Genomic DNA, 144,179 nt, shown 5'->3' with positions numbered 1-144,179 from the left:
CTGTGGTGCTGTCGTAGACTGCAGACAAGATCAAGATATACCCGTGGAGACAGGCCCTTCGGCCCGTCTCATCCATGCTGACCAGTATGGCCCATTCACGGTGTATCATTTGCCAACCTTTGACCCTTAACCTTTAAACCCTTCACGGTCCCGTCCGGGCGCCTTTGAAGACGTTGTTTTTGTATCTGTCTCAATCACTTCCTTCGGCAGCTTGGTCCACAGAGATATTGCCTATTGTGGGTGGAGAGGGTGCGTACCAGACGGGGTGGGGGGAGATCTAAAAAATAATCAGTTACCCCTCAGGTTCCTGTTTAAATCTCTCCCTTTTCCCCTCTAATTTCTGCTTTGTGCCCCCTAGTTCTCTGCCCCCGTAGATTTGTTCGCCTGCCTTTGGCAGTGACCCAGGCCGACTGCTCTCTCCCTCAGGGCTTGGCCAGCTTGCGCTGTGGTGGTGCTGAGAACCCATTGGTGCCGGACAATGAAGTCCCCTCCCCTCTTGGCTCTGTGCTGTAGAACAGGATTCCCAGCGACTGTCAACTAACAGCACGGTCTGTCTCACAGGGTGGAGTGCACAAGATCCTGGACAAGTGTACGTTACCCCTCACTGGCAAACGCTGCGTCGACCGCATCATCACAGAGAAGGTGAGGTCCTGAGGATGCGTCAGGCTCCACAGGGGGTGTGGACAGCAGTGCTTTCTGCACTGGAGGACGAGAAGGCCTGCAACTGGGGAAGGTGCTGTCCAAGCACCTGGACCCAGTGATAGTGAAGGGCTGGGGATAGATTGATTTGGAAATCCAGTACGCAACAAGGTAGTGTGGTACCTCACGTAACGCTTTATAGCAGTAGTGATCACGGTTCAATTCTGGAAGGAGTTCATGTGTTCTCCCCACAACCATGTGGGTTTCCTCCGAGTGCTCTGGTTTCCTCCCACATTCCAAAGACGTAGAGGTTAGGATTAGTAAGTTCTGGGCATGCTCTGTTGGTGCTGGTAGCATGGAGACTTGTGGGCTGTCCGTGGATTTTGTTGGCCATTAATGCAAAGCTACTCTTCAGCTTGTAGAATGCACAATAGTACAGCACAGGGACAGGCTGTTCTGCCCATCGTATCCATACTGGCCATGTTGCCAATGTAATCTAAACACCTGCCTGCACACGATCCATATCCCTCCATTTCATGCCTGTTCATGTCTCTGTCTGGTTCCTTAAGGCTCTCATAGCCTGGAGAGGTCGTGGGGACAACAATCTTAATGGCGCGAGGCTCAAATAGTCTCGGGCTACCAAGACCAAACTCGTGTCTGGCTTAGCTACTAAACATCGAGGGACCTTTTCTGCTGATAGGAGAAAGGACAAGGCAGGTTAATGGTGCCTTAACACCAGTCACTTTGGGCAGATGGGGCACGTCAGCTATGCTTGGCAGCTGATCCAGGAGAAGGAAGTACCTCCCAGGGTATAGACACAAGACGTGGTCGTAAGGGCTGAGGGCTGAGGATGTACCAAGTGGAGTATAGACACGAGATTCTGCAGGTGCTGGAAATCCAGAGCAACACACACAAAATAGACAATAGGTGCAGGAGTAGGCTAATCAGCCCTTCGAGCCAGCACCGCCATTCACTGTGATCATGGCTGATCATCCACAATCAGTACCCTTTTCCTGCCTTCTCCCCATATCCCTTGACTCCGCTATCTTTCAGAGCTCTATCTAACTCTTTTTTGAAAGAATCCAGAGACTTGGCCTCCACAGCCTTCTGGGGCAGAGCATTCCATATATCCACCACTCTCTGGGTGAAAAAGTTTTTCCTCAACTCTGTTCGAAATGGCCTACCCCTTATTCTTAAACTGTGGCCTCTGGTTCTGGACTCACCCATCATCGGGAACATGTTTCCTGCCTCTAGTGTGTCCAATCCCTTAATAATCTTATATGTTTCAATCAGATCCCCTCTCAGCCTTCTAAATTCCAGAGTATACAAGCCCAGTCGCTCCAATCTTTCGGCATATGACAGTCCTGCCATCCCGGGAATTAACCTTGTGAACCTACGCTGCACTCCCTCAATAGCAAGAATGTCCTTCCTCAAATTTGGAGACCAAAACTGCACACAATACTCCAGGTGTGGTCTCACCAGGGCCCTGTACAGCTGCAGAAGGACCTCTTTGCTCCTATAAAGTGCGGGATGAACTCAGCAGGTCGGGCAGCGTCAATGGAGATGAATAAATTGTTGATATTTCGGCCTGAGAAGGAAGAGAGCAGATCAAGACAGTGGGGGAGGAGGAGGAGTACAAGCAGACACATGATAAGTGAACAACAGGAATTCTGCAGATGCTGTAAATTCAAGCAACACACATCAAAGTTGCTGGTGAACGCAGCAGGCCAGGCAGCATCTGTAGGAAGAGGTACAGTCGACGTTTCAGGCCGAGACCCTTCGTCAGGACTAACTGAAGGAATAGTGAGTAAGGGATTTGAAAGTTGGAGGGGTATAAGTGATGAGTGAGACCAATATAAGGGGCAGAGGGGAGAGGTGAGGAGCCCGGAGGGGAATGAGACTCGAGTATAGGTAGGAGAATGGCTGTATGATTGTGAGGAGCCCGGAGGAGAATGAGACTCGAGTATAGGTAGGAGAATGGCTGTATGATTGTGAGGAGCCCGGAGGGGAATGAGACTCGAGTATAGGTAGGAGAATGGCTGTATGATTGTGAGGAGCCCGGAGGGGAATGAGACTCGAGTATAGGTAGGAGAATGGCTGTATGATTGTGAGGAGCCCGGAGGGGAATGAGACTCGAGTATAGGTAGGAGAATGGCTGTATGATTGTGAGGAGCCCGGAGGGGAATGAGACTCGAGTATAGGTAGGAGAATGGCTGTATGATTGTGAGGAGCCCGGAGGGGAATGAGACTCGAGTATAGGTAGGAGAATGGCTGTATGATTGTGAGGAGCCCGGAGGAGAATGAGACTCGAGTATAGGTAGGAGAATGGCTGTATGATTGTGAGGAGCCCGGAGGGGAATGAGACTCGAGTATAGGTAGGAGAATGGCTGTATGATTGTGAGGAGCCCGGAGGGGAATGAGACTCGAGTGTAGGTAGGAGAATGGCTGTATGATTGTGAGGAGCCTGGAGGAGAAGCTTTTGCAGTGAACATGTACTGTGAAAGGGCTTTCTGAGATGGAGGGGGCTTCTGTGACTTTATAGTGGTGTGTGACTGGGTCTGAGATGTTTGTATTGTGCTCCAATGCTGTGTGGTTTAGGAGATGAAGGAGTAGGAGTCATCACCCCCTCATCTTCCCCCCACCCACAGGTTACCGGGGTGTTACATGGCGAGGCTCTGTCCCTTTAAGAACTGCATGGGTGGGGCGGGCTGGCAACTTTGCAGCATCTGACAAAGCTGTTTCAGTGTAACGTGACTGGCAGTGCAGTGTTTAAACCCAGTGAACCTGTGCACGGCAGAAATGAACTCCGTCCCCTCCTTCACATATGCCTGCATCCCCTCCTTTCACCCCCCCATATACCCCGTCCCCTCCTTCCCCCCACGTACCCCGTCCCCTCCTTCCCCCCACGTACCCCGTCCCCTCCTTCCCCCCACGTACCCCGTCCCCTCCTTCCCCCCACGTACCCTGTCCCCTCCTTCCCCCCACGTGCCCTGTCCACTTCTTCCCTCCGTCCCCCGTCCCCTTCCTTCCCCCCGCGTACCCCCGTGTCCTCCTCCGCCCCCCCCACCCATGCAGTTCTTAAAGGGACAGAGCCTTAGCCTCAGCATGTTACACTCCGGTAACCTCATCTGTAGATCTCCATCATTACCTAGTTTTTTGAAACTTTCGTCAGCTTTTCTTCTTGACTAGTTTTTGTACACAACGGTTCCTGTACCCTACCATCCTTATAATCTTATAGATCCCTATCATTACCTATTTTTTTGACCTTTCGTAAGCTCTTCTTTTTTTCTTGACTAGATTTACAATAGCCTTAGTACACCATGGTTCCTGTACCCTACCATCCTTTCCCTGTCTCATTGGAACGTACCTGTGCAGAACTCCATGCAAATATCCCCTGAACATTTGCCACATTTCTGCCCTACATTTCACTGAGAACAAATTTTCCCAAGTTAAGCTCCTAGTTTCCTGCCTGATAGCCTGATATTTCCCCTTTCTCCAATTCAACACTTTCCTAACGTCTGTTTCTATCCCTCTCCAATGCAATGGTAAAGGAGATAGAATTGAGATCACTATCTTTAACATGCTCTCCCACTGAGAGATCTGACACCTGACCAGGTTCATTTCCCAATACCAGATCAAGTACAGCCTCTCCTCTTGTAGGCTTATCTACATATTGTTCAGGAAACCTTCCTGAACACACCTAACAAACTCCACCCCATCTAAACCCCTCGCTCTAGGGAGATGCCAATCGATATCTGGGAGATTAAAATCTCCCACCACAACAACCCTGTTATTATTACACCTTTCCAGAATCTGTCTCCCTATCTGCTCCTCGATGTCCCTGTTACTAAAGGGCAGTCTATAAAAAACACCCAGTAGAGTTATTGACCTCTTCCTTTTTCTAACTTCCACCCACAGAGACTCCGTAGACAATCCCTCCATGACTTCCTCCTTTTCTGCAGCCGTGACACTATCTCTGATCAACAGTGCCACACCCCCACCTCTTTTGCCTCCCTCCCTGTCCTTTCTGAAACATCTAAAACCCGGCACTCGAAGTAACCATTCCTGCCCCTGAGCCATCCAAGTCTCTGTAATGGCCACCACATCATAGCTCCAAGTACTGATCCACGCTCTAAGCTCATCTGCTTTGTTCATAATACTCTTTGCGTTAAAATAGACACATCTCAAACCTTCGGTCTGAGCGTGTTCCTTCTCTATCACCTGCCTATCCTCCCTCACACACTATCTCCAAGCTTCCTCTATTTGTGAGTCAACTGCCTCTTCCTCCATCTCTTCAGTTCAGTTCCCACCCCCCAGTAATTCTAGTTTAAACTCTCCCCAATAGCCTTAGCAAACCTCCCCACCAGGATATTGGTCCCCCTGGGATTCAAGTGCAACCCGTCCTTTTTGTACAGGTCACACCTGCCCCAAAAGAGGTCCCAATGATCCAGAAATCTGAATCCCTGCCCCTTGCTCCAATCCCTCAGCCACACATTTATCCTCCACCTCATTCTATTCCTATACTCACTGTCACGTGGCACAGGCAGTAATCCCGAGATCACTACCTTTGAGGTCCTGCTTCTCAACTTCCTTCCTAACTCCATGTAGTCTGTTTTCAAGACCTCCTCCCTTTTCCTGCCTACGTCATTGGTACCAATATGTACCACGACCTCTGGCTGTTCTCCTTCCCACTTCAGGATATCTTGGACACGATCAGAAACATTCTGGACCCTGGCACTTGGGAGGCAAACTGCCATCGTGTTTCTTTCCTGCATCCACAGAATCACCTGTCTGACCCCCTAACTATAGAGTCCCCTATCATTGCTGCCATCCTCTTCCTTTCCCTACCCTTCTGAGTAACAGGGCCAAACTCTGTGACAGAGGTGCGGCCACTGTTGCTTCCCCCAGGAAGGCCCCCCCCCCCCAACAGTACTCAAACAGGAGTACTTGTTGTTAAGGGGGACAGCCACAGGGGTACTCTCTAGCCTCTGACTCTTGTCCCTCCCCCTCCTGACTGTTACCCACTTACTGTCTCCCGAGGCCCCGGTGTGACTACCTGCCTCTAGCTCCTCTCTATCACCTCCTCACTCTCCCTGACCGGACGAAGGTCATCGAGCTGCATCTCCAGTTCCCTAACGTGGTCCCTAAGGAGCTGCAGCTCGACGCCTCTGGTGCAGATGTGGTCGTCCAGGAGGCTGTGAGTCTCCAGTACTTCCCACAGCTAACACCGAGCACAGAACACAGGCCTCACACACATACTTCCTGTCTGTCTGTATTCTACTCGGGTAACCTACCTCACCTCGACCTGTTATTGCCGAAGCCCCGTTGAGCCAAAGCCCTCCTAATCTGTCTCCCTCCGCTCCGTCCAGTGCCTGCTGTATAAAACTGTCTCCTTTTAAACTCTTCTTGCTGTTCTAACTGACTGACGTCCATGAGCTTGCACAGTCATGCCTCGACCAAACTGCTGAAGAAATTCTTGTTCTGGTTTCTTCCCCCCTTCCTCCCAGTCCTGAAGAAGGGTCTCAGTCTGAAACGTCAGCTGTTTATTTCCGTGGAAGCTGCCTGACTTGCTGAGTTGCTGTGGCATTCTGTATGTGTTGCTCTGCATTTCCAGCTGGACGGCCTCTTCCTGTGCTGGAGTGTGTTCTGCCACTCAAGACAACCCCATAACTCACAAAGCTGCAGTTTCTCTTTGTTTCCGCTCCACAAGCCCTCAGGCCCATGAGTACCAGGGGTCAGACGTCTGTGTACCACAGTCAGAGGTCAATGCATGAAGGTCACAATCCTGAGAGAGTCCTGGGAGGCCCCATGTCTGCGGGTTTCAGAGTCCAAGACCAAGGACTGATAGTGGACATGGTCTGTCCTGGATTGGTGATGGGTCTCGGGGGGGAAAAGGGGCTTGTTAAGCTGTTTGTGTTGTTTGGCTGAACATCGTGGGCGTGCGATGTTGGCACCGGAATGTGTAGGGACACTTGCGGGCTGCCCCCGGCACATCCTTGTGCTGTGTTGGTTGTTAACACAAATGACACATCTCACTGTGTGCTTCGATGTAAAGGTGATAAAATCTTAATCTCTCCATAACCTTTGACACCCTGACCAATCGAGAACCTACGATCCTCGCTGCTTTAAATGTACCCAATGACTTGGCCTCCACAGCCATCTGTGGCAACGAATTCCACAGATTCACCACCCTGTAGCTGAAGAGATTCTTCCTCATCTCTGTTCTAAAGGAACAGGGCTCCTCAGGATTTTGACCTTCATGCATTGACCTCTGACCTTGGTACTCAGACATCTAAATGAACCTACTTCCTCATCTCTGTTCTTCCTCTATTCTGAGGCTGTGCCCTCTGGTCTTAGACTCTCTCACTATAGGAAACATTCTCTCTGCATCCACTGTCTAGACTTTTCAATAGTTAATAAGATTTCACCTCATTCTCGAAACTCCAGTGAGCACAGACCCAGAGCCAAACGCTCCTCGTACATTAACCCTTTCATTCCCAGAATTATTCATATGGAGGAAAAGGAATAAAGCCTGCATTTATAATGTAAGGGCATTATAGAAGGGGGAGGTAGTCAGTATGAAAGGTGAGGGGAAGGGGTGAGGTGAGGACGATAGTCTGAAGGAATCGGAGTTCAGAGCAACAATCTAACTGCTGGAGTAATGCAGGCTGAGAAACTTCTGTGGAAGCAGAGGAATGGTTGATGCTTCAGGTCTGAGAGGTGAGGGGGAGATGGTCAGTGGAAAAGGGGGGGGGAGAAGATGATGACAGAATAGTTTGCAGAAACGGGAAACGAGGGCAACAAACCAGCTGCTGGAGGAACCACTGGCAGAGAGCTCGGCTGGAAGGTGAGCCGGCAACAGTGGGCTAGCACAGACACAGGACAACCCCCAGTCACAACCAAAACACCTTCACAGAACACAGGCAGAACAGCCCTCAGCTGCCACCCACACTGTATGCAAGTGTACGGGAGAGCAAAATAATTGTTACTGGGGATCCAAAGCAGTGCAAAATAAACACTAAAAATAAAAAATACATATTAAAAAATAAAAACCATTTTGGATCTCCCCCTCCCACTCCCACTTTCAAATCTCTTACTAGCTCTTCCTTCAGTTAGTCCTGACGAAGGGTCTCGGCCTGAAACGTCGACTGTACCTCTTCCTAGAGATGCTGCCTGGCCTGCTGCATTCACCAGCAACTTTGATGTGTGTTGCTTGAATTTCCAGCATCTGCAGAATTCCTCGTGTTTGCGATATTAAAAAATCTGATAGCTTATATAGAGTCATTGTATGTCCATGAAGTGACACCAGTCACAGGAGTGTCTGGCAGGAAATGATATAGTGGTGGTGGGGGAGGGGGGGTGGTGATCACCCTTGCTGCTGGGGGGGTGGTGATCACCCTTGCTGCTGGGGGTAACAGCATGGTGGTCCTGGCCGATGCTATGTAGCCTCCTCCCTTGAGAGCGGGGCACAGAGTCTATGATCACGGTGGGGCGATCCCTCCTGATGGTGCAGCACCTTTCAGTACAGATGCCCTTGCTGGCGGGCGATGCGCTGGGCAGTTTTGACTCCGTGTTGTAGAGCCTTCCTGTGCGCCAAACTGCCTCTCTGCGGCTCCAAGAGCCGTGGGTGTGCGGGGAGACGGGCACCGTGTGAGCAGAGGGAGGGGGTTTGTTTCGTGGGGCACCGCATGGTGAGCCAAAGGGCAGACCTGTCGCTACCGGGGGGAAGTGAGGCAAGGGCAGACGGGCAAAAGTTTGCAGGCGACCCCGCCGAGAGCACCCAGACTGACAGGTGGGAAGGGGAATGGAAAGGCTGCATTGCACTTTCTCTGTAAGTACAACACTTGAGTCTGTACTCTGTTATTGATGTGCCCTTGTACAGCCTCAATTCCCATGCAATGAAAAGATGTGTATGGATGGCATGCAAGCAGTTTTTCCACTGTCCCTTGGTAGATGGAACAATAATTAACCAATTCACCACCAAGCAGGAGGTACCACACCAGCACTCAGCTTCTGTGGGAGAAAGACAAGAACTTGGATTTAGGAATCAGAGAGTCTGAATAAAGTGTGCTCACGGACTGAAATCCAAGATAGGGGAATAGATTCACTGCCTCAGGTAAACAGTTTGACCTCACTCAACTCCCTGGAGTAACTTTCGGTGACGCAGAAAGAGAGAAGACACAGGGCAGGCAGTTACTCAGTAACAGACTCCGCAGAAGAGCTTTATCAGGATGCTAATTGGAGAGGCCCTGTGCTACAAAGAGAGGTTGGACAAAAGGTATGTTTTCGCTGGAGTGTCAGAGGCTGAGGAGAGACGTCCTAGAAGTTTATAAAAAGTTATAAACATAGATAAGGTAGAGAAGCGATTTCTTCTTTTCCGACCTTCACCTCTTCCCCCTATCACGTCCCAGCTTCTAACCCCCCCCAACCACAAACCTCCTGACCTATCACCCAAAATCTTGTACTCCTTCCCCTCCCCCACATTCTGGTTTCTTCCCCCCTTCCCCCCAGTCCTGAAGAAGGGTCTCAGTCTGAAACGTCAGCTGTTTATTTCCGTGGAAGCTGCCTGACTTGCTGAGTTGCTGTGGCATTCTGTACGTGTTGCTCTGCATTTCCAGCTGGACAGCCTCTTCCTGTGCTGGAGTGTGTTCTGCCACTCAAGACAACCCCATAACTCACAAAGCCGCAGTTTCTCTTTGTTTCTGCTCCACAAGCCCTCAGGCCCATGAGTACCAGGGGTCAGACGTCTGTGTACCACAGTCAGAGGTCAATGCATGAAGGTCACAATCCTGAGAGAGTCCTGGGAGGCCCCATGTCTGCGGGTTTCAGAGTCCAAGACCAAGGACTGATAGTGGACATGGTCTGTCCTGGATTGGTGATGGGTCTCGGGGGGGAAAAGGGGCTTGTTAAGCTGTTTGTGTTGTTTGGCTGAACATCGTGGGCGTGCGATGTTGGCGCCAGAATGTGTAGGGACACTTGCGGGCTGCCCCCGGCACATCCTTGTGCTGTGTTGGTTATTAACACAAATGACACATCTCACTGTGTGCTTCGATGTAAAGGTGATAAAATCTGAATCTCTCCATAACCTTTGACACCCTGACCAATCAAGAACCTACGAACCTCGCTGCTTTAAATGTACCCAATGACTTGGCCTCCACAGCCATCTGTGGCAACGAATTCCACAGATTCTTTAGTTTAGGACAAGAGGGCACAGCTCAGGATAGAGGGGCGTCCATTTAAAACAGAGATGTGGAGAAATTTCTTTACCCAGAGTGTGGTGAATTTGTAGAATTTGTTAGCACAGGCAGCAGTGGAGACCAGGTCATTGGTGTATTTAAGGCAGAGCTGGATGGCTTCTTGATTGCACACAGCATTAAAGGTTACGGTGAGAAGGCTGGGGAGTGGGGCTGAGGAGGAGAAAATTGGATCAGCCATGATTGAATGGTGGAGCAGACTCGATGAGTCAAATGGCCTAGTTCTGCTCCATTGTCTATGTACCGAGGCAGAGTGATAAACTTTGCTTTGCGTGTGGTGCATGGAGATCAGTTCCTCACATCAGTACACTGAGGCAGTAGCAGGGAAGATGGTAACGGAATGCAGGTTAAAGTGAGGAGTTACAGAGCAGGTGGACCATAAGATATAGGAGCAGAAGTAGGCCATTTGGCCCATCGTAGACAGTAATGTACAAAGGTCACAATGACAATGGAAGGATAGCTTTATTTGTCACACGTCCATTAAAGCATGGTGAAATGTGTATTTCTGTCAGTGAGCAATACAGTCCGAGGATGTGCTGGGGGCAGGCAGCTTGCTCGTTGTCACAACACCATCCAGTGCCAACAATACACGTCCACGACTTGCTAACCCTAACCCATGTGCCTTTGGACTGTGGCAGGATAGTGGAGAACCCACAGAAAACCAGGTGGTCACGGGGAGAACGTACAAACTCCTTACAGACAGCAGTGGGAATTGAACACATCACTAGTGCTGTAAAGCGTTTCACTGACGCTAGACTAAGGAGTTCCCCAGGTGAGCTGCAAAGTCGAGAGTCTATCTTGTCAGAATAGGGAACTGTTCAGTCGTCTCACAAACGAGAGAATCTGCAGGTGCTGGAAATCCGAGCAACACACACACACAATGCTGGAGGAGCTCTGCAGGCCAGGTGGCATCTATGGAAAAGAGTACAGTCGACATTTTGGGCCGAGAGCATTTGGCAGGACTGGAGGAAAGGAAAAGAGTGCGGAGCGGATTTAAAAGGTGATGGAGGAGGAGGAGAGAAACACCGGGTGATGGGTGGAACGTGGAGGGGGAGAGGATGAAGTAAGGAGCTGGGAAGTTGATTGGTGAAAGAGACAGAAGGCGATGGAAGAAAGAAAAGGGGGGAGGAGCACCAGAGGGAGATGATGGGCAGTCAATGAGGTAAGGTGAGAGAGGGAACGGGGATGGGGAAATGGCAGGGGGGGTCATTACTGGAAGTTTGAGAAATCAATGTTCATGCCATCAGGTTGGGGGCCACCCAAACAGAATATAAGGTGTTGTTACTCCAACCTAAGTGTGGCCTTATCCCGACAGTGGAGGAGGCCATGGATGGACATAACAGAATGGGAAGTGGAATTAAAATGGGTGGCCACTGGGAGGTCCTGCTTGTTCTGGCGGGCGGAGCGTAGATGCTCGTCGAAGTGGTCTCCTAATCTACGTCAGGTCTCACCGATATACAGTATACAGGAGGCCACACCAGACCCCAACAGGCTCACAGGTGAAGTGCTGCCTCTCCTGGAAGGACTGTTTGAGGCCCTGAATGGTAGTGAGGGAGGAGGTGTAGGGGTAGGTGTAGCACTTGTTCCGCTTGCAAGGATAAGTGCCAGGAGGGAGATCAGTGGGGAGGGACATACGGACAAGGGAGTTGCGTAGAGAGTGATCGCCATGGAAAGCAGGAAGTGGGGGGAGGGAAAGATGTGTTTAGTGGTGGTATCCCGTTGGAGATAGCAGAAGTTTCAGAGAATTATCTGCTGGACGCAGTGTAAAGATGTGCTTTACACGTCACACACTCTGGACCTTTTCAATGATTTCAAGTTCACTAGCCACCATCATCTTATTTTCATTATGGATGACCAGTCCCTATACACCTCCATCCCCTACCGGGATGGCCTCAAAGCTCTCCATTTCTTGCTGGACATCAGGCCCAACAAGATCCCCTCCACCACCACTCTCCTCCGCCTAGCAGGACTCATTCTCACTCTCAATAACTTCTCCTTTGGCTTCTCCCACCTGTTTCAAACAAAAGGGATGGCCGTGGGCACTCGCATGGGTGCCAGCTGTGCCTGCCTGTCAGTCGGCAAGCTGCCCATGGAAGCACGCCACGGAGGAAACCACAGCTCTCCAAAAAAATAAAAATTAGTGCACATTTCAAATTTGCAAAAGGCAACCTGGATATTCTACAATACCTCTGGGACAATGTTCGGTGGACGGATGAGACAGAAGTTGAACGTTGACAGAAATGCACATTGCTATGTTTGGAGGGAAAAGGGCACTGCACACCAACACCAAAACCTCATCCCAACTGTGAAACGTGGTGGAAGGTGCAGTGTAGGCATGTTCCAAGCCTACACCGGCGACCGTCCCGCACTTTTCCTACGCTACATCAATGACTGCATTGGTGCTGCTTCCTGCACCCATGCTGAATTCATGGATTTCATCCACTTTGCCTCCAACTTCAACCCTGCCCTCAAATTTACCTGGTCCATTTCCGACACCACCCTCCCCCTTCTTGATCTCTCTGTCTCCATCTCTGGATACAGCTTATCCACAGACGTCTATTATAAACCCACCGACTCTCACAGCTCTGCAGACTGTACCTCTTCCCACCGTTACTTGTAAAATTGCCACTCCCTCTCTCAATTCCACTGTCTCCACTGCATTGCTCTCAGGATGAGGCTTTTCATTCTATAACTAAGGAGATGTCCCCTTCCTTTCCTCCATCAACGCTGCCCTCAGCTGCGTGTCTTCCATTTCAAGCACGTCTGCTCTTACCCCATCCTCCCGCTACACTACCAGGGATAGGGTTCATCTTGTCCTCACCTACCAGCCTCGGCATCGAGCACATAATTCACCAAAACATCCGCCACCTCCAACTGGATCCCACCACCAAACACATCTTTCCCTCACCCCCTCACTTTGTGCTTTCCGCAGGGATCACTCCCTGCACGACTCCCTTGTCCTTATGTCCCTCCCCACTGATCTCCCTGCTGGCATTTATCCTTGCAAGAGGAACAAGTGCTACACCTGCCCCTACACCTCCTCCCTCACTACCTTTCTGGGCCCCAAACAGTCCTTCCAGGTGAATCAAAAACACAGAAAACCTACAGCACAATACAGGTCCTTCAGCCCACAAAGCTGTGCCGAACATGTCCTTACCTTAGAAATTACCTGGGGTTACCTGTAGCCCTCTATTTTTCTAAGCTCCATGTACCTATCCAGGAGTCTCTTACAGGACCCTATTGTATCTGCCTCCACCACTGTCGCTGGCAGCCCATTCCACGCACTCACTACTCTCTGCATTTAAAAAAAATTTACCCTTGACATCTCCTCTGTACCTACTTCAAAGCACCTTAAAACTGTGCCCTCTCGTTAGCCATTTCAGCCCTGGGAAAAAGCCCTTGATGATCCACACGATCAATGCCTCTCATCATCTTATTCACCTCTATCAGGTCACCTCTCATCCTCCGTCGCTCCAAGGAGAAAAGGCCAAGTTCACTCAACCTATTCTCATAAGGCATGCTCCCCAATCCAGGCAACATCCTTGTGAATCTCCTCTGCACCCTTTCTATGGTTTCCACATCCTTCCTGTAGTGAGGTGACCAGAGCATTGTTACTATTACACCTTTGCAGAATCTGTCCCTATCTGGGTTGTCGTCGTGGGAGATTTTAATTTCCCAAATATTGATTGAAAAGGGCCCATTCTCATGAAACAGTCTAATGCACAACGCTGGAACTCACTGATAAGCCGTTTATCCACCATCGACCTCCTCCGATTGTCGCTGCCCTTCGGACCCTCCCTCCAAGTCCACTCCGTCCGAGGTCTACCAACTCTCCCCATTCGTGTCCGCTCTCCTCATCTCTCCTCTCCCCGCCCCCCCGCCCCCGGCAAAAGACCATGAAATCGCTGCTCCCAGACACAAGAAAGAACAACATCCCCCACCGTTGACTAACATGCCCTGATATCTCTAGACATAACCCAAACATTGCTGCTACGGAGAAACCATTACCTTAGCAGTGGCACATTACAGAGAAGCCAATATGTTAGCCTTAGCAGTGAAACATTACAGAGAGGCCATTACATTAGCAGTGAAACCTTACAGAATGTTACATATGGATTTCAGCAAGGCATTTGATAAGGTACCCCATGCAAGGCTTATTGAGAAAGTAGGGAGGCATGGGATCCAAGGGGATATTGCTTTGTGGGTCCAGAACTGACTTGCCCACAGAAGGCAAAGAGTGGTTGTAGACGGGTCATATTCTGCATGGAGGTCGGTGATCAGTGCTGTGCCTCAGGGATCTGCTCTGGGACCCCTACTCTTTGTGATTTTTATAAATGACCTGGATGAGGAAGTGGAGGGCTGGTTTAGTAAATTTGCTGATGACACAAAGGTTGGGGATGTTGTGGATAGTGTGGAGGGCTGTCAGAGGTTACAGCGGGACATTGAGAGGATGTAAAACTGGGCTGAGAAGTGGCAGATGGAGTTCAACCCAGATAAGTGTGAAGTGGTTCATTTTGGTAGGTCAAATATGATGGCAGAATATAGCATTAATGGTAAGACTCTTGGCAGTGTGGAGGATCAAAGGGATCTTGGGATCCGAGTCCATAGGACACTCAAATCTGCTGCGCAGGTTGACACTGTGGTTAAGAAGGCGTACGGTGTATTGGCTTTCATCAATCATGGAATTGAGTTTAAGAGCCGAGAGGTAATGTTGCAGCTGTATAGGACCCTGGTCAGACCCCACTTGGAGTACTGTGCTCAGTTCTGATCGCCTCACTACAGGAAGGATGTGGAAGCCATAGAAAGGGTGCAGAGGAGATTTACAAGGATGTTGCCTGGATTGGGGAGCATGCCTTATGAGAATAGGTTGAGTGAACTTGGCCTTTTCTCCTTGGAGCAACGGAGGATGAGAGGTGATCTGATAGAGGTATATAAGATGATAAGAGGCATTGATCATGTGGATAGTCAGAGGCTTTATCCCAGGGCTGAAGTGGCTAGCACGAGAGGGCGCAGTTTTAAGGTGCTTGGAAGCAGGTACAGAGGAGATGTCAGGGATAGGTTTTTTTGCACAGAGAGTGGTGAGTGTGTGGAATGGGCTGCCAGAGATGGTGGTGGAGGTGGATACGATAGGGTCTTTTAAGAGACTCGTGGATAGGTACATGGAGCTTAGAAAAGTAGAGGGCTATGGGTAACCTACGAAATTTCTGAAGTAAGTACATGTTCAGCACAGCTTTGTGGGCCGAAGGGCCTGTATTGTGCTGTAGGTTCTCTATGTTTTTATGACACTTCACCTGTGAATCTGTTGGGGTCATTTACTGTGTTCAGTGCTCCCGTTATGGCCTCCTGTATATCGGTGAGACCTGATGTAGATTGGAAGACTGCTTCACTGAGCATCTACCCTTGTCTGCCAGAAAAATTAGGATCTCCAAGTGGCTACCCATTTTAATTCCACTTCCTGTTCCCGTTCCGGTACGTCAATCCACGGCCTCCTCCACTGTCGTGATGAGGCCACACTCACGGTTAAGGCGTTGCTCTAGTGATCTGAAGGTCGCTAGTTCGAGCCTCAGCTGTGGCAGCGTGTTTGTGCCCTTGAGCAAGGCACTTAACCACACATTGCTCTAGTCTGTGCGTTGAGTGGCGCCCCACACAGACTTCCAATCTGTGCCTTGTAAGGCATGAAAATGCCTGATGCAGACCTCTCACGGTCTGAGTCAACATTCCCCTCCCCTCCTACCCCGTACACAGACTCTCCTCCTCCTCCCTGCCCTCCTACCCCGTACACGGACTCTCCTCTGCCCCCCCCCCCCACTCCGGCACAGGTCCCTGAGCCTCCAGGCTTCAGCCATTGGGCTTCCACCCTCCCAGTTGCCTTACTGAGGCAGTGGGCAGTGTCGGCTGGTTGGTATCCTGGGGAGTCACTGCACCCAGCAGCTCTGTCAATGTGTGGATATGTTTTAAATGTTTCAGGCTGTCTTCGATGTTTGCAAGGAGACGGGATTGACGCTGATTGAAATGTTTGAGGGTATGACAGTGGACGAAATCCGGAAGTGCACTGGGTGTGATTTCAGTGTGAGTATTGATGACAGGGGCAGCTCTCTACGGGGTGGTCTCAAGTTCTTTCCCTGGAAGAGGAAACAGAATTCCATCCCCCCTCTCTCTCCCACCCCCCCCCACTAACATCACACTGGAAACATCACTGCACTGGCACCTCTGTCCTGCAAGCCCCAGGAGCGGGCGAGGGATGGGCAACGTTGCAGAGGGAGGATGTGGGCTGGGTAAGTGATGACACTGCTGGGCGGGGCGGCTGGTTGGGCTGTTTTACACCACGTCTCTAAATGAATGAATGGGGGGCGGGCGGGGTGAAGATTAACTTCACTGGTCACCTACATTGAAACGGTGAAAGGTGTCGTTCGTGCCAATGACCGACACTGAGGTTGTTCTGCTGCGGGCAGCCCACAAGGGGTCACCAGGCTTCCAGTGGCAGCGTAACAGACCCACAGCTCACTGACCCTTACCCGTGCGGATCTGGAAGGCGAGAGCGCCCGCAGGCTCCTGTGTGGTCACGGAGAGAACGTATGCTCATCTCCCACATTTGCGCCAGATACACTGAGCTGCAGCTCAGGAGAATGAGGGCTTGATAGATAGGAGCTACAGGGAGGTGGTCACCCCTAGGTTGCAGGAGGCAGGTAGTCGGGTGACTGTCAGGAGAAGGAAGGGGAACGCACAGCCAGTGCAGATACCCCCGTGGCCGTTCCTCTCGATAGTGAGTATACAACTTTAGTTGCTGTTCAGGGGTGAACCTGCCAAGGGGAAGCCATAGTGACCGGGTCTCTGGCACACTGAGTCTGGTGCTGTGACTCAGGAGAGCGGAGGGAGGAAGAGGACCACAGTAGTGATAAGAGACTCCGTGGTCAGAGGAATAGAGACGAGATTCTGTGAGCGCGATAGAGACACTCGGACGGTGTGTTGCCAGGGTCAGGGATGTAACAGGTTGGGTCCACAGCATTGTCAAGTGGGAGAGTGAGCAGCCTGAAGTCTTGGTACATGTTGGCACCAATGACATGGGTAGACAAGGTGAGGAGCTGCTGATGAGAGACTTTAGGGAGTTAGGTAGAAAGCTGAGAAAGAGGTCCACCAGGGTAGTAATCCTGGATTGCTGCCTGTGCCACATGGCAGTGAGGGTAAGAGTAGAATGATTTGACAGGTAAATGTGTGGCTGAGGAACTGGTACAGGGGGCAGGGGTTCAGACTTGTGGATCATTGGGATCTCTTCCGGGGAAGGCACGATCTATGCAAAAGGAACGGGTTAACATCTGAACCCGAGGGGGTCTAATATCCTTGTGGACAGGTTTACTAGAGCTGTTCAGGAGGGTTTAAACTAATTTGGCAGGGGGATGGGAACTGGAGTGATAGGGCTGAGGATGGGGTAGTTGGTTTATAAACAAAGGCAGTGTTTAGTGAGACTCCTGGCAAGGAGAGGCTGATGATAGGGCAAAATTGCAGTCAACAGGATGAGTTGCAATGTAAAGGCTGATAAAATCAAGAAGAGTGAATACAGGACTGAAGGTGTAATATATGAATGTGTGCAGTAAACGGAAAAAGGTAGATGAACTTGTAGCAGAGTTACAGATTGGCATGTATGACATCGTTTGCCTCACTAAATCGTGGCTGAAAGGAGATTATAGCTGGGAGCCTAATGTCCAAGGATGCATGTTGTATCGAGAGGACAGGCGGTAGGTAGAGGGATGGGGTGATTTAAAAAGAAATCAAATCATTAGAAAGAGGTACATAGGGTCGGAAGGTGCTGAGTTGTAGTGGGTAGAGCTAAGGAACTGCAAAGGTAAAAGTACTCTGATAGGAGTTGTATACAGACCCCAAGAAGTAGTAAGGATGTGGTCTACAAATGATTGAAGATAGAAAATGCATGCCAAAACGGCAACATTACAGTAGTCATGGGCGAGTTCAATATACAGGTAGATTTGGGGGAAAATCAGATTGGTGCAGGATCCCAACAGGCAGCTTTTCTGGAATGCCTACAAGATGGCTTTTTAGAGCACTCGTGTGGAGCCCACTAGGGGATGAGCTATTCTGGATTGGACGTTGTGCAATGAACGGGAATTGATTATAGAGTTTAAAGCTAAAGAACCCTTAGGAGAAAGTGATCATAATGTGATCATATTCATCCTGAAATTTGAGAAGCTGAAGTGAGATGTATCGCTATTATTGTAGAGTAAAGGAAATTACAGAGGCCAGAGAGAGGATTTGGTCAACATGGATTGGAAAAGAACATTGGCAGGGGTGACAGAGAGCAACAATGGTGGGATTTCTGGAAGCAATTTGGAAGGCACAGGGTATCTGCATCCCAAAGGGGAAGAAGTATTCTAAAGGCAAAATGAGCCAACCATAGTTAACAAAAGAAGTCAAAGCCAACATAAAAGTCAAAGAGAGGGTATACAGTGGTGCTAGAAGGTTTGTGAGCCTTGAAGAATTTCTCTATTTCTGCATAAATACGACTTAAAATATGATCAGATCTTCACATGTCCTATAACTAGATAGAGAACCCCATTAAATAAATAACACAAGAACATTATATTTGTTCATTTATTAATTGAGAAAAACGATCCAATATTACATGTATCTAATTTGTTGGAAAAAGTATGTGAACCTCTGGGGTAATGGCTTCTACGATAACTATTTGGAGTCGGGTGTACCAATCAATGAGATGAGATTAGAGGTGTGGGTTGTAGAGGTGCCCTGCCCTATAAAAAAAGATACAGTTAAGTTACTGACACAGCCTGCTGTCCTCAAGAAAGATCTGTTTATGTGCACCATGCCTCGATCAAAACAACTCAGAAGAATTATAGAAATGCATGAAGCTAGAAAAGGCTACAAAAGCATTTCTAAAGACCTGAATGTTCATCAGTCCACAGTAAGAGAAATGTTCTACAAATGGAGGAAACTCAGTACTGTGGCTACTCTCCCTAGGAGTGGGCATCCTGCAAAGGTCACACCAAGAGCACAACATGCAGTGCTGAAGAAGGTGAAAAAGAACCCAAGGGTAACAGCACAAGACCTGCAGAAATCTCTAGAACTTGCTAAAGTCTCTGGTCATGTGTCCACTACAAGAAAAACACTGAACTAGAATGGTGTTCATGGAAGGACACCATGGAGGAAACTACGGCTCTCCAAAAAAAAAAATTTGCCACACGTCAAGTTTGCAAAAGATCACCTGGATGTTCTACAGTGCTCCTGGGGCAATGTTCTGTGGACAGATGAGGCAGAAGTTGAACTTTTTGGCAAAAATGGACATTGCGACATTGCTATGTTTATAGGAAAAAGGGCACTGCACACCAACACCAAAACCTCAACTCAAATGTAAAGCATGGTTGAAGGAGCATCATGGTTTGGGACTGTTTTGCTGCATCAGGGCCTGATCAGCTTACATTCGTTGCGGGAACAATGAATTCAAAATTGTATCAAGACATTTTACTGGAGAATGTTAGGGTAGTAGGCAATCACCTGAAGCTTAGTAGAAGATGAATAATACAACAAGACAGTGATCCGAAAAACAAGAGTAAATCAACAGAATGGTTTAAAAAGGACGAAAATTTGTGTTTTGGCATGGCCGAGTCAAAGTCCTGACCTTAATCCTATAGAAAAGTTGTGGAAGGACCTGAAGCAAGCAGTTCATGCAAGGAAGCCCACCAACATCCCAGAGTTGAAGCAGTTTTGTAAGGAGGAATGGACTAAACTTCCTGCAAGTCGATGTGCAGGACTGATCAACAGTTACCGGAAACGTCTGGTTGAAGTTACTGCTGCACGAGAGGGTCACACCAGCTACTGAGAGCAAAGGTTCACATACTTTTTCCAACAAGTACATGTAATATTGGATCATTTCTCGCAATGAATAATTGAACAAGTGTAATGTTTTTAGTGTTGTTTGTTTGATTGGGTTCTCTTTATCTAGTTTTAGGACGTGTGATGATCTGATCACATTTTAGGTCCTATTTATGCAGAAATAGAGAAATTCTACAGGGATCACAAACTTTCTAGTGCCACTGTATAATAGAGCAAAAATCAGTGGGAAGTTAGAGGATTGAAAAGCTTTTAAAAACCAACAGGAGCCAACTTAAAAGAGTCTTTAAGAAGGTAAAGATGCAATATGAAAGTAGGCTAGCCAATAATATTAAAGAGGATACCTAAAGTTTCTTCAGATACATGAAGTGTAATAGAGAGGCAAGAAGGGATATTAGAGAGCTGGAAAATGATGCTGGAGTGGTGGTAATGAGAGACAAGGAAATGGTGGGCAAACTGATTATGTATTTTGCAACAGTCTTCATTGTGGAAGACGCTAGCAGTATGCTGGAAGTTCCAGTGTCAGGAGACAGATGTGTGTGAAGTTGCCATTACCAGGGAGAAGATTCTTGAGAAACTGAAAGATCTGAAGGTAGACAAGTCACCTGGACTAGATGGGTTCTGAAAGGGGTGGCTGAAGAGATTGTGGAAGCATTAGTAATGATTTTTCAAGGATCACTAGATTCTGGAATGGTTCCGGAAGACTGGAAAATTGCAAATATCATTGCACTCCACTCTAAGAAGGGAGAGAGGCAGAAGAAAGGAAACTATAGGCCAGTTAGTCTGGCTTCTGTGGTTGGGAAAGTGTAGGAGTTGATTATTAAGGACATGATTTCAGGGTTCATGGAGGCACTTGATAAAATTGGCTGTAGTCAGCATGGTTTCCTCAAGGGAAAATCTTGTCTGACAAATCGATTGGGATTCTTTGAAGAAATAACAAGCAGGATAACAAACGAGAGTCGGTTGACGTGTATTTGGATTTTCAGAAGGCCTTTGACAAGGTGCCATACATGAGGCTGCTTAACAAGTTACAAGCCCATGGTATTACAGGAAAGATTCTAGCATGGATAAAAGCAGTGGCTGAATTCAGGAAGTGGGAATAAAGGGAGCCTTTTCTGGTTGGGTGCCAGTGACTAATGTTGGGACGGCTTCTTTTTACGTTATATGTCAATGACTTGAATGACTGAATTGATGGCCTTTTTTGCAAAGTTCGCAGATCACACAATAGGGTCTTTTAAGAAACTCTCAGATAGGCACATGGAGCTTAGGAAAACGGAGGGCTATGGGGTAGGGAAATTCTGGGCAGTTTCTAGAGTAGGTTACGTGATCGGCACAACATTGTGGGCCGAAGGGCCTGTAATGTGCTATAGATTTCTACGTTCTATGTTATGAAGATAGGTGCAGGGGCAGGTGGTTTTGAGGAAGTCCAGAGGCTACAGAAAGACTTATTCAGATTAGGAGAATGGGCAAAGAAGTGGCAGATGTAATACAGTGGCAGGAAGTGTACGGTCATGCACTTTGGTAGAAGAAATAAAAGGGTTGACTATTTTCTAAATGGAGAAGAAAATTCAAAACTGGGGCACAAAGGGATTTGGGAGTCCTTGTGCAGGATTCCCTAAAGGTTAACTTGCAGGTTGAGTCTGTGGTGAGGAAGGCAAATAGGATGTTAGCATTCATTTCAAGAGGACTAGATTATAAAAGCAAGGATGTAATAAGACTTTATAAAGCACAGGTGAGGCCTCTCATGGAGTACCGTGAGCTGTTTTGGCCCCTTAGAAAGGATGTGCTGAAACAGGAGAGGGTTCAGAGGAGGTTCACGAAAACGATTCCAGGATTGAATGGCTTGTCACATGACTAGTGTTTGATGGCTCTGGGCCTGTATTCACTAGAATGTAGAAAAATGAGGGGTGACCTCATTGAAACCGATTAAATGGTGAAAGGCTTTGATAGAGTGGATGGGGAGAGGACGTTTCCTTTGGGGGGGGGGGAAGAGTCTAGGACCAGAGGACACGGCCTCAGAACAGAGGGGTGTTCTTTTAAAACAGAGATGAGGAGGAATTTCTTTAACCACAGAGTGGTGAATCTGTGGAATTTGTTATCTCAGGCGGCTGTGGGGACCAAGTCATTGGCAGTGGTGATAGATTCTTGATTGGTCAGGCCATGGGGAGAAGGCAGGAGATTGGGGCTGAGAGAGAAATTGGATCAGCCATGATGAAATGGCAAAGCAGGCTTGATGGGCCAAATGGCCTTATTCTGCTCCATCTCTTATACATTCCCTCACCTCCCCCAGATTCCACTGGGAGCCATTTACGGCGGCTAATTAACTCATTCTGTGATGTGGGGGGGACCGGAGCCCCCTGGAAAGTGGGGCAGTTACTCCTGGTCTCTGCCGAGGAGGAGTGGGGGGGTGAGGAACACAAAAGGCAGGGTCGTTCGGTGTGGCAGTAACTTGTGTCCTCTCCCCTGTAGGTCTCGCCAAACCTCCGGCCTATGCCCCAGGTGGCAGTGTGACAGGCCCCTGGCTGATGGGGACAAGGCTTCACCCAGGATGACGGGGAATCGTTCGGATCCCTGCGGAATGACGGCTTTACATTTAACAAGTTTTATTTTGATATTAGTGTTCATCCCTTAGTTGCAGATAATTGCGTGTTCTCTGCTCTCTGGGGGGGGGTGAGGGGGGGGATGGTCTGTGCTGGTGGGAGGGGGCAGTCCTCGCTGCCTGGGGTGAGGATGTGTTTGTGATGGATCTTGCGCTCTGCTCTGGGCCCAGCGGTACAGCTGTTCCAGGCCCTGCGCTGCCCGGCGACCCACCCGTTTAACCCTGGCCTCATCACAGGACAGCTTGCAGTGACCGATTAACCGGCTAACCCGCGAGTCTCTGGAATGTGGGAGGATGCCCTAACTCCTTGCCGGAATTGAACTCTTGACGCCCTCTTCTGTAATAGCATCGCACAAGCGGCCAGCTAAGCCAGACGCTGCATTCTCTGGTACCGTACCCCGCCATGGGCAGGAGTTGCACTCTGCCAGGCCGGCCGGTGCCCCCACAGCGCAGGCTTGACCCGGTGCCGCCCTCTCCGCCGTAACGATACACTCCTGCGTCCCGATGACGGGTCCCTCTCGGCCGGAGAAGTGTACTGTTCGTTCCTGGCCATGGATGCTGCCTGACCTGCTGAGTCCCTGCGGTATTTTGGGTGTGTTGCTCCGGATTTCCAACATCTGCAGAATCTCTGGTGGCTGCGAGTCGCAGTGATCTCCCTGTGAGTATGGAGCTTCCTTAACCTTAACCCGGGCCCTGACAGAGACATTTTAAAATCAGCCGTTTGAAGGGGACACGGCCCTTGATCTGTGATGGGACGGGCAGGCACCTGTGTCGCGTCCCTTTGTCCGCAGGCCGGCCGAGGAGGCTGGCGGGTCATTCCTTTCCGAAAGAACAGTGGCCCATGGGCGCTTAGCGGGCTTGTACCCCATGCTGGCTGTTGTCTGGGGTTTTGTGGTGAGCGGCCGGAAAGAGGAGGCGGGGGGGACTCCCAAGTCAGCAGGAGGCGGCGCAGAAACAGCTGTAATGCCCAGTCCACAGCAGCAACCGCGGCAGGTCCCGCCTCAGAGACCCTACAGGAAACGGCGAGGGTGTGTGAATATGCTTGCTTGTGCGTGTGTGTGTTTGCACAGGGTGAAGCTGCCTTCAGATCGGATCAGAGGCCTCGACAAGCAGGTACACCGTTGCAGTTTTCCGGATGACGAGACTCTCGTTTTTCTGAGTGCCAGCTCCCAGGAGCCCGAGTTTGCCCGTGATTTGTTTCACACAAACTGGCGTCATCCTTTAAATGGAATTGCAGACTCCAGCGGGGTCCCAGCCGCTTCCGTGCTCGGAGAGCGAAACTGCAAATGATCCCACGTCGGGTGGGTTGAGCGCGCACACACGCGGAGCCTGAGCGGGGGCCCACTCTCCACTTTGCCATCATTCTTAATAAATTGTCAGAAATTATTTTTTTTTATTTTTGGCTGCTGATTGATCTTTATTAAGACTTGGAAGCAACCGGCAGGGGTGATGTGCCCACTTCTGCCGCCAGTTCCTTTCCTGCTCCTGCACGGGAGGGATAAGCCACCCTTGGGTGCCCGCTTTCTCCCGGTCTGAAGCGGTCTCGCTGCGGGTGGCTGGTGGGGAGCGAGGGGCCGTGTGGGGGGTGGGGTGAGTCAGCTGCGGTCCCCGGGTTACATTCTGTTGTTCGGTGACGGCCGGGTTATCCCCAATTGTTGAAGTAATGGCTTCTCTCTGGTGCTCCCTCCCCAGCCGCTCTCTTCCATGGCCTTCTGTCCTCTCCTGTTAGATTTCATCTTCTCCAGCCCTGTATCTCTTTCACCAATCAACTTCCCAGCTCTTCATCTCTCCCCCTCCCAGTTTCTCCCCACCTTTCAAATCTGCTCATCTTTTCTTCCAGTCCTGCTGGAGGGTCTCAGCCGGAAATGTCGACTGTGCTCTTTTCCACAGGTGCTGCCTGGCCTGCTGAGTTCCTCCAGCGTTGTGTTGTGTTGTTTGGATTTCCAGCACCTGCAGATTTTCTCTGTTAGTTAAAGTAATAGAACTCGGTCGGACCCTGTGCAGAATATCCTCAATTCAAACAGGCCCTCCATTTGTCCACTTGGATGATGCGTACACAACCCAGGGCAGTATCTACCACCCCACCAACTTCCGCGCCCACCACATAATTCACCGAAACTTCTGCCACCTCCAACTGGATCCCACCACCAAGCACATCATTCCCCCACTTGGTGCTTCCCACGAGGATCGCTTCCTACCAGACTCATGTCCATTCGTCCCTCCTCACTGATCACCCCCTGGCACTTACCCTTGCAAGCTGACAAGTGCTACACCTGCCCCGACACCTCCTTCCTCACAGTCACAGGCAACGCTTCACCATCTACTGAATCTGGTGCTCTCGGTGTGGTCTGTATATCGCTGGGACCCGGCGTAGATTGGAAGACCATATCACAGGCCACCTACATTCTGTCCGCCAGAAAAAGCAGGACCTCGCAGTTGCTACTCATTTTAATTCACTTCCCATTCCCATTCTGATATGTCTATCCATGGCCGCCTCCCATTGTCGTGATGAGGCCACACTCAGGTTGGAGGAACAACACCTTATATTTGTCTGGGTAGCCCCCAACCTGATGGCATGAACATCGACTTCTCTAACTTGCAGTACTGCCCCCCCACCCCCTCTCCTTCACGATTCCCCACCCCCCTTTCCCTCTCTCACCTCCCTCTGGTGCTCTCCCCCCCCCCCGCCTTTTCTATCATGGCCTTCTCTCTCTCTCACCAATCAACTTCCCAGCTCTTTACGTCATCCTCCCCCTCCAGGTTTCACCTATCACCAGGCGTTTCTCTCTCCCCTCCCTCACCTTTTAAATCTTCTACTCATCTTATTTATCCAGTCCTGCCGAAGAGTTTCGGCCCGAAACGTCAACTGTACTTTTATTTCTATAGATTCTACCTGGCCTGCTGAGTCCCTCTAGCATTTTGTGTGTGTGTTGTTTGGATTTCCAGCACCTGCAGATTTTGTCTTGTTTGCGAGCTGTTGCCCATGTCCCGCTCTTTACGCAGCTGATAAATCCAAAGGAAGGATAGATACCGGTACAGGTTGGCACCGGCGGCGGCGAGATGTTGCCAGTCAGCGTTGAACTGAATATAGGATCGCCGTAGGGGAATTCAGCTCCGGATTTATCTTCGGGCTTTACTCCTGAACCCCTTCCCCATGAGTGGGGATAGCCGCAAGGTAGTGGAGGTTTGAGATCAGTGTTTTCCTTCTAGATAAACTGCCAACCACGGCGGACGAGCCCCATCTGCCCGAAGTGGTCGGTGTTAAGGCATCAGTAACCCTTCTTTGCCCCTTCTGCCAGTAGAAACGGTTCAGCTGGGCTTGGTTGTCAGAGGCTATTTGAGACTCACGCCACTGGGAGCATTTAACAGGTAGCGAGACGTACTACCACACTCCCACCCCCAGCTATAACACCCTTAAGAAACAGTCATTAACTCATCAATTAAACAAATTTAAGGAAGAAAGATCTCGGCCTGAAACGTCGACTGTTACTTCCTCTCCGTAGATGGTGCCTGATCCGCTGAGTTCCTCCAGCATTATGTGTGTGAATTCAAGGAGTCTGTGTTTGTTAACTCCAGGCAGAAGTAGAGTAGTTGTTGGGGACATATTTCATTGGGACATCCACTCCATTAATGGGGTCAAGGTTCGGGAAATTGTCTTTCGTGTGGAACGTTGTGGCACGCAGTCCTGATCAGTCAAGCGCAGGCCTGACCGGCCCAGGAATGGCCCTGACCGATGCCAGACTAGGGACCAACACCATTCGGGTGGCTGGCTGGACGCCCACCTGTTAGGTGACCGACCACCAGGGCACGGGTTATGTTTCTGCAGCTAGGACGGTTCCGAAGACCACTCACTCTCCGTCGACTTTCCTTCCCGGAGAGCCCGTTATTGATTTATTTAGAATGCGAAGAGGGGCTGAACTTCACTGATAGAACACGGAACTGATTCCGAACCCTACAGCCTCGCCCCCAAGTCTCGGTATAAGCAATACAGACTACTTTTACACATTAGTCTTTGGTTATGGATGGTTTTTAATAAATCTATTGAATTTATCTTCCTGTAAATCCCTGCAAGAAAATAAATCTCAAAGTAGTGTGTGGTGACAGATAGGTACTTTGGTTATAAAATTGACTTTGATTGAAACACGGGGGGCTAAAGACGCTGTGTAGTGAGGCGGATGTGTATCTGAGCCCTGAGCCGCTAACCCACTGCTGGCCGCTCGGGGGCTCCCTCCCACTCCGATCGGGTTTAATATCACCGGCTTATGTCGCGATTGGGTTGTTTTGCAGCAGCAGGACAATGCGATACATAATAATTACAATAAGAAATATACATATAATTGAGTAAATATTTCAAAAAGAGAACAAAAATACTGAGGAAGTATTCATAGGTTCAACGACCATTTAGGAATCGGATGGCAGAGGGGAAGAAGCTGTTCCTGAAGGTCCCACACAGGAGATTAGTGTGCAAACTTAAAGCACACGGTATTGGGGGTAAGGTATTGGTGTGGGTGGAGAATTGGTTAGCAGACAGGAAGCAAAGAGTGGGAATAAACGGGACCTTTTCAGAATGGCAGGCGGTGACTAGTGGGGTACCGCAAGGCTCAGTGCTGGGACCCCAGTTGTTTACAATATATATTAATGACTTGGATGAGGGAATTAAATGCAGCATCTCCAAGTTTGCAGATGACACAAAGCTGGGTGGCAGTGTTAGCAGTGAGGAGGATGCTAAGAGGATGCAGGGTGACTTGGATAGGTTGGGTGAGTGGGCAAACTCATGGCAGATGCAATTTAATGTGGATAAATGTGAAGTTATCCACTTTGGTGGCAAAAATAGGAAAACAGATTATTATCTGAATGGTGGCCGATTAGGAAAAGGGGAGGTGCAACGAGACCTGGGTGTCATTATACACCAGTCATTGAAAGTGGGCATGCAGGTACAGCAGGCGGTGAAAAAGGCGAACGGTATGCTGGCATTTATAGCGAGAGGATTCGAGTACAGGAGCAGGGAGGTACTACTGCAGTTGTACAAGGCCTTGGTGAGACCACACCTGGAGTATTGTGTGCAGTTTTGGTCCCCTAATCTGAGGAAAGACATCTTTGCCATAGAGGGAGTACAAAGAAGGTTCACCAGATTGATTCCTGGGATGGCAGGTCTTTCATATGAAGAAAGACTGGATGAACTGGGCTTGTACTCGTTGGAATTTAGAAGATTGAGGGGGGATCTGATTGAAACGTATAAGATCCTAAAGGGATTGGACAGGCTAGATGCGGGAAGATTGTTCCCGATGTTGGGGAGGTCTAGAACGAGGGGTCACAGTTTGAGGATAGAGGGGAAGCCTTTTAGGACCGAGGTTAGGAAAAACTTCTTCACACAGAGAGTGGTGAATCTGTGGAATTCTCTGCCACAGCAAACTGTTGAGGCCAGTTCATTAGCTATGTTTAAAAGGAAGTTAGATATGGCCTTTGTGGCTACAGGGGTCAGGGGGTATGGAGGGAAGGCTGGGTTCTGAGTTGGATGATCAGCCATGATCATAATAAATGGCGGTGCAGGCTCGAAGGGCCGAATGGCCTACTCCTGCACCTATTTTCTATGTTTCTATGAATCACTGAGTGTGTGTCTTCAGGCTTCTGTACCTCCTACCCGACAGTAATAATCAGAAGAGGGCATGACCTGGGCGATGGAGGCCGCCTTTGTGACACATTCCCTTCTGAAGATGTCCTCGATGCTGGAGAGCCGAGGGCCCATGATGGAGCTGGATGAGTTTGCAACTTTCTACAGTCGCCCCTCCATATCAGACGGAGATACAACGAGTGAGAACCAGCGTGAAATCAGTTCACATCGTCTCTCCCGATCACCTGTGTCCCCGGATTACTGCTCTGTCCTCTCCTGGCCAAAACCTTACATCAGGGTCGCGTTGCTCCTCCCAACGCACCCACCTCTGTCGGAATCAATCAATCAATCAATCAATCTCTCTCTTTCTCTCTCTCTCTCTCTCTCTCTCTCTCTCTCTCTCCCCCCCCTCTCCCCCACTGCTCTCTCCTCTGTCCCTCTCTCCCCTCTCCCCCTCCCTCTCTCACCAACAGCATCGCCTCACTGACGGTCTCCAGCCAACATGGTGACAGGGCGAGATATCACACGGATTTAAACAATGATGTGGGTCTCTCAAACCCCTCCCCTGTACCGAGACTAGTAGACAGAATCAGTACAGTAGAGGAGGTTTACTAACATGTTGCCTGGGTTTCATCTCCTAAGTTACAGAGGAAGGTTGAGGGGGGACTTGATAGAGGTGTTTAAAATTATGAGAGGGATTGATAGAGTTGACGTGGATAGGCTTTTTCCATTGAGAGTGGGGGAGATTCAAACAAGAGGACATCAGTTGAGAGTTAAAGGACAAAAGTTTAGGGGTAACATGAGGGGGAACTTCTTTACTCAGAGAGTGGTAGCCCACAATGTGCTGAACTGATTAAATTAGCAACCAAATGGCTGACCTACAGAATGTCCATTTCCCTCACACCCCTGTGCCGATCTAAATGCCTCTTAGAAGTCCCCAATGTATCTGCCTCTACCCCCACCCCAGGCAGAGCACCCACCACCCTCTGTGTAAAAACCTTCCCCCCACTTCTCCTCTGAAAATACCCCCTCTCTCCTTCAATGCATGTCCCTGTGGTATGAGACATTTCAACCCTGGGAAAAAGATACCGCTGAACGACGGGTCCTGATGCAGACCGAAACTACAGATGCTGCCTGACCTGCTGAGTTCCTCCCAACTTCGTGTGTGCTGCTCTGGACTTCCGGCATCTCGGTATTTACGGAAATGATACGGTTGTGTACTCCATCTACAACTCTCATAATTTTATAAAGCACAACCGCACCAGAAAGAGGAAGATGTTTTAATGGCCGCTGGCCTGACGGGCTCCATCAGACCCACGTGATGTTGCAGGACTACACTTCTTACCCACCTCATCCTTGGAGGACCCCCCCCCACCCCATTCTGGAATTAACCACGGGATCCTGTCCTGCATAGGCTTCAAAGGAAAAATAACCCTGGAATGCTCTCACTAACAACCTGTATCGGAAGAGAGAGAACAGGAGCAGGGAGTCTCCAAATTTCCTCACCTCGGGTCCATGAGAGTCAGCCTGATGTGATTGCAGGTCTAGTGATTATGACTGATTATGGTCCATCAGACCATAAGACGTAGGAGCAGAATTAGGCCGTCTGGCCCATCGAATCTGCTCCACCATTCAATCATGGCTGATCCGTTTTTTCTATCTCCTCCTCAACCCCAGTTCCAGGCCTTCTCCCTGTAACCCTTGATGCCATGTCCGATCAAGAACATATCAATCTCTGCCTTAAATACACTCAACGACCTGGCCTCCACAGCTGCTTGTGGCAACAAATTCCACAAATTCACCACCCTTTGCCTAAAGAAATTTCTCTGCATCTCTGTTTTGAAAAGGCGCCCCTCTATCCTGAGGTTATATCCACTTGTCCTAGACTCTCCCACCATGGGAAACATCCTTTCCACATCTACTCTGTTTCAATGAGATCCCCCCTCGTCCTTCTGAATTCCAGCAAGTACAGACCCAGAGCCATCAAATGTTCCTTGTATGATAATCCTTTCATTCATGGAATAATCCTAGTGAACCTCTTCTGGACCCTCTCCAATGCTAACACATTTCTTCTAAGATGAAGGGCCCAAAACTGTACACAATACTCAAGGTGAGGCCTCACCAGTGCCTTATAAAGCCTCAGCATCACATCCTTGCTCTTGTATTCTAGACCTCTTGAGATGAATGCTAACATTGCATTTGCCTTCCTCACCACCAACTTAACCTTCAGGGTGTTCTGCACAATGACTCCCAAGTCCCTCTGCATCTCAGATTCCTGGATTTTCTCTCTGTTTAGAAAATAGTCCGCACATTTATTTCTACTGCCAAAGTGCATGACCATGCATTTTCCAACATTGTATTTCATTTGCCACTTTCTTGCCCATTCTCCTAATCTGTCTAAGTCCTTCTGCATCCTACCTGTTTCCTCAACACTACCTGCCCCTCCACAATCTTCGTATCATCTGCTAACATGGCAACAACGCCATCTATTCCATCATCTAAATCATTTATATACAGCATAAAAAGAAGTGGTCTCAACACCGACCCCTGTGGTCAGACACAGAGTGAAACTCCCTCTACACTGTCCCATCACACACTCCCGGGGTCAGAACAAAATGAAACTCCCTCTACACCGTCCCATCACACACTCCCGGGGTCAGACACAAAATGAAACTCCCTCTCCACTGTCCCATCTCACACTCCCGGGATCAGACACAGAGTGAAGCTCCCTCCACACTGTCCCATCACACACTCCCAGGGTCAGAAACAGAGTGATGCTCCCTCTACACCGTCCCATCACACACTCCCGGGGTCAGACACAAAATGAAACTCCCTCTACACTGTCCCATCACACACTCCCAGGGTCAGAAACAGAGTGGTGCTCCCTCTACACTGTCCCATCACACACTCCCGGGTTCAGACACAGAGTGAAGCTGCTCTGATTGAGCTGGGAAAAATCGAGGAGAAACTGCTCTATAAAGTTCGTGAGATATTTTGGAGGTGGTTTGAAATGTCTTTTGGACATCTGAGTGAGTGGCTGTTTTAGAGTGGAGGGTTCATTTGGAGTTTTTCTGCCAGTTTGGACTGGGTTTGTTGGCGGCTGCTAGCTGCGTAGCTCCCAGTTGCTGCCGCTGGCAACTCGCCAGGAAGCCGTTCCGCTCCAAAAAAGGTGACAAACTCCCAACATGATGCTCACCGTAGCTAGTCTAAATGTTAGTGGTAGTAGGGGTTCTCTCCGGAGATATACAATCTCTCAGTTATGAAGGATGGGAGATATGCGGTGAGTTTCCTGCAGGGACTAGTCCGCTTGGCTCCTAGAGTGGTAGGGAGGGGTCTACATGAGTCGCCTCAGCTCCATCTCTAGTGGGGTGGCGATCCTGCTGAAGCTTTCCAACCTTCCAGCCAGAAATCGTCAGAGTCCAAGATGTCGTGCCTGCCGTCTGCTCTACCTCGCCGTATGCCTGGGTGATGTACCTCTGCAGGAAGGAACTTGGAAGCATAAATTGGAAACAGATCTTCTCAGGGAGACGTACGGAAGAAATGTGGCAAATGTTCGGGGGATATTTGTGTGGAGTTCTGCATAGATACGTTCCAGTGAGAATGGGAAAGGCTGGTAGGGTACAGGAACCGTGGTGTACAAAGGGTGTTGTAAATCTAGTCAAGAAGAAAAAGAAGAGCTTACGAAAGGTCAAAAAAACTAGGTAATGATAGAGATGTAGAAGATTATAAGGCAAGCAAGAAGCAGCTTAAGAAGGAAATTAGGAGAGCTAGAAGGGGCCATGAAAAGGCCTTGGCGGGCAGGATTAAGGAAAACGCCAAGACATTCTACAAGTATGTGAAGAACAAAAGGATAAGATGTGAGAGAATAGGACCAATCAAGTGTGACAGTGGAAAAGTGTGTATGGAACTGGAGGAGATGGAAGAAGGTACTTAATGAATACTTTGCTTCAGTATTCACTACGGGAAAGGATCTTGGCGATTGTAGGGATGACTTACAGTGGACTGAAAAGCTTGAGCATGTAGATATTAAGGAAGAGGGTGTGCTGGAGCTTTTGGAAAGCATCAAGTTGGATAGTCACCAGGACCGGATGGGATGTACCCCAGGCTACTGTGGGAAGCGAGGGAGGAGATTGCTGAGCCTCTGGCAATGATCTTTGCATCATCAATGGGGATGAGAGAAGTTCTGGAAGATTGGAGGGTTGCGGATGTTGTTCCTTTATTCAAGAAAGGGAGTGGAGATAGCCCAGGAAATTATAGTGAGTCTTACTTCAGTGGTTGATAAATTGATGGAGAAGATCCTGAGAGGCAGGATTTATGAACATTTGGAGAGGCATAATATGATTAGGAATAGTCAGCATGGCTTTGTCAAAGGCAGGTCGTGCCTTATGAGCCTGATTGAATTTTTTGAGGATGTGACTAAACACATTGATGAGGATAGAGCCGTTGGTGTACTGTATATGGATTTTAGCAAGGCATTTGATAAGGTACTCCATGTAAGGCTTATTGAGAAAGTAAGGAGGCATGGGATCCAAGGGGACATTGCTTTGTGGATCCAGAACTGGTTTGCCTACAGAAGACAGAGTGATTGTAGACAGGTCGTATTCTGCATGGAGGTTGGTGACCAGTGGTATGCCTCAGGGATCTGTTCTGGGACCCCTACTCTTTGTGATTTTCATAAATGACCTGGATGAGGAAGTGGAGGGATGGGTTAGTAAATTTGCTGATGACACAAAGGTTGGGGGTGTTATGGATAGTGTGGAGGGCTGTCAGAGGTTACACTGGGACATTGATAGGATGCAAAACTGGGCTGAGAAATGGCGGATGGAGTTTGACCCAGATAAACATAGAAACATAGAAAATAGGTGCAGGAGTAGGCTATTCGGCCCTTTGAGCCTGCACCGCCATTTATTATGATCATGGCTGATCATCCAACTCAGAACCCCGCCCCAGCCTTCCCTCCATACCCCCTGACCCCCGTAGCCACAAGGGCCATATCTAACTCCCTCTTAAATATAGCCAATGAACTAGCCTCAACTGTTTCCTGTGGCAGAGAATTCCACAGATTCACCACTCTCTGTGTGAAGAAGTTTTTCCTAATCTCGGTCCTAAAAGGCTTCCCCTTTATCCTCAGACTGTGACCCCTCATTCTGGACTTCCCCAACATCGGGAACAATCTTCCTGCATCTAGCCTGTCCAATCCCTTTAGGATCTTATACGTTTCAATCAGATCCCCCGTCAATCTTCTAAATTCCAACGAGTACAAGCCCAGTTCATTCAGTCTTTCTTCATATGAAAGTCCTGCCATCCCAGGAATCAATCTGGTGAACCTTCTTTGTACTCCATCTATGGCAAGGATGTCTTTCCTCAGATTAGGGGACCAAAACTGCACACAATACTCCAGGTGTGGTCTCACCAAGGCCTTGTACAACTGCAGTAGTACCTCCCTGCTACTGTACTCGAATCCGCTCGCTATAAATGCCAGCATACCATTCGCCTTTTTCACCGCCTGCTGTACCTGCATGCCCACTTTCAATGACTGGTGTATAATGACACCCAGGTCTCGTTGCACCTCCCCTTTTCCTAATCGGCCACCATGCAGATAATAATCTGTTATCCTATTTTTGCCACCAAAGTGGATAACTTCACATTTATCCACATTAAATTGCATCTGCCATGAATTTGCCCACTCACCCAACCTATCCAAGTCACCCTGCATCCTCTTAGCATCCTCCTCACTGCTAACACTGCCACCCAGCTTCGTGTCATCCGCAAACTTGGAGATGCTGCATTTAATTCCCTCATCCAAGTCATTAATATATATTGTAAACAACTGGGGTCCCAGCACTGAGCCTTGCGGTACCCCACTAGTCACCGCCTGCCATTCTGAAAAGGTCCCGTTTATTCCCACTCTTTGCTTCCTGTCTGCTAACCAATTCTCCACCCACACCAATACCTTACCCCCAATACCGTGTGCTTTAAGTTTGCACACTAATCTCCTGTGTGGGACCTTCTCAAAAGCCTTTTGAAAATCCAAATATACCACATCCACTGGTTCTCCCCTATCCACTCTACTAGTTACATCCTCAAAAAATTCTGTGAGATTCGTCAGACATGATTTTCCTTTCACAAATCCATGCTGACTTTGTCCGATCAATTCACCGCTTTCCAAATGTGCTGTTATCACATCCTTGATAACTGACTCCAGCAGTTTCCCCACCACCGACGTTAGGCTAACCGGTCTATAATTCCCAGGTTTCTCTCTCCCTCCTTTTTTAAAAAGTGGGGTTACATTAGCCACCCTCCAATCCTCAGGAACTAGTCCAGAATCTAACGAGTTTTGAAAAATTATCACTAATGCATCCACTATTTCTTGGGCTGCTTCCTTAAGCACTCTAGGATGCAGACCATCTGGCCCTGGGGATTTATCTGCCTTCAATCCCTTCAATTTACCTAACACCACTTCCCTACTAACATGTATTTTGCTCAGTTCCTCCATCTCACTGGACCCTCTGTCCCCTACTATTTCTGGAAGATTATTTATGTCCTCCTTGGTGAAGACAGAACCAAAGTAATTATTCAATTGGTCTGCCATGTCCTTGCTCCCCATAATCAATTCACCTGTTTCTGTCTGCAGGGGACCTACATTTGTCTTTACCAGTCTTTTCCTTTTTACATATCTATAAATGCTTTTACAGTCTGTTTTTATGTTCCCTGCCAGTTTTCTCTCATAATCTTTTTTCCCCTTCCTAGTTAAGCCCTTTGTCCTCCTCTGCTGAACTCTGAATTTCTCCCTGTCCTCAGGTGAGCCACTTTCTCTGGCTAATTTGTACGTTTCTTCTTTGGAATTGATACTATCCCTAATTTCTCTTGTCAGCCACGGGTGCACTACCTTCCTTGATTTATTCTTTTGCCAAACTGGGATGAACAATTGTTGTAGTTCATCCATGCAACCTTTAAATGCTTGCCATTGCATATCCACCGTCAATCCTTTAAGTGTCATTTGCCAGTCTATCTTAGCTAATTCACGTCTCATACCTTCAAAGTTACCCCTCTTTAAATTCAGAACCTTTGTTTCTGAATTAACTATGTCACTCTCCATCTTAATGAAGAATTCCACCATATTATGGTCACTCTTACCCAAGGGGCCTCTCACGACAAGATCGCTAATTAACCCTTCCTCATTGCTCAAAACCCAGTCCAGAATAGCCTGCTCTCTAGTTGTTTCCTTGACATGTTGGTTCAAGAAACCATCCCGCATACATTCCAAGAAATCCTCTTCCTCAGCACCTTTACCAATTTGGTTCACCCAGTCTACATGTAGATTGAAGTCACCCATTATAACTGCTGTTCCTTTATTGCACACATTTCTAATTTCCTGTTTAATACTATCTCCGACCTCAGTACTACTGTTAGGTGGCCTGTACACAACTCCCACCAGCGTCTTCTGCCCCTTAGTGTTACGCAGCTCTACCCATATCAATTCCACATCTTCCCGGCTTATGTCCTTCCTTTCTATTGCGTTAATCTCTTCTTTAACCAGCAACGCCACCACACCTCCCCTTCCTTCATGTCTATCCCTCCTGAATATTGAATATCCCTGAACGTTGAGCTCCCATCCCTAGTCACCCTGGAGCCATGTCTCTGTGATCCCAACTATATCATAATCATTAATAACAATCTGCACTTTCAATTCATCCACCTTATAAGTGTGAGGTGGTTCATTTTGGTAGGTCAAATATGATGGCAGAATATAGCATTAATGGCAAGACTCTTGGCAGTGTGGAGGATCAGAGGGATCTTGGAGTCTGAGTCCATAGGACACTCAAAGCAGCTGCGCAGATTGACTCTGTGTTTAAGAAGGCATACGGTGTATTGGCCTTCATCAATCGTGGGATTGAGTTTAAGAGCCGAGAAGTAATGTTGCAGCTATTTAGGACCCTGATCAGACTCCACTTGGAGTACTGTGCTCAGGTCTGGTTGCCTCACTACAGGAAGGACATGGAAACCATAGAAAGGGTGCAGAGGAGATTTACAAGGATGTTGCCTGGATTGGGGAGCATGCCTTATGAGAATAGGTTGAGTGAACTCGGCCTTTTCTCCTTGGAGCGACGAAGGATGAGAGGTGACCTGATAGAGGTGTATAAGATAATGAGAGGCATTGATTGTGTGGATAGTCAGAGGCTTTTCCCCAGGGCTGAAATGGCTAGCACGGGAGGGCATAGTTTTAAGGTGCTGGGGAGAAGGTACAGCGGAAATGTCGGGGTAAGTTTTTTTACGCAGGGAGTGGTGAGTGTGTAGAAGTTGCTTCCGGTGGTGGTGCTGGAGGCGGAAACAATAGCTTCTTTTAAGAGACTCCTGGATGACTACATGGAGCTTAGAAAAACAAAGGAGTATGGGTAAAGCCGAGGTAGTTCTAAGGTAAGGACATGTTGGGCGCAGCTTTGTGGGCCGAAGGGCCTGTATTGTGCTGCAGGTTTTCTATGTTTCTATTTTATCAATGTGTATACTCCGAGGCGCGGTGTGATGCAGACGCGCCTATCCTGTCAGCTGTCCACTCTGCTGAGCTCCATCGATCCTGGGGACTGCGTCATCCTCGGGGGAGACTTCAACTGTACCCTCGAGGCGGAGGACCGATCGGGCCTCCAACGCGACCCAGCATCGGCAAAAAACTTAAAGGAGTTAGTTGGCTCCTTTGACTTGGTGGAGAGCTGGCGAAATCTTCACCCCGACTCTAGCGCCTTCTCGAGAAGATCTAGAGAGGGAGGTTCCCAGATAGACCGCATGTATGTCGCCCGTGTGTCGGCGTCCTCCATGCGGCCAGTGTCGTGCTCGGATCATCACCTCGTCTGGATGGAATTTACTCCTCTGCACCCTCGGGTGGGATCCGGGTATTGGCATTTTAACATCCGGCTGCTGGAAGACAGCCGATTCCGGGATTCGTTCCGAGCTTTCTGGGTCACCTGGAGGGAGAGGTGGAGAGAGTTCTGCTCCCTACGGCTGTGGTGGGACGTGGGCAAAGCCCACATCTGGTTTTTATATCAGGAGTACACTAGGGGGTCGACAAAGCGGCAGGGCTCTGAGATTGAGCGACTTGAGAGAGCGTTGCTTGACCTGGAGTCCCGTCTTGGTCCGACCGCTGGAGACAACAGCTACGGCAGGAATACCAGGAGAAGAAGGACTCACTAAGGAATCTGCAGCTCCAGCAGTCCCGAGGTGCGTACGTGAGGTCACGGATCCAAATGCTGCAGGATTTGGACTGTGGCTCAGCTACCCTTGTAAATGGGTGGCGGGAGGATCTGCCCCTGCAGACTGCCTGGCCATGTTTAGGGGATATGTTCGTATGTTCCTGCCCGGGTGAATATTGGAAAGGAACACGCGCTGTTCACGGCGACCATAGAGGCGTTCCGGGACCATTGGGCTCCGCGGGGGGTTATTGCCATCATTGACAGAGATGGGAACATTTTAGTTTAATGTGTATTATCTATCTGTAGTGAAGTAATAGTGTTAGTCACTATATATAGCACCGAATTTCTAATAAAGATATTTTCTATTAAAAAAAAGTGGGTCAGACACCGAGTGAAGCTCCCTCTGCAAGATATTCCCTAGGACCTTGAAGGAATTTAGTGTAGAAATTGTAGGGGCTCTGACAGAAATATTTCAAATGTCATTAGAAACGGAGATGGTGGCGGAGGATTGGCGTATTGGTCGTGTGGTTCCATTGTTTGAAAAGGGTTCTGAGAGTAAACCTAGCAATTATCAGCCTGTGAGTTTGACGTCAGTGATGAGTAAATTGATGCAAAGTATTCTTAGAGATGGTATATATAATTATCTGGATAGACAGGGTCTGATTAGTCAACATGGATTTGTGCGTGGAAGGTCATGTTTGACAAATCTTATTGAGTTTTTTGATGAGGTTACTAGGAAAGTTGACGAGGGTAAAGCAGTGGATGTTGTCTATATGGACTTCGGTAAGGCCTTTGACAAGGTTCCACATGGAAGGTTAGTTAGGAAGGTTCAATCATTAGGCAGTAATATCGGAGTAGTAAAATGGATTCAGCAGTGGCAGGAGGGGAGACGCCAGAGAGTAGTGGTGGATAACTGTTAACCAGACTGGAGGTCGGTGTCTAGTGGTGTGCCTCAGGGATCTGTACTGGGTCCAATGTTGTTTAGAAACCATAGAAACTACAGCACAGAAACAGGCCTTTTGGCCCTTTTTGGCTGTGCCGAACCATTTTCTGCCTCGTCCCACTAACCTGCACACGGACCATATCCCTCCATACACCTCCCATCCATGTATCTGTCCAATTTATTCTTAATGTTAAAAAAGAACCCGCATTTACCACCTCGTCTGGTAGCTCATTCCATACTCCCACCACTCTCTGTGTGAAGAAGTCCCCCCTAATGTTCCCTTTAAACTTTTCCCCCCTCACCCTTAACCCATGTCTTCTGGTTTTTTTCTCCCCTTGCCTCAGTGGAAAAAGCCTGCTTGCATTCACTCTATCTATACCCATCGTAATTTTATATACCTCTATCAAATCTCCCCTCATTCTTCTACGCTCCAGGGAATAAAGTCCTAACCTATTCAACCTTTCTCTGTAACTGAGTTTCTCAAGTCCCGGCAACATCCTTGTAAACCTTCTCTGCAGTCTTTCAACCTTATTTATATCCTTCCTGTAATTTGGTGACCAAAACTGAACACAATACTCCAGATTCGGCCTCACCAATGCCTTATACAACCTCAACCTGTTTGTCATATATATTAATGATCTGGATGATGGGGTGGTAAATTGGATTAGTAAGTATGCAGATGATACTAAGATAGGTGGCATTGTGGATAATGAAGTAGGTTTTCAAAGCTTGCAGAGAGATTTAGGCCAGTTAGAAGAGTGGGCTGAAAATGGCAGATGGAGTTTAATGCTAAAAAATGTGAGGTGCTACATTTTGGTAGGACTGATCAAAATAGGACATACATGGTAAATGGTAGGGCATTTGAGGAATGCAGTAGAACAGAGAGATCTAGGAATAATGGTGCATAGTTCCCTGAAGGTGGAATCTCATGTGGATAGGGTGGTGAAGAAAGCTTTCGGTATGCTGGCCTTTATAAATCAGAGCATTGAGTATAGGAGTTGGGATGTAATGTTGAAATTGTAGAAGGCATTGGTGAGGCCAAATTTGGAGTATTGTGTACAATTCTGGTCACCGAATTATAGGAAAGATGTCAACAAAATTGAGAGAGTACAGAGGAGATTTACTAAAATGTTGCCTGGGATTCATCTCCTAAGTTACAGAGAAAGGTTGAACAAGTTGGGTCTTTATTCTTTGGAGCGTAGAAGGTTGAGGGGGGACTTGATAGATGTGTTTAAAATTATGAGGGGGATTGATAGAGTTGACGTGGATAGGCTTTTTCCATTGAGTGTGGGGAAGATTCAAACAAGAGGACATGAGTTGAGAGTTAAAGGGCAAAAGTTTAGGGGTAACATGAAGGGGAACTTCTTTACTCAGACAGTGGTAGCTGTGTGGAACGAGCTTCCAGCAGAAGTGGTTGAGGCAGGTTCGATGTTGTCGTTTAAAGTTAAATTGGATAGATATATGGACAGGAAAGGAATGGAGGGTTATGGACCAAGTACAGGTCGGTGAGAGTAAGAGTTCGGCACGGACTAGAAGTGCCGAGATGGCCTGTTTCCGTGCTGTAATTGTTGTATGGTTATATGGTTATACACTGTCCCATCGCACACTCTGAGGGTCAGACACTAGGTGGCGCTCCCCCTACACACTCCCGGGATCAGACACAGAGTGAAGCTCCCTCTACACTGTCCCATCACACACTCCCGGGATCAGACACAGAGTGAAGCTCCCTCTACACTGTCCCATCACACACTCCCGGGGTCAGGAACAGAGTGAAGCCCCCTCTACACTGTCCCATCACACACTCCCGGGGTCAGGCACAGAGTGAAGCCCCCTCTACACTGTCCCATCACACACTCCCGGGGTCAGACACAAAGTGAATCTCCCTCTACACTGTCCCATCACACACTCCCGGGGTCAGACACAGAGTGAAGCTCCCTCTACACTGTCCCATCACACACTCCCGGGGTCAGACACAGAGTGAAACTCCCTCTACACTGTCCCATCACACACTCCCGGGGTCAGACACAAAGTGACTCTCCCTCTACACTGTCCCATCACACACTCCCGGGGTCAGACACAAAGTGAATCTCCCTCTACACTGTCCCATCACACACTCCCGGGGTCAGACACAGAGTGAAGCTCCCTCTACACTGTCCCATCACACACTCCCGGGGTCAGACACAGAGTGAAACTCCCTCTACACTGTCCCATCACACACTCCCGGGGTCAGACACAAAGTGAATCTCCCTCTACACTGTCCCATCACACACTCCCGGGGTCAGACACAAAGTGAATCTCCCTCTACACTGTCCCATCACACACTCCCGGGGTCAGACACAGAGTGAAGCCCCCTCTACACTGTCCCATCACACACTCCCGGGGTCAGACACAGAGAGGAGCTGTGCTGACTGAGCTGGGAGAAATCGAAGGAAAACTACTGGATAAAGTTCGTGGAATACTTTGGAGGTGGCTCTAAAAGTCTCTTGGACAACTGAGTGAGTAACGGCGTTGGTGTGGAGTTTTACTGCCGGTTTGGACTGAGTTTGCTGGCGGCTGCTAACTGCGTACCTCCCAGCTGCGGCCGCTGGCAACTCGCCAGGAAGCCGGTTCGCTCCAAAACCGGAGGCAAACGCCGTCGTTCCCCCCATTGGCATCGGGGCAACGTTCCTCCTCCATTATTTTCCTGATTTTTGTCTGGTGTCGGAGCTGGAGCATCTGGAAGGACGTTTCGACCTCTCCCGGCCTGGGTCTCTGCAAGTCCGACGGAGCCAGCGAGGTTATGCGACTCGCTCCAGGACTTCTAACCGGCACCGCTGTAAGATTCTCGGACTGGAAAGAGCGCCAGCATGCCGGACCGGTCTCCAGGGAGTCGCGGGCCTACGGGGAATTACGCAAGGGCGGCTGCCTCCCCGGCCTCGGACAACGCCCTGTTTCGGTCGGTGAAGGTGGAACGTGGGGTGCAATGTATTTTGCGCCCTGGAATGACACTAGAAAAGTGTGCGGAGGTAATGGAGGACCTTGTGGGGAGAGGTGGTATTCTGGCCACCGAAAAGGAGTTTGGGAAGGCAGTGTTCTATCTGGCGAATGAAGAGCTAGTGCACCGGGCCCTAAGCAGGGGAGTCACGGTGGACAACATCTTTTTACCGATGGAGCTGGTGACGGCCCCCACGCAACGTATCGTGCTTGGGCATGTTAAGCCTTTCATTCCAAATGAGGACCTGCTTCCCCCACTGGCCCGTTTAGGGCAAGTAAGGTCGGACATCACTGTCATCCGACACAAATTTAAGAGACGCCCCCTCCGCACCGTAATCTCTTTCCGGCGTCAGGTATTCATGCAGCTGGAAAGGGAGGACGACGTTGAGGGCTGGTTTACTGTCCGGCATGGGGGTGTGGACTATCAGGTGTATTGGAGCTCCGAGCGCCCACGGTTCCATGCGTGCAGGGAGGTGGGGCAGTTTCGGAGGGACTGTCCTACCACCCGGAACCCGAGGGAGCCCACTTCGGGCACCAGTGCCCCAGCTACCTCTGCCCCTGATCCTACTCCTGCGCGTGCACCCGCGCCTGCATCTGACCCTGCCCCCGCCCCTGATGCTGCCCCGGCCCCTCACCCTGCACCGTCCCTACTCCTGCGGTTGGGTCGGCCCCTGCTCCTCTCCCTGTGGTTCAGGTGGGGGACGGGGTGGAGTCTGTGCGGAGTAAGAAGGCAAAGAAGAAATCCAAACACCCTAAGAAGCCGGCCTCTGAGGCCGCAGAGCTCACGCCCATTTCCCCTGAAGTGGAGCGTGGGGCTCGGGGAGGTGCGCAAGCAGACGGGGCGATGGAAACAGAAAGCGCCGCCCCATCGGTGAATCCTGCACCTGTGTGCTCCTCCGGCCTGAAGAGGAGAAGGGAACGTTCCCGCAAGAGGGCAGGAGATGTAGATGCGGGGGAGTCCCAGGAAGGGGTGGGAATTCGAGTAGGGGTTGGTTCTAAACCTGAGTCCCCAGATGTAGCCACCAGGCCTGGGGTAGATGGTGTGGTTGTGCAGAAAGCTTGTGATAGCCCTGTTTGCACAAATGAGACAGCCTTGGAGGCCTCCACCCTGGACTTACTAGTCAGCGCCTCCCTGGAGGCAAGTGTATCCAATAGTGTAATAGGAGCCGAGACAAAGCTCTCTCACTCTCAGCGCCAGGCTGCTTGTGAATCCCTTGGACCAAAGGTGCCGGGTTCCCCTCTATACGATATTCTATGCACGTCGACCCCAGCAATAAATGACTTGCAGGGAGTCCCTGGGGATTGTCCCTCCACTGTCGCAAATGTGGATGAGACTGATGCGACGGTGGAGCGGGCAGGTAAGGGCGAGGTACCCGCTACGCAATGTGGGTCACAGGCGCAGCCATCTATTGGAACATGCGGGGAGGACGGTGGGGAATCTATCTGCAGTGAAGGGTTGGAGGGGGACTCCTTCGATAGTGAGACAATGGACATTCTCACCCCTCCTGAGAAATCCCCATTGATACCTGTAGAGGAAATTAAGCATTTCATTCTCACCTCTGAGGGTGCCAAGCACCGACCTCAGCTAGCCTCGCTTCGCTGGCCCAGCATGCCGAGGCCGGTGAAATCCCTGAGAGTCATCCTCAGACGGAAGGGAAAGGGGAAGAGGAATGCGGTGTCGGGGAACGACAGACGGCAACTAAAATCTTTCCTGGATGACCCAGTAAGGAACATCAGAGGGAGAAGCAGCCTCGCTCCTACGGGGGATGGCGGGTCACAGGGTGTCGCTGGTACCGCTCGAGCCCGGAAGGCAAAAAGTATCCTTGCTTTCTTTCGGGACAGTGTGGTGGAGGGCGCCTCCGCTCTCACCGGAATGGGCACAGCTGCTGAGGTCTAGTGTGCTCCCGCCATGAAGCTTACCATAGCTAGTCTCAATGTAAACGGCAGGAGGGATCCTCTTCGCAGGCAGAACAATTTCTCAGTCCTCAGGGATGGGCGGTATACGGTGAGTTTCCTGTAGGAAACCCATACCATCCCTGGGGACGAGTCTGCTTGGCTCCTGGAGTGGCAGGGCGGGGTCTACATGAGCCACCTCGGCTCCATTTCTAGCGGGGTGGCGATCCTGTTGGCCCCGACCTTCCAGCCAGTAATTGAAAGAGTCCAAGACGTTGTGCCCGGCCGTCTGCTCCACCTGGTTGTGCGCCTGGATGGCGTACCATTGCATTTTATCAATGTGTATGCTCCCAGGCGCGGTGTGATGCAGACGCGCCTATTCTGTCAGCTGTCCACCCTGCTGATCTCCATCGATCCTGGGGACTGCGTCATCCTCGGGGGAGACTTCAATTGCACCCTCGAGGCGGAGGACCGATCGGGCCTCCAACGCGACCCAGCATCGGCAACAAAGTTAAAGGAGCTAGTCGGCTCCTTTGACTTGGTGGAGAACTGGCGGAATCTTCACCCCGACTCTAGCGCCTTCTCGAGAAGGTCTAGAGAAGGAGGTGCCAGGATAGACCGCATGTATATTTCTCGGGCCTACGTCTCCCGTGTGTCGGCGTCCTCCATGTGGCCAGTGTCGTGCTCGGATCATCACCTTGTGTGGATGGAATTTATTCCACTATACCCTCGGGTGGGATCCGGGTATTGGCATTTTAACAGCCGGCTGCTGGAGGACAGCCGATTCCGGGATTCGTTCCGAACGTTCTGGGTCTCCTGGAAGGAGAGGCGGAGAGAGTTCTGCTCCCTACGGCTATGGTGGGATGTGGACAAAGCCCACATCTGATTTTTATGTCGGGAGTACACTGGGGGGTCGACAAAGAGGCGGGGCTCTGAGGTTGAGCGGCTTGAGAGAGCGTTGCTTGACCTGGAGTCCCGCCTCCGTCTGACCACTGGAGCCCCGCAGCTGTGGCAGGAATACCAGGAGAAGAAGGACGCACTGAGGAACCTGCAGCTTCAGCAGTCCCGAGGTGCGTACGTGAGGTCACGGATCCAAATGCTGCAGGATTTGGACGGTGGCTCACCCTTCTTCTACTTGTTGGAGAAGTGGAGGGGAGTTGAAAATCAGCTAGAGGAGTTGCTGGCTGCCGATGGCTCCTCCATCACGGACCCTGATGGAATTAACAACGAAGTCCGTTCATTCTATCGGTCCTTATTCTCGCCGGATCCGTCAAATGCGGAGGCGTGTAATGAGGTCTGGAAGGATTTGCCTAAGGTCAGCCCAGAGGACGCAGTGCGTCTGGACGCCCCCCTGACTCGGGAGGAGCTGTCCACTGCCCTTCGGCAACTCCGGAGGGGCAAGTCCCCTGGTTTGGATGGACTGAGTGTTGAGTTTTATCAGGCTTTTTGGGATGTCCTGGGGGATGATTACAGCCTTGTCCTAGGGGAGAGCCTAGCCACCGGAGAAATGCCCCTCTCATGGCAAAGAGCTGTTGTGGTCCTACTGCCCAAGAAGGGAGACTTCCGCCTGCTAAAGAACTGGCGGCTGGTCTCCCTCTTGTGCGCGGACTACAAGATCTTCGCCCGGGCAATGGCCAACCGTCTGGGTTCGGTAATTGGACAGGTGGTCCATCCTGACCAATCTTACACAGTCCCGTTCGCTCCATCCCGGACAATGTCCACCTAGTACGGGACCTGATCCACCTGCTCCAGCAGACTGGGACCCCGGCAGCGTTTCTTTCTCTTGACCAGGAGAAGACGTTTGACCGGGTGGACCACAGTTTCCTGGTGGGTACTCTGCAGGTTTTTGGGCTCGGACCACTCTTTGTGGCCCGAGTTCGGCTCCTGAACTCTGCCGCAGAGTGCCTAGTTAAGATTAACGGATCATTGACAGGACCTATCCACTTCCGAAGAGGAGTGCGTCAAGGGTGCCCCATGTCCGGTCAACTGTATGCGATCTGTGTCGAGCCATTCCTCAGCCTTCTTCGGAGAAGGCTGACAGGTCTGGTTCTGCGCGAACCGGACATGGAGGTCGTCCTCTCGGCCTACGCCGATGATGTACTCCTCATGATGACAGACCCCTGTGACCTGCGGAGGATGCGCGAGTGCCAAGATGTTTTCGGCGGCAACTGGGCGAAATGTTCCGGACTCTTAGTAGGCCAGTGGCAGGTGGACTCCCTGCCGGAGGAGATGAGAGCTTTTGAGTGGAGCACCAGACACCTTCTCTATCTGGGGGTCTACCTGAGTCCTTCTGGGGAGACCTGGCTGGCGAACTGGCAGGACCTGGAGACAAAGGTCATGGCCCGGCTAGGGCGCTGGTCAGGCCTTCTCAGGGTGCTTTCCTATCGAGGCAGGGTGGTGGTCATAAACCAGCTGGTGGCCTCCATGTTGTGGTACCGGATGGTCACCTTGCGCACCCCACCCGCCCCTTTTGTCGCGAGATTGCAGAGGAAGCTAGTGGACTTCTTCTGGGGAAACAGGAAACACTGGGTCTCTGCAGCGGTTCTGAGTCTCCCAGTAGGAGAGGGCGGACAGTCGCTGGTGTTTGTACGCACACGACTGGCGGCTCTCCGCCTCAGGACTCTGCAGAGATTCCTGTACGCCGAGCGCCCTCCCAGGTGGCACGTGTTGGAGACTTTCTTCCTCCGGAGGGGCTGCTGTCTTCACGACGATATGCAGCTACCACCGGCGGGCGTCAGCCGTGCTGCTTTGCAGAGGCTGCCCGGCTTCTATCAGGACCTACTGAGAGTCTGGAACATGGTTGCCTCAGGCCGGGAATCCCCTCCTCTGGCACAGGGCGGGGTCCCGGCCGACCCTTGCCCTGCCTCAGCGGATGTCGGTGCGGCTCAGGTGTGTGGATCGACTCAGGCTGAGCTGCTCGTCGGGCCCAGGCCCCGCAGCCTTACCCGAGAGCCGAATCCACACAACTTGAGCCGTCTTTCATCGACACCCACAATCCCATTCAGGGATGCAGGCAGGAGGTACCTTTATGGGCTGATGCTCCACACCCTCCACTTCCTTGCCCTTGTCCACCGTCCCGACACGCCATGGCGGTCGGTCTTTCCACCTGGAGTGAGGGGGGTCCCCAATGGAAGTCCCTTTACAAGGGAGTCCTTCCCATGCACCTTGGGGATCTCGGCTGGAGGATGCTGCATAAAGCGGTGCCCTGTGATAAGTTCTTTAGTCTGTACACGGATCTCCCAGCCGCGTGTCACTTCTGCGGGCTGGAGGAGACCGTGTACCATATGTACGTGGAGTGTGTGAGGCTGCAGCCCCTTTTCGCGTATTTGCGTGGGCTGCTTCTCGCCTTCTGGTTGCATTTCAGTCCCACCCTATTCATATATGGTCATCCAGTAAGGAGGGGGGCACAGAGGGATGAGGATGCCCTTGTCAACTTGCTCCTGGGGCTGGCGAAAATTGCCATCCGTGGCTCCTGGAAAAGGGTGGTAGGAGGTTCTCCCTGGGCGGACTGCCTGGCTATGTTTAGGGGGTATGTTCGTGCCCGGGTGAACATTGAAAAGGAATACGCACAGTCCACGGCGACCATAGAGGTGTTCCGGGACCGTTGGGCTCCGCAGGGTGTAAATGCCATCATTGATGAGGATGAAAATATATTGGTTTAACATGTATTGGGTCTGTTTGTAGTGTAGTAAATGTGTTAGTCACTGGTTTTGTACATATTGTATAGCACCGACATTTGTAATAAAGAATTTGTTTAAAAAAAAAGAAAAAAAAAGGGTCAGACACAGAGTGAAACTCCCTCTACACTGTCCCATCACACACTCCCGGGGTCAGACACAGAGTGAAGCTCCCTCTACACTGTCCCATCACACACTATCAGGGTCAGACACAGAGTGAAACTCCCTCTACACTGTCCCATCACACACTCCCGGGGTCAGACACAGAGTGAAGCTCTCTCTACACTGTCCCATCACACACTCCCGGGGTCAGACACAGAGTGAAGCTCCCTCTACACTGTCCCATTACACACTATCAGGGTCAGACACAGAGTGAAGCTCCCTCTACACTGTCCCATCACACACTCCCGGGGTCAGACACAGAGTGAAGCTCCCTCTACACTGTCCCATTACACACTATCAGGGTCAGACACAGAGTGAAGCTCTCTCTACACTGTCCCATCACACACTCCCGGGGTCAGACACAGACTGAAACTCCCTCTACACTGTCCCATCACACACGCTTTGGGTCAGACACAGAGTGAAGCTCTGTCGACACTCTACTAGACTGATAAAGTCACCATAGCCAAAGAACTGGGTGTAGACTTGGTTACTTTGCCAGGGTTGAACAGTTCAGTCTGCTCAAGCACACGGGTGGACACTGAACACTGGATCCAACAACAACGCAAAATAGATCAATATCTGTAAATGTATCCCAGTAGGACATTGTAGAGCTTCAATCTGTGTCTGACCCCGGGAGTGTGTGATGGGACAGTGTAGAGGGAGTTTCACTCTGTGTCTGACCCCGGGAGTGTGTGATGGGACAGTGTAGAGGGAGTTTCACCCTGTGTCTGACCCCAGGAGTGTGTGATGGGACAGTGTAGAGGGAGTTTCACCCTGTGTCTAACCCAGGGAGTGTGTGATGGGACACACTGGAGTCTAGATGGGATGCTATATATACAAAACAGTGACTAAGACAAGTAAACATGAGGAATTCTGCAGATGCTAGAAATTCAAGCAACACACATCAAAGTTGCTGGTGAACGCAGCAGGCCAGGCAGCATCTCTAGGAAGAGGTACAGTCGACGTTTCAGGCCGAGTGCTGTCTGGCCTGCTGTGTTCACCAGCAACTTTGATGTGTGTTACTAACACAAGTACTTTACTACAAGTAGACAAGTCAGATTAAACTAAAATGTTCCCATCTCTGTCAATGATGGCAATAACCCCCCGCGGAGCCCAATGGTCCCGGAACGCCTCTATGGTCGCCGTGAACAGCGCGTGTTCCTTTCCAATATTCACCCGGGCAGGAACATACGAACATATCCCCTAAACATGGCCAGGCAGTCTGCAGGGGCAGATCCTCCCGCCACCCATTTACAAGGGTAGCTGAGCCACAGTCCAAATCCTGCAGCATTTGGATCCGTGACCTCACGTACGCACCTCGGGACTGCTGGAGCTGCAGATTCCTTAGTGAGTCCTTCTTCTCCTGGTATTCCTGCCGTAGCTGTTGTCTCCAGCGGTCGGACCAAGACGGGACTCCAGGTCAAGCAACGCTCTCTCAAGTCGCTCAATCTCAGAGCCCTGCCGCTTTGTCGACCCCCTAGTGTACTTCTGACATAAAAACCAGATGTGGGCTTTGCCCACGTCCCACCACAGCCGTAGGGAGCAGAACTCTCTCCGCCTCTCCCTCCAGGTGACCCAGAAAGCTCGGAACGAATCCCGGAATCGGCTGTCTTCCAGCAGCCGGATGTTAAAATGCCAATACCCGGATCCCACCCGAGGGTGCAGAGGAGTAAATTCCATCCACACATGGTGATGATCCGAGCACGACACTGGCCGCATGGAGGACGCCGACACGCGGGAGTCGTAAGCCCGAGAGATATACAGGCGGTCTAACCGGGAACCTCCCTCTCTAGACCTTCTGGAGAATAGTCATAGTCATACTTTATTGATCCCGGGGGAAATTGGTTTTCATTACAGTTGCACCATAAATAATAAATAGTAATAGAACCATAAATAGTTAAATAGTAATATGAAAATTATGCCAGTAAATTATGAAATAAGTCCAGGACCAGCCTATTGGTTCAGGGTGTCTGACCCTCCAAGGGAGAAGTTGTAAAGTTTGATGGCCACAGGCAGGAATGACTTCCTATGACGCTCAGTGTTGCATCTCGGTGGAATGAGTCTCTGGCTGAATGTACTCCTGTGCCCACCCAGTACATTATGTAGTGGATGGGAGACATTGTCCAAGATGGCATGCAACTTAGACAGCATCCTCTTTTCAGACACCACCGTCAGAGAGTCCAGTTCCATCCCCACAACATCACTGGCCTTACGAATAAGTTTGTTGATTCTGTTGTGTCTCCTACCCTTAGCCTGCTGCCCCAGCATACAACAGCAAACATGATAGCACTGGCCACCACAGACTCGTAGAACATCCTCAGCATCGTCTGGCAGATGTTAAAGGACCTCAGTCTCCTCAGGAAATAGAGACGGCTCTGACCCTTCTTGTAGACAGCCTCAGTGTTCTTTGACCAGTCCAGTTTATTGTCAATTCGTATCCCCAGGTATTTGTAATCCTCCAGCATGTCCACACTGACCCCCTGGGTGGAACCAGGGGTCACCGGTACCTTAGCTCTCCTCGGGTCTACCACCAGCTCCTTAGTCTTTTTCACATTAAGCAGCAGATAATTCTGCTCACACCATGTGACAAAGTTTCCTACAGTAGCCTGCTAGAGTCGGGGTGAAGATTTCGCCAGCTCTCCACCAAGTCAAAGGAGCCGACTAGCTCCTTTAATTTTTTTGTCGATGCTGGTTTGCGTTGGAGGCCCGAGCGGTCCTCCGCCTCGAGGGTACAGTTGAAGTCTCCCCCGAGGATGACGCAGTCCCCAGGATCGATGGAGCTCAGCAGGGTGGACAGCTGACAGAATAGGCGCGTCTGCATCACCCCGTGCCGCGGAGGGTACACATTGATAAAATGCACAGGTAACACCATCCAGGCGCACAGCCAGGTGGAGCAGACGGCCGGGCACAACGTCTTGGACTCTTACGATTTCTGGCTGGAAGGTCGCAGCCAACAGGATCGCCACCCCGCTAGAGTTGGAGCCGAGGTGGCTCATGTAGACCCCGCCCTGCCACTCCAGGAGCCAAGCGGACTCGTCCCCAGGGATGGTATGGGTTTCCTGCAGGAAACTCACCGTATACCGCCCATCCCTGAGGACTGTGAGATTGTTATATCTGTGGAGAGGACCCTTGCTGCCGTTTACATTTAGACTCGCTGTGGTAAGCTTCATGTCGGGAGCACACTAGGCCTCGGCACCAGCACCCTTCCCGCTGACAGCGGCAGCGCCCTCAACCACACTATCCCGAAGAAAACTAAGAATAGTTTTTGCTTTCCGGGCCTGAGCGGTACCATCGCTACCCTGTGACCCACCATCTCCCGAAGGAGCGAGACTGCTTCTCGCTCGGTTGTCCCATACCAGGTCATCCAGGAAAGATTTCAGTTGTCGCCTGTCATGCCCCAACACCGCATTCCTCTTCCCCTTTCCCTTCTGTCTGAGGATGACTCGCAGGGACTTGACCAGCATCAGCGTGCTAGCCCAGCGAAGCGAGGCTAGTTTAGGCCGATGCCTTGCACCCTCAGAGGTCAGAATGAAATCTCTGATTTCCTCAACTGGTATCAACAGGGATTTCTCAGGAGGGGTGAGGATGTCCAATGTCTCACTATCAAAGGAGTCTCCCTCCACCCCCTCACTGCAAATAGATCTCCCATCTTCCTCCCCATGTGTTCTAATAGACGGCTGCACTTGTAACCCACACTGCGCAGCGGGTACCTCACTCATACCTGCCCACTCCACCGTCGCATCAGTCTCATCCACAGTTACGACAATGGAGGGATAATCCCCAGGGACTCCCTGCAGGCCATTAGTTGATGGGGTCGGCATGCAGAGTATATCACCCTCCCCAGGAGACAGGTATGAGATGGACCCCAGCAACTCCGGTCCCAGGGATCCACCGGCAGCCTGATGCTGCGAGTGAGAGAGCTTTGTCTCCTCTCCGCTTGCGTTATTGGATTCACCTGCCTCCAGGGAGGCGCTAACTGCCAAGTCCTGGGTGGAGGGCTCAGTTGCTCAGACAGGGCTAATACTAGCTTTCTGCACAAACACACCACCAACCACAGGACTGGTGGCTACATCTAGAGACAGGGTTAGAACCAACCTTCAGCCGGATTCCCACCCCTTCCTGGGACTTCCCCGCATCGACATTCCCTGTCCTCTTGGGGGAACATTCCCTTCTCCTCTTCACGCCGGAGGAGCACACAGGTGCAGGGTTCACCGATGGGCCGGTACTCTCCGCTTCCATCGCCCCGTCCACCTGCGCACCTCCCCGAGCCTCCCGCTCCACTTCAGGGCAAATGGTTTCGGGGGCCGACTTCTTAGGGTGTTTAGATTTCTTCTTCGCTTCCTTGTCCCGCACAGGCTCCATCTCATCCCCCGTCTGAACCTCCTTGCATGTAGTCTCAAGATCTCCCACCTGAACCACAGGGGCAGGAGCAGAGACCGAAACAACCGTAGAGCGGGGTCAGAGGTAGGTGAGGGGCCGGCGCAGGGTCAGGGTCAGGGGCAGGGGCAGGGGCAGGGGCACGCACAGGAGTCGGATCGGGGCAGACGTAGCTGGGGCACTGGTGCCCGAAGTGGGCTCCCTAGGATTTCAGGTGGTAGGAAGAGTCCCTCCGAAGATGCCCCACCCCCCTGCACACATGGCACCGTGGGCGCTCGGAGCTCCAATACACCTGATAGTCCACCCCCCTGTGCCGGACAGTAAACCGGCCCTCAACATCTTCCTCCTGTGCCGGCTGCATGAACACCTGACGCCGGAAAAAAAGATTACGTTGTGGAGGGTGCGTCTCTTAAATTTGTGTCTGATGTCAGTTATCTCTGACCTTACTTGTCCCAAGCGGGCCAGTGGGGGAAGCAGGACCTCACTGGGGATGAAAGGCTTGACGGGGGAGACCGCGCCTGTCTGTAAATGGAGTAGCAGCAGTTTTGTGCTGCTCTTACCTTTGTTCCTCTCCCCCTAGTTTAAACTTCGAATTTAAAACTTTTATTTGCTGATTCTTGAGGGGGAACAATATGTCTATGTCTACAAGAAGTGGGAAGAACTTGTCTGAACCTAGTGACAAAGGAAATGGGAAAGGAAAGGTACAAAAGGAAAGAGCTGATGAACTGTCATCATGGGCTGAAGATATGGTTCAGACACTGAATTCAATTAAGGATCAGAATGGATCAATTAAAGACCAACTGGAAAGGAATAGTAATGAAATGAAGTCATTTCTGGGAAAACTTAAGACTTGGAAACTCAAGTTATTACACATGAAGAGGAATTGAAGATAACTAAGCAAAAATTGTTTGAAGCTACAACTCATTTGGAAAGATATCAAAATAAGATTATAGACCTGGAAACTAGATCTCGCCAAAGGAATTTACGAATTGTTGGGCTGCAAGAAGGAGCTGAAGATGAAGATTTAACTGCTTACTTTGGTAAGCTTTTTCGTACCTTATTTCCTACCATATTATCACAGCCGCCTGCTTTAGAAAGAGCACACAGAGCTTCTACTTCAAAATTTAAAGATCCAAATAAACCAAGGTCTGTTGTGGTTTGTTTTCATCACTTTAAAATTAAAGATCAAATAATGTGACAGGCAAGAAAACAGAGTTTTTAGATTTAAGGAATCTGAGCTCCATTTTTATGAGGATTATCCGAAGCAGTTAATGGAACAAAGATCAAGATTTGCTCTGGTAATGAAACAGGCATATGATAAGAAACTGTTTCCTTCTTTACGTTACCCAACAAGAATTAAAGTTAATTTTTTATATTAATTTCAGAATATCCCTTTTTTTTGACTAAGAAGTATCTTGATCGGATTGATTCTATTATTTTATCTTTTATTTGGAATAATAAAAGACCAAGAATTAGTAAATGTCACTCACAAAAGTTGAAAAAGGATGGAGGTCTCGCTTTGCCTAATTTAAGAATGTATTACTGGGCTATTAATGTGCGATACATGTCCTTTTGGTTATACTGGGTTGATAAGAATGATCGGCCAATTTGGGTAGACCTGGAATTGAAAGCTGTGAAATAGTTTTATTTAACCTCGTTATTGGGAGTTGCTTAACCTATACATTTAGCTGAAGTCGCTAATTTAAACCTATGCCCTGTGATCAAGCTTTCATTACAAATTTGGCTCCAGTTCTGCAATTTTTTTAATGTTAAAAAATTTGAACTTTGTAGTTTAATTTATCAAAATTACTTTTTTAAGCCTTCTTTGAGTGATCCAATTTTTTTATTGGGAAAATAAAGGTATTAATTCTTTTTTAGATTTTTAAAGAAGATAGATTGATGTCTTTTGAACAATTAATTGATAAATACTCTCTTTCATACTCACACTTTTTACAAAACTTTCAAGTTAGACATTTCTTGCAAAAATATTTAAGTAATTTTCCTTACATATTGGATGCTGACCTGTTAGATACTATTATGAGTATGAACCTTTCGATGAAGGGTTCCATTGGAAGAATTTATAATTTACTATTACAATGGGATAAGCGTCCTTTACTTAAGATTAAACAGGATTGGGAAAAGGAACTCAATTTGACTTTTATGACGGAGGATTGGACACAGATTCTGAAGCTGGTTAACTCTGATTTGTGCTAGTCATTCACTGATTCAATTTAAAATTGTACATCATTACCATTTGACGAAGGAGAAATTGTCTAAAATATTCCCTAATGTTGATAATTATTGTGATAGATGTAAAACTGTGACAGCTACACTGACACACATGTTTTGGTCTTGTTCTAACCTGGAACAGTTCTGGAATTCAGTTTTTTCTACAATTTCTAAAGCACTTAAAATTAATTTGCAACCTAACAAATTAAGTGTGCTTTTTAGAATAATTCCTCAAAATATCCATGGTATCTCTTTGTCTGGCCAACATGTTATTGCATTTGTTACACTGATAGCTAGGAGGGCCATTCTGTTGAAGTGGAAGGATACATCAGCTCCCACATTGTCACAATGGTTCTCTCAAGTGATGCTATGTCTTAGTTTGGAGAAAATTAGAAGTCAAACCTTTGAACCTGTGTTTGATCTTGAGAAAAGATGGGGTTCATTTGCTTGTTATTATCATTTGAGTTAATTGATAGATTTCCTCCACGATCTAATTGGAAATTTTTGGTACTTTTTTTTTTCTTGCTGGCGGTTTATAGAAACATAGAAACATAGAAAATAGGTGCAGGAGTAGGCCATTTGGCCCTTCGAGCCTGCACTGCCATTTATTATGATCATGGCTGATCATCCAACTCAGAACTCTGTACCTGCCTTCTCTCTGTACCCCCTGATCCCTTTAGCCACAAGGGCCATATCTAACTCCCTCTTAAATATAGCCAATGAACTGGCCTCAACTGTTTCCTGTGGCAGAGAATTCCACAGATTCACCACTCTCTGTGTGAAGAAGTTTTTCCTAATCTCGGTCCAAAAAGGCTTCCCCTTTATCCTCAAACTGTAACCCCTTGTTCTGGACTTCCCCAACATCGGGAACAATCTTCCTGCATCTAGCCTGTCCAATCCCTTTAGGATCTTATACGTTTCAATCAGATCCCCCCTCAATCTTCTAAATTCCAACGAGTACAAGCCCAGTTCATCCAGTCTTTCTTCATATGAAAGTTCTGCCATCCCAGGAATCAATCTGGTGAATCTTCTTTGTACTCCCTCTATGGCAAGGATGTCTTTCCTCAGATTAGGGGACCAAAACTGCACACAATACTCCAGGTGTGGTCTCACCAAGGCCTTGTACAACTGCAGTATTACCTCCCTGCTCCTGTACTCGAATCCTCTCGTTATAAATGCCAGCATACCATTCGCCTTTTTCACTGCCTGCTGTACCTGCATGCCCACTTTCAATGACTGGTGTATAATGACACCCAGGTCTCGTTGCACCGCCCCTTTTCCTAATCGGCCACCATTCAGATAATAATCTGTTTTCCTATTTTTTGATGTTTGATGTTTATTTTTTGAAGCTTTTTGTATGACGCATGGCTCTGGGATTGAACACCTAATGGGGATCCCCCCCACTTTTTCTTGCTTAGTAGGATTTTTTTTTTCATTCTGTGTCTGACCCCTGGAGTGTGTGATGGGACAGTGTAGAGGGAGCTTCACTCTGTGTCTGACCCCGGGAGTGTGAGATAGGACAGTGTAGAGGGAGCTTCACTCAGTGTCTGACCCCGGGAGTGCGTGATGGGACAGTGTAGAGGGAGATTCACTGTGTGTCTGACCCCGGGAATGTGTGATGGGACAGTGTAGAGGGAGTTTCACTCCGTGTCTGACCCCGGGAGTGTGTGATGGGACAGTGTAGAGGGAGTTTCACTCTGTGTCTGACCCCGGGAGTGTGTGATGGGACAGTGTAGAGGGAGATTCACTGTGTGTCTGACCCCGGGAGTGTGTGATGGGACAGTGTAGAGGGAGCTTCACTCTGTGTCTGACCCCGGGAGTGTGTGATGGGACAGTGTAGAGGGAGATTCACTGTGTGTCTGACCCCGGGAGTGTGTGATGGGACAGTGTAGAGGGAGTTTCACTGTGTGTCTGACCCCGGGAGTGTGTGATGGGACAGTGTAGAGGGGGCTTCACTCTGTGTCTGACCCCGGGAGTGTGTGATGGGACAGTGTAGAGGGAGTTTCACTCTGTGTCTGACCCCGGGAGTGTGTGATGGGACAGTGTAGAGGGAGCTTCACTCTGTGTCTGACCCCGGGAGTGTGTGATGGGACAGTGCAGAGGGAGTTTCACTCTGTGTCTGACCCCGGGAGTGTGTGATGGGACAGTGTAGAGGGAGTTTCACTGTGTGTCTGACCCCGGGAGTGTGTGATGGGACAGTGCAGAGGGAGTTAGAGGGAGTTTCACTCTGTGTCTGACCCCGGGAGTGTGTGATGGGACAGTGTAGAGGGAGCTTCACTCTGTGTCTGACCCCGGGAGTGTGTGATGGGATGGTGTGGAGGGGGCTTCACTCTGTGATCGGCAGTGGGGTGGGAGCTTCATCCTGTATGGTATAAATGATGAGATTATTGTTTATTCTATTTTCGGGACGTGGGCTTCACAAGCTGAGCCGGTATTTAGTCGTTGAGCAGCTTCACTCCATCTTCAGAAAGTGATATTGCCTGGCGGCCTCCATTCCAATTCCTATCCTATTTGGTTCACGGCTTCTCTTCTGCCACGACGAGGTTGGAGGAGGAACACATATTCCAACCTGATGGCAAGTATATCGATTTCTCCAACTTCTGGTTATTTCCCCCTCCCCCTCACTCCCCGTTCTGGTATCTTACATCTCCTCACCTGCCCCTGGTGACTCTCCTCCTTCCGGTTCTGCTGTGGTTCTCTCTCCTCTCCTGACAGAACCCTTCTTCTTTAGCCCCTTACCTTTTCCACCTGTCACGTCTCAGATTCTCACTTCATCCCCCCCTCCCCTTCCCCCACCCACCTGGCTTCACCTATCACCTTCTACCCTGTCCTCCTTCCCCTTCCCCTTCCCCCTTCACTTGTCCTGATGAAGAGACTCAGCTCGCTGTTTATTCCTCTCCACAGACGCTGCCTGACCTGCTGAGTTCCTCCGGCATTCTGTGCGTGTTGCTCTGGATTTCTAGCACCTGTGGACTATGAGTGTGTGAGGTCCTCGTGTGTCCCCTCTGCTGGCCAGGCCGAGGTTAGTGGAGTGACCTGTGCCTCTGATCTAGTGAATTGACCCTCCCACGTGTCCGTATCCGTGTTCACCGAGACCACCTTCCATTCCGTGTCATGTTTTTTCGAAGCACTGGTGAATGTTTGCTGAGATTCCTGGCAGCTTGTAACCGTGTACCCGCAAACTGCCAGCAAAACCCTGTAACTCCAGGACTGAGGCTGAGGGGCCAGGTCTCTCTCTAACACACACACTCTCTCTCACACACATACACACTCAGTTCATCTCTCTCTCACACAGTCTCTCTCTGTCCTACACACAGACTCTATCAAACACAGTCTTTCTCTCACAGACACACTCTCTTTCTATCTCACACGTACAGTCTTTCTCACACAGTTTCTCTCTGTCACACACACTCTCTCTTTCACACATTCTGTCTCTCACACATACAGACACAAGTCTCTCTCTTTCACATAGTCTCTCTCTCTCTCTCTCACACACACAGACTCCTCTCTCAAACACACACACAATCTCTCTCCCTCTGTCTTACCCACCGTCTCTCTCCTTCACATAGTCTCTCTCTTTCCCTCTCTCTCTCATGCAGTCTATTTCTCTCTCACACCGACTCCCTGTTTCTCAGTCTCTCCCTCTATCTCTCACACACACAGTCTCTCTCTCTCTCTCACAGTCTCTCACACAGTCTCTCCCTGTCTCTCTCTCACACAAACATGCACAAAATCTCTCTGACACACAGTCTCTCCCTCCCCTGCTCTCCCTTCCCCGTCCCCCTACTCTCCCCGCTCTCTCCTCCCTCCCCCCTGCCCTCTCTCCCTCTCGATCCATCCAGTCTCCCCTCCCTCTCCCTCCCCTCCTCCGCCCATGAAGGGGTCTCTGGTCTGTGCTGACCATCAGTGCAAACTCGCTACGGTGACTAAACGTTTATTGTGATGAAAGGAGTCAGTGAGTACAGTGACAGTGGGAAGAGTGGACTGGACTTTCACTAAGAGCTGCAGTGGCCTCTTGGGGGCCAACCAAAGGAGCTTTTTACTCCCTTGTCCATTCGTCCCCCCCATTCCTCCCCACTGATCTCCCTCCTGGCACTTAACCGTGTAAGTGGAACAAGTGCTACACATGCCCTTACACTTCCTCCCTTACCACCATTCAGGGCCCCAGACAGTCCTTCCAGGTGAGGCATCACTTCACCTGTGAGTCGACTGGGGTGATATACTGCGTCCGGTGCTCCCGATGTGGCCTTCTATATACTGGCGAGACCCGATGCAGACTGGGAGATCGTTTCACTGAACACCTACGCTCTGTCCGCCAGAGAAAGCAGGATCTCCCAGTGGCCACACAGTTTAATTCCACATCCCATTCCCATTCTGACATGTCTATCCACGGCCTCCTCTACTGTAAAGATGAAGCCACACTCGGGTTGGAGGAACAACACCTTATATTCCGTCTGGGTAGCCTCCAACCTGATGGCATGAACATTGACTTCTCTAACTTCCGCTAATGCCCCACCTCCCCCTCGTACCCCATCTGTTATTTATTTTTATACACACCTTCTTTCTCTCTCTCTCTCCTTTATCTCCCTCTGTCCCTCTGACTATACCCCTTGCCCATCCTCTGGGTTCCCCCCCCACTTGTTCTTCTTCCCGGACCTCCTGTCCCATGATCCTCTCATATCCCTTTTGCCAATCACCTGTCCAGCTCTTGGCTCTATCCCTCCCCCTCCTGTCTTCTCCTATCATTTTGGATCTCCCCCTCCCCCTCCCACTTTCAAATCTCTTACTAACTCTTCCTTCAGTTAGTCCTGACGAAGGGTCTCGGCCTGAAACGTCGACTGCGCCTCTTCCTATAGATGCTGCCTGGCCTGCTGCGTTCACCAGCAACTTTGATGTGTGTTGCTTTTTACTTGGTGAGATTTGTTTTTTATGATCCAAAGACAATTCGACTCCAAGAACATCAGCTACTGCAGGGCTCCCTCTGTGAGCTGCTCGTTGATCGAAGTAGGTGGACTGGTGTCAGCGGCGGGTCCGGCCAGCATGTCAGAGAGGGAGCCGGTCAGGATATCGGAGAAGGAGTCGGTTTGGGCTTGGAAAAACCGGTCAGGATATCGGGGAAGGAGTCGGTTTGGGCTTGGAAAAACCGGTCAGGATATTGGGGAAGGAGTCAGTTTGGGTTTGGAGTCGGCCAGGATATCAGAGGAGACTGTATGGAAAGTGCTGGGCAAACTGAACGGTCTGATGGTGGATAAGTCACCTGGACCAGATGGACTACATCTCAGAGTCCTGAGAGAGGTTGCTGAAAAGATAACGGATACATTGGTCATGATCTTTAAAGATTCTCTTGATTCTGGATGGTCCCGGAAAACTGGAAGGTTGTAAATGTTGCTCTATTCTTTAAAAAGGGAGGAAGGCAAAAGAAAGGTAACTATAGGCCAGTTAGCTTAACCTCAGTGGTTGGGAAAGGGTTGGACTCCATTATTAAGGATGAGGTTTTGAGGTACTTGGAGACTAAAGATAAAATAAGTCAAATTCAGCATGGTTTCTGTCAAGGGAAATCTTACCTGACAAATCTGTTAGAGTTCTTCAAGGAAGTAACAAGCAGGGTGGACAAAGGAGAGGCTGTGGATGTCATTTGCATGGATTTTCAGAAGGCGTTTGATAAGGTGCCACACATGAGGCTGCTTAGCAAGGTAAAAATCCTATGGCGTTACAGGAAAGGTACTGACATGGATAGAGGAATGGCTGACAGGCAGGAGGCAGTGAGAGGGAATAAAAGGGGCCTTTTCTGTTTGGCTGCCAGTGACTACTGGTGTTCCTCAGGGGTCAGTATTGGGACTGCTACTTTTCACATTGTTTGTCAATGATTTGGATAATGGAATTGGTGGCTTTATGGCAAAGATTGCAGATGATACGAAGATAGATGGAGGTGCAGGTAGTGTTGAGGAAGCAATGCAATTGCAGCAGGACTTAGACAAATTGGAAGAATGGGAAAAAACATGGCAGATGGAATACAGTGTTGGGAAATGTATGATAATGCATTTTGGTAAATGGAACAATAGTGTAATACCATGGTCCATGTTTACTACTCTTATGCTGTATGTATCCCATTTTGTGCTGTATGTATCCCATTTTGTGCTGTATGTTTCTCATTTTGTGCTGTATGTATCTCATTTTGTGCTGCTTGTTTTCAGCTTATGTTTGGGTTATTAATGAAGACACCAACAGAATCAACAAACTCATTCGTAAGGCCAGTGATGTTGTGGGGATGGAACTGGACTCTCTGACGGTGGTGTTTGAAAAGAGGATGCTGTCTAAGTTGCATGCCATCTTGGACAATGTCTCCCATGCACTACATAATGTACTGGCTGGGCACAGGAGTACATTCAGCCAGAGACTCATTCCACCGAGATGCAGCACAGAGCGTCATAGGAAGTCATTCCTGCCTGTGGCCATCAAACTTTACAACTCCTCCCTTGGAGGGTCAGACACCCTGAGCCAATAGGCTGGTCCTGGACATTTCATAATTTACTGGCATAATTTACATATTACTATTTAACTGTTTATGGTTTTATTACTATTTATTATTTATGGTGCAACTGTAACGAAAACCAATTTCCCCCTGGGATCAATAAAGTATGACTATGACTATGACTAAGATAAGAGAGAGAAGAATGTGTGCTATCCAATTAGAATAGTCGGATTAAGGGGAGGTTTCTCTGGTGAGGGACACTGAGGTTGGGCTTGGAGTTTATGTTCGAGAGGAGATAAAGAGAGAAGATGCTGGGGAGAACCGGTCGTAGCATACGATGCAGTGGGAGACCCGTTTGTTCCAGATGGATTGTGAGCGACGTTCGGAAGGTGGTGTGTGCTTTCACGTTGACCGAGGGCCCAGTGCTCGGGTGACAGAGATGTTCAAGATGAACTCCGACTTGTGCACGTTTGACTGAATGGGCCCTTTTCTTTTTGTAAACAACAGGAATTCTGCAGATGCTGGAAATTCAAGCAACACACATCAAAGTTGCTGGTGAACGCAGCAGGCCAGGCAGCATCTCTAGGAAGAGGTTCCGTCTGGGTAGCCTCCAACCTGATGGCATGAACAATGACTTCTCTAACTTCCGGCTAATGCCCCACCTCCCCCTCGCACCCCATCCGTTATTTATTTTTATACACACATTCTTTCTCTCACTCTCCTTTTTCTCCCTCTGTCCCTCTGACTATACCCCTTGCCCATCCTCTGGGTTCCCCCCCCCCTTGTTCTTCTTCCCGGACCTCCTGTCCCATGATCCTCTCGTATTCCCTTTTGCCAATCACCTGTCCAGCTCTTGGTTCCATCCCTCCCCCTCCTGTCTTCTCCTATCATTTTGGATCTCCCCCTCCCCCTCCCACTTTCAAATCTCTTACTAACTCTTCCTTCAGTTAGTCCTGACGAAGGGTCTCGGCCTGAAACGTCGACTGTACCTCTTCCTACGGATGCTGCCTGGCCTGCTGCGTTCACCAGCAACTTTGATGTGTGTTGCTTTTCTTTTTGTTATTCTTTACTAACCCTTCAGTTAAGATCCATAAATATACGTTTGTAATTCCTTTAATCGTATGCAGTGTAACATCTGTTATTTCATGGCATTAATTTGCAACAGGGTTGCAAATGACACAGCATCCACACAAACCAGGGTTTGGGGTGGGATCGAGCGCGCCTCAGTCTCACGAGTTTGGAGACTGTCTTCCCTAAGCTTACGCAGCCAAGGAAACCAGGGTGTTTCAATGGTGCGGACTATTATCTAAATGGAGAGAAGGTTCAAACATCAGGTGCAGAGCGACTTAGGAGTACCCGTGCAAGACTCCCAGAAGGTTAATTTACAAGTTGAGTTTGTGGTGAAGAAGGCGATTGCTATGTTGGCATTTATTTCAAGGGGAACAGAATATAAAAGCAAGAAGATAATACTGAGTCTTTATAAGACACCAGTCAGGGTGCACTTGGCGTATTGACAACAGTTTTAGGAGCCATACCTCAGAAAGGATGTGTTGTCATTGGAGATAGTCCAGGGGAGGTGCACAATGATGATTCACATAAGAGGAACGTTTGGCAGCTTTGGGCCTGTACTCACTGGAATTTACAAGAATGCGGGGGGATCTGATTGAACTCTACTGAATGTTGAAAGGACTAGATCGGCTGGATGTGGAGAGGACATTTCCTATGGTAGGGGTATCCAGAACAAGAGGGCACAGCCACAAAATTGAGGGGCAATCATTTAAAACAGGGGTAAAGAGGAATTTTTTAAGCCAGAGAGTAGTGAATATGTGGAATGCTCTGCCACAGACTGCAGTGGAGGCCAAGTCCGTGGGTATATTTAAGGTGGAAGTTGATCGTTTATAGATCGGCCAGGGCATCGAAGGATATGGCGAGAAGGCAGGTGTTTGAGGTTGACTGGGATCCAGGATCAGCCATGATGGAATGGTGGAGCAGACTTGATGGGCCAAATGGCCTAATTCTGCTTCTATGTCTGATGGTCTTACAACCGGAAAGGAGATGGCTGGGATATCGGAGGATCCAGTTTGGGTCCAGAGGAACTGACCTGGCTGCAGTCCGTGTTGCAGCTACTCAGAAACATCGGAGTTGGTGCAGTAAAACTGTGGGAAATTGCCTCAGACATTTCACTTGATATCGCAGGACCCCGTTGGACAGTGATAATGTAAGTTGCCGCAGACCTGTTACCTTTGTCTGGTGGTGGGACAGGCAACATGGGAGCTGTGTAGTCTGAGCTGTAGCGAGAACTAGGCCTCAAGGCTTGGGCTAGCCTGCTGCTGCAGACCAGGTGAGAGATGTGGTGTCTGCACTGGGCTGTGGGCCCGGCCTCACCTGACAGTGCTGCCCCGTGTTTGAGTGGTGGAATGACAGGCTGGGATGCGTACGTCTGTCCATTGCCGGGAGACTCCACCATCGATCGCTGGACATTGTCTCTCAGGGTCTTGGACTATTTATGTTGTTTTAGAGTGAATTTGCATCTTTGCTCGACATTTTGAATTACGCTATTCTACCTGCTTTGCACCTTGGCCCAGAACACCGTTTTGTTTGCTGTGCCCATATCTGGGTAAATGATAATTACACTTGATTTGAGGGAGGGTGAGGCTTGGAGGCAGAAGGAACGAAGGTTTGAGGGGGGCAGGGAAGGTAGGATGTGGAGGTTTGTGGAGGGAGTTGTTGGGCTGTGAGTAAGATGTGGATATCGGGCAGTGGGGAAGTGGATGGCGTGTCAGCCCAGAGCAGTGGAGCGGTGTGTTGTGGACTGTGCCAGGGGCACGAACGGTGGGCAGTGTACGGGAGGGACAGGGAGAGGGTATATGGGCTGTGGACTGTGCCAGGGGCACGAACGGTGGGCAGTGTCAGGGAGAGGGTATATGGGCTGTGGACTGTGCCAAGGGCACGAACGGTGGGCAGTGTAGCGAGAGGGACAGGGAGAGGGTATATGGGCAGTGTAGGGGGAGGGACTGGGAAAGGGTATATGGGCAGTGTAGGGGAGAAGGTACCCGGTGGTCAGGGACAGGGATGCGAGGCGGTGAGATTGAAGGCTTGACCCCGACACTGCAGGACAGCGGCCTGGCACTCGCTAAGGGTTTGCTCCCCCTCGCTGCCCTCCAGCTCGGCACAGAACTCAATCCCGGGCTGAGTACACTCTGCTGCCTCTGAGCACACACAGCGGTCGCTCTGGGCTGTGGAGAGAGTGAGAGAGAGAGAGAGCGGTCGTCAAATACCAGCCTTGACCCTCAGCACACCACTGTCCCAGGACACAGGGAGACCCTCCTCAGCCCACCCACCCTCCCACAATGAGACTCTCTTCACTGCATCCACCCTCCCACAGTGAGATCAGCTCCCTCCTAACATCCCCTGCATTCTTACTACCCCTCCCTCCTTACCATTTCCCTCACTCAATGACATCAGATGTTTCCACTCCACCCCTCCCAATGCTTGTGTCTTGGAGGGGCTGCCCCTCACCAATGAGCGGAGGATCCGTACCGTCACACGTCTCCCAGGGCGCGCAGGCCCCGCAGCGTCTGTCCATGAGGCTTGGGGCCGGGCAATCGGCATCCTCAGCCAAGGCGAAAGCTCGGCCCAGGCACTGCAGCGACTGTAGTTTACACCAGGTTAACAGCATGTTACGGCCACTCCCTGCGTCTCTCACGCAGACTGGCAGAGAGGCGCTGAGGAGAGACAGGCCGATCAGGTTTAATATCACTGGCACCTGTAAGGAAATTTGTTGTTTTGCGGCAGGAGGTTGCAATACGTAATAATTAAAAATGCTCAGAGTTTGGAGTTCAACTCCGACATCTTCTGTAAGCAAGTTTGTACGTTCTTCTGGCGAGCCGGTGGATTTCAATTTGAGGCTCCAGTTTCTTTCCACGGTCCAAAGATGTTCTGGACTGTAGGTTAATTGGTCATTGTAAATTGTCCTGTGATTGGTTTGTTCGTTCATTATGTGTCGCTTCGTATGACATGGGCGATCATAGTCTTTTCATGACCATGATTTTCTTTGGCAAATCTTTCTACAGAAGTGGTTTGCCATTGCCGTTCTCAGGGCCGTGTCTTTACAAGATGGGTGACCCCAGCCATTATCAATACTCTTCAGAGGTTGTCTGCCTGGCGTCAGTGATCGCATCACCAGGACCATAAGACAAAGGAGCAGAAACATAGAAACATAGAAAATAGGTGCAGGAGTAGGCCATTCGGCCCTTCGAGCCTGCACCGCCATTTATTATGATCATGGCTGATCATCCAACTCAGAACCCCGCCCCAGCCTTCCCTCCATACCCCCTGACCCCCGTGGCCACAAGGGCCATATCTAACTCCCTCTTAAATATAGCCAATGAACTGGCCTCAACAGTTTCCTGTGACAGAGAATTCCACAGATTCACCACTCTCTGTGTGAAGAAGTTTTTCCTAATCTCAGTCCTAAAAGGCTTCCCCTCTATCCTCAAACTGTGACCCCTCATTCTGGACTTCCCCAACATCGGGAACAATCTTCCTGCATCTAGCCTGTCCAATCCCTTTAGGATCTTATACGTTTCAATCAGATCCCCCCTCAATCTTCTAAATTCCAACGAGTACAAGCCCAGTTCATCCAGTCTTTCTTCATATGAAAGTCCTGCCATCCCAGGAATCAATCTGGTGAACCTTCTTTGTACTCCCTCTATGGCAAAGATGTCTTTCCTCAGAGTAGGGGACCAAAACTGCACACAATACTCCAGGTGTGGTCTCACCAAGGCCTTGTACAACTGCAATAGTACCTCCCTGCTCCTGTACTCGAATCCTCTCGCTATAAATGCCAGCATACCATTCGCCTTTTTCACCGCCTGCTGTACCTGCATGCCCACTTTCAATGACTGGTGTATAATGACACCCAGGTCTCGTTGCACCTCCCCTTTTCCTAATCGGCCACCATTCAGATAATAATCTGTTTTCCTATTTTTGCCACCAAAGTGGATAACTTCACATTTATCCACATTAAATTGCATCTGCCATGAATTTGCCCACTCACCCAACCTATCCAAGTCACCCTGCATCCTCCTCACTGCTAACACTGCCACCCAGCTTCGTGTCATCCGCAAACTTGGAGATGCTGCATTTAATTCCCTCATCCAAGTCATTAATATATATTGTAAACAACTGGGGTCCCAGCACTGAGCCTTGCGGTACCCCACTAGTCACCGCCTGCCATTCTGAAAAGGTCCCGTTTATTCCCACTCTTTGCTTCCTGTCTGCTAACCAATTCTCCACCCACACCAATACCTTACCCCCAATACCGTGTGCTTTAAGTTTGCACACTAATCTCCTGTGTGGGACCTTGTCAAAAGCCTTTTGAAAATCCAAATATACCACATCCACTGGTTCTCCCCTATCCACTCTACTAGTTACATCCTCAAAAAATTCTGTGAGATTCGTCAGACATGATTTTCCTTTCACAAATCCATGCTGACTTTGTCCGATCATTTCACCGCTTTCCAAATGTGCTGTTATCACATCCTTGATAACTGACTCCAGCAGTTTCCCTACCACCGACGTTAGGCTAACCGGTCTATAATTCCCAGGTTTCTCTCTCCCTCCTTTTTTAAAAAGTGGGGTTACATTAGCCACCCTCCAATCCTCAGGAACTAGTCCAGAATCTAACGAGTTTTGAAAAATTATCACTAATGCATCCACTATTTCTTGGGCTACTTCCTTAAGCACTCTAGGATGCAGACCATCTGGCCCTGGGGATTTATCTGCCTTCAATCCCTTCAATTTACCTAACACCACTTCCCTACTAAAATGTATTTCGCTCAGTTCCTCCATCTCACTGGACCCTCTGTCCCTTACTATTTCTGGGAGATTATTTATGTCCTCCTTGGTGAAGACAGAACCAAAGTAATTATTCAATTGGTCTGCCATGTCCTTGCTCCCCATAATCAATTCACCTGTTTCTGTCTGTAGGGGACCTACATTTGTCTTTACCAGTCTTTTCCTTTTTACATATCTATAAAAGCTTTTACAGTCAGTTTTTATGTTCCCTGCCAGTTTTCTCTCATAATCTTTTTTCCCCTTCCTAACTAAGCCCTTTGTCCTCCTCTGCTGAACTCTGAATTTCTCCCAGTCCTCAGGTGAGCCACTTTCTCTGGCTAATTTGTATGCTTCTTCTTTGGAATTGATACTATCCCTAATTTCTCTTGTCAGCCACGGGTGCACTACCTTCCTTGAGTTATTCTTTTGCCAAACTGGGATGAACAATTGTTGTAGTTCATCCATGCAACCTTTAAATGCTTGCCATTGCATATCCACCGTCAATCCTTTAAGTGTCATTTGCCAGTCTATCTTAGCCAATTCACGTCTCATACCTTCAAAGTTACCCCTCTTTAAGTTCAGAACCTTTGTTTCTGAATTAACTATGTCACTCTCCATCTTAATGAAGAATTCCACCATATTATGGTCACTCTTACCCAAGGGGCCTCTCACAACAAGATTGCTAATTAACCCTTCCTCATTGCTCAAAACCCAGTCCAGAATAGCCTGCTCTCTAGTTGGTTCCTCGACATGTTGGTTCAAAAAACCATCCCGCATACATTCCAAGAAATCCTCTTCCTCAGCACCTTTACCAATTTGGTTCACTCAGTCTACGTGTAGATTGAAGTCACCCATTATAACTGCTGTTCCTTTATTGCACACATTTCTAATTTCCTGTTTAATACCATCTCTGACCTCACTACTACTGTTAGGTGGCCTGTACACAACTCCCACCAGCGCCTTCTGCCCCTTAGTGTTACGCAGCTCTACCCATATCGATTCCACATCTTCCCGGCTTATGTCTTTCCTTTCTATTGCGTTAATCTCTTCTTTAACCAGCAACACCACCCCACCTCCCCTTCCTTCATGTCTATCCCTCCTGAATATTGGATATCCCTGAACGTTGAGCTCCCATCCCTGGTCACCCTGGAGCCATGTCTCTGTGATCCCAACTATATCATAATCATTAATAACAATCTGCACTTTCAATTCATCCACCTTATTACGAATGCTCCTTGCATTGACACATAAAGCCTTCAGGCGCTCTTTTACAACTCTCTTAGCCCTTATACAATTATGTTGAAAAGTGGCCCTTTTTAATGCTTGCCCTGGATTTGTCGGCCTGCCACTTTTACTTTTCTCCTTTGTACTTTTTGCTTCTACGCTCACTTTACACCCCCCTGTCTCTCTGCACTGGTTCCCATCCCTCTGTTGTGAACTAACCTCCTCTCGCCTAGCCTCTTTAATTTGATTCCCAACCCCCAACCATTCTAGTTTAAAGTCACCTCAGTAGCCCCCGCTAATCTCCCTGCCAGGATATTGGTCCCCCTAGGATTCAAGTGTAACCCGTCCTTTTTGTACAGGTCACGCCTGCGCCAAAAGAGGTCCCAATGATCCAAAAACTTGAATCCCTGCCCCCTGCTCCAATCCCTCAGCCATGCATTTATCCTCCACCTCATCGCATTCGTACTCTCACTGTCGCGTGGCACAGGCAGTAATCCCGAGATTACTACCTTTGCGGTCCTTTTTCTCAACTCCCTTCCTAGCTCCCTATATTCTCCTTTCAGGACCTCATCCCTTTTCCTACCTATGTCATTGGTACCTATATGTACCACGACCTCTGGCTCCTCACCCTCCCACTTCAGGATATCTTGGACACGATCAGAAATATCCTGGACCCTGGCACCAGGGAGGCAAACTACCATCCGGGTCTCTGGACTGCGTCCACAGAATTGCCTATCTGACCCCCTTACTATCGAGTCCCCTATCACAACTGCCCTCCTCTTCCTTGCCCTACCCTTCTGAGCTACAGGGCCAGACTCTGTGCCGGAGGCACGGCCACTGTCGCTTCCCCCGGGTAGGAAGTCGGCCATTCGGCCCATCGAGTCTGCTCCACCACTTGATGTGCACCAGCTACTCATATGGCCATCTACCACCAGTTCCCGTGGTTTCACGTGACCCTGATCGGGGAGGGAGGAGTGGGGTGGGGGGCTAAGCAGGTGCTACACCTCACCCAAGGGTGACCTGCAGGCTCGTGGAGAGAAGGAGCGCCTTACACCTCCTTTGGTAGAGATGCATCTCCACCCAGCCATCTGTTTCTAACCTGTGAATAGGCCAGTGGGCTGCTGGGCGACGTAGCTCATTCTGAACTGTAAATCTAACTAAGTTCTCCCCTCCCTCGTTCCCTGCCTTCTCACGTGTCTAACAGCATCTATTGTATCTGCCCCCCCCCACTCTTCCCGGTGGCAGTCGGCACTATTTGTTTATTTAGAGACACAGGTCCTTCTGGTCCGCCGATCTACACAGTCCATCAGCCCTCAACTTACCAGCAGCCTAATCACGGGACAATTTACAATCAACAACTAACTTCCTAGTTGGACTGCGGGAGGAAGCTCACGCAGTCACAGCGAGAACGTACAAACAGCGCTGGAATTGGACTCCAAACCCCAGAGCGGCCCGAGCTGTAATCGCGCCGCGCTAACGTGGCCTACATCGTGAAACGGTTTTGTGGCAGCGGTACAGTGCAAGGTAGAAAATTGCTACGAAATCCAATAAAATAGTGCAAGAAAAAGCAATAATGTGGGAAGTTGTGTCCGCAATGGAGCTGCTGAGTTTACAAACCACTGTAATGGCTGTGCATTGGGGCCCCTGCACCAGGCTGCCATTCTCCTGGCCGAATCATCAGTTTACCTAATTCATCCATTGTGCTCAGTTCTGGTCGCCTCATTGTGGGAGATGTGTGGAGGCTTTAGAGAGAGTGCAGAGGAGATTTACCAGGATGCTGCCTGGATAAGAGAGCATGTCTTATGAGCAAAGATTGAGCGAATGAGGGCTTTTTTTCCCTATGGATGAAGGGGGATGAGAGGTGACTTGATAGATAGATACTTTATTGATCCCAACGGAAATTACAGTCCCACAGTAGCATTACAACAGCACAGATATACCGATATTAGAAGAGAAACAAGGAAGATTAATAAACAAGTTACCTCGAGCAGTCTAACAGGTAGGGGTCATCATTCCCCGGCTATAGGTTGACTTGTTATTGAGCCTAATAGCCGAGGGTAAGAATGACCTCATTTGAACCCTTTGGAGCAGCGCAGTAGTCTTGGTCTATTACTAAACGTGCTCCTCTATTCGGCCAATGTGGCATGCAGAGGGTGAGAAACATTGTCCAGAATTGCCAGGATTTTCCGTAGGGTCCTTTGTTCCACCACAGCCCCCAGTGTGTCCAGTTTGACTTTTATAACAGAACCAGCCTTTCTAATCAGTTTATTGACCCTGTTGGCATCACCCGTGTTGATGCCATTGCCCCAGCGTACTACCACATAGAAGATTATACTCGTGACAGCAGACTGGTAGAACATGTGAAGGAGAGGTCTGTATACTCCAAAGGACCTCAGTCTCCTCAAGAAGTAGAGGTGACCCTGGCCCTTCTTGTACACAGCCTCAGTGTTGGTGCTCCACTCAAATCTGTCATCCAGGTGCACCCCCAGGTACTTGTAGGTCCTCACCACATCCACACCTCACCATCAATAGTAACAGGGAGCAGTGCAGGCTTAGACTTCCTAAAGTTCATCAGCATCTCCTTTGTCTCACTGATGCTGAGCTGCAGATGATTCAGCTTGCACCATTTGACAAAGTCCTCCACTAGGGCCCTGTGTTCATCCTCCTGTGTTCCCTTTATACACCCAACTATTGCTGAGTCATCAGAGAATTTCTGCAGATGACATTACTGAGTGTTGTATCTAAAGTCCTAGGTATACAGGGTAAACAGGAAGCGAGTCAATACAGTCCCCTGTGGTGCTACTTATAGCCAGTCTGACACACAGCTCTGAAGCTGCACAAACTGTAGTCTTCCAGTCAGGTAGTTCATTACCCAGGATACAATGGAAGTGCCAAGCTGCAGTCAGTGGAGCTTTTCCCCCGGCAATGATGGCTGTATGTTATTGAAGAATAAAAAAACATGATCCTCATGGTGCTGCCCTGCTTATCCACATGGGAGTAGGCTCTGTTCAGCAGGTAGATGACAGCATCGTCGACTCCTGTGTGCTCCCGGTAGGCAAAATGCAGGGAATCGAGGGCTGATCTGACCAGGGGACGGAGATGAGCCAGGACCAGCCTCTCTAGGGTTGAACCATGAGGTCAGGGCCACTGGGTGGTAGTCATTGAAGACTTCTGCTTGGCCCATTTGGATACTAGGACCACATATGGTGTTTTCCACACAGTCAGGACCCGTTCCAGGCTGAGATTCAGATTGAAAATACGCTGGAGAGCTCCACACAACTGCTCAGCACGCTCATTCAGGAACCTGGGGTTCACACCAATACTTTGCGTGCCCCAGTTTCCCCAGAGCCCTTCTCACCTGCTCAGCAGTGAAGGTGAGTCCATGGTGACTGGGGAGTTGGTGGAAGGTGGGGACTGGGGAAGGTGATAGCTGTTGGTGTGTGGAGGTGTGGATGGTAGGTGCAGGGCAAGGAGGGGTTGCAGACAGTGGGAGCCTGTGTTGTTCATCCATATGTCAAACTGGAGTGAGGAGGAGGGTGCTGAGAGAACATTGGGTACCTTGGCACCTGGACTGGTGTGCTGAGGGGTGTATGAACAGGAGGGCAATTGTCAAACCTATTGAAGAATTAGTTTAACTCATTAACCTATTCACGGCTGCATTCTGAGGCTCTACAGCTCGGCTGATTGAAGCCAGTGATGTTTGTCATACCTCTCCACACCTCCCGTGTGCTACCCTGACCGAGCTCGTTCTCCAGCTCTCTCCTGTATTCCTCTCTAGTTACCCTGATCTTCTCCTTTAGCTCCCTCTGCATGTTTCAACCCTCCCCGTCTCCTGATCTAAAGGCTCCCTTTCTGCGGGGCCAAATGGGGGGAGAGCCGTGGATCTGTATTCATCGTTAACATTTGCTTACAGGAGATCCCGTGTTTTACTTTCTCTTGTATGATAATTGAGAAACTGATTGAAGGGGGTAGGGTTGTCAAGAGAGAACATGGTTGAAGTCTCCCAGTACTGCAATGAGACTGGAGTCTCACGGTGGGAGTGTGTACGATGTCACACGTAGCATTGGGACTGCGTCAGGAAGGCAGACTGCAGACAATGAGCAATATGGCGTGGCTGAAGTCACGGACACAAACTCACAGCAGGCAATTCGATGACCGCACTGCAGATTTGTCCTTTCACAGAAATGTGACCGGGATTATACCATCTGTTATTCACAAGCACAGCAAGCCCACGTTCCTTCCTTTCACCGCACTGTAGATGAACTCTTTCTGCTCGTATCATTGACAGAGGTGTGCGAGGTGATAAGAGGCAAAGATCGGACAGCCAAAGATTGTTCCCAGGGCGGAAATGGCCGTACCAGGAGGCGTAATTTAAAGTGGTTGGAGTAATGTTTAGGGGGGGATGTCAGAGGTAAGTGTGTTTTTTACACAGAGAGTGGTGGGTGTGTGGAACACCCTGCTGGGGGTGGTGTTTGAGGCAGATACATTGGGGACATTTAAGAGTCTCTTGGATAGGCACACGGATGATAGAAAAATGACGGGTTATGTGAGAGACTGATCTCGGAATAGGTTAAAAAGTGGGCACAACATTGTGGGCCAAAGTGTACTGTAGTGTTCTGTGTTTATCCTATCTGTGCCCCTTGGAATTTTATAACGTCTATCATTTTGTAGACTCTATGTTTTTATAAACATAATCATTTCATGAACTTCTCTCACCTTTCCTGGTGAATCTGTTGGGATTTTTAGAGTCCACTGAGATCCAGAAGGAAAACTCTGATCAGAAACCCCCGCTGCGTGGGCAACAGCCCGCTCTCCATTTCGCACTGCCCTAGATTGTGTATCACACAGACAGCTAGGACACAGCACCCGCGGTCGACCCGGACGGATGGAGAGCCTAGTCTGCATCCATTTGAAATCAGGAAAAGACTGAAGTCTGGTTAATCTCCCGGTCTGTCCTGGGAGAGCTGGTGTATGTCAGTGAATGTTGGCTCGCAGAAAGGCAAAAATCGAATGCAGGAACATGAACAGATATCCTTCTCCAGTCGTGAACCACGCCTGTGAGACTTGCGCTGGAATATTGTGTTGGGCCTGGTCTCTCGGACAGAGAGGGACACGTGGTGGAGGAATGGCGTGAAGGCCACCAGGCTGAGATCCCGTCTGGAGCTGGGTGTGTTGTGTGAGGAGAGATCATTCAGAGGGCAGTGTGAGGGTGAGCAGGGGAGACTGAGGGAAGGGGGAGGGAGGGTGTGGAGAGAAGGGAAAATACAGAGGCAGAGTGGAAGGAGTCTGGAACAAGGTGCCAATGGAAGCAGTAGATGCAGGTTTGAATGGTCTCCCATCCTTTCGCTTCGCTTCCCCTCCTCCCCTCACCCATCACCCTTCTCCCACTCCCCACTCCCTTTTGTCCCTTCTGTCTCCCACCTCCCACCTCCCCTCTCACCTCTGCCCCTTTAATCCCTCCCCCTCCAGCCTCTTCCTTTCCCCCCTCCCACCTCCCCTCTCCCCTCTGCCCCTCCTGTCTTCTCTTCCTCTCTCTCCTATCTCCCCTTCCCCTCCTCTCTTACCTCTCCCCGTCCCCTCCCTCCCTCCTCCCCTCTTCCTTCCTCCTCCCCACCTCCCCTCCCCTCTGCTACTTCCCTTCTCCCCCTCGTCCTCAGCTTCACCCTCACCCCTCTCCCCCTCCCCACCCCAGTTCTCTCCCCTCGTCCACCTCCTCTCCTTCCCGTGCCTCTCCCCGCATGTGGTGAGCTGCCATACCTGCACTCGTAGGGCATTTTACAGACACACTCCATTTCCACGAGCTTCTTCCCTGGGGGACATTGAGGTTGTGGACTGACCTCCGGCTCGGGGGCTGAAATGAAACAGGAGGGAGTCCTGAGCAAGAGGTCAGTGAGGTTCCAAGGGTCCTGGCCGCGTCCCAAGCCCTCCAACCTCTCTCAAGCCTCCACTTGTGCAGTGTGAGAGTTGCCCTGCCACTGGTGTTTGTGGGGGCGGCAGGTTGTGTGAAGAATCATTGTCAGGTTCGGACACCGGCTGTGAACGATCAGAAGTGACTACAGAGACCCAGTCGGGCAGCATCTACAGGGGCAGGAGGGTATTTCAGGTGGAAACCCTCCATCAGGAACTGGGAGGGTAGAGGAGAGGTAGCTGGTGTAAGCAGGGGAGGCGGAGAGGAGCAACACGGACTGGGAGGTGATGGGTGGATCCAGCTGAGGAGTGGATAGATGCTAGCTGGATCCAGGTGAGGTGTGATCAGGTGGTAGGTGAATCCAGGTCAGGAGTAGATAGGTGATATGTGGATCCAGGTGAGATATATGTCAGTGATAGATGTATCCAGGTGAGGAGTGGATAGGTGATAGGTGTATCTAGATGAGGTGCAACTAAGTGTCAGGTGGATCCAGGTGAGGTGTGATCAGGTGGTAGGTGAATCCAGGTCAGGAGTAGATAGGTGATATGTGGATCCAGGTGAGATAGGGGTCACAGTTTGAGGATAGAGGGGAAGCCTTTTAGGACCGAGATTAGGAAAAACTTCTTCACACAGAGAGTGGTGAATCTGTGGAATTCTCTGCCACAGCAAACTGTTGAGGCCAGTTCATTGGCTATGTTTAAAAGGAAGTTAGATATGGCCCTTGTGGCTACAGGGGTCAGGGGGTATGGAGGGAAGGCTGGGTTCTGAGTTGGATGATCAGCCATGATCATAATAAATGGCGGTGCAGGCTCGAAGGGCCGAATAGCCTACTCCTGCACCTATTTTCTATGTTTCTATGTTTCTATATGTCAGTGATAGATGTATCCAGGTGAGGAGTGGATAGGTGATAGGTGTATCTAGATGAGGTGCAACTAAGTGTCAGGTGGATCCAGGTGAGGTGTATGTAGGTGGTCAGTGGATCCAGTGAGAGGTTGGTTGGTAAAAGATGGATACAGTAAGGAGTGGGGAGGTGATAGGTGGATTCTGATGAGGGGAAAGTGTGAGTTACAGGGCTCGAAGACTGAAGGAAAAGGTGAGCACAGGGCAAGTGACCCTGTGTGGGTCTGTAGTAGCAGGACAGGTACACGGGGCTCCATTCCCCTCTCTCCCATCTCATACTTCGGGGTGTCCTTCAATCGGTCCAAAGCTGAAGGAATCCCTGGAGGGTTGGGAGGGGGTGTAACGCTGACAACTCACCTGACTCACACCTGCTTTCGTGCGGATCAGGGTCCCACCGCAGACTGGGGCTGCATGTGATTCTGGTGGGACCGTGCAAAGTCAGGGACACAGAACAGGACAGGGAGACCCTCTGCCCAATCTTGTGGCTGGGTTTGGAAGGAGAGGCCACCACTCCAGGGCCCACCACTGGTGGGGGGCATTCTGTCCCTGCAATAGAAGAAACCACCTCAGCACAATGGATCTCCCAGGAGAAACCCACCAACACCAACCCCACTTCAAACCAATTCCGTCCCTCACCCACCAACACCTCCCACACCTCAATCAAATTCTGTCCCTCACCCACCAGCACCTCCCACACCTCAATCCAATTCCATCCCTCCCCCACCTCAGACCAATTCCATCCCTCACCCACCTTCATCTCCCCCACCTCAATCCAATTCCATACCTCCCCCACAAATAGACCCCCACCTCAATCCAATTCTATCCCTCCCCCACCAACACCACCCACACTTCAATCCAATTCCATCCCTCCCACACAAACACACCTGCACCTCAATCCAATTCATCCCTCACCCACCTTCACCACCCCTACCTCAATCCAATTCCATCTCTCCCCCACAAACACACACCCACCTCAATCCAATTCCATCCCACCCCCACCAACACCACCCACACCTCAATCCAATTCCGTCCCTCACCCACCAACACCTCCCACACCTCAATCCAATTCCATCCCTCCCCCACCTCAATCCAATTCCGTCCCTCACCCACCTTCATCTCCCCCACCTCAATCCAAATCCATCCCTCGTACACCTCAGTCCAATTCCATCCCTCACCCGCCTTCATCTCCCCCACCACAATTCAATTCCATCCCTCCCCCACAAACACTACCCCACCTCAATACAATTCCATCCCTCACCCACCTTCACCTCCCCCCACCTCAATCCAATTCCATCCCTCCCCCACCAACACCTCCCCCACCTCAATCCAATTCCGTCCCTCACCCACCAACACCACCAACACCTCAATCCAATTCCATCCCTCACCCACCAACACCCTCCCCACCTCAATCCAATTCCGTCCCTCACCCACCAACACGACCCACACCTCAATCCAATTCCATCCCTCACCCACCAGCAACTTCCCCACCTCAATCCAATTCAATCTCTCCCCCATCAACACCTCCACCACCTCAATCCAATTCCATCCCTCACCCATCAACATCTCCCGACCTAAAACCAATTCCGTCCCTCACCCACCAACACCTCCCCCACCTCAATCCAATTCCATCCCTCAGCCATCAACACCTCCCCCACCTCAATCCAATTCCATCCCTCCCCCCACCTCAATCCAATTCCATTCCTCCCCCACCACAATCCAATTCCGTCCCTCACCCACCAACACCTCCCACACCTCAATCCAATTCCATCCCTCCCCCATCAACACTTCCCCCCAACTCAATCCAATTCCATCCCTCACCCACCAACACCTCCCACACCTCAATCCAATTCCATCCCTCCCTCACCAACACCTCCCCCACCTCAATCCAATTCCATCCCTCACCCACCAGCACCTCCCACACCTCAATCCAATTCCATCCCTCCCCCACAAATAGACCTCCACCTCAATTCAATTCGATCCCTCCCGCTCCAACACCACACACACCTCAATCCAATTCCATCCCTACCCAACAAACACACCCGCACCTCAATCCAATTCCATTCCTCCCCCACCTCAATCCAATTCCGTCCCTCACCCACCAAAACCTCCCACACCTCAATTCAATTCCATCCCTCACCCACCTCAATCCAATTCCATCCCTCACCCACCAACACCACCAACACCTCAATCCAAATCCATCCCTCCCCCATCAACACCTCCCCCCACCTCAATCCAATTCCATCCCTCCCCCACCAACACCTCCCCCACCTCAATCCAATTCTATCCCTCACCCACCAGCACCTCCCACACCTCAATCCAATTCCATCCCTCCCCCACAAATAGACCCCCACCTCAATCCAATTCCATGCCTCCCCCACCAACACCACCCACACCTCAATCCAATTCCGTCCCTCCCCCACAAACACACCCGCACCTCAATCCAATTCCATCCCTCACCCACCTTCACCTCCCCTACCTCAATCCAATTCCATCTCTCCCCCACAAACACACACCCACCTCAATCCAATTCCATCCCTCCCCCACCAACACCACCCACACCTCAATCCAATTCCGTCCCTCACCCACCAACACCTCCCACACCTCAATCCAATTCCATCCCTTTCCCACCTCAATCCAATTCCGTCCCTCACCCACCTTCATCTCCCCCACCTCAATCCAATTCCATCCCTCGCACACCTCAGTCCAATTCCATCCCTCACCCACCTTCATCTCCCCCACCACAATCCAATCCCATCCCTCCCCCACAAACACGACCCCACCTCAATCCAATTCCATTCCTCACCCACCACCTCCCCCACCTCAATCCAATTCCGTCTCTCACCCACCAACACCTCCCCCACCTCAATCCAATTCCATCCCTCACCCACCTTCATCTCCCGCACCTCAATCCAATTCCATCCCTCCCCCACCAACACCTCCCCCACCTCAATCCAATTCCATCCCTCACCCACCAATACCTCCCCCACGTCAATCCAGTTCCAACCCTCACCCACCATACCTCCCACACCTCAATCCAATTCCATCCCTCCCCCACCTCAATCCAATTCCATCCCTCACCCACCAATACCTCCCCCAAGTCAATCCAGTTCCAACCCTCACCCACCAACAACTCCCACACCTCAATCCAATTCCGTCCCTCACCCACCTTCACCTCCCCCCACCTCAATCCAATTCCATCCCTCCCCCACCAACACCTCCCACACCTCAATCCAATTCTGTCCCTCACCCACCAGCACCTCCCACAGCTCAATCCAATTCCATCAATCCCCCACCTCAGTCCAATTCCATCCCCCACCCACCTTCATCTCCCCCACTTCAATCCAATTCCATACCTCCCCCACAAATAGACACCCACCTCAATCCAATTCTATCCCTCCCCCACCAACACCACCCACACCTCAATCCAATTCCGTCCCTCACCCACCAACACCTCCCACACCTCAATCCAATTCCATCCCTCACCCACCTCAGTCCAATTCCATCCCTCACCCACCTTCATCTCCCCCACCTCAATCCAATTCCATACCTCCCCAACAAATAGACCCCCACCTCAATCCAATTCTATCCCTCACCCACCAACACCACCCACACCTCAATCCAATTCAGTCCCTCACCCAGCAACACCTCCCACACCTCAATCCAATTCCATCCCTCTCACACCTCAATCCAATTCTATCCCTCACCCACCTTCACCTCCCCCACCTCAATCCAATTCCATCCCTCACCCACCAACACCTCCCCCACCTCAATCCAATTCCATCCCTCACCCACCTTCACCTCCCCCCACCTCAATCCAATTCCATCCCTCCCCCACCAACACCTCCCCGACCTCAATCCAATTCCATCCCTCACCCACCAATACCTCCCCCACGTCAATCCAGTTCCAACCCTCACCCACCAACACTTCCCACACCTCAATCCAATTCCATCCCTCCCCCACCAACACCTCCCCCACCTCAATCCAATTCCGTCCCTCACCCCACCAACACCTCCCACACCTCAATCCAATTCCATCCCTTTCCCACCTTAATCCAATTCCGTCCCTCACCCACCTTCATCTCCCCCACCTCAATCCAATTCCATCCCTCGCACACCTCAGTCCAATTCCATCCCTCACCCACCTTCATCTCCCCCACCACAATCCAATTCCATCCCTCCCCCACAAATACTCCCCCACCTCAATCCAATTCCGTCTCTCACCCACCAACACCTCCCCCACCTCAATCCAATTCAATCCCTCACCCACCAACACCTCCCACACCTCAATCCAATTCCGTCCCTCACCCACCAACACCTCCCACACGTCAATCCAATTCCGTCTCTCCCCCACCTTCACCTCCCCCCACCTCAATCCAATTCCATCCCTCACCCACCTCAAACCAATTCCATCCCTGAAACACCAACACCTCCCACACTTCAATCCAATTCCATCCCTCACCCACCTCAAACCAATTCCATCCCTGAACCACCAACACCTCCCCCACCTCAATCCAATTCCATCCCTCACCCACAAACACCTCCCCACACCTCAATCCAATTCCATCCCTCCCCCACCAACACCTCCCACACCTCAAACCAGTTCCATCCCTCACCGACCAACACCTACCCCACCTCAATCCAATTCCATCACTCCCCCACCAACACCTTCCCACCTCCATCCAATTCCATCTCTCCCCCACAAATACCTCCCCACCTCAATCCAATTCCATCCCTCACCCACCTCCACCTCCCCCCACCTCAATAAAATTCCATCCCTCACCCCCCATCCCCTCCCCCACCTCAATCCAATTCCATCCCTCACCCCCCAACCCCTCCCCGACCTCAATCCAATTCCATCCCTCACCCACCAACACCTCTGCCACCTCAATCCAATTCCAGCCCTCACCCAACACCTCCCTCACCTTAATCCAATTCGGTCCGTCCCCCATCAACACCTCCCACACCTCAATCCAATTCCGTCCCTCCCCCACCTTCACCTCCCCCCACTGAAATCCAATTCCATCCCTCCCCCACCAACACCTACCCCACCTCAATCCAATTCCATCACTCCCCCACCAACACCTCCCCACATCAATCCAATTCCATCCCTCCCCCACCAATACCTCCCCACCTCAATCCAATTCCATCCCTCACCCACCTTCACCACCCCCCAACTCAATTCAATTCCTTCCCTCACCCCCAACACCTCCCCCATCTCAATCCAATTCCATCTCTCACCCAACACCTCCCCCTACCTCAATCCAATTCCTTCCCTCACCCACTAACACCTCCCCCACCTTAATCCAATTCCATCCATCACCCACCAACACCTCCCCCACCTCAATCCAATTCTGTCCCACCCCCATCAACACCTCCCACACCTCAATGCAATTCCATCCCTCACCCACCAACACCTCCCCCACCTCAATCCAATTCCGTCCGTCACCCACCAACAACTTCCCCACCTCAATCCAATTCCATCACTCCCCCATCAACACCTCACCCACCTCAATCCAATTCCATCCCTCACCCACCAACACCTTCCCCACCTCAATCCAATTCAATCTCTCCTCCATCAACACCTCCACCACTTCAATCCAATTCCATCCTTCCCCCAAGTCAGTCCAATTCCATCCCTCACCCACCTTCACCTCCCCCACCTCAATCCAATTCCATACCTCCCCCACAAATAGACCCCCACCTCAATCCAATTCAATCCCTCCCCCACCAGCACCTCCCACACCTCAATCCAATTCCATCCCTCCCCCACAAACACACCCGCACCTCAATCCAATTCCATCCCTCACCCAACTTCACCTCCCCTACCTCAATCCAATTCCATCTCTCCCCCACAAACACACACCCACCTCAATCCAATTCCATCCCTCCCCCACCAACACCACCCACACCTCAATCCAATTCCGTCCCTCACCCACCAACACCTCCCACACCTCAATCCAATTCTATCCCTCCCCCACCTCAATCCAATTCCGTCCCTCACCCAACTTCATCTCCCCCAACTCAATCCAATTCCATCCCTCGCACACCTCAGTCCAATTCCATCCCTCACCCACCTTCATCTCCCCCACCACAATCCAATTCCATCCCTCCCCCACAAACACTACCCCACCTCAATCCAATTCCATCCCTCCCTCACCAACACCTCCCCCACCTCAATCCAATTCCGTCCCTCACCCACCAACACCAACCACACCTCAATCCAATTCCATCCCTCACCCACCAACACCTTCCCCACCTCAATCCAATTCCGTCCCTCACCCACCAACACCACCCACACCTCAATCCAATTCTATCCCTCACCCACCAACACCTTCCCCACCTCAATCCAATTCAATCTCTCCCCCATCAACACCTCCACCACCTCAATCCAATTCCATCCCTCACTCATCAACATCTCCTGACCTAAAACCAATTCCGTCGCTCACCCACCAACACCTCCCCCACCTCAATCCAATTCCATCCCTCAGCCATCAACACCTCCCCCACCTCAATCCAATTCCATCCCTCCCCCAACTCAATCCAATTCCGTCCCTCATCCACCAACACCTCCCCCCACCTCAATCCAATTCCATTCCTACCCCACCTCAATCCAATTCCGTCCCTCACCCACCAACACCTCCCACACCTCAATCCAATTCCATCCCTCACCCACCTCAATCCAATTCCATCCCCCACCCACCAACACCACCAACACCTCAATCCAATTCCATCCCTCCCCCATCAACACCTCCCCCCACCTCAATCCAATTCCATCCCTCACCCACCAACACCTCCCACACCTCAATCCAATTCCATCCCTCCCCCACCAGCACCTCCCACACCTCAATCCAATTCCATCCCTCCCCCACCTCAGTCCAATTCCATCCCTCACCCACCTTCATCTCCCCCACCTCAATCCAATTCCATACCTCCCCCACAAATAGATCCCCACCTCAATCCAATTCCATCCCTCCCCCACCAGCACCTCCCACACCTCAATCCAATTCCATCCCTCGCACACCTCAGTCCAATTCCATCCCTCACCCACCTTCATCTCCCCCACCACAATCCAATTCCATCCCTCCCCCACAAACACTACCCCACCTCAATCCAATTCCATCCCTCCCCCACCAACACCTCCCCCACCTCAATCCAATTCCGTCCCTCACCCACCAACACCAACCACACCTCAATCCAATTCCATCCCTGACCCACCAACACCTTCCCCACCTCAATCCAATTCCGTCCCTCACCCACCAACACCACCCACACCTCAATCCAATTCTATCCCTCACCCACCAACACCTTCCCCACCTCAATCCAATTCAATCTCTCCCCCATCAACACCTCCACCACCTCAATCCAATTCCATCCCTCACCCATCAACATCTCCTGACCTAAAACCAATTCCGTCGCTCACCCACCAACACCTCCCCCACCTCAATCCAATTCCATCCCTCAGCCATCAACACCTCCCCCACCTCAATCCAATTCCATCCCTCCCCCAACTCAATCCAATTCCGTCCCTCATCCACCAACACCTCCCCCCACCTCAATCCAATTCCATTCCTACCCCACCTCAATCCAATTCCGTCCCTCACCCACCAACACCTCCCACACCTCAATCCAATTCCATCCCTTACCCACCTCAATCCAATTCCATCCCTCACCCACCAACACCACCAACACCTCAATCCAATTCCATCCCTCCCCCATCAACACCTCCCCCCACCTCAATCCAATTCCATCCCTCACCCACCAACACCTCCCACACCTCAATCCAATTCCATCCCTCCCCCACCAACACCTCCCCCACCTCAATCCAATTCCATCCCTCACCCACCAGCACCTCCCACACCTCAATCCAATTCCATCCCTCCCCCACCTCAGTCCAATTCCATCCCTCACCCACCTTCATCTCCCCCACCTCAATCCAATTCCATACCTCCCCCACAAATAGACCCCCACCTCAATCCAATTCCATCCCTCCCCCACCAACACCACCCACACCTCAATCCAATTCCATCCCTCCCCCACAAACACACCCGCACCTCAATCCAATTCCATCCCTCACCCACCAACACACCTGCACCTCAATCCAATTCCATCCCTCACCCACTTTCACCTCCCCTACCTCAATCCAATTCCATCTCTCCCCCACAACCACACACCCACCTCAATCCAATTCCATCCCTCACCCACCAACACCTCCCACACCTCAATGCATTGCCATCCCTTTCCCACCTCAATCCAATTCCGTCCCTCACCCACCTTCATCTCCCCCACCTCAATCCAATTCCATCCCTCGCACACCTCAGTCCAATTCCATCGTCACCCACCTTCATCTCCCCCACCACAATCCAATTCCATCCCTCCCCCACAAACACTCCCCCACCTCAATCCAATTCCGTCTCTCACCCACCAACACCTCCCCCACCTCAATCCAATTCCATCCCTCACCCACCTTCATCTCCCCCACCTCAATTCAATTCCATCCCTCCCACACCTCAATCCAATTCCACCTCTCACCCACCTTCACCTCCCCCCACCTCAATCCAATTCCATCCCTCCCCCACCAACACCTCCCCCACCTCAATCCATTTCCATCCCTCACCCACCAATACCTTCCCCACGTCAATCCAGTTCCAACCCTCACCCACCAACACCTCCCACACTTCAATCCAATTCCATCCCTCCCCCACCAACACCTCCCCCACCTCAATCCAATTCCGTCCCTCACCCACCAACACCTCCCACACCTCAATCCAATTCCATCCCTTTCCCACCTCAATTCAATTCCGTCCCTCACCCACCTTCATCTCCCCCACCTCAATCCAATTCCATCCCTCTCACACCTCAGTCCAATTCCATCCCTCACACACCTTCATCTCCCCCACCACAATCCAATTCCATCTCTCCTCCACAAACACTCCCCCACCTGAATCCAATTCCGTCTCTCACCCACCAACACCTCCCCCACCTCAATCGAATTCCATCCCTCACCCACCTTCACCTCCCCCACCTCAATCCAATTCCATCCCTCACCCACCTTCACCTCCCCCCACCTCAATCCAATTCCATCCCTCCCCCACCAACACCTCCCCCACCTCAATCCAATTCCGTCCCTCACCCACCAACACCAACCACACCTCAATCCAATTCCATCCCTCACCCACCAACACCTTCCCCACCTCAATCCAATTCCGTCCCTCACCCACCAACACCACCCACACCTCAATCCAATTCTATCCCTCACCCACCAACATCTTCCCCACCTCAATCCAATTCAATCTCTCCCCCATCAACACCTCCACCACCTCAATCCAATTCCATCCCTCACCCATCAACATCTCCTGACCTAAAACCAATTCCGTCGCTCACCCACCAACACCTCCCCCACCTCAATCCAATTCCATCCCTCAGCCATCAACACCTCCCCCACCTCAATCCAATTCCATCCCTCCCCCAACTCAATCCAAATCCGTCCCTCATCCACCAACACCTCCCCCCACCTCAATCCAATTCCATTCCTACCCCACCTCAATCCAATTCCGTCCCTCACCCACCAACACCTCCCACACCTCAATCCAATTCCATCCCTCACCCACCTCAATCCAATTCCATCCCTCACCCACCAACACCACCAACACCTCAATCCAATTCCATCCCTCCCCCATCAACACCTCCCCCCACCTCAATCCAATTCCATCCCTCACCCATCAACACCTCCCACACCTCAATCCAATTCCATCCCTCCCCCACCAACACCTCCCCCACCTCAATCCAATTCCATCCCTCACCCACCAGCACCTCCCACACCTCAATCCAATTCCATCCCTCCCCCACCTCAGTCCAATTCCATCCCTCACCCACCTTCATCTCCCCCACCTCAATCCAATTCCATACCTCCCCCACAAATAGACCCCCACCTCAATCCAATTCCATCCCTCCCCCACCAACACCACCCACACCTCAATCCAATTCCATCCCTCCCCCACAAACACACCCGCACCTCAATCCAATTCCATCCCTCACCCACCAACACACCTGCACCTCAATCCAATTCCATCCCTCACCCACTTTCACCTCCCCTACCTCAATCCAATTCCATCTCTCCCCCACAACCACACACCCACCTCAATCCAATTCCATCCCTCACCCACCAACACCTCCCACACCTCAATGCAATTCCATCCCTTTCCCACCTCAATCCAATTCCGTCCCTCACCCACCTTCATCTCCCCCACCTCAATCCAATTCCATCCCTCGCACACCTCAGTCCAATTCCATCGTCACCCACCTTCATCTCCCCCACCACAATCCAATTCCATCCCTCCCTCACCTCAATCCAATTCCGTCTCTCACCCACCAACACCTCCCCCACCTCAATCCAATTCCATCCCTCACCCACCTTCATCTCCCCCACCTCAATTCAATTCCATCCCTCCCACACCTCAATCCAATTCCACCCCTCACCCACCTTCACCTCCCCCCACCTCAATCCAATTCCATCCCTCCCCCACCAACACCTCCCCCACCTCAATCCAATTCCATCCCTCACCCACCAATACCTCCCCCACGTCAATCCAGTTCCAACCCTCACCCACCAACACCTCCCACACCTCAATCCAATTCCATCCCTCCCCCACCAACACCTCCCCCACCTCAATCCAATTCCGTCCCTCACCCACCGACACCTCCCACACCTCAATCCAATTCCATCCCTTTCCCACCTCAATTCAATTCCGTCCCTCAACCACCTTCATCTCCCCCACCTCAATCCAATTCCATCCCCCTCACACCTCAGTCCAATTCCATCCCTCACCCACCTTCATCTCCCCCACCACAATCCAATTCCATCTCTCCTCCACAAACACTCCCCCACCTGAATCCAATTCCGTCTCTCACCCACCAACACCTCCCCCACCTCAATCGAATTCCATCCCTCACTAACCTTCACCTCCCCCACCTCAATCCAATTCCATCCCTCACCCACCAACACCTCCCCCACCTCAATCCAATTCCATCCCTCAGCCATCAACACCTCCCCCACCTCAATCCAATTCCATCCCTCCCCCAACTCAATCCAAATCCGTCCCTCATCCACCAACACCTCCCCCCACCTCAATCCAATTCCATTCCTACCCCACCTCAATCCAATTCCGTCCCTCACCCACCAACACCTCCCACACCTCAATCCAATTCCATCCCTCACCCACCTCAATCCAATTCCATCCCTCACCCACCAACACCACCAACACCTCAATCCAATTCCATCCCTCCCCCATCAACACCTCCCCCCACCTCAATCCAATTCCATCCCTCACCCATCAACACCTCCCACACCTCAATCCAATTCCATCCCTCACCCACCAACACCTCCCCGACCTCAATCCAATTCTGTCCCTCCCCCATCAACACCTCCCACACCTCAGTCCAATTCCATCCCTCACCCACCAACACCTCCCCCACCTCAATCCAATTCCGTCCTTCACCCACCAACACCTCCCCCACCTCAATCCAATTCCATCCCTCACCCACCTTCATCTCCCCCACCTCAATCCAATTCCATCCCTCCCACACCTCAATGCAATTCCATCCCTCACCCATCAACATCTCCCGACCTAAATCCAATTCCGTCCCTCACCCACCAACACCTCCCCCACCTCAATCCAATTCCATCCCTCACCCACCAACACCTTCCCCACCTCAATCCAATTCAATCTCTCCCCCATCAACACCTCCACCACTTCAATCCAATTCCATCCCTCACCCATCAACATCTCCCGACCTAAATCCAATTCCGTCCCTCACCCACCAACACCTCCCCCACCTCAATCCAATTCCATCCCTCAGCCATCAACACCTCCCCCACCTCAATCCAATTCCATCCCTCCCCCATCAACACCTCACCCACCTCAATCCAATTCCATCCCTCCCCCATCAACACCTCACCCACCTCAATCCAATTCCATCCCTCACCCACCAACACCTTCCCCACCTCAATCCAATTCAATCTCTCCCCCATCAACACCTCCAGCACTTCAATCCAATTCCATCCCTCACCCATCAACATCTCCCGACCTAAATCCAATTCCCTCCCTCACCCACCAACACCTCCCCAACCTCAATCCAATTCCATCCCTCCCCCACCTCAATCCAATTCCGTCCCTCATCCACCAACACCTCCCCCCACCTCAATCCAATTCCATTCCTCCCACACCTCAATCCAATTCCGTCCCTCACCCACCAACACCTCCCACACCTCAATCCAATTCCATCCCTCACCCACCTCAATCCAAGTCCATCCCTCACCCACCAACACCACCAACACCTCAAGCCAATTCCATCCCTCTACCACCTCAGTCCAATTCCATCCCTCACCCACCTTCATCTCCCCCACATCAATCCAATTCCATACCTCCCCCACAAATAGACCCCCACCTCAATCCAATTCCATCCCTCCCCCACCAACACCACCCACACCTCGATCCAATTCCATCCCTCCCCCACAAATACACCCGCACCTCAGCCCAATTCCATCCCTCACCCACCTTCACCTCCCCTACCTCAATCCAGTTCCATCTCTCACCCACCAACACCTCCCACACCTCAATCCAATTCCATCCCTCCCCCACCAACACCTCCCCCACCTCAATCCAATTCCATCCCTCACCCACCAGCACCTCCCACACCTCAATCCAATACCATCCCTCCCCCACCTCAGTCCAATTCCATCCCTCACCCACCTTCATCTCCCCCACCTCAATCCAGTTCCATACCTCCCCCACAAATAGACCCCCACCTCAATCCAATTCCATCCCTCCCCCACCAACACCACCCACACCTCAATCCAATTCCATCCCTCCCCCACAAACACACCCGCACCTCAATCCAATTCCATCCCTCACCCACCAACACACCTGCACCTCAATCCAATTCCATCCCTCACCCACTTTCACCTCCCCTACCTCAATCCAATTCCATCTCTCCCCCACAACCACACACCCACCTCAATCCAATTCCATCCCTCACCCACCAACACCTCCCACACCTCAGTCCAATTCCATCGTCACCCACCTTCATCTCCCCCACCACAATCCAATTCCATCCCTCCCCCACAAACACTCCCCCACCTCAATCCAATTCCGTCTCTCACCCACCAACACCTCCCCCACCTCAATCCAATTCCATCCCTCACCCACCTTCATCTCCCCCACCTCAATTCAATTCCATCCCTCCCACACCTCAATCCAATTCCACCCCTCACCCACCTTCACCTCCCCCCACCTCAATCCTATTCCATCCCTCCCCCACCAACACCTCCCCCACCAACACCTCCCCCACCTCAATCCAATTCCATCCCTCACCCACCAATACCTCCCCTACGTCAATCCAGTTCCAACCCTCACCCACCAACACCTCCCACACCTCAATCCAATTCCATCCCTCCCCCACCAACATCTCCCCCACCTCAATCCAATTCCGTCCCTCACCCACCAACACCTCCCACACCTCAATCCAATTCCATCCCTTTCCCACCTCAATTCAATTCCGTCCCTCACCCACCTTCATCTCCCCCACCTCAATCCAATTCCATCCCTCTCACACCTCAGTCCAATTCCATCCCTCACCCACCTTCATCTCCCCCACCTCAATCCAATTCCATCCCTCACCCACCTTCACCTCCCCCCACCTCAATCCAATTCCATCCCTCACCCACCAATACCTCCCCCAAGTCAATCCAGTTCCAACCCTCACCCACCAACACCTCCCACACCTCAATCCAATTCCATCCCTCACCCACCTCAAACCAATTCCATCCCTGAACCACCAATCACCTCCCACACCTCAATCCAATTCCATCCCTCACCCACCTTCATCTCCCCCACCTCAATCCAATTCCATCCCTCCCACACCTCAATCCAATTCCATCCCTCACCCACCTTCACCTCCCCCCACCTCAATCCAATTCCATCCCTCCCCCACCTCAATCCAATTCCGTCTCTCACCCACCAACACCTCCCCCACCTCAATTTAATTCCATCCCTCACCCACCAACACCTCCCCCACCTCAATCCAATTCCATCCCTCACCCACCTTCACCTCCCCCCACCTCAATCCAATTCCATCCCTCCCCCACCAACACCTCCCCCACCTCAATCCAATTCCATCCCTCACCCACCAATACCTCCCCCAAGTCAATCCAGTTAAAACCCTCACCCACCAACACCTCCCACACCTCAATCCAATTCCGTCCCTCACCCACCAACACCTCCCACACGTCAATCCAATTCCGTCCCTCCCCAACCTTCACCTCCCCCCAACTCAATCCAATTCCATCCCTCCCCCACCAACACCTCCCACACCTCAATCCAATTCCATCCCTCACCCACCTCAAACCAATTCCATCCCTGAACCACCAACACCTCCCACACCTCAATCCAATTCCATCCCTCACCCACCTTCATCTCCCCCACCTCAATCCAATTCCATCCCTCCCACACCTCAATCCAATTCCATCCCTCACCCACCTTCACCTCCCCCCACCTCAATCCAATTCCATCCCTCCCCCACCAACACCTCCCCCACCTCAATCCAATTCCATCCCTCACCCACCAATACCTCCCCCACGTCAATCCAGTTCCAACCCTCACCCACCAACACCTCCCACACCTCAATCCAATTCCATCCCTCCCCCACCAACACCTCCCTCACCTCAATCCAATTCCATCCCTCACCCACCAATACCTCCCCCACGTCAATCCAGTTCCAACCCTCACCCACCAACACCTCCCCCACCTCAATCCAATTCCATCCCTCACCCACCTTCATCTCCCCCACCTCAATCCAATTCCATCCCTCCCACACCTCAATCCAATTCCATCCCTCACCCACCTTCACCTCCCCCCACCTCAATCCAATTCCATCCCTCCCCCACCAACACCTCCCCCACCTCAATCCAATTGCATCCCTCACCCACCAATACCTCCCCCACGTCAATCCAGTTCCAACCCTCACCCACCAACACCTCATACACCTCAATCCAATTCCATCCCTCCCCCACCAACACCTACCCCACCTCAATCCAATTCCATCACTCCCCCACCAACACCTTCCCACCTCCATCCAATGCCATCCCTCCCCCACAAATACCTCCCCACCTCAATCCAATTCCATCCCTCACCCACCAACACCTCCGCCACCTCAATCCAATTCCAGCCCTCACCCAACTTCACCTCCCCCCACTGAAATCCAATTCCATTCCTCCCCCACCAACACCTACCCCACCTCAATCCAATTCCATCACTCCCCCACCAACACCTCCCCACATCAATCCAATTCCATCCCTCCCCCACCAATACCTCCCCACCTCAATCCAATTCCATCCCTCACCCACCTTCACCACCCCCCACCTCAATCCAATTCTGTCCCTCCCCCATCAACACCTCCCACACCTCAATCCAATTCCATCCCTCACCCACCAACACCTCCCCCACCTCAATCGAATTCTGTCCGTCACCCACCAACAACTTCCCCACCTCAATCCAATTCCATCCCTCCCCCATCAACACCTCACCCACCTCAATCCAATTCCATCCCTCACCCACCAACACCTTCCCCACCTCCACCACTTCAATCCAATTCCATCCCTCACCCATCAACATCTCCCGACCTAAATCCAATTCCGTCCCTCAGCCATCAACACCTCCCCCACCTCAATCCAATTCCATCCCTCCCCCACCTCAATCCAATTCCGTCCCTCACCCACCAACACCTCCCCCCACCTCAATCCAATTCCATTCCTCCCCCACCTCAATCCAATTCCGTCCCTCACCCACCAACACCTCCCACACCTCAATCCAATTCCATCCCTCAGCCATCAACACCTCCCCCACCTCAATCCAATTCCATCCCTCCCCCACCTCAATCCAATTCCGTCCCTCACCCACCAAAACCTCCCCCCACCTCAATCCAATTCCATTCCTCCCCCACCTCAATCCAATTCCGTCCCTCACCCACCAACACCTCCCACACCTCAATCCAATTCCATCCCTCACCCACCTCAATCCAAGTCCATCCCTCACCCACCAACACCTCAAGCCAATTCCACCCTCTCCCACCTCAGTCCAATTCCATCCCTCACCCACCTTCATCTCCCCCACCTCAATCCAATTCCATACCTCCCCCACAAATAGACCCCCACCTCAATCCAATTCCATCCCTCCCCCACCAACACCACCCACACCTCGATCCAATTCCATCCCTCCCCCACAAATACACCCGCACCTCAACCCAATTCCATCCCTCACCCACCTTCACCTCCCCTACCTCAATCCAATTCCATCTCTCACCCACCAACACCTCCCACACCTCAATCCAATTCCATCCCTCCCCCACCAACACCTCCCACACCTCAATCCAATTCCATCCCTCCCCCACCTGTCCAATTCCATCCCTCACCCACCTTCATCTGCCCCACATCAATCCAATTCCATACCTCCCCCACAAATAGACCCCCACCTCAATCCAATTCCATCCCTCCCCCACCAACACCACCCACACCTCGATCCAATTCCATCCCTCCCCCACAAATACACCCGCACCTCAACCCAATTCCATCCCTCACCCACCTTCACCTCCCCTACCTCAATCCAATTCCATCTCTCACCCACCAACACCTCCCACACCTCAATCCAATTCCATCCCTCCCCCACCAACACCTCCCCAACCTCAATCCAATTCCATCCCTCACCCACCAGCACCTCCCACACCTCAATCCAATTCCATGCCACCCCCACCTGAGACCAATTCCATCCCTCACCCACCTTCATCTCCCCCACCTCAATCCAATTCCATACCTCCCCCACAAATAGACCCCCACCTCAATCCAATTCCATCCCTCCCCCACCAACACCACCCACACCTCAATCCAATTCCATCCCTTCCCCACAAACACACCCGCACCTCAATCCAATTCCATCCCTCACCCACCTTCACCTCCCCTACCTCAATCCAATTCCATCTCTCCCCCACAAACACACACCCACCTCAATCCAATTCCATCCCTCCCCCACCACCACCCACACCTCAATCCAATTCCGTCCCTTACCCACCAACACCTCCCACACCTCAATCCAATTCCATCCCTCCCCCACCAACACCACCCACACCTCTATCCAATTCCATCCCTCCCCCACAAACACACCCGCACCTCAATCCAATTCCATCCCTCACCCACCTCAAACCAATTCCATCCCTGAACCACCAACACCTCCCACACCTCAATCCAATTCCATCCCTCACCCACCTTCACCTCCCCCCACCTCAATCCACTTCCATCCCTCACCCCCAACACCTCCCCCACCTCAATCCATTTCCATCCCTCACCCAACACCTACCCCCACTTCAATCCAATTCCGTCCCTCACCCACCAACACGTTCGCCACCTCAATCCAATTCCAGCTCTCACCCAACACCTCCCACACCACAATCCAATTCCGTCCCTCCCCCCACCGAAATCCATTTCCATCCCTCCCCCACCAACACCTACCCCACCTCAATCCAATTCCATCATTCCCCCACCAACACCTTCCCACATCAATCCAATTCCATCCCTCACCCACCTTCACCTCCCCCCACCTCAATTCAATTCCTTCCCTCACCCACTAATACCTCCCCCACCTTAATCCAATTCCATCCCTCACCCACCAACACCTCCCCCACCTCAATCCAATTCTGTCCCTCCCCATCAACACCTCCCACACCTCAATCTAATTCCATCCCTCACCCACCAACACCTTCCCCACCTCAATCCAATTCAATCTCTCCCCCATCAACACCTCCACCACCTCAATCGAATTCCATCCCTCACCCATCAACACCTCCCGACCTAAATCCAATTCCGTCCCTCACCCACCAACACCTCCCCCACCTCAATCCAATTCCATCCCTTAGCCATCAACACCTCCCCCACCTCAATCCAATTCCATCCCTCCCCCACCTCAATCCAATTCCATTCCTCCCCCACCTCAATCCAATTCCGTCCCTCACCCACCAACACCTCCCACACCTCAATCCAATTCCATGCCTCACCCACCTCAATCCAATTCCATCCCTCACCCACCAACACCTCCCCCCACATCAATCCAATTCCATCCCTTACCCACAAACACCCCCCACCTCAATCCAATTCCATCCCTCCCCCATCAACACCTCCTCCACCTCAATCCAATTCCGTCCCTCACCCACCAACACCTCCCTGACCTCAATCCAATTCCATCCCTCCCCCACCAACACCTCCTCCCACCTCAATCCAATTCCATTCCTCCCCCACCTCAATTCAATTCCGTCCCTCACCCACCAACACCACCCACACCTCAATCCAATTCCATCCCTCCCCCACCTCAATCCAATTCCATCCCTCACCCAACACCTCCCCCACCTCAATCCAATTCCATCCCTCACCCACCTTCACCTCCCCCCACATCAATCCAATTCCATCCCTCCCCCACCTCAATCCAATTCCGTCCCTCACCCAATACCTCCCCCACGTCAATCCAGTTCCAACCCTCACACACCTCAATCCAATTCCATCCGTCAACCACCAATACCTCCCCCACGTCAATCCAGTTCCAACCCTCACCCACCAACACCTCCCACACCTCAATCCAATTCCGTCCTTCACCCACCAACACCTCCCTCCACCTTAATCCAATTGCATCCCTCACCCATCTTCACCCCTCCACCTCAATCCTATTCCGTCCCTCACCCACCAACATCTCCCCCACCTCAATCCAATTCCATCCCTCACCCACCAACACCACCCACACCTCAATCCAGTTGCATCCCTCACCCACCAGCACCTCCCCCACCTGAATCCAATTCCATCCCTTCCCCACCTCAATCCAATTCCGTCCCTCCACCACCAACACCACCCCCACCTCAATCCAATTCCATCCCTCACCCACAAACACCTCCCCTCCACCTTCACCTCGCCCCGCTGCAATTCTGACCCTCACCCTGCAATAGGGGAGACGACGTCAGAACATCACATCTACCGGTAGCAACCCTTAAATCCATCGAGTCCATACCCGGCCACTCCGCATCCCCGCCATCTACCCGCCCTGATTCCAGCAATCGCCCTCAGGGGAGACTACCTCAATGCAACATATCTCCTGCAAGAGGCCCTTCAGCCTGTTGGTCCATACCAGCACTCTCCATATGCCAACAACTCCTCCCTCCGTTTCCGCTCCTCACTCACACACTAGGGCCAGTTTACACTGACCTGCCTTGGGATTGGGGGCGTGAACCGGAGAGCCGAATCCACTGTTCCCCCATGGATACCTGAGTTTCCTCCACGTGCTCCGGTTTCCTCTCACAGTCCAAAGACAGATGGGTTACTAGGTTAATTGGTCATTGTAAATTGTCCCATGGTTAGACTAGGGTTAAATAGGTGGGTTGTTGTGTGGGCCGATTTCTAAATAAATAAATATCAAAAGTGACCTTCAAAGTAAGTAAACAAGCGGCGGTCCGCAGAGCGCACTCACGCAAACAGCGAAGTTCATTGCGTTCCCACTGTAGGTCTTCCCCACACCTCACCGCTCCATCACCTCCTGACAGGTAGTAGCCAGCGTGGCACGCGTACATAACGTGAGTTCCCACGGTATAAACCCGCTGAGCTTCCTACAGTCAAGATAAGACAGTCCCAGTGTCAAAACCCCACCCCACGCACTCCCAGACAAGCCCTCCCTCCCTCCCACCAGCCTCTCCCAGAGCCTGTGCTGCAGGAAACGACCATTAGCTGCTTGGGAAGAGTAGGTGATGGGGGAGAGCGTGGGTCGGCTGAGGGAGGGGATTGAGTGGGTGGGGAGAGTGTCGGCTGTAGGAGGGGATTCACTTGGTGGAGAGAGTGTCTGTGATGGGGGAGAGATTGCACGGGTGTGGAACGGGAGAGAGAGTTGGTGACAGGGGAGAATGTCCGTGGGCTGTGGAAGGAGAGAGGGTTGGTGACAGGGGAGAATGTCCGTGGGCTGTGGAAGGGGAGAGAGTCGGTGACGGAGTACAGTGTCTGTGGGTTGTGGAAGGGGAGGGAGTCGGTGACGGGGTACAGTGTCTGTGGCCTGTGGAAGGATATTCGGTTGTTGAGTCGACAGTGAAATTTGAATAGGTACCTGAACAAACCCATTCTCCAGATGGGGAGGTGCAGAACACCCTCTGATTGGACCATCCTGCTCTTCGAAACAGTGTGGCTCCACCGTGCTGTGGGAAGTGTATCAGGTCAGGAATCTGCCCTCAAACGCCGTGCAATTTGAAAAGGTTATATAGTCAGTGTCATACTCATAGTCATATTTTATTGATCCTGCGGGAAATTGATTTTCGTTACAGTTGCACCATAAATAATTAATTAGTAATAAAACCATAAATAGTTAAATAGTAATATGTAAATTATGCCAGTAAATTATGAGATAAGTCCAGGACCAGCCTATTGGCTCAGGGTGTCTGACCCTCCAAGGGAGAGTTGTGAAGTTTGATGGCCACAGGCAGGAATGACCGTGGCATTAAGATGGTGTGTTGGTTTTTATTGGTCAGGGGATTGAGTTGAAGGTGAAATAATGTTGCTGCTTCATAAAATCCTGGTTAAACGACACTTGGAATATTGTGTTTGGTTTTGGTCACGTCATGGAAGGATGTGGAAGTTTTAGAGGGCCTGCAGAGGAGATCTACCAGGATTCTGTCTGGATAGTTTGCATCTGTATTTACTTTGAAGAGAGACACTGAGTCTATGGAAGTGAGGCAAAGTAGCGGCGAGGAGGTGTTTGGGGATAATCAGTGTGGAGAGATCCCCAGGGTCTGACAGTGTGTTCACTTCGACCCTGTGGGAGGCAGGTGCCGAAATGTCAGGGCCCCTTGCAGAAATACTTAAATCATCCTTTCCGATAAGTAAGGTGCTGGAGGATTGGGGGATGGCCATTGTTGTTCCACTGTTTAAGAAAGGCTCTAAAATTAACCAGGAAATTATAAAGCGCTGAGCCTGACATCAGTAGTGGGAAAGTTATTGGAAGATTTTGTAAGGGATCGTATCTATAGACATGATCAGCATGGTTCTGTGTGTGGTAGGTCATGTGTAAACAATTTTAGAGTTTTCTAGGAAGTTAGCAGGAAAGTGGATGAACACAATGCAGTGGATGTTGTCTACATGAGCCCTAAAGCCAGGAATTTGTCAGGGTCCTGTCTGGGAGCTGGTCAAGAAGGTTCAGTTGCTCAGCATTCAGGATGAGGTAGTAAATTGGATTAGACATTGGCTTTGTGGGAGAAGCCAGAGAGTGGTAGTAGACGGTTGCCTCTCTGACTGGAGGCCTGTGACTAGTGGTGTGCCACAGGGATCGGTGCCAGGTCCATTGTTGTTTGTCATCTCTGTCAATGATCTGGATAATAATGTCATTAACTGGATCAGCAAATTTGCAGATGACACCAAGACTGGGGGTGTAGTGGACAGCGAGGAAGGCTATCTTGGCTTGCAGCAGCATTTGGACCAGCTGGGAAAATGGCAGATGGAATTTAATGGAGCCAAGTGTGAAGTTTTGCCAGGGTTGGTCTTACACAGTGAATGGCAGGGCACTGAGTAAGGTGGTAGAACAATGGGATCTGGGAATACAGATCCATAATTCATTGAAAGTGGAGTCACAGGTAGTTAGGGTCACTAGGAATGCTTTTGGCACATTGGCTTCATCAATCAAAGTATTGAGTACAGGAAACACAGCGTGTTGCCTGAGGAACTCAGCAGGCCAGGCAGCATCTACGGAAAAGAGTCGAGATGCCGAGACCCTTCATGAGGTCCTGTGTTGGTGGGATTTCCAGCATCTGCAGACTTTCTCTTGTTTCTGTTGAGTACAGGAGATGGGGATGTGATGTTGAAGTGGTACAAAACTTTGTTGAGGCCAAATTCGGAGTATTGTTAATAACAGGAATTCTGCAGATGCTGGAAATTCAAGCAACACACATCAAAGTTGCTGGTGAACGCAGCAGGCCAGGCAGCATCTGTAGGAAGAGGTGCAGTTGACGCTTCAGGCCGAGACCTGACGAAGGGTCTCGGCCTGAAACGTCGACTGCACCTCTTCCTACAGATGCTGCCTGGCCTGCTGCGTTCACCAGCAACTTTGATGTGTGTTGTCCGAGTATTGTTTATAGTTTTGGTCACCTAACTACAGGGAAGGTGTAAATAAGATTGAAAGAGCAGAGAAAAGATTTACAAGGATGTTGCTGGAAGTGGAGGACCTCAGTAATGAGAAACGATTGACCAGATTAGAGGAGATTTGATAGAGTTGTACAAAATTATGAGGGGTATAGAGTACACGGGGACAGGCTTTTTCCACTGGGGTTGGACGAGACTACAACTAGAGGTCAGGGGTTAAGGGAGAAAGGTGAAATGTTTAAGGGGAACACGAGGGGAAACTTCTTCACTCAGAGGTTTGTGGGCCTGTCCTAAGAGGACAGGTTGAGTGAGATAGGGTTTTACTCTTTGGAATGAAGGAGGATGCGGGATCTACAAGATGATCAGAGCCATTGATAGAGTGGATAGCCAGAGACTTTTCCCCAGGAGGGGGCATAATTTTGAGCTGATTGGTGGAAAAATAGAGGAGATGTCAGAAGTAAATTCTTTAAACAGACAATGGTGGGTGCATGGAACACGCTAACACAGCTGGAGGTGGAGGCAGACATATCAGGGGACGTTTAAGAAACTCTTTGATAGACACATGGATGATAGAAAGTGGAGGTCCTGAAGGGAGATTGAATTGAGTTATTCGGCCCGTTCTGTGCTGTACTGTTTGATATGTCCCTGTACACCAACACTCCCCTCCCTCCCGTGGAGCGGAGTGTGGCACAGAGCAGAGGCACGTAGATGGAACCACGCTCACGGGGTCACAATCAGGGTCACAGCCTGGTGCCACGGAGAGGAGGGAGTGTCTTTTCTCAGAGGGCTGTGAGATTTCCTCGCGGAGTGAGAGGGGGAATAGGAACATGAGTGAAGTAGAGGGGGAAGAGAGGGCAGCAGGGAGGGGAAGGGGAGGGAGGAGGGGAAGGGGCGGGGAGGGGAAGGAGGAGAGGAGTGTGAAGCAGGAAAGTAAGGGGCAATGGAGGGTAGAGGAAGAGAGGAAAGTGGAAAGAGGAGGGGAGAAAGGAGTGAGTGGAGAAGGAGGGAGAGTGAGGGAAAGGAGGAGGGGAGTGGGGGAAGGGGAGTTTGAGAGCAGAAGAGGAGGAGTGTGGGGTGGGGGGTGCGTGGGAGACGTCTCACCGTAGATGCTCCAGTTCAGAGTCTGGACAGGCCTCAGACTGCCGTTGCTGCCCCGCGCACGCTCTCCCTCCGCGGCCTGGCGCCGGGTTGTCGCAGTTACGGAATCGGTGTCGCTGCCCTCCCTGACACTCACTCCATCCACTCCAACAGCTCCAGCCTCCCTCTACTCCAGTCCCTGCAACAGGAGTTTATCAGTCATCCCAGCGGTCACGGCCAGGGGCAGGGGCTGGGGCTGGGGCTGTGGGTAGGGGGAAGGTCAGGGCTGAGGAGGTGCTCAGGGGTCACGGCCAGGGGCAGGGGCTGGGGCTGTGGGTAGGGGGGAAGGTCAAGGCTGAGGAGGTGCTCAGGGGTCAGAGGCAGGGGCAGGGGCTGGGGCTGTGGGTAGGGGGAAGGTCAAGGCTGAGGAGGTGGTCAGGGGTCAGAGGCAGGGGGAGGATTGGGGCTGTGGGTAGGGGAAGGTCAAGGCTGAGGAGGTGGTCGGAGTTGAAAATGAGGTAGAGAATTGGGTGGTGAAGGAAGGGTCATGGTTGAGGGATTTGGGTCAGGGATGTTGAGGGAAGGGTTCAATATGAGGGAACAGAGGTCAGGGTGAAGGGTTAGGGGTCAGGTAGGGTTGGTGGGAAGGTGTGAGAGGTCAGGGTGAATGGTTAGTGAGGCTCAGGAAGAGAGGTCTAGGGAGGGGTCGGGGTGAGGGTCCGAGGCTGGAGTGTGAGGGGTCAGGGTTCTGGGCTGACAGTGAGGGGGTCAGGGCTCAGTATGAGGGGTGATGGGCCACGTTCGGGGGTGGGGGGGTGGTAGGAGATGACGTACAGGGAGACGGTAGAGAGGCTGGTAGAATGGTGCGAGCACAGCCCGGGACTCATCATGGACAAGACCAAAGGGATGACCGGAATTTGGGAAGGTGCAGTCAAATGCTCGTGGGTACCCTCATGGGTAGAGTTGGGAGCACCAGGTTTCTGGGCGTGCGCGTGACTGGTGATCTTACCTGATCCCCCAGCACCATCCCGTTAATCAAGAAAGCACAGCAGCATCTCCATTTCCCGAGAGAATTGAGGTGAGGAAGCCTCCAGCACCACCCCCTCCATCTTAACCACGGCCTGAGCAGCTACGTCACTGTTTGATGTGGGAGACGCAAGGCATCTGACTGCAAATCCCGACCAACGATCATCGGGGTCTCCCTTCCACTCGTCCGAGATACTTATCAGGAGTGCTGCATGTGGAGGGCCCTTTGCAGTGTCAGTGATCTGACCCACCCGTCCCACAATCTCTTCGACCGCACCCCCCCCACCCCCACCATCAGGCAGGAGGTACTGTAGCACTAGGACGTGGACTGTCAGGATGGAAACAGCTCCTTCCCCCAGGTCTCATCATGCTCGAAGCACCAGCAGCGTTATACGGTTACTTTTATGTCATATTACACCTCATTAGCTGTTAATATGTTCGTAGTAATATTACTTCATGTGTTATAGGTACTGTGTTGTGCAGCTCGGTCTGGAGGAACGCCGTTTCGTTTGGCGGTGTACACGTGTACGGTTGAATGACAATAAACTGGACTGAAGCTTGGCCTACCTCTGTCCCGCTCCTGAGCCAGGGCCCCCCTCTGACACAACGGCCCGAACGTGTAGGGTTGGCAGAAGCACTGGCAGGTGGTGCCGATGACCAGGGCACGGCCGTTGTTGAAACAGGGCCTGCAGTGGCACGGGTTAACCTCTGCTTCATAGTCAGCCAGCGCCCGGCGCAGGAAAACTCTTTTCACCCCTGCACACGGTACCCCTTTCACCAGCTCATCCAACGGCGCCAGCTGTAGGAAAAGGGCAGGGGTCAGGGGTCAACAGGAGAGGTCCACCCTTGTCCCACACCCCTGTGTGTGTTTGTCTGTGTGTGTGTGTGTGTATGCATGTATCTGTGTGTGCGAATGTATGTATCTGTTAGTATGTGTGTGTGTGTGTGTGTGTGTGTGTGTGTGTGTGTGTGTGTGTGTCTGTCAGTCGGTGTGTGTGTGTGTATCAGTCAGTGTGTGTGTATATCTGTCAGTCAGTGTGTGTGCGTGTGTATCTGTCGGTCGGGGTGTGTGTGTGTGTCTGTGAGTCAGTGTGTATGTATGTGTACCTGTCGCTCGGTGTGTGTGTACCTGTGTGTGTGTGTGTGTGTGTGTGTGTGTGTGTATGTGTGTGTACACAAACTCTCCGAGCGTCTCTGGACATTGTGGACACTGACCTGCTGTTTGATAATGACAGGGTTGTGACTGACGGACCCGGCCCAGCGCTGGTACACGTCACTGTTGGCCTGAGGATTCCTCATGTCCACACGGCTCAGGGCAGCAATGAAGGCAGCTCGTCCGCCCACCGTGGTGGACAGGCCCTCTGCCTTCCCCGATCCAACGCCTGGGAAAAATCCACAGACAATTACTGTTCACAGTCCTGGGGAGGGAGGGTCACACTGTGAGAGCGGTGTAGAGGGGGGGGTCACACTGGAGGGGTGTAGAGAGGGAGGGTCACACTGGGAGGGTGTAGAGAGGGAGGGACACACTGGAGGGTTGTAGAGAGGGAGGGTCACACTGGAGGGGTGTAGAGAGGGAGGGTCACACTGGAGGGGTGTAGAGAGGGGGTGTCACACTGGAGGGGTGTAGAGAGGGAGGGTCACAATGAGAGGGGTGTAGAGAGGGAGAGTCACACTGGGAGGGGTGTAGAGAGGGCGGGTCACAATGGGAGGGTGTAGGGGGTCACACTGGAGGGGTGTAGAGAGGGCAGGTCACACTGGGAGGGTGTAGGGGGGTCACACTGGAGGGGTGTAGAGAGGGAGGGTCACAATGGGAGGGGTGTAGAGAGGGAGGGTCACACTGGGAGGGGTGTAGAGAGGGCGGGTCACACTGGGAGGGTGTAGGGGGGTCACACTGGAGGGGTGTAGAGAGGGATGGTACAGTGGGAGGGGTGTAGAGAGGGAGGGTCACACTAGGAGGGGTGTAGAGAGGGAAGGTCACACTGGGAGGGGTGTAGAGAGGGAGGGTCATACTGAGAGGGTGTAGAGAGGGGGGTCACACTGGAGGGGTGTAGAGAGGGAAGGTCACACTGGGAGGGGTGTAGAGAGGGAGGGTCATACTGGGAGGTTGTAGAGAGGGGGGTCACACTGGAGGTGTGTAGAGAGGGAGGGTACAGTGGGGGGGTGTAGAGAGGGAGGGTCACACTGGGAGGGGTGTACAGAGGGTGGGTCACACTGGGAGGGTGTAGAGAGGGAGGATCACACTGGGAGGGTGTAGAGAGGGAGGGTCAAAGTGGGAGGGTGTAGAGAGGGTGGGTCACACTGGGAGGGGTGTAGAGAGGGAGGGTCACAGTGGGAGGGGTGTAGAGAGGGAGGGTCACACTGGGAGGGTGTAGAGAGGGAGGGTTACACTGTGGGAGGGTGTAGAGAGGGGGGTCACACTGGAGGGGTGTAGAGAGGGAGGGTCACACTGGGAGGGGTGTAGAGAGGGCGGGTCACACTGGGAGGGTGTAGGGGGGTCACCCTGGAGGGGTGTAGAGAGGGAGGGTACAGTGGGAGGGGTGTAGAGAGGGAGGGTCACACTGGAGGGTTGTAGAGAGGGAGGGTCACACTGGGAGGGTGTAGAGAGGGAGGGTCACACTGGGAGGGTGTAGAGAGGGAGGGTCAAAGTGGGAGGGGTGTAGAGAGGGAGGGTCACACTGGGAGGGTGTAGAGAGGGAGGGTTACACTGTGGGAGGGTGTAGAGAGGGCGGTCACACTGGAGGGGTGTAGAGAGGGAGGGTCACATTGGGAGGGGTGTAGAGAGGGCGGGTCACACTGGGAGGGTGTAGGGGGGTCACCCTGGAGGGGTGTAGAGAGGGAGGGTCATACTGGGAGGGTGTAGAGAGGGGGGTCACACTGGAGGGGTGTAGAGAGGGAGGGTACAGTGGGAGGGGTGTACAGAGGGTGGGTCACACTGGGAGGGTGTAGAGAGGGCGGGTCACACTGTGAGGGGTGCAGAGAGGGAGGGTCACACTGTGAGGGGTGTAGGGAGGTAGAGTCACATTGGGAGGGGTGTAGAGAGGGAGGGTCACACTGGGAGGGGAGTCAAAAGGGAGGGTCACACTGGAGGGGTGTAGAGAGGGAGGGTCACACTGGGAGGGTGTAGTGAGGGAGGGTTACACTGTGGGAGAGTGTAGAGAGGGAGGGTCACACTGGGAGGGTGTAGTGAGGGAGGGTTACACTGTGGGAGGGTGTAGAGAGGGAGGGTTACACTGGGAGGGGTGTAGAGAGGGAGGGTCACACTTGGAGGGTGTAGAGAGGGAGGGTCACACTGGGAGGGTGTAGAGAGGGAGGGTCACACTGTGGGGGGGTGTAGGGAGGGAGGGTCACACCGGGAGGGGTGTAGAGAGGGAGAGTCACACTGTGGGGGGTGTAGGGAGGTAGGGTCACACTGGGAGGGGAGTCAAAAGGGAGGGCCACACTGGAGGGGTGTAGAGAGGGAGGGTCTCACTGGGAGGGTGTAGTGAGGGAGGGTTACACTGTGGGAGGGTGTAGAGAGGGAGGGTTACACTGGGAGGAGTGTAGAGAGGGAGGGTCACACTGGGAGGGGTGTAGAGAGGTCGGGTCACACTGGGAGGGTGTAGAGAGGGAGGGTCACACTGGGAGGGTGTAGAGAGGGAGGGTCACACTGGGAGGGTGTAGAGAGGTCGGGTCACACTGGGAGGGTGTAGAGAGGGAGGGTCACACTGGGACGGGAGTCAAAAGGGAGGGCCACACTAGAGGGGTGTAGAGAGGGAGGGTCACACTGGGATTGTGTAGTGAGGGTGAGGGAGGGTTACACTGTGGGAGGGTGTAGAGAGGGAGGGTTACATTGGGAGGAGTGTAGAGAGGTAGGGTCACACTGGGAGGGTGTAGAGAGGGAGGGTCACACTGTGAGGGGTGTAGAGAGGGAGGGTCACACTGGGAGGGGTGTAGAGAGGGAGGGTCACACTGGGAGGGTGTAGAGAGGGAGGGTCACACTGGGAGGGGTGTAGAGAGGGAGGGTCACACTGGGAGGGGTGTAGAGAGGGCGGGTCACACTGGGAGGGTGTAGGGGGGTCACCCTGGAGGGGTGTAGAGAGGGAGGGTACAGTGGGAGGGGTGTAGAGAGGGAGGGTCACACTGGAGGGTTGTAGAGAGGGAGGGTCACACTGGGAGGGGTGTAGAGAGGGAGGGTCACACTGGAGGGGTGTAGAGAGGGAGGGTCACACTGGGAGGGTGTAGAGAGGGGGTGTCACACTGGGAGGGGTGTAGAGAGGGAGAGTCACACTGGGAGGGGTGTAGAGAGGGAGGGTCACACTGGGAGGGGTGTAGAGAGGGCGGGTCACACTGGGAGGGTGTAGGGGGGTCACACTGGAGGGGTGTAGAGAGGGTCACAATGGGAGGGGTGTAGAGAGGGAGGGTCACACTGGGAGGGGTGTAGAGAGGGGGGGTCACACTGTGAGGGGTGTAGAGAGGGAGGGTCACACTGGGAGGGGTGTAGAGAGGGCGGGTCACACTGGGAGGGTGTAGGGGGGTCACACTGGAGGGGTGTAGAGAGGGTCACAATGGGAGGGGTGTAGAGAGGGAGGGTCACACTGGGAGGGGTGTAGAGAGGGAGGGTCACACTGGGAGGGTGTAGGGGGGTCACACTGGAGGGGTGTAGAGAGGGTCACAATGGGAGGGGTGTAGAGAGGGCGGGTCACACTGTGAGGGGTGTACAGAGGGTGGGTCACACTGTGGGGGGTGTAGGGAGGGAGAGTCACACTGGGAGGGGTGTAGAGAGGGAGGGTCACACTGGGAGGGGTGTAGAGAGGGCGGGTCACACTGGGAGGGTGTAGGGGGGTCACACTGGAGGGGTGTAGAGAGGGTCACAATGGGAGGGGTGTAGAGAGGGAGGGTCACACTGGGAGGGGTGTAGAGAGGGCGGGTCACACTGGGAGGGTGTAGGGGGGTCACACTGGAGGGGTGTAGAGAGGGATGGTACAGTGGGAGGGGTGTAGAGGGAGAGAGGGAGGGTCACACTGAGAGGGTGTAGAGAGGGGGGTCACACTGGAGGGGTGTAGAGAGGGAAGGTCACACTGGGAGGGGTGTAGAGAGGGAGGGGGGGTCACTGGACTCAGTGGGAGGGGTGTAGAGAGGGAGAGGGTGTAGAGAGGGGGGTCACACTGGAGGGGTGTAGAGAGGGAAGGTCACACTGGGAGGGGTGTGAGAGAGAGGGAGGGTCATACTGGGAGGTTGTAGAGAGGGGGGTCACACTGGAGGGGTGTAGAGAGGGAGGGTACAGTGGGAGGGGTGTAGAGAGGGAGGGTCATACTGAGAGGGTGTAGAGAGGGGGGTCACACTGGAGGGGTGTAGAGAGGGAAGGTCACACTGGGAGGGGTGTAGAGAGGGAGGGTCATACTGGGAGGTTGTAGAGAGAGGGGTCACACTGGAGGTGTGTAGAGAGGGAGGGTACAGTGGGGGGGTGTAGAGAGGGAGGGTCACACTGGGAGGGGTGTACAGAGGGTGGGTCACACTGGGAGGGTGTAGAGAGGGAGGGTCACAATGGGAGGGGTGTAGAGAGGGAGGGTCACACTGGGAGGGGTGTAGAGAGGGAGGGTCACACTGGGAGGGGTGTAGGGGGGTCACACTGGAGGGGTGTAGAGAGGGTCACAATGGGAGGGGTGTAGAGAGGGAGGGTCACACTGGGAGGGGTGTAGAGAGGGCGGGTCACACTGGGAGGGTGTAGGGGGGTCACACTGGAGGGGTGTAGAGAGGGAGGGTACAGTGGGAGGGGTGTAGAGAGGGAGGGTCATACTGAGAGGGTGTAGAGAGGGGGGTCACACTGGAGGGGTGTAGAGAGGGAGGGTCACACTGGGAGGGGAGTAAAGAGGGAGGGTCACACTGGGAGGGTGTAGAGAGGGAGGGTCAAAGTGGGAGGGTGTAGAGAGGGCGGGTCACACTGGGAGGGGTGTAGAGAGGGAGGGTCACACTGTGGGGGGTGTAGGGAGGGAGAGTCACACTGGGAGGGGTGTAGAGAGGGAGGGTCACAGTGGGAGGGGTGTAGAGAGGGAGGGTCACACTGGGAGGGTGTAGAGAGGGGGGGTCACACTGGAGGGGTGTAGAGAGGGAGGGTCACAATGGGAGGGGTGTAGAGAGGGAGGGTTACACATGGGAGGGTGTAGAGAGGGAGGGTTACACTGGGAGGAGTGTAGAGAGGGAGGGTCACACTGGGAGGGGTGTAGAGAGGGAAGGTCAGACTGTGGGAGGGTGTAGAGAGGGAGGGTTACACTGGGAGGGTGTAGAGAGGGAGGGTCACACTGGGAGGGGTGTAGAGAGGGAGGGTCACACTGGGAGGGTGTAGAGAGGGAGGGTCACACATGGGAGGGGTGTAGAGAGGGAGGGTCACACTGGGAGGGTGTAGAGAGGTCGGGTCACACTGGGAGGGTGTAGAGAGGGAGGGTCACACTGTGGGGGGTGTAGAGAGGGAGGGTCACACTGGGAGGGGTGTAGAGAGGGAGGGTCACACTGGGAAGGTGTAGTGGGGGAGGGTTACATTGTGGGAGGGTGTAGAGAGGGTGGGTTATACTGGGAGGGTGTAGAGAGGGAGGGTCACACTGGGAGGAGTGTAGAGAGGGAGGGTCACACTGGGAGGGTGTAGAGAGGTCGGGTCACACTGGGAGGGTGTAGAGAGGGAGGGTCACAGTGGGGGGTGTAGGGAGGGACGGTCACACTGGAGGGGTGTAGAGAGGGAGGGTCACACTGGGAGGGTGTAGTGAGGGAGGATTACACTGTGGGAGGGTGTAGAGAGGGAGCGTTACACTGGGAGGGTGTAGAGAGGGAGGGTCACACTGGGAGGGTGTAGAGAGGGAGGGTCACACTGGGAGGGTGTAGAGAGTGAGGGTCACACTGGGAGGGGTGTAGAGAGGGAGGGTCACACTGGGAGGGTGTAGAGAGTGAGGGTCACACTGGAGGGGTGTAGAGAGGGAAGGTTACACTGGGAAGTTGTAGAGGGTGAGTGTCACGCTGTGAGGATTGGTACCACACAACCCACCGCTCTGTATAAATAAAATGTCTCTACTTCCCTCCAATCACTTTATAATTATGCCACTCTGGGAAAAAGTCTCTGGCTGTCTAATCTCTCTATGCCTTTTACCATCAAGTCACCTCTCATCCTCCTTCATTCCAAGAGAAAAGCCCTAACTCACTCACTCTGTTCTCAAAAAGCATGCTCTCTAATCCTGGCAAATCTCCTCTGCACCCTCTCAAAAGCTTCCACATCCTTCCTTTCATGAGGCGGCCAGAACTGAACACAATGAGATGTGAGATCATTGGTTGTGGGAACATCTCAACAGAATGAGTGTATCTATTCTCTTGTGTTCAAGAGCCTGATGGTTGGGAGGTAGTAACTGTACCTGAACCTGGTGGTGTGAGTCCTGAGGCTCCTGTACCTTCTACCTGAAGGCAGCAACAAGTATGGTGTGGTCTAACCAAGGTTTTACAGAGCTGCAACATTACCTCACGTCTCTTGAACTCAGTCTCCTGACTAATGAAGGCAAACACATCATTAGGCTTCTTAATAACCCTGTCAACTTTGTGGGATCTATGAACACGGACATCATGATCTCTCTGCCTCCACACTGCTAAGAATTCTGTCGTTAACCCTGCGTCACAGAGCAGGCAAGTAGAAATTAGAGTTCCCCTAGGCAGGGCGGAATTGAGAAGTAGGATTAAAAAAGGAATAGAGAAGTGGCAGGAGGATTGGAAAATTAACAGGAGAATTAAGGGGCAGGCATTATTTTTCTAGTCACCCACTAGTTAAAAAGGTCTCAGACTGTTACCTTTTAAGTTGTAGAGATATGGTGAAATTTACAAGACATAGGTTGGGGAATTGTGGGCTAAACTATTATTTAAAGATAATAGGAAAACATCCAACTGGATTATGTGACTGTGGTAGTCCAGAGACAGTCCAGCATGTTTTGCTGAGCTGTAATCCATACAAAATTGAAAGAAGCATGTTGTTGGAAAGATTAAAAGAGATGTGAGAGTGGATATTGGGCTACTGGAAAATAATGCTGGAGAGTTAGTAGTGGGGGACAATGAAATGGTGGATGAATTGAATAACTGTTTTGCATCAGTCTTCACTGCGAAAGACACTAACAGTATGGTGGAAGTTCCGGGTATCCGGGGTCATGGGTTGTGTGAAGTTGCCATAACTAGCGAGTAGGTTCTTGGGAAACTAAGAGGTCTGAAGGTAGATAGGTCACCCGGAGCCGATGATGTACACTCCAGGGTTCTAAAAGAGGTGGCTGAAGAGTTTGTGGAGGCATTAGTAATTATCGTTCAAGAACCTTTGGATTCTGTAATGGTTCCTGAAGACAGGAACATTGCAAATGTTACTCCATTCTTCAAGAAGGGAGAGAGGCAGAAGAAAGGAAACTATTGGCCAGTTAGTCTAATCTCACTGGTTCCGTGGTTGGGAAGATGTTGGAGTCAATCATTGAGGATGAGGTCTCTGAAATTCAGAAGAATGAGGGGTAACCTCATTGAATCCTATCGAATGATGAAAGGCCTTGACAGAGTGGATGTGTAGAAGATGTTTCTTATGGTGGAGGACACAGCCTGAAACTACAGGAGTCTCCTTTTAGAACATAGATGAGGAGGAATTTCTTTAGCCAGAGAGTGGTGAACCTGTGGAAATTTTGCCACAGGCTTGTCATTTGAAGAGCGTCTGATGGCTCTGGGCCTGTATTCACTAGAGTTCAGAAGAATGGCAAAAGGCCTTGACGGGGTGGATGTTTCCCATGGTGGGAGAGTCTACGAACAGAGGACACAGTCTCAGAATAGAGGGACGTTCTTTTAGAATGGAAATGAGGGGGAATTTCTTTAGCCAGAGAGTGGTAAGTCTGTGGAATTCTTAACCACAGGCAGCTATAGAGGTCAAGCCTTCATGTATTTTTAAAGTAGAGGTTGATAGATTCTTGCTTGGTCAGGGCATGAAGGGATATGGGGAGAAGGCAGGAGATTGGATAGAGGGGGTGGGGTGTTAACTACAACAGTTGATCAGATGAACTGTCTGGAGAAATAAACTTTTAAGATGGTGCGGTTTTTGTTTTAATAGCCCTGTAGAACTTTCCAGAAGGGAGCTTTTGGAAGAGGCAGTTTGCAGGGTGCGTTGTGTCCACAATGACTTTTCCTGTCTTTTCCTTGTCCTGGACACATACAAGTCCGGCAGTGATGGTAAACTGCAGCCGATGATCTTTTCTTCTGACCTAACAGTTCACTATAGTCTTTATATTGTGAGAGGATTTACTGTTTACCTGTGCTATACACTACACGCATTTTGAATTATATTGTGGTAAGCATTCGGTCCACGATGCCAGACGAGAACACCTTGTTTATCTCAACTGACGTTTTTATTGCGACAAGTATAAAAACCTGACAGGGCACTAGGACCCAGGGAAATACCCTATACCCTTCCCCCCAGTCACATATAGATAGGGGAGGGGATTATTACACACGCCGGTTACAGTCAGGGTGCTTACAAATACACATGACTGTATAACCCGAGCTAAATTGTAACAATAAATGAACTTCAACATCCCACCATAATCCCACAATAGCATTTTAAAACAAGAACAGTAAGTAAGTGGGCACGTGGCCAAGTGGTTAAGGCATTGGACTAGCGACCTGAAGGTCATGAGCTCGAGCCCCAGCCGAGGCAACGTGTTGTGTCCTTGAGCAAGGCACTTAATCACATATTGCCCTGCGACAACACTGGTGCCAAGCTGGGTCCTAATGCCCTTCTCTTGGACAACATCGGTGTCATGGAGAGGGGAGACTTGCAGCATGGGCAACTGCTGGTCTTCCATACAACCTTGCCCAGGCCTGCACCCTGGAGAGTGAAGACTTTCCAGGCACAGATCCGCGGTCTCGCAAGACTAACAGATGCCTTTAATTTAAGTAACGCTGGCCACTTGGAATGCTAGGGTGGGGCTGTCGACCCCACCTCCCCGCCCCCAGAGAGCCACAATATTTATTAACTTATTAATGGTAATACTTTGTTTCATATGTATTGTGGGTGCACTGTGGTCTGGAGGATTGTGTTTCGTTTGTTTGTTTGTACAGTTATATTGCAATAAACTTGAACTTGAGCAGTTCACCAAATCAGAAGGTAATGGATATGATGTGATGTGAGGAGATCAGACAGTAATGGATATGATGTGATGTGAGGAGATCAGACAGTAATGGATATGATGTGATGTGAGAAGATCAGACAGTAATGGATATGATATGTGAGAAGATCAGCCAGTAATGGATATGATGTGATGTGAGAAGATCAGAAGGTAATGGATATGATGTGAGAAGATCAGAAGGTAATGGATATGATGTGAGAAGATCAGACAGTAATGGATATGATGTGATGTGAGGAGATCAGACAGTAATGGATATGATGTGATGTGAGGAGATCAGACAGTAATGGATATGATGTGATGTGAGGAGATCAGACAGTAATGGATATGATGTGATGTGAGGAGATCAGACAGTAATGGATATGATATGATGTGAGAAGATCAGACAGTAATGGATATGATGTGAGGAGATCAGACAGTAATGGATATGATGTGATGTGAGGAGATCAGACAGTAATGGATATGATGTGATGTGAGGAGATCAGACAGTAATGGATATGATGTGATGTGAGAAGATCAGACAGTAATGGATATGATGTGATGTGAGAAGATCAGACAGTAATGGATATGATGTGATGTGAGAAGATGGCCATGGGGACAGGTCAAGCCCAGACTCTGTCCTCCAACAGTCTGTGCCCTGATAAGGATGGTCAGCCAAGGGATCTTGAGGCTGAATACCCTTCATTTTCCAGTCTTCTTTACTGTCTACCTGCAGTGCACCTCTCTTCACCTGCCTATCACCTCTGGTTCCCCTCCTCCTTCCCTTTGTCCCATGCTCCACTGTTCTCTCCTATCAGATTTCCTTCTTTTTCAGCCATTTACCCCCTTCCACCTATCACCTCCCAGCTCCTTACTTCATCCCCCTCCCCTCCTCGGTTGGTCTCACCTATCACCTGCCAGCTTGACCTCCTTCCCGTCCCCTCACCCTACTCTGGCTTCTTCCCCCTCCCTTTCTGGTTCAGGGAGGGGAGGGGCTTGCAGAGGAATGAGCTATAAGCAGAGGCTGGGACTATCAGGGAGAATACTACGGTGGGCGTGGTTTAGATGGGCTGAATGGCCTGTTTCTGTGCTATTGCACTCTACAACCCGAACCGCAGATTGGAGGAAGACCCACCCAAGAAGAGAAGCGGATCACAAAGCGAGTGAACTGTGGATGTCAGAAACCCATGGTATTGAATACAGGAGTTGGAACGTTATGCTGAAGTTGGAGTAGACATGGGTGAGACCTAATTTGCAGTAGTGTGTGCAGTTTTAGTCACCAGCACACCGGAAAGATATCAACCAGTTTGAAAGAGTGCAGAGAAACGGATGTGTCCTGAGTTATCGGGAAAGGTTGAATAGGTTAGGACTGTACTCCCTGAAGCGTAGAAGATTGTGGGGAGATTTGATAGAGCATTACAAAATTATACGGGGTATAGATAGGGTAAATGCAAGCAGGCTTTTTCCACTCAGATTGGGTGAGACGAGAACTAGAGGTCTTGGGTTAAAGGTGAAAGGTGAACTGTCTAAGGGGAACCTTTTCACTCAGAGGGAGGTGAGAGTGTGGATCTAGCTGCCAGAGGAAGTGTGGATGTGGGTTTGATTTCAACATTTAAGAGAAGTACATGGATGGAGGGGTATGGGCAGCTGTGGTCCACGTGCAGGTCGATGGGACGAGGCATAAGACCAGACGAGCATGGATCAGATGGGCTGAATGACCTGTTTCTGTGGCCCTGTGGAGATGAAGGGAAAGCTGGTTTCTTCAGTGACAGTGATCAGCCCCGGGGGGCGTCTGTCACCGTGGGCAGGCAGGTACTTGCAGGCGGGGTGGCCCTTACCTAAGGCAGTCTGCAGAGCGTTCTGGTATTCTCTGCACTTCCCGCTGCTGTACTTGATGATGAACAGGTTGACGGAGGTCTGTGAGCATTTCTTCATATCCTCCTTCGTGATCCCTGCGGAAGAAAGGCTACTTTGTGAGCCACAGCAGATCCATCCAATCGTACAAGTGAGGGTGGGAGAGCCCTCGAGACCCACACCTCTGCCAACATGAGGGCTCACCTCTGCCAACATGAGACACACACCTCTTCCAACGTGAGACACACACCTCCGCCAACGTGAGACACACCTCTGCCAACATGAGACACACACCTCTTCCAACGTGAGACACACACCTCTGCCAACGTGAGACACACACCTCTGCCAACATGAGACCCCACCTCTGCCAACGTGAGGGCTCACTTCTGCCAACATGAGACTCGCACCTCTGCCAACGTGAGACCCACACCTCTGCCAACATGAGGGCTCACCTCTGCCAACGTGAGACCCCACCTCTGCCAACATGAGACACACACCTCCGCCAACATGAGACCCCACCTCTGCCAACGTGAGGGCTCACTTCTGCCAACGTGAGGGCTCACTTCTGCCAACATGAGACTCGCACCTCTGCCAACATGAGACCCCACCTCTGCCAACGTGAGGGCTCACTTCTGCCAACATGAGACACACACCTCTGCCAACATGAGACCCCACCTCTGCCAACATGGGGGCTCACCTCTCCGAAAACCCACAGACGACGGTTCTATTCTTTTTTTATTACAAAACTATAATGTTTATTTACAACACAAATACACAAGGTAAGACATTCAATATTTTCAGTGAATATACTCAAATTAAAATATGATTACTACCGTCTATAAAACCGTGTACACCGTGGGGAAATCTCCCAATGTGCCCGCTGCGACCACTTGCTTCCTCTCCAAGGACAGCCAGGCACGGAGGTATCCTCGAGAAAGGGGCAGGCAGTCAGCCCGAGCAGCACCCTCTGCCTTCCACCGCCTGGACCCGTGAATGGCCACCAGGAGATCCTCCTCATGACCCACCCCCTTCCAAACTGGGTGCCTGTAGACGGGGAGCGCGGGACTGAAATGCAACCGGAACCTCAGGAGCTGCCCCTTCAGATACTCACAGGGGCTGCAACCTCTCACACTCCATATGGGCGTAGTACACCAACTCCTCCTGGCCACAGAACGGACAGGTGGACGGGGTGTCAGTCAACCTGTTGTACGGTACTGCTCGGTGCATCACCTTCCACCCAGGCCCCCAAGGTACATGGGAAGGACCCCTGCATAAAGAAACTTCCACTGGGGGCCTCCTCCACTGCCAGGTGGTAACACGGAATGCCAAGGTGAGTCCGGTCGGCAGACAAAGGCGAGGAAGTGGAAGGCGTGCAGGAGCAGACCGTACAAGAAACACTTCGGAGTGTCACGGACTGGCTGCCCTCCAAGTCGCAAGTCTCGGGACCGCAGCAGAGACCCACCGCCTCCTATTGCCCCAGAAGGTGCCCGCCAGCCTCTTCCGGTCCTGGACAAAAGAAGTGGGCGGGACTAAAGTAATCAGCCGGTACCATGTCAAGTGGGCAACCAGCTGATTGATCAATAAAGCACCCCACCCCAACCCCCCCGGTACGAGATCACGTGGAGGAGGCCTGCCCAGTGTCCCAGCTAGGCAGAGATCTTTGTCTCCATCTCCCGCCAGTTTGTCGGCCAGGCCTCCTCTGTCGAGCTCAGGTAGACCCCCAAGTAGAGGGGGTGCGTGCTGCTTCTCGCAAATGGCCTAAACCCCTCTGGTAGGGAGTCCACCTGCCACTGATCCGCCATGAGGCCTGTGCTCTCCTCGCAGAGGACACGGCCGAGAAGATCTGCTGGCAGTCCTGCACCCTCTGGAAGTCAGCCGGGTCGGTGACCATGAGGAGAATGTCATTGGCATAAACCAAAAGGATGACCTTCATGCAGACGGAGTACAGCTGCCCCGACATGGGGTACCCCTGGCGCAACCCCTCCCAAAGCACAAGGGTGCTGTCACGGACCCATTAATCTTAACAAGGCACTCCCCAGCAGTGTACAACAGTCAAACTAAGCCCGAATACTTGCAGAGTCCCAAAAAGGTACTCGTGGTCCAGCCTATCAAATAAAAACACAAGAAATAGGAGCAGGAGTCGGCCATCTGGCCCATCGAGCCTTCCCTGCCATTCAATAAGATCATGGCTGATCTGACCGTGGACTCATCTCCACCTACCTGCCTTTTCCCCATAACCCTTAATTCCCCGATTATGTAAAAATCAATCCAACGCTGTCTTAAATATATTCACTGAGGTAGCTTCCACTGATTCATTGGGCAGAGAAATTCCACAGATGCACCAATCGCCGGGAAAAGCAGTTCCTCCTCACCTCTGTCCTAAATCTACTCCCCCGAATCTTGAGGTTATGTCCCCTAGTTCTAGTCTCACCCACCAGTGGGAACTTTCCTGCCTCTATCGTACCTATCCCTTTCATAATTTTATATGCTTCTATGAGATCTCCTCTCATTCTTCTGAATTCCAGCGAGTTCAGTCCCAGGTGACCCAATCTCCCCCTCATCTCTGGAATCAACCTGGTGAACCTCCTCTGCACTGCCTCCAAAATCAGTATATCTTTCCTCAAATAAGGAGACCAGACCTGCACACAGTACTCCAGGTGTGGTCTCACCAGTACCCTGTACAGTTGCAGTATAACCTCCCCGCTGTTAAATTCAATCCCTCCAGCAATGAAGGCCAACATCCCATTTGCCTGCAGCTCCTGCAAACCAACCTTTTGTGATTCGTGCACAAGCACTCCCAAGTCCCTCAGCACAACAGCACGTTGCAATTTTTTACTATTTAAATAATAATCTGCTCTTCCATTTTTCCTTCCAAAGTGGGTGACCTTGCATTTACCAACATTGTACTCCATCTGCCAGACCCTTGCCCACTCATGTAACCTCTCTATATCTCTCTGCAGAATCTCCATATTTTCTGTGCAATTTTCTTTCTCTTGGGCAAGGGAGAGAAAAATAACTGACAGACCAGCCTCTCGGCACAAGTAGGTGAAATCCTGGCCAAAGTGAATATTGTCCTGGATTGAACGCCCTGGGACCGTGTAGGATTGATCAGGGTGGACTACATCAGCTCGCACGGAGCCCAGACCATTGGCCATCGCCTCCGTGCTAGCTGAAGTAATCCACCCCGATCAGTACCCAATGTGAATCTTGCACTCCGCGCAGAGGAGGGATACTGGGTGTCAATTCTGTAGTCTACGGAGATCTTCCTTCTTTGGCAGCAGGACCATGACTGCTCTGCGCCAAGAGAGGGGCATCTCACCCTTCACCATGCTCTCCCCCAATACCCCTGCATGATCAGCCCCCAGGATGTCCCAGAAGGCCTGGAGAAACTCCATGGATAACCCATCTGGTCCCGGGGACTTGCCTCTCTGTAGCTGGTGGAGTGCACTGGTCACCGAGGGCTGACACTCAGCAAGTCCTCCCACAGAGCCCTGCGTGCATCCTCACTGCACGGGTCCGGCTAGAATTGACCCTCAGAAAAGGAATGGACGTCCGCCATAATTCTCATCCTCTGCCACTAGCTGCCTGCGGACACCCCTCCCCGAAGAGCGAGGTGTGGTCCAGATCCTGCATAAGACCATAAGATATAGGAGCAGAAGTAGGCCATTCGGCCCATTGAGTCTGCTCCGCCATTCAATCATGGGCTGATCCAATTCTTCCAGTCATCCCCACTCCCTTGCCTTCTCCCCATACCCTTTGATGCCCTGGCTAATCAAGAACCTTATCTATCTCTGCCTTAAATGCACCCAGTGACTTGGTCTCCACAGCCACTCATGGCAACAATTTCCACAGATTTACCACCCTCTGACTAAAGTAATTTCTCTGCAAATCTGTTCTGAATGGACGTCCATCAATCCTGAAGTCATGCCCTCTTGTCCTGGACTCCCCTGCCATGGGAACCTGCCCCCACGACCTCACGTAAGCGCCTCGGGACCGCTCAAGCTGCAGGTACCTCGGCGTTTCCTCCCTCCACTGGCACTCATCCCAAAGTAGCTGGATCCCAGCTGGGTCTCCAGGTCGACCAGCTCTTTCTCGAGATGATCGATCCCGGACATCCGCCGCATGGTCGAGCCGTGTGCATATTCCTGGCAGAATGTGAGCCTTGCCCGCATCCCACCAGAGCCACACTCCCCCGCTCCTCCTGCCAGGACTCCAGAACAGCTGGAACGAATCCCAGAGCGGCTGTCCATATAACCATATAACAATTACAGCACGGAAACAGACCATCTCAGCCCTTCTAGTCCGTGCCGAACTCTTACTCTCACCTAGTCCCACCGACCTGCACTCAACACATAACCCTCCATTCCTTTCCTGTCCATATACCTATCCAATTTTTTTTTTAAATGACAAGATCAAACCTGCCTCTATCACTTCTGCTGGAAGCTCGTTCCACACAGCTACCATTCTCTGAGTAAAGAAGTTCCCCCTCATGTTACCCCTAAACTTTTGCCCTTTAACTCTCAACTCATGTCCTCTTGTTTGAATTTCCCCCACTCTCAATGGAAAAAGCCTATCCACGTCAACTCTATCTATCCCCCTCAAAATTTTAAATACCTCTATCAAGTCCCCCCTCAACCTTCTACGCTCCAAAGAATAAAGACCCAACTTGTTCAACCTTTCTGTGTAACTTAGGTGCTGAAATCCAGGTAACATTCTAGTAAATCTCCTCTGTACTCTCTCGATTTTGTTGACATCTTTCCTATAATTCGGTGACCAGAACTGTACACAATACTCCAAACTTAGCCTTACCAATGTCTTGTACAATTTTAACATTACATCCCAACTGCTATACTGAATGCTCTGATTTATAAAGGCCAGCAAACCAAAAGCTTTCTTCACCACCCTATCCACATGAGATTCCACCTTCAGGGAACTATGCACCATTATTCCTAGATCCCTCTGTTCTACTGCATTCCTCAATGCCCTACCATTTACTATGTATGTCCTATTTTGATTAGTCCTACAGAAATGTATCACCTCACATTTATCAGCATTAAACTCCATCTGCCATCTTTCAGCCCACTCTTCTAACTGGCCTAAATCTCTCTGCAAGCTTTGAAAACCTACTTCATTATCCACAATTCCACCTATCTTAGTATCATCTGCATACTTACTCATCCAAGTTACCACCCCATCATCCTGCAGCCGGTTGTTGAGATACCAGTACGCGGATCCCACCCGTGCGGGCAGTGCATTCAGCTCTGCCACACCAGGTGGTGGTCCGAGCAGGCAACCGGCCGCATGGGGGCGGCCGACACCCGGGAGATAGAGAGTTGGTTGATCCACGAACTTCCATCCTCTCTGCAGCTCCTTAGGAAAGCAGAGGTCAAGGTGAAGACTCCGCCAGACATTGACCAAGCCAGTGAGACCGCCTGCTCCCGGGGCAGCCGCCCCGATGCTCAGCCAGCCTGAGGGCCGGTGAGATCCCTTTCCTCGAGGGTACAGTTAAAATCACGCCCCCCCCCCATGGTTACACACTCGCTCTGATCTATCGACCACAGCAAAGAAGACTCCTCTCAGTACCAGGCGCAGCTCAGGGGCATACGCATTGACAAAGTGCATTGGTACGCCGTCCTGACGCACGGCGAGGTGAAGCAGACAGCCTAGCACAAGTTGCAAAACCTGCAAAGTCCCAGGCTGGAAAAAGGGGGCCAACAAGATGGCCATGCCGTTGGAAGTGGAGCTGAGGTGACTTATGTGGACCCCCCACCCCCACCATTCTAGGGGCCGGGTGGATTCGTCTCAGGGAACGGTGCGCATTTCCTATATGAAGCTCACCGCCTATCCCCCATCCCGGCAGACAGAGAGATGAAGGAATCTGTGGAGAGCTCCTCCTACTACCATTGATGTTAAGGGTCGCCACATTGAACTTCATGATGCTTCATTGAAACCCCTCACCAGAGTCCCTGGAAGGAGGAGGGGAGCTCTCCTTCGAGGCCTCTCGTCTTCTCCAGGGATTCCAGGAGTCTCTTAAACTGGTGCCTCTCGTTACGGGTCGCCTACGATACCCTCTCCTCCCAGATCGACTGGACGACTTCTCCCAGACCTGACCAGCGATCAGTGGCCAACTGGGCCAGTAATCCCTCACAAATTGTCGGGTCTCCTCCACAGAGAAGGGCTGTGACTCGGTGCTGGGGTCGAGGAAGTCTGTCCCCTCAGCTTCAGAAGAGTTCTCCTCTTCCTCCTCGCCGCATTGACTGCCCTCGTCACCCTCCAAGCAGTCATTGTCTGTACCGGGCGTGACCATCTCACTCCTCACCATGGCCCTAACAGGAGACCCAACCACAGGCTCTAACATCCCCAGGACCAGTGAAAGAGGGAGGCCCTGTCGCCGCTGGATCCAGAACCCAGAGCCAGTATATGAGCTTGCTGGGCCGTGCCCATCTCCACACCCTTGTCACCCTCCCTGGGAAACAGCACTGGGAGAGGCCCCAACCTCCTCAACCCTTGGACGCACTCCAGCAGCCGGGTGGCTGCACGGGACGGTGATCCAGGATTCCCCTCGTAGACAAGTCCCTCCTCGGCAGGGCATGGCCTCAATTGAGGCAACCATCTGGGACCAATCCCACAGGTGACCCTGTTCTACAGGGCTTAGCCTCACCCAGGGGAATATGCGCTCTGAGTTGGCAGCCTCCCCACCACTCCTCCACTGTGGTGCCTCTCACCAGCCCAGGGGACGAGCGTTCAGGAGATGCCACCCCACAAAGAGGTCCCTGTACAACAGAGCTATCCTCCAGCTCTGAGGGGACATACTCTGCAGCTACAGCCTTTCCTGGGGGTAAATCCTCCTCCCCCTCCTCTTGTGGCCCCTGATCTCTGTTTCAGGCCACAGATATGCTGAGGCACGCTGATCTCCTCCACAGAGGCGTCCTCAGCCTCGGCACTACCTCCCCTCTCCGAACTTCCCCCGGCTCTTGCTGGATTTCAGGAGCCACGGGACCAGCCGAGAGGTGGGGGAAAGGGGGGAAGGGGGGAAGGGAGCGGAGAGAAGGTCAGAAGGGAGGTGTGGGGGATGAAGGGCGAGGTGAGGGCTGAGGGTCGGAATCTGGGGAAGGTGAGGTAGAGGGGCGGGTATCACGGTCCCCACCTGATTTGCTGAGTCGATCCTTGTCAACGAGGAAGAGCAGCCGGTAGCGGCCGCCGAGGCTGCCGCGCCGCAGGTAGTGGCTGCCGTAGAGCTCGATGAGGCGGCGGTAGGCGTTCCGCTCGTAGACGGCGGGCAGCTGCAGCAGCTCACGGTGGAAAGCGCTTGGTAAAGGCAGCTGGTCCGGCCTCTCGTTGCTGAACTGTGCCACCTCCACCTCGTTCTCCACGTTCAGGTACAACTGCTCCTGCGGGTGGTGAGGGAGAGGGTGACTGTGACCGGCGGTCCCTTCTCCAGCTCAGCCCACCCCTCCCTCCATTTCCCCACCCACATCCCTTCGGCACCCCTGACTGCTCACCCTGGAACAGTCTGGGGCACAGTCCGGAGACAAAACAACGCCGGCCAGCCCACTGGGATTCCCCCTCGTGGATCAGCCTGGATTCACGATCCCATTCCCCGCACATCCCTCCTTCTCGCATCGTGAGGGGAGTTGGGGGGGGGGGTGTTCGGGGATACCTTTGACTTCTGGTTGTTTTTGTTTCTGAACGTGTTGTGTGCCTCATTGTAGCTGGAAAAAGTGCTCCGACCAGAGGCAGATAACGAGCCTCTCTCCTCCTTCATGTAGGACCAACTGCTCTGGTAGGCTCGGAACTTGAAATCATTCTTCACCTGCACCTGGAACCAGGAGTGCGAGGGTTAAACCAGACCACCTCCAACCTCAGAAAGGCACACTCAGAATAATCATGTAAGGGGGTTTCGTCTTTTATGTTACTGTGTAGGCTAATTAAAATAGCTTCTTTGTTATGTTACACTTGGGAATGCTTCTTTGTTATGTTAAACAATGAAAAAGTCCTTCCCGCTAGCAGTTTGTTGAATCGCGTTACTGATAAGAAGATGTTATGAACCAATTGGGATAGTTGTTATGTTTTTGGTGTATTTGAAGATACTGTATGCGCGGGGTTTTGGGGCAGAAGGCGGGAGAGAAAGACAGAGGATGGACCAGATGCTGTGAGTCCGCTAACGGGTTCGGACCCCGAGGAGGGCATTCGCAAGGAGAGGAGACGGAGATGGACTCGTGTGGAGCGTCTGGTCGACCACAATTGTTGGTCCCAGGCGGCCAGTCGAGGTGGTCCGAGGGGTCGCAGGGTGAAGAAGAAGAGTCCTGAGCTCCAACTGTTTGTGCACGAAGAGATTGAACTTTGATAAGTGTGGCACCTTTTATTATCCTTTTATATTTTATTCTCTCTTAATTATATAGTTCCAGTAATATCTATAAACTGTAAATCATTTAATCGTATCTGGTGTATTGTCTGTTATTTGGGCGGGGTGGGGTACCTCACACAGCATCCACACAAACCTAATTACCCAGTTTGGCGGGGCCGAGGGCTGTTTCCCTAGACGACAGCGAGCCGAGCGACCCTGAGGGTGGCCGGGGGCTACAATCAGAATCGGGTTCAATATCACTGGCGTAGGTTGTCAAATAGTACGTTTTGCAGCAGCAGTACACAGCAATATGTAATAATAATCATATATATAACTGTCATCATTCTCATGACATGGGCGACCAGGGTCTTTCCATGACCATGATTGTTCTGGGCAAATGTTTCTACACAAGTGGTTTGCCATTGCCTGCTTCTGGGCAGTGTCTTTACAAGACGGGTGACCCCCCAGCCATTACCAATACTCTTCAGAGATGGTCAGCCTGTTGTTAGTGGTCGCATAACCAGGACTTGTGATCTGCACTGGCTGCTCGTACGACCATCCACCACCTGCTCCCATGGCTACACCTGACCCTGATGGGGGCGGGGGGAGGGAGGGGAGGCTAAGCAAGTTCTACTCCTTACCCAAAGGGGAGCTGCAGGCTAGTGGAGGGAAGGGGAAGATGTACGTGCAAAATAAGAGTAGAAGAAGTGAGGTAGTGTTCATGGTTCATTGTCCATTCAGAAATCTGATGGTGGAAGCTGTTCCTGAAACACTGAGTGTGTGTCTTCAGGCTCCTGTGCCTCCTACCTGATGGTAGCAATGAGAGGAGGACATGTCCTGTGTGATGGGGGTCTTTAGTGATGGATGCCTCCTGTTTGAGGCATCACGTTTTGAGGATGTCCGCAGTGCTGGAGAGGCCAGTACCCATGATCGAGCTGGCTGAGTTTACAACTTTCTGCAGCTTTTTCCAACCCTGTGTGAGCGTACAGTTGTGTGTGCCAAGAGAGTGGGACAGTGGGCTAAGACATTCTGTACAGTTGTGTGTGTAGAGAGAGTGAGACAGTGGGCTAAGACATTCTGTACAGTTGTGTGTGTAGAGAGAGTGAGACAGTGGGCTAAGACATTCTGTACAGTTGTGTGTGTAGAGAGAGTGGGACAGTGGGCTAAGACATTCTGGACATTCTGTACGGTTGTGTGTGAAGAGAGAGTGGGACAGTGGGCTAAGACATTCTGTACGGTTGTGTGTGTAGAGAGAGTGGGACAGTGGGCTAAACACACATTCTGGAGGGGCACCAGTGTTGATTGTCAGTGAGGAGGAGATGTTATTTACAGGCACAAGGTGTGACACTGAGTGACTTTTTAATTTAATTCAAGGGTTTTGCAGGCTGATCCAGCATCTAATTGCCCCTTGTAAGTTGCCCTTCGGAAGCTGGTGATGAGCTGATGCAGGAAAGGAGAGGAGAGTGGAGGTAGAGAGGATGTTTCCATCAGTGGAGTTTGAGGAAAGGAAACGTTCTTTGGCAAACTTATTAATCTCTTTGCGAATAAATATTGAAGCTTTGCAAGGCATTGGTCAGGCCATATTTGGAAGTTTTGGGCCTTTTATCTAAGGAAAGATGTGCTAGCATTGGAGAAGATCCAGAGGAGATTCATGAGAATTGTTCTGGGATTTGAAGGGTTAACATACGAGGAGTGTTTGTTGGCTCTGGGTCTGTACTCAGTGGAGTTTAGAGGATTGAGGGGAGAATCTCACTGAAACCTATCAAATATTAAAAGGCCTCAATAGAGTGAATGTGAGGAGGATGTTTCCTGTAGTGGGAGAGTCTAGATGTCACAAGGGGGGCCTTGATGGTGGGCCCAAATGCAAGACACAGACACTGAAGTACTAGCAACAGGACAGGACTAGAGTTAGGGACGTGACTGGATGCAGTCTAGGAGCTGGGACAAGAACACAGACTTGGGCTAGGACATCGGCTAGGCAAGCAGGACCAGGACAAAGAACTGGGAACTAGGAGCCTGGGCTTGGACTCCGAGCCAGAGACTGGACAAGGACCCAGAACCTGGGTCTTGACTCGGGCTTGGACCCTGGAACTAGGTGAGGACATGATGTGGCTACAGGACTGGACATGGCTTGGGTTCTTCGAGGTGAGGACATGATGAGGCACATGGACAGGACGAGAACACGAAGCCTTGACTTGGGACGTCAGGAACCTCGGAACCTTGGACTTGGGACGACAGGAACCTCGGAACATAGAGCATGGGAACACGGAGCCTTGGACTTGTGAGACAGGAACACAGGGACATGGAACACAGAGCCGGGAACCCTCCTTGGGAACAGGACTTAGGGCCAGGACTCGACACAGAATGCTGAACACGACAAGATGGTACCCAACACTAGGTAGTGGCAAATGGCCAGACCTACCTAGCGAAGGCATGGACAGAGACAGTTCTCAACACTAGGTAGCGGCAAACAGCTGGACCTACCTAGCGAAGGCATGGACAGAGACAGTCCCCAACACTAGGTGGCAGCAAATGGCTGGACCTATCTAGCGAAGGCATGGATATAGAGACTGTCCCCAACAATAGGTGGCAGCAAACAGCCAGACCTACCTAGCAAAGGCGTGGACACAGAGACAGTTCCAACTCAACGATAGATAGTTCATTATCGTGACACGGCAAGGCTCCGGTCTCGCTCCGGTGGTAGAACTTGACCAGGTTGTGGAGCAAGGCCCCAGACACAGGTTACGGAGCAAGGCTTCAGAAGGAAGGGGCAGGGAAGGGAACAGTCCAGCCTCAGGGTAACAGCAAAGATGGCCTGGCTTACTCAACGGAAGCAAGGACAGGAAGGGACAGATCCAACTGCAGGGTAATGGCAAAGATGGCCTGACATACCCCACAGAGGCGAGGACAGGATACCGATGAGATGAACCAGCACCCACATTCGATCCCAGGACCACTTATATTCCCAGTCTCAAGACGAGCATCAGGTGCCTATGATTAAGTCCAACTGAAACAAGGGACAGCCAGAAGACCTGGTGTCTGGAGTCTATGGACCAGACCGTGAACCGGAACGCAGACTTCACGGACTGGACCATGACACTAGAACCTGAGGGCACAGTCTCAGAAAAGAGGGATGATCATTTAGAACAGAGGTGAGGAGGAGTTTATTTAGCTGGAGGGTGGTGAATCTGGAATTCATTGCCACAGACCAGAGCAACACACATGATGTGCTGGAGGAACTCAGCAGGTCAGGCAGTATCTATGAGGGGAATTAACTGTTGATATTTTAGTGTGAGAATGGAAAGGAAGGGGGAAGAAACCAGATTAAGAAGGAGCGGGAGAGAGGAAATTGTATAAACTAGAAGGTGATGGCTGAAGCCAGGTGGGTGTGGGAGGGGGATGAAGTAAGAAGCTGGGAGGTGATTGGTGTAAAAGGTAAACGCTGAAGAAGGAGGAATCTGATAGGAGAGGGGAATGGACATGGGAGTAAAGGAAGAAGGAGGGAAATCAGAGGGAGGTGAGGAGAAGAGAAGGAGTAAGATGGGAACTAGAATGGGCAATGGAAAAAGAGAGGAGGGGCAGAAATCACCAGAAGTTGGGAAAATCAATATTCATGCCAGCATGGCACCCAGATGGAATATGAGATGTTGCTTCCCAACCTGAGTGTGGCCTCATCGTGGCAGGAGAGGTGGCCATGGCCTGACATGTAAAATTGCAACCAATAAGGTGAATTGAAATTGGTAGCCAACGGGATGTCCGGCCTTAATCTGGAACCTCTTCTCCCCCATTACTTGTTGAGTTGTCCCCACCATTCACAGCCAGATAGGGTGGGGCTGCATGGGTTGGGTCTGGCCCAGGGCTGTATTGAGGGGGATCGTGGTCGAGGGCTCTCTCCTCACCCCCAGCCCCATACCTGGAAGGTGTACCGGAGGAGGCTCTGTGGAAGCCGATAATAGTTCCGAGTGTCCTCGCCAAAGACCTTCCGGCAGGTCCCCCCAAAAAACTTGGTGTTGATGACAGGCCTTCGAAACTCGCCCTTGATTATATCGAAACTCAAGGAGAAAGGGGAGGTGAGAGAGGACATTAAATTCACCACCACCCCTTCTTCCCCATCCCCGCCCACCTCACAGTCCCTCCTCCCTCCATCCAAAAGCTTCCATTCCCTTCTCGTTCCTCACCTCTCGATCTATTCACATTCCCTCCTTCCGATCACCCCCTCTCCAAAACACTAGCTTCCACACCCTGTGAAGGGTGTAGTAAGGTCTTCATCACACATACTGAAGAAAGGTCTCAGCCCAAAACGTCGACAGTTTATCATTTCCACAGATGCTGCCTGCTGAGTTCCTCCGACATTTTGTGTGTGTTGCTCTGGATTTCCATCATCTGCAGATTTTCTCCTGTAGTGCTTACACATCCCTCCATGACCTCACCCCTGTTCACCCCATCCCTCCATGAACTCACCCCTATCCATCACCATCCTCCATGAACTCACCCCTATCCATCACCATCCCTCCATGAACTCACCCCTATCCATTACCATCCCTCCATGAGCTCAACCCTATCCATCACCATCCCTCCATGAACTCACCCCAACCCTCCATCCCTCCATGAGCTCAACCCTATCCATCACCATCCCTCCATGAACTCACCTCTATCCATCACCATCCCTCCATGAACTCACCCCAACCCTCCATCCCTCCATGAGCTCAACCCTATCCATCACCATCCCTCCATGAACTCACCCCATCCATCACCATTCCTCCATGAACTCAACCCTATCCATCACCATCCCTCCATGAGCTCAACCCTATCCATCACCATCCCTCCATGAACTCACCCCAACCCTCCATCCCTCCATGACCTCACCCCTATCCATCACCATCCCTCCATGAACTCACCCCATCCCTCCATGAACTCACCCCTGTTCACCCCATCCCTCCATGAACTCACCCCTATCCATCACCATCCCTCCATGAACTCACCCCATCCATCACCATCCCTCCATGAACTCAACCCTATCCATCACCATCCCTCCATGAGCTCAACCCTATCCATCACCATCCCTCCATGAACTCACCCCAACCCTCCATCCCTCCATGACCTCACCCCTATCCATCACCATCCCTCCATGAACTCACCCCATCCCTCCATGAACTCACCCCTGTTCACCCCATCCCTCCATGAACTCACCCCTATCCATCACCATCCCTCCATGAACTCACCCCATCCATCACCATCCCTCCATGAACTCAACCCTATCAATCACCATCCCTCCATGAGCTCAACCCTATCCATCACCATCCCTCCATGAACTCACCCCAACCCTCCATCCCTCCATGACTTCACCCCTATCCATCACCATCCCTCCATGAACTCACCCCATCCCTCCATGAACTCACCCTGTTCACCCCATCCCTCCATGAACTCACCCCTATCCATCACCATCCCTCCATGAACTCAACCCTATGCATCACCATCCCTCCATGAACTCATCCCTATCCATCCCCATCCCTCCATGAGCTCAACCCTATCCATCACCATCCCTCCATGAACTCACCCCTATCCATCCCCATCCCTCCATGAGCTCAACCCTATCCATCACCATCCCTCCATGAACTCATCCCTATCCATCCCCATCCCTCCATGAGCTCAACCCTATCCATCATCATCTCTCCATGAACTCATCCCTATCCATCCCCATCCCTCCATGAACTCACCCCATCCCTCCATGAACTCACCTCTATCCATCACCATCCCTCCATGAACTCACCCCTATCCATCACCATCTCTCCATGAACTCAACCCTATCCATCACCATCTCTCCATGAACTCAACCCTATCCATCACCATCCCTCCATGAACTCACCCCTCTCCATCACCATCCCTCCATGAACTCACCCCATCCCTCCATGAACTCACCCCATCCATCCCCATCCCTCCATGGACTCACCCCTATCCATCACTATCCCTCCATGAACTCACCCCATCCATCCCCATCCCTCCATGAACTCACCCCTATCCATCACCATCCCTCCATGAACTCACCCCTATCCATCACCATCCCTCCATGAGCTCAACCCTATCCATCACCATCCCTCCATGAACTCACCCCAACCCTCCATCCCTCCATGACCTCACCCCTATCCATCACCATCCCTCCATGAACTCACCCCTATCCATCACCATCCCTCCATGAACTCACCCCTATCCATCCCCATCCCTCCATGAACTCACCCCTGTTCACCCCATCCCTCCATGAACTCACCCCTATCCATCATCATCTCTCCATGAACTCAACCCTATCCATCACCATCTCTCCATGAACTCAACCCTATGCATCACCATCCCTCCATGAACTCACCCCTCTCCATCACCATCCCTCCATGAACTCAGCCCATCCCTCCATGAACTCACCCTTATCCATCACCATCCCTCCATGAACTCACCCCATCCCTCCATGAACTCACCCCATCCATCCCCATCCCTCCATGGACTCACCCCTATCCATCACTATCCCTCCATGAACTCACCCCATCCATCCCCATCCCTCCATGAACTCACCCCTATCCATCACCATCCCTCCATGAACTCACCCCATCCATCCCCATCCCTCCATGGACTCACCCCTATCCATCACCTACAGACTTCTCCATCCTCCAACTTTCTCCAATTCCACCAGTACATACTTTCCTTCCCGAACCTCTCCCTCCATATCCCTCAGTTACCTATCATTCTTCCCCTTCATTTCTCAACTCCTTGCCACTCTTTCTAGACCCTTGGGTCCCTGACCCTCCTGCTCTGCACCATCTTTCAACCCTCCCTGTCCCTTCCCTGACCCTCCTGCTCCCCAACCTTTCACACCTCTCTCTCCCTTTTCCCTTTACACACTTCCCTCTTTCCCCTTTCCCTTCAAATACCCTCTTTCTCCTCCCTTCCCCTTCACATCTCTCTCTTCCCTCCCCTTCACACTCCTCCCCTTCCTCCCCCTCCCCTTCACACTCCCTCTCTCACCTCCCCTCCCCTTCACACTCCTCCCCCTCCCTCTCTCCTCCCGTTTCCCATCACGCTCCTCTCCTGCATTGCCACCTGCTGAGAACTTGTGCACTCGAACACCCGTCCTTCCCCTTCGCTGGACCCCGGGGTGCCATCAACCACCTACCCATTTCCAGTCAGCTCGGCCTGAGGTGGAATCTTGTCGATGTCACAGGCCATTCTCCGTTCTTCACAGCCGGTCTCGTCAGAGCCGTCTCCCTCACAATCCTCGTCCCCATTACACACCAGGGTCTGACTGATGCATTGACCTGAGGCAGAAATCCTCACTGATCACATTTGCTACTCAACCCTTTCCCAGTTACACACCGGGGTCTGACTGACCTGAGGCAGAAACCCCCACTTTGCCATTTTGCCCCGTGTCAGTTACACACCAGGGTCTGACTGACACACTGACCTGTAGCAGAAATCCCCACCGATCACATCCAGATTTCACACTCATCTTCGTCGCACACCAGAGTCAAACTTTGACAAAAATCTTTCAATGTGTGGTGGAGAGTTTATTGACTGGCTGGATCATAGCCTGGTATGGAAACACCAACGTTCTTGAGCAGAAAATCCTACAAAAGGTAACGGATACAGCCCAGTCCATCCAGGCAAAGCTCTCCCCACCACTGAGCTCATCTACATGAAACGCTGTCGCAGGAAAGCAACATCCACCATCAGGGTCTCCCACCACCCAGCCTCAGCATCACATCGCTGCTCTTGTATTCTAGTCCTCTTGAAGTGAATGCTAACATTGTAATTGCCTTCCTCACCACCGACTACATGTAAGTTAACCTTTCAGGTGTTCTGCACAAGGACTCCCAAGTCCCTTTGCATCTCAGATATTTGGAATTTCTCCCTATTTAGAAAATAGTCTGCACATTTATTTCTACTACCAAAGTGTATAACCATGCATTTTCCAACAGTATATTTTATTTGCCACTTTCTTTCCCATTATCCTCATCTGTCTAAATCCTTCTGTAGCCTACCTATTTCCTCAGCACTAACTGTCCCTCCACCAATCTTTGTATCATCTGCAAATTTGGCAACAAAGCCATCTATTTCATCATCTAAATCTGATATACAGCATAAAAAGAAATGGTCCCAATACTGACCCCTATGGAACACCACTAGCCACTCACTGGCAGCCAACCAGAAAATGATCCTTTTATTCCCACTGCCTCCTATCCTGTAATACTGTGGGCTTTTAACTTGGTATGTTTCCTCATGTGTGGCACCTTGATAAAGCCTTCTGAAAGTCCAAATATACAACATCCACTGCATCTCCTTTATCTATCCTACTTGTAATCTCCTCAAAGAATTCCAACAGGTTCATCAGGTAGGATTTTCCCTGAAGAGAACCATGCTGACTTCGTACTATCTTGTCTTGTTCACTAAGTACTTCATCACCTCATCCTTCACAATTGACTCTAACATCTTCCCTACCACTGAGGTCAGGCCAACTGGTCTATAATTTTCTTTCTGCTCCCTTCCTCTTTTCTTAAAGAGTGGAGTTTCATTTGCAATTTTCCAGTCCTCTGGCACCATGCCAGAGTCCAATGATTTTTGAAAGATCATTTCTAATGCCACCACAATCTCTAGCACTACCTCTTTCAGAACCCTAGGGTGCGATTCATCTGGTCCAGGTGACTTATGTACCTTTAGGTCTTTCAGCTTTTTGAGCCCCTTGTAATAGTAACTGCACTCACTTCTCTTCCCTCACACCCTTCAACATCTGGCACACTGCTTGTCCCCCATTATTATTTCTCTGGCTTCGTTTTCTAGCAGTCCTATATCCACTCTCATCTCACTTTTATTTTTTACATACTTGAAAAAGTTTTTACCATCCACTTTGATATAGTTTGCTAGCTTACTTTCATATTTCATCTTTTCCCTCCAAATGATTCTTTTAAGTTGCTCTCTGTAGGGTTTTAAAAGCTTCCCAATCCTCTGTCTTACCACTAATTTTTGCTTTGTTGTATGCCCTCTATTTTGTTTTTACATTAGCTTTGCCTTCCCTTGTCACCCATGGTTGTAATATTTTGCCATTTGAGTATTTACTCATTTTTGGAATACATCTATCCTGTACCTTACTAATTTTTTTTCCCAGAACTCAGGCCATTGCTGCTCTGCTGACATCCCTGCCAGCATCTCCTTCCAGTTTACTTTGGCCAACTCCTCTCTCATACCACTGTCATTTCCTTTACTCCACTGAAATACTGCCACATCAGACTTTATTTTCTCCCTATCAAATTTCAAGTTGAACTCAATTATATTGTGATCACTGTCTCCTAAAGGTTCTTTTATCTTAAGCTCCCTAATTGCCTTCGGTTCATTACATAACATCCAATCCAGTATAGCTGATCCCCTAGTAGGCTCAACGACAAACTGCTCTAAAAAGCCATCTCTTAGACATTCAACAAACTCACTCTTTTGAGATCCATTACCAAGCTGATTTTCCTGATCGATGTGCATGTTAAAATCTCCCATGACTATCATAACATTGCCCTTTTGACACACCTTTTCTATTTCCTGTTGTAACCTGTGGTCCACCTCCCAGCCGCTGTTGGGAGGCCTGAATATAACTGCCATCAACGTCCTTTTACCCTTGCAGTTTCTTAACTCAACCCACAAGGATTCAACATCTTCCAGTCATAGGTCACATCTTTCTACTGATTTGATGCCATTCTTGATTAGCAGAGCCACACCACCCCCTCTGCCTACCTTCCTATCCCTCTGATACAATGTGTAACCTTGGGCTTTTAGCTTCAACCACAACCATCCCTCAGCCATAATTCACAATGGTGTAAGAGGAATGCCTGCAAGAAGATGCATCTCAGGGTTGTATATGGTGACATACCTGTACTTTGATATTAAATGTGCTTTGACAGCCCGCCTTCTTATTTCATCCTCCCTCCCCGACCCACCTACTCTTTAGTTGGGATCAAATCCTCAGTGACCAATCATCCAGTCTTAACTTTTCACCTGCACTGAACTTTCTCTGTAACTGTAACACTTCATTCTGCATTCTGTTACTGTTTTCCTGTGTAATACCTCAACGCACTGTGAAATGGTTTGATCTGCAGGAACAGTATCAAGGCAGGTTTTTCACTTTCTGGGTACAGTATCTGTGACAATAATAAACCAAGTCCGATTCCACTGTCAGCAGATACCAGACGGGCTGAAGGACATGATCCTGTTGTGTGTGGCTCTCTCTGACTGTGCTGACCCTCCACCCCAACTGACCCAGACTCCAAAACGTCTCCCCTCTCTCCGGGACCTGATCCCATGCGGTGTGAGCTGTCTGTCAGGAGCACCCTCTGTAACGGAATTGAGTCAGAGAGCACGAAAGCAGAGAAACTGGCATTTGGCCCATCTAGTCAGTGTTGAAATATTAATCTACCTAGCCCATCAACCTGCACCATAGCTCTCAGTACCCCCCCATCCATGTACCAATCAAACTTTCTCTTAAATGTTGAGATTGACCTGGCATTTACCACTTGCTCTGTCAGCTCGTTCCACGCTCTCACCACCCTCATGTTCACCTTAAACTTTTCACCTTTCACCCTTAACCCATGACCTTTGGTTGTAGTCTCACTTGTCAGTGGAAAAAAGCCTGCTTGCATTTACGATCTATACCCCTCATAACTTTGTATACCTCCATCAAATCTCCCCTCAATCTACGTTCCGAAGAATACAATCCTAACCAATTCAATCTGCCCTCATAACTCAGGTCCTCCAGACCCAGCAAGGCTCCTTCAAACTTATTTACATCTTTCCTGTAGGTAGGTGACCAAAACTGCACACAACACTCCAAATTAGGCCTCACCCACGTCTTATACAACCTCAATGTAACAACCCATCTCCTGTCCTGTCCCACACCACACTGGCTGGTCTTCTGCGCATTGAATCCGGCTACTCCCATACCCCCAGCCTACCCCCGCCTGTGGTCATCCTGGTGGTTCTCTCCTCCCCTTTACGCAGGAGTCCCGTGGTGGGGAGCGATGGGACTCGCAGAGTGGATAAACAGGTTTACGCTGCTCTTGAGACACCCACCACAGCGTCAAACCCTGTTGCTTCAACTCCTCACACTTACCCTCCCCCAAATATCTCACAGCCCCCACCTTGTCGACTCTCCTTGTCCCTGTCCACACTCAACCACCAACCCCGTCATTCACGCCTTTCCCTTCATATTATCCCCACACTCCCTGTTTCTATTTCCACCTAACCCCCACAAACCTCTCCCGTTCCCACAAACCCCACCTCCTCCTTCAACCCCTCCCTCTCCTATTCCATCAACACAATCTCCCCATCAACCTCTCCCTCTCCCATTTACTCAAACCCCTCCTTCTCCCATTCCATCAACACAATCTCCCCATCAATCCCTCCCTCTCCCATTTCCTCAAATCCCACCTCCTCCATCAACACAATCTCCCCATCAACCCCTCCCTCTCCCATTTCCTCAAACCCCTCCTTCTCCCATTCTGTCAACACAATCTCCCCATCAACCCCTCCCTCTCCCATTTCCTCAACCTCCACCTCCTCCATCAACCCCCTCTCCCGTTCCCACTAACACCCTGTCTTTCCCATTCACTCAAGACCACCTCCTCCATCAACCCTCCACCTGCTCCCTCAACTTCTCCCTCTCCCATTCCCTCAAACTCCTTCTCCTAATCCCTCAACCCCTCCCTTTCCCATTTCCACAACCCCAACACCTCCATCAACCTCTCCCTCCTCATTATATATCAACCCCTCCCTCTCCTATTCCCTCAACCTCTCCCTCTCCCATTTCCTCAATTTCTCCCTCTCCCATTCCCTTATCCCCTCCATCTCCCATTCCTTCAGCCCCTCCCTCTCCCATTCCCTCATCCCCTCCATCTCCCATTCCCTCAGCCCCTCCCTCTCCCAATCCCTCAACACCACCATCCTCCATTCCCACAACCCCCACCTCCATTCCCACAACCCCATCCTGATTGCCTCCTCTCAATCCTCATCTCCCTCTCCCCTTCTCTCTCCTCACCCCTCTGCCCTTCACATCCTCCCAAATCTCCTCTCAACAGCCACCCCTCACCTCCTGAGTCTGCCCCTCACTGCCTTGGCCTTCCGCAGCCAGGAGACAAACCTGAGGCACAGCGGAACTTGTCCCCGCAGCCCTCCTCCACAGGGCAGCCCCGGGTGGGTGTGCAGGAACGCATCTCGAACCGTTCCCCAGTGCACGGTCTGCCCCCGAACTCCGCAAACTCCGCCACTGCTCTCCAGCGGCTCTGCAACACGGGAGGGGGTGTGAGGGTCACACATCTGTACCTGGGGCAACCAAACCCCCACCACTACCCACTGCACACTGTGCCACATGCACATGGGCTGGAGAGAAAAAACCAGCCAAGGCCCAAATGCCAACTCCGACAGGCCCCTCTGTCCCTCTGTCCCCGAAAGTAGAGTGAGTGTGTATGTGTGATCTGTGTGTGTGTCTGTGTGAGTGTGATCTGTGTGTGTGTGTCTGTGTGTGTGTGAGATCTGTGTGTGTGTGTGTGTGAGTGAGTGTGTGTGTGTGATCTGTGTGTGTGTGTCTGTGTGTGTGTGAGATCTGTGTGTGTGTGTGTGTGTGTGTGTGATCTGTGTGTGTGTCTGTGTGAGTGTGTGTGTGTGTGTGTGATCTGTGTGTGTTTGTGTGTGTGTGTTTGTGTGTGTGTGTGTGTGTGTGTGTGTGTGTGATCTGTGTGTGTTTGTGTGTGTGTGTGTGTGATCTGTGTGTGTGTGTCTGTGTGTGTGTGAGATCTGTGTGTGTGTGTGTGTGTGTGTGATCTGTGTGTGTGTCTGTGTGAGTGTGTGTGTGTGTGTGTGATCTGTGTGTGTTTGTGTGTGTGTGTTGTGTGTGTGTGTGTGTGTGTGTGTGTGTGTGTGTGTGTGATCTGTGTGTGTTTGTGTGTGTGTGTGTGTGTGTGTGATCTGTCTGTGTGTGTTATCTGTGTGTACGTGTGTGTGCGTATGTTTATTTTTGTGTGTGTGAGCACAGATAATTCTGTGGGTCAGCGATGTTTAATTCCACCTGCGATGGTTGTGTGAGTGTACGTCAGAGTAAAGTGTGTGTGTCTGCATGTACAGGAGAGTGTGTGAGTAGCTGTGAATATGTGTATGTGTGTCTGAATCCCTTTGCCAGTACAGGATGGGTGGGGGGGATTGTTAGTCAGTCAGGGTTAACTGCTCCGTCCCATTACCCCCCGCCTCATCTTCATCCTCAACCTCTTCACTCAAGCTCCCCTCCTCTCCTATCCCCCTGCCCACCTCACTCTACATCACCTCACCCCTCTCCGCCCCTCCTGTCTCAAAGGGTACACACCGGGTGAGTGGGTGAGGATAGGGGGGAAGGTTTAGGGTGGGCGGGGTGTGGGTCCGGGCGGATGGGGGTAAACTCTAACCTGTGTGTGGTTGCAACCCTCACACTCGCTCCACGGGGTGAAGGGGCCCCAACGGCACTGACGGGCACTGCAGGAGACGGACGGGGCATTGTGAAAGAGAAAACAAACAGACACACCCACCCTAACGTCACAAACCCAACACCACACTCAACCTCACATCTCAAACCCAACACCACACTCAACCTCACATCTCAAACCCAACACCACACCCTCACATCTCAAACCCAACACCACACCCTCACATCTCAAACCCAACACCACGCCCTCACATCTCAAACCCAACACCACGTCCTCACATCTCAAACCCAACACCACACTCAACCTCACATCTCAAACCCAACACCACACCCTCACATCTCAAACCCAACACCACACTCAACCTCACATCTCAAACCCAACACCACACCCTCACATCTCAAACCCAACACCACGCCCTCAATCTCAAACTCAACACCACACTCACCCTCACATCTCAAACCCAACACCACACTGACCTTCACATCTCAAACCCAACTGCTCACCCACCCTCACATCTCAAACCCAACAGCACCCTCCCTCACATCTCAAACCCAACAGCACCCTCCCTCACATCTCAAAACCCAACACCAGACCCTCACATCTCAAACCCAACAGCACACCCTCCCTCACATCTCAAACCCAACACCAGATCCACCCTCACATCTCAAACTGAAAACCACACCGACCCTCACATCTCAAACTCTCCAGCCACACACTGCCAACCCAACTGCTTGCAGGGAAACCCAACTCTTACTGACCTCCACCCTCACTGACCCCCATTGAGCCCCACCATCACTGACTAACCCCACCTGACTGACTCCCACATTTACTGACTGACCCTCACTAACCTCCATCCCCACTGACTGACCGACACAGTCACTACCCCACTCTCACTGACTGACCCTTTCATTTAGTGACTAACCAACAACCTCACGGACTGACCTTCACCCTCACTGACCGTGACCCTCACTAACTTCTACCCCCACTGACTGACCCCCCACAATCAGTACCCCACTCTCACGGACTGACCCCACTCTCAGTGACCCACACCCTGACTGACCCCCAAACTCTCTGAGCTCCACCCTCACTGACTAACCCCACCCTTACTGACCCCTACTGAGCCCAACCATCACTGACTGACACCCAATCTCACTGACCCATAACCCTACTCACCCGCACTGATTGACCTCAAACTGACCCTCACTGTCTCTGACTGACCTCCAAGCCCACTGACCGCCCCTCACATCTACTGACCACACTCTTAGTGACTGATCTCTGGTCCCATTGACCCCACACTCATTGACTGACCACCACACCTACTGACTGGCCCACAATCACTGAATGAGCCACACCCACAATGACCTCCACCCTGACTGACCCCCAGCGCACTGTGTCCTCCCCCGAACCAAGGGTCACTTACTTCCCTTTCGCATGGGTCAGTAGCAAGCAGATGGACAGCAGGGCCTGCGAAAGAGAGAGAGACCAAATGAGTTCCTGCACCTCAGGCCACTGAGTCATTCACACCATCCACGTCACTGTTGGTATGGTCAGTGTGTTCAGATAACCCCTTATCCAAGGAGAAATTCAACCCCCTGACACCTCCTCCTCTCTCCCCTCACCCTCTCTCTCCCCCTCACCCTCTCTCCCTCCTTACTTCCTCTCTCTCCCTCCTCCCACTCTCTCTCCCGCTCACCGTCTCACCCCTTCACCCCCTCTCTCTCTCTCCCTCCCTCTCTCTCTCCCCTCTCTCTCTTCCCTCACCCACTTCTCTCCCCCTCTCTCCCCCTCACCCTCTCCCCTCCCCTTCTCTCTTCCCTCACCCTCTCTCCCCCCTCTCTCCCTCACCCTCCCTCTCACCTCACTCTCTCTCTCCTCCTCACCCTCTCTCTCCCCCTCCCCCTCACTCTCCCCCACCCTCTCTCTCTCCCTCACCCCCTCTCTCGCTCATTCTCTCTCTCCCTCATCTTCTCCCCATCATCCTCTCTACCCCTCACCCTTTTTCTCCCTACCCTCTTGCCCCTTCACCCTCTTTACCCCCACACCCTAACTCACCCTCTCTCTCTCCCTCACCCCCTCTCTCGCTCATCCTCTCTCTCCCTCATCTTCTCCCCATCATTCTCTCTACCCCTCACCCTTTTTCTCCCTACCCTCTTGCCCCCTCACCCTCTTTACCCCCACACCCTAACTCACCCTCTCTCCCCTTCACCATCTCTCCCCTTTTCCCCTTTCCCCTCCCTCTCTTCCGATCACCCTCTCTCCCCCCCACTCTCTCCCCTTCACCGTCTCTACCCCTCCCCTTCTTACCCCCCTCATTCTCTCTCTTCCTCTCCCTCCCTCCCTCCCCCTCACCCTCTCTCACTCCTCACTCTCCCTATCCCAGGGCAGTTGTCTCTTGTCCTCTGATCTATTGTCTCTGTGACCCGGATTGAAGACAACTTTCCCCAGTGTGGTGACTGTCCTGGATTTTAGCCTCCTGCTCTCATGCTGACACAGATGGACTGCCCCAGGGGGCACACTGTGTGGGTGTGGGTGTGGTTGTGATTGTGGGTGTGTGTGGGAGTGAGTGTGGGTGTGGGTGTGGGTGTGAGTGTGGCTCTGGGTGTGGGTGTGGGTGTGAGTGTGTGTGTGAGTGTTGCTCTGGGTGTGGGTGTGAGTGTGTGTGTGGGTGTGAGTGTGGCTCTGGGTGTGGGTGTGGGTATGAGTGTGTGTGTGAGTGTGGCTCTGGGTGTGGGTGTGGGTGTGAGTGTGGCTCTGGGTGTGGGTGTGGGTGTGAGTGTGTGTGTGAGTGTGGCTCTGGGTGTGGGTGTGGGTGTGAGTGTGGCTCTGGGTGTGGGTGTGGGTGTGAGTGTGTGTGTGAGTGTGGCTCTGGGTGTGGGTGTGGGTGTGAGTGTGGCTCTGGGTGTGGCTCTGGGTGTGAGTGTGTGTGTGAGTGTGGCTCTGGGTGTGGGTGTGGGTGTGAGTGTGGGTGGGTGTGGGTGTGGGTGTGAGTGTGGCTCTGGGTGTGGGTGTGGGTATGAGTGTGTGTGTGAGTGTGGCTCTGGGTGTGGGTGTGGGTGTGAGTGTGGCTCTGGGTGTGGGTGTGGGTGTGAGTGTGTGTGTGAGTGTGGCTCTGGGTGTGGGTGTGTGTGTGTGTGTGTGTGTGTGAGTGTGGGTGTGGGTGTGGGTGTGAGTGTGGCTCTGGGTGTGGCTCTGGGTGTGAGTGTGTGTGTGGGTGTGGGTGTGGGTGTGAGTGTGGGTGGGTGTGGGTGTGGGTGTGAGTGTGGCTCTGGGTGTGGGTGTGAGTGTGTGTGTGAGTGTGGCTCTGGGTGTGGGTGTGAGTGTGGGTGTGTGTGAGAATGTGAGTGTGGGTGTGAGTGTGGCTCTGGGTGTGGGTGTGGCTGTGAGTGTGGGTGTGTGTGGGTGTGAGTGTGGCTCTGGGTGTGGGTGTGGCTGTGAGTGTGGGTGTGTGTGAGAATGTGAGTGTGGGTGTGTGTGGGTGTGAGTGTGAGTGTGGGTGTCGGCATGTGTGTCAGTGTGGACAAGCTCATGGACACTTCCCAGATTAGTGACGGTTTATCGAGGTGGGTGACTGTGGGAGTAACAGGAGGATAACAAGTTTCAGAACAGGCCTTTCAGCCCATCAGTCTATGCAAACCCTGAACCACAAGATCCCAACATATTCTGCATGCTTTGTCATTCCAGCCCAGATTCCAGCACTAGGGTGTAATTAATCCACCGTCCCCTGCACGTTGGGCATCAGAGCACCCGCTGGGGCGGTGGTGGGCACAATCGTTGGGAAGATGTCACAAATTCCAGACGGACAGCTCCGGCTGTCGGGATTGAACTTGGTGTGGTGGTGACGGCAGTGGGAGGGGGACCCCAGCTCAGCTGGGATGATGGTGGAGAAACTCACGGACGACGGGATCCTGACCCCCAGCACTCTGCAAGACAGAGATCTGCCGAGACAGCTTCCTGAATGGATCAGATCACGGAGGATCGGGTGGACCTCTCTTTATCAAAGCTCATCCAGGCCATTCCTTCATGGCTGATTTATTAATCCTCTCAACCCCATTCTCCTGCCTGCACTCCGTATCCTTCAATGCCCCACCTAATCAAGACCCTATCAACCTCATTGGGTATATTTAAAGTATACCCAGTGACCTGCTCTCCACAGACGTCTGTGGCAGTGGGTTCCACAGATTCACCATCCTCGAGCTAAAGAAATCCTCTTCTCTGTTCTCTGCCCTCTGGTCCACTCTTGGAAACATCCTCTCTACATCCACTCTATCTTGGCCTTTCAGCATTTGATATGTTTCAACGAGATTTCCCCTTCCACCCCAGAATGTTCCCTCTAAAGGTTTTCACAGATACACGGACGAACCATTGCTCAGATTTTTACACAGCACTTTATATATTAAAAAAAAATTTCAGCTGCTTGGTAACGAAGGCTACGTGCGCGAGACCATTTCTGTTACTGTGCGGCCGCGCAGCTTAACGGGATCAGTGATCACCACCGTGTTTCTAAACTCCAGCGATTACAGGCCCAGAGCTATCAGAACACTCTCATTCATTAACCCTTTCATTCCCGGGATCATTCTCCTGAACCTTCGCCAATGCCAGCCCATCCTTTCTTAGACACCGTCGTCATTATGTGCCATGTCACACGACGTGGGTAATCATGGTCTTCCAGCTGTCTTTGACTATGATTGTTCCTGGAAAACTCTTCTACAAAAGTGGTTTGCCACTGCTTTATCCTACGCAGTGTCTTTACAGGATGGGTGACCTCAGCCATAATCAATACCCTTCAGAGATTGTCTGCCTGGCATCAGTGGTTGGATAACCGGGACTGGTGATCTGCACCAGTTGCTCAAACATCCATCCGCCACCTGCTCCCAGGGCTTCACATTTCTTAGATAAGGAACCCAAAGCTGCTCACAACACTCCGCGCGGTCTGACCACTGTCTTATAAAGCCTCAGCGTTACATCCCTGCGTTCGTATTCAGTCCTTTGGGCAAAATATAAATGGGGGAGTGGGGAGCATAGATTGGGAATTCTCTGCCTATGCAGTGTGGAAAACTGAGAGGAATTGCATTAGCACTGTAGGGGAATCGTCTCCTGAGCGGTGGGGAAAGATCGGGGGGGGGGGAAGAGTGGTGGGAGGGTGTTGTTCTATCAGGAACCAGCACAGTCATCAGGCCAAATGGCCTTCCCTGCTGTCCACGTTCTTGGGCACAGCTCTCCCCTCCTCTCCCCAAGCCCTGGCACGGATCTGGGCACAGCTCTCCCCTCCTCTCCCTCAAGCCCTGGCAGGGATCTGGGCACAGTTCTCCCCCAAGCCCTGGCACGGATCTGCAGGAGGGAGCATCACCACCCTGCAGTACTGCGAGTCCTTCGCCCCACCGCACCCCTCAGCCCCAGCACCCAGTCTGACCCCCACAGGGCTGAGGGGGTGGTGAGAGTGGACGGCCCACCCCCTTGGCACACTGAGAGTTGAGAGCGCTCTGCTCACTGCAAACCCCTCACCCCTCACCCCTCGTGTGGCTGGGGCCATTCCAGTGGGTTTGGGCCTACTCCCTTCCCCACCCCAGCCGTCGCGTGGTGCCCGGGGAGGGCAGGAGCCGTACCTTCATGCTGTGCTCTCCGCCCTCAGTTTAAGTGACAGCAGCCTGGGTCCGTCCGTCTGCAGCCTCTCTCACAGATTGCAGCAGGCACTGATTTCACAATCTGGGGACCCCGGAGGGGAGGTTCTGAAAAACTGGTTCTCATCACCGGCCACCCAGCTCCTGGAAATGCTAACGAGAGGGAGGGAAGGAAGAAGAGACGGTGAGAGAGAGAGAGAGAGAAACAGAGAGAATGTAAGAGAGTGAGAGACAGAAGAGGAGAGGAAGGAAGAGGGAGAGATAAGGGACAGGAGGGAGAGATGGAAGGGAGGAGGGAGAGGGAGAGGAAGGGGAACAGGACGGTAAGTGTGTGTGAGAGAGAGAGGAGCCGGGGAGAGTGAAGGGAGGTAGACATGTACAGGTTGGGGATTCGGTGTGTGAGAGACAGAGAGAGAAAAGGTGAGAGGAGAGTGAATGTGAGGGAGAAGAGAGGGTGAGAGACAGAGAGAGGTTTGAGAGAGAGAGAGAGAGAGGAAAGAAATAAGAGAGAGGGGAAGAGAGATGGGGCAAGAGGGCAAGAAGAGAGGGGTATTAAAGGAGAAAGGAAGATATGTGGACAGAGATAGCAAGAAATAGCGAAAGTGTGGGAAAGGGAGGGAGAAGTAGAGAGAGGGAAAGAAGGAGGGAGATGAAGAGAGAGTGGGAGAGTGGAAGGAGGAGAGGTTTGAGGTTGAGTTAGGAGAGAGAGGGTAAGTGACAGAGAAGAGATGGGGGCTGGAGTGGGAGAGAAAGGGAAAGGGGGAAGATGAGAGGGGGTAGGGGAAAGGGAGAGGTGGGGATGAAGATAGTAGAGAGAGGGCATGAAATACCGGCAGATTGTCAGAAAGCGAGGGAAGGAGTGAGTGAGAGTGAGGGAGAGAAACGGAGCCTGGCAGGCTACAGTTAGGAAGTGGAAGTCATTTTACAAATGATTCCGGAGGGTCAGTGATATGTTCCTGTAAGGGTGAAGGATGAGGAAGGCATAATCAGGGAGCTCTGGGCCTGAAGGGATGGGAAGAGCAAAGAGAAAGCAGCTATTAAGTCTCATGAAATGAAACGCGGAGGCCCTTTGGGGGGGAGAGGTCTTCATTGCTCGGTCTGAAGTTTCAGGATGTGGAAGCAGGGTGATGGGCTCCCAGAGTCCAGGGGAGGGGACACAGCAAGGCCAGTGTCTGGCGATGGGTGGGGGGCAGGCTTTCGCCTCGCACTTGCCCTGAAGAGCGGTGACTGGTTTCTTATGGTCATGTGTACCAGTGTTCACACAGTCGGACGTTCAGCGTGACTATACCTGAAACCACAGCCACTGTGAGACCCAGCTAAGCCTCAGGAGGGGGCAGTTAGTTCTGCGATGGTTCGATCCTGTAACTACCACTCCAATTATAACTATTGAATTAACTACCAGTCCTATTGTAACTATTAAAGTAACCACTGCTCCAATTGTATCGATTGAAGTAACTGCTGCTCCAATTGCTACTAGCACTCTGACTGTAACAATCATCCCATCTGTTACCGTTGTAATAACTCTACAACTCACTGTCTCAACACCACCAGCCAGTGATCAGGAACAGTTATCACCCTCAATCATCAGGCTTCTGGACCAGAGGGGATAACTTCACTCACCCCAACACCGAACTGTTCCCACAACCTATGGACTCACTTTCAGAGACACTTCATCTCATGTTCTCCATATTTATTATTATTTTGTTGTTTTTCTCTTTTTGTAATTGCACAGTTTGCACGCAGGAGAAGCATTCCCGTGCAAGTCCGGTGAAGAGCAGTAAAAAGCAGGAAGTTTTTTTAGCGGAGTCGATGATTGGAGTACTGCGCAGACACAGGAGAAACGTTCCCATGCAAGTCTGGTGAAGAGCTTTAAAAAAACCTGTCTCCAAAAAAAAAGGGGTGCCATCTAGCACAGTGGTCATCATCAGAGTGGTGTGAGTCAGAGTGGTAAGGCTTTGGCTCAACAGGACTTTGGAGAGAACAGGTGGAGGCAAGGTAAGAGGGTAAGTTCATTCCTTATTTCTTACTTAACTCCTGAGAGAATGGGGGTATGTCTACAGAGCCAGTGTTCTGTTCTTGGTGTCAGATGTGGAATTCCAGGAGACTCCCAGCATCCCCGATCACCACATCTGTTCAGGTGCATTGAGATGCAACTCCTTGAGACCGTGATAGGAAAGTGAAACTAAAACCTGATGACCTTGGCCTTGTGAGGAAAAGTGAAGCAGTGACAGACAGTTGCTACAGGGGGGTAGTCACCCCAAGGCCGCAGGAGACAGATAAATGAGTGACGGGCAGGAAGGGGGAAGGGAGAACATCAGATAGTGGAGAGCACCCCTGTGGCCGTCCCCCTCAACAATAACTACTCCATTTTGAGTACTGTTTTGGGGAGGAGGAATTGACCTACTGGTGGGAAACGACAGCGGCAGTGCCTCTGGCACTCAGCTTGCCCCTGTGGCTCAGGAAGGTAGGGAATGGCAGAGGATGGCAGCAGTAATAGGGGACTCTTTAGGGAGGTACACATAGGTGATTCTGTGGGTGCAAAGAGCAAACACGGATGGTAGTTTGCCTCCCAGATGCCAGAGTCTGCGACGTTTCTGAACACGTCCACAATAGCCTGAAAAGGGAGGGTGAGCAGCCACAAGTCATGGTACATATTGGTACCAGTGTCATAGGTAGAAAAAGGGAGGAGGTCCTGAAAAAATAATACAGGGAATTAGAAAGGAAGCTGAGAAGCAGGACCTCAAAGGTAGTAATCTCAGGATTGCTGCCTAGGCTACACAACAGCAAGGATAGGAATAGAATGAGGTGGAGGATAAATGCGTGGCTGAAGGATTGGAGTGGGGGCAGGGATTCAGATTTCTGGATAACTGGGACCTCTTCTGGGGCAGGTGGGACCTGTACAAAAGGGACGGGTTGCACTTGAATCCGAGGGGGACCATATTCTTGCGGGCAGATTTACTAGTGCTATTGGGAGTGGTTTAAACTCATATGGCAGGGGATAGGAACCAGGATGATAGAGCTGAGGATGAGCCAGCAGGGTTACAAGTAGATGATGGGTGTATCATGAATGTCAGGAAGGACAAGCTAATGATTGGGTGCAAATACAGACAGAGCAAAGAGTTACCTTGTACCACAGAGGCAAATTTCAAAAGGGTGAAGAATGCAGGACTGAAGATGCTGTATTTAAATATGTGCAGCATTCGGAATAAGGTGGATGAACTCGTGGCACAATTAGAGATTGGTCGGTATGACGTTGTTTCAGTTATACAAGAGTTTTTTCAGTTATATAAAGAGTGAAAGGAAGGCGAGAGTTGATACTGGACCACTGGAAAATGATGCAGGTGAGGTTGTACTAGAAATAGCAGATGAACGTAATGCGTACTTTGCATCAGTCTTCACTGTAGATGACACTAGCAGTGTGCCAGAGGTCTGTGAGTGTCAGGGAGCAGGAGGGAGTGCCATTGCTATTACAAAGAAAAATGTGCTAGGCAAACTGAGCAGTCTTGAGATGGATAAGTCACCTGGACCAGATGGACTACATCCCAGAGTCCTGAGAGAGGTTGCTGAAGAGATAATAGATGCATTGGTCATGATCTTTCAAGAATCATTTGATTCAGGAATGGTCCTGGAGGACTAGAAAATTGCAAGAAGGGAGGAAGGCAAAAAAAAAAGGGTTATAGGCCAGTTAGCCTAACCTTAGGGGTTGGGAAAGTGTCGGAGTTTATTAATAAGAATGAGGTTTCAAGGTACTTGGAGACTAATGATAAAGTAAGTCAAAGTCAGCATGGTTTCTATAAAGGGAAATCTTGTCTGACAAATCTGTTAGAGTTCTTCGAGGAAGTAACAAGCAGGGTGGACAAAGGAGAGGCAGTGGATGTCAGTTACTTGGATTTTCAAAAGGTATTTGATAAGGTGCCATACATGAGACTGCTTAACAAGATAAAATCCAATGACGTTACTGACATGGATAGACGGATGACTGACAAGCAGGAGGCAGTGAGTGGGAATAAAAGGGGCCTTTTCTGCTTGGCTGCTGGTGACTAGTGGTGTTCCTCAGGGGTCAGTATTGGGATCATTACTTTTCACATTGTTTGTCAGTGATTTGGATAATGGAATTGGTGGCTTTGTGGCAAAGTTTGTGGATGATATGAAGATAGGTGGAGGGGTAGGTAGTGCTGAGGAAGCAATACGATTACAGCAGGACTTAGACAAATTGGAAGCACGGGCAAAAAAGTGGCAGATGGAATTCAGTGTTGGGAAATGTACGATAATGCATTTTAGTAAAGGGAACAATAGTGCAGACTAATATCTAAATGGAGAGGAAGTTCAAAGAACAGAGATGCAAGGGGATGTTGGAATCCTCGTGCAAGACTCCCAGAAGGTTAAGTTACAGGCTGACTCTGTGGTAAAGAAGGCAAATGCAATGTTGGCATTTATTTCAAGGGGAATAAAATATAAAAACAAGATAATATGGAGGCTTTATAAGACACTAGTAAGGCCGCACTTGGAGTATTGTCAACAGTTTTAAACATAGAAACACAGAAAATAGGTGCAGGAGTAGGCCATTCGGCCCTTCGAGCCTGCACCGCCATTTATTATGATCATGGCTGATCATCCAACTCAGAACCCCGCCCCAGCCTTCCCTCCATACCCCCTGACCCTCGTAGCCACAAGGGCCATATCTAACTCCCTCTTAAATATAGCCAATGAACTGGCCTCAACAGTTTCCTGTGGCAGAGAATTCCACAGATTCACCACTCTCTGTGTGAAGAAGTTTTTCCTAATCTCGGTCCTAAAAGGCTTCCCCTTTATCCTCAACTGTGGCCCCTCATTCTGGACTTCCCCAACATCGGGAACAATCTTCCTGCATCTAGCCTGTCCAATCCCTTTAGGATTTTATACGTTTCAATCAGATCCCCCCTCAATCTTCTAAATTCCAACGAGTACAAGCCCAGTTCATCCAGTCTTTCTTCATATGAATGTCCTGCCATCCCAGGAATCAATCTGGTGAACCTTCTTTGTACTCCCTCTATGGCAAGGATGTCTTTCCTCAGATTAGGGGACCAAAACTGCACACGATACTCCAGGTGCGGTCTCACTAAGGCCTTGTACAACTGCAGTAGTACCTCCCTGCTCCTGTACTCGAATCCTCTTGCTATAAATGCCAGCATACCATTCGCCTTTTTCACCGCCTGCTGTACCTGCATGCCCACTTTCAATGACTGGTGTATAATGACACCCAGGTCTCGTTGCACCTCCCCTTTTCCTAATCGGCCACCATTCAGATAATAATCTGTTTTCCTATTTTTGCCACCAAAGTGGATAACTTCACATTTATTCACATTAAATTGCATCTGCCATGAATTTGCCCACTCACCCAACCTATCCAAGTCACCCTGCATCCTCTTAGCATCCTCCTCACAGCTAACACTGCCACCCAGCTTCGTGTCATCCGCAACCTTGGAGATGCTGCATTTAATTCCCTCATCCAAGTCATTAATATATATTGTAAACAACTGGGGTCCCAGCACTGAGCCTTGCGGTACCCCACTAGTCACCGCCTGCCATTCTGAAAAGGTCCCGTTTATTCCCACTCTTTGCTTCCTGTCTGCTAACCAATTCTCCATCCACATCAATACCTTACCCCCAATAACGTGTGCTTTAAGTTTGCACACTAATCTCCTGTGTGGGACCTTGTCAAAAGCCTTTTGAAAATCCAAATATACCACATCCACTGGTTCTCCCCTATCCACTCTACTAGTTACATCCTCAAAAAATTCTATGAGATTCGTCAGACATGATTTTCCTTTCACAAATCCATGCTGACTTTGTCCGATGATTTCACCGCTTTCCAAATGTGCTGTTATCACATCCTTGATAACTGACTCCAGCAGTTTCCCCACCACCGACGTTAGGCTAACCGGTCTATAATTCCCCGGTTTCTCTCTCCCTCCTTTTTTAAAAAGTGGGGTTACATTAGCCATCCTCCAATCCTCAGGAACTAGTCCAGAATCTAACGAGTTTTGAAAGATTATCACTAATGCATCCACTATTTCTTGGGCTTCTTCCTTAAGCACTCTAGGATGCAGACCATCTGGCCCTGGGGATTTATCTGACTTCAATCCCTTCAATTTACCTAACACCACTTCCCTACTAACATGTATTTTCCTCAGTTCCTCCATCTCACTGGACCCTCTGTCCCCTACTATTTCTGGAAGATTATTTATGTCCTCCTTAGTGAAGACAGAAACAAAGTAATTATTCAATTGGTCTGCTATGTCCTTGCTCCCCATAATCAATTCACCTGTTTCTGTCTGCAGGGGACCTACATTTGTCTTTACCAGTCTTTTCCTTTTTACATATCTATAAAAGCTTTTACAGTCCGTTTTTATGTTCCCTGCCAGTTTTCTCTCATAATCTTTTTTCCCCTTCCTAATTAAGCCCTTTGTCCTCCTCTGCTGAACTCTGAATTTCTCCCAGTCCTCAGGTGAGCCACTTTTTCTGGCTAATTTGTACGCTTCTTCTTTGGAATTGATACTATCTCTAATTTCTCTTGTCAGCCACGGGTGCACTACCTTCCTTGATTTATTCTTTTTCCAAACTGGGATGAACAATTGTTGTAGTTCATCCATGCAACCTTTAAATGCTTGCCATTGCATATCCATCGTCAATCCTTTAAGTGTCATTTGCCAGTCTATCTTAGCTAATTCACGTCTCATACCTT

General features: G+C 51.2%; 2 protein-coding genes across 4 annotated transcripts in view; one reads left to right on the top strand and one right to left on the bottom strand.

Moving 5' to 3' along the window:
* The window catches only part of LOC134347264 (succinyl-CoA:3-ketoacid coenzyme A transferase 1, mitochondrial-like), a 183,962-nt gene extending 161,536 nt beyond the window's left edge, over positions 1–22,426 (top strand). Inside the window, exons 16-18 of one of the 2 annotated variants that reach the window (XM_063049639.1) lie at positions 562–642; positions 15,861–15,962; positions 22,218–22,426. In XM_063049639.1, the coding sequence (XP_062905709.1) occupies positions 562–642; positions 15,861–15,962; positions 22,218–22,259 (225 nt within the window). In that variant the 3' untranslated portion in view covers positions 22,260–22,426. The remainder of the gene's footprint in view (positions 1–561; positions 643–15,860; positions 15,963–22,217) is intronic. The other variant, XM_063049640.1, reaches the window with a different exon arrangement.
* A 38,517-nt stretch (positions 22,427–60,943) lies between these two features.
* On the bottom strand, positions 60,944–137,511 carry LOC134347263 (complement component C7-like). 2 transcript variants are annotated; one of them, XM_063049637.1, is made up of 18 exons: positions 137,441–137,511; positions 133,258–133,301; positions 131,820–131,886; positions 130,526–130,667; positions 125,528–125,669; positions 122,282–122,420; positions 117,682–117,840; positions 117,169–117,412; positions 110,006–110,119; positions 99,253–99,419; positions 98,605–98,836; positions 97,036–97,210; positions 93,914–94,001; positions 93,290–93,425; positions 74,097–74,285; positions 72,689–72,782; positions 63,410–63,594; positions 60,944–63,105 (listed from the first exon to the last, which is right to left on the bottom strand). In XM_063049637.1, the coding sequence occupies exons 1-18, from the start codon at positions 137,444–137,446 to the stop codon at positions 62,930–62,932; spliced, it is 2,499 nt and encodes an 832-aa protein (XP_062905707.1). In that variant the 5' UTR covers positions 137,447–137,511; the 3' UTR covers positions 60,944–62,929. The 2 variants fall into 2 exon arrangements, with proteins under 2 accessions (XP_062905707.1, XP_062905708.1); XM_063049638.1 differs by lacking the exons at positions 60,944–63,105; positions 63,410–63,594 and adding an exon at positions 70,225–70,510.
* Between the last annotated feature and the right edge of the window lie 6,668 nt (positions 137,512–144,179).

The sequence above is a fragment of the Mobula hypostoma genome, chromosome 5 (genome assembly GCF_963921235.1).
Source record: "Mobula hypostoma chromosome 5, sMobHyp1.1, whole genome shotgun sequence".
NCBI classification, from domain to species: domain Eukaryota; kingdom Metazoa; phylum Chordata; class Chondrichthyes; order Myliobatiformes; family Myliobatidae; genus Mobula; species Mobula hypostoma.
This window is presented reverse-complemented; position numbering and strand designations above follow the sequence as displayed.

Bases quoted from the DNA above. Each gene is read 5' to 3' on its own strand.
- LOC134347263 (XM_063049637.1), bottom strand. The intron at 74,286-93,289 runs GTGAGTGCGCTC...CTTCTATTGCAG, and splicing joins CAATGAACTTCGCTGTTTGC to GGACAGAATGCCCCCCACCA. The intron at 63,595-72,688 runs GTATGGCAGCTC...GTCTCTCCTCAG, and splicing joins AAAATGCCCTACGAGTGCAG to CGCCTCTCTGCCAGTCTGCG.